This window comes from Babylonia areolata, chromosome 5 (assembly GCF_041734735.1).
Source record: "Babylonia areolata isolate BAREFJ2019XMU chromosome 5, ASM4173473v1, whole genome shotgun sequence".
Classification (NCBI taxonomy): domain Eukaryota; kingdom Metazoa; phylum Mollusca; class Gastropoda; order Neogastropoda; family Buccinidae; genus Babylonia; species Babylonia areolata.
In genome coordinates this window covers 52,656,444-52,761,443 of record NC_134880.1, presented here as the reverse complement: position 1 = coordinate 52,761,443, position 105,000 = coordinate 52,656,444, and the positions used below count along the sequence as shown (strand labels likewise).

Sequence of the window (105,000 nt, the reverse complement as noted above, 5' to 3'; positions counted from 1 at the left end):
CGGGTCCTGTTTTTTGTGAAGATTTATTTGTTCGAATGCGTGGAAGGATGAACGTGTGTGTGTGTGTGTGTGCGCGCGCGCGCGCGCGCGTGTGTGTGTGCGTACGTGCGTGCGTGCGTGTGTCTCTGTGCCTGTGCGTATGTGTGTGCCTGTGTCTCTCTGTGTGTGCGTGTACGTGTGCGTATGTCTGTGTCTGTGTGTGTAGCTTTCAAAGCTACAAGGCAATGCCATCAGCCACCCGCAGACACTGATTTTTAAGCATTGGATGAGAACGTGATGAACTGCGCGTCACAGATCCTGAGAGAGGGTTAAAGTGGTGTGGAGTGAAACAGAGAGGTTGATACGGGGGGAAACCAGGATGGAGGTCCCCATGGAAGGCTGCGATAGTGACTGATGTTTACTGTGAAGTGAGGATGGTCAGGGTGGGAGCGTGCATGAACACGAGAGCCGGAGCAGAACTTGAAGCAGACGGAGATAAAGGAGAATAATCCTCATCGGTTAGTTTAACTCACTCAGTACGGCCAGCCCTCTCTTCTCCTTTACACAGACGCCTCGGATGTCCAGTGGGTGTCTCAATGACCCAACCTTTAGCTTCTGTCGTCAGAATTGTGGTATTCTTTGTCAACATTCACCTCTTCAGTATAAGAGCCTTCCGCTTGCAATATTTTGATGGTGGTAATTGGGGTGAAACGCTGTTAACGTCGTCTCTTTCGCTGTTCGTATGGAGAGAGTTAAACTCCAATGTGGTAGGTTAGAGGAATGAAAAAAAAAAAAAAAGCCGGAGGGAAGCATGCATTTATGGAAAAGCGATTTTGTTCAGTGTTGTGGTTTTACGGCTGAGGAACTATTATTACAACACACACACACACACACACACACACACACACACATACTCACACACACACATACTCACACGCACACGCACACACATACACGCGCGCACATCACAACTAAAAGGTGTTATACACAATTAAATCGCCATCATAAAGCACCAACTCCGAGAACGTAATACGGCTGCCCAAACAGCGAAGATATCGTTGGGGTTTTTTTGTTTGTTGTTGTTGTTGTTTGTTTTTGTTGTTGTTTAGGAGGTTGTTTTTTGTTTGTTTGTTGTTGTTGTTGTTTTCAAACCGACAGTCTGCACGTAAAACCCTCCTCTTGCAAACGGGGTGGACGTGCATGATGTGTTGTCATCACAGCCATCACAGTTAAAGGGCAGTTCATACAACCGGCTACAGGGCAACTGACGATGCCAACGACCTACATACATTGCGCACGTGCTGTAAGTGTCAGAACGTGAGGAATCAGTCTCACATTGCAGACCCCGTGAGGGACGGGGGTAGAGTGGAGTGGAAAATGGATGACATGGAACTGACCCATGCTGGAGGTTAACCCCCAAAGGACGTGGCAGAGGTGTTTACTGCAAGAGGCGAGAGAGAACAGGAAGGAGAGGGGCGAAGGGGGACGGGGGGGGGAGCTAGGAGGGAAAGGAGTGATAGGGGTGGTTGGGGGGGGGGGGAGATGAGAGAGCAGAAAGCAAGAGACAGAGAAGAAAGAAAATACAACAACAACAACAACAACAAATGAAATGGAACGAGTTTACAGGAAAGGGCGGGGGTAGCTAATGGACTTCTAAAATAGAAAAGATTCAGTCGTTGGCTCCGTTTCGTGACTGGCAGCTGAAGACCTGTTACAAAACGCTTGATGCGCTCTGCGCCTCTGTCTCTGTTTCTGTGAGGCTGTCTCTGTCTCTGTCTATCTGTCACAGTGCCTGTGTGTCTGTCAGTGGGTCTGTCTCCCTCTCTCTCTCTCTCTCTCTCTCTCTCTCTCTCACTATGTATCTATATAGATATCTCTCTCCTTCTCCCTTCGTTTTTCACTCTCGTATTTAACCACCTCTCTCTTCTCTTCCTCTCTCTCCGTCTCTCACATATCTCTCTCTCTCTCCACTCCCTTTATTTTTTTTTTTATTTTTTTTTTCTATTTTACATTTCTCTCGCAGCTCATCATGAGCTTTACACTGAAATAAAAAGTGTTACTCATTATCATTGCATTTAAACCAAGTGTCCTTAATCTAAATCTTGAATAACACACACATTCTTTGCCATTTATCTATAACGATACTTAAAAAATTTCCAGGCTAGAATACAGTTTTTGAATGAGAAAAAGCAACTATAATTTTCTTTGGTTTCCATATCGGAATTCCAGTGTTGTTAAAAACAGCAGCAACAACAACAACAACAAAACAAACAAACCAGAAAAAAACCTTGAAAAACAAAAAAACCAACCCCAATAAGACTGTCTTTAAAATCTGAAATAAATTGCTGCTCGCTTCCTACTCCCTGGAACAGCCACACAATTCCAAAACCATGGTCTGATACTCAGAAAAAATTCTTTACTCTGTTAGCCCAATTCTCTTTCCCAAACTCCATTGATTTTGAATAAACATCAAATCATAGGCCTGCCTGCATAAGTGTGTTTATGTGTGTGTGTGTGTGATTCAAGATTCAAAAACTTTATTACTCAAGGATAAAGATTTTATGCATTGCCGAGAGAGAGGGGGGGGTGGGTGGCTGGGTGGGTGAGGTACAGAAAGCAAGAGACAGAGAAGAAAGAAAAGACAACAACAACAACAACAAAAGAAATGGAACGAGTTTACAGGAAAGGGCAGGGGTAGCTAATGGACTTCTAAAATAGAAAAGATTCAGTCGTTCGCTCCGTTTCGTGACTGGCAGCTGAAGACCTGTTACAAAACGCTTGATGCGCTCTGCGCCTCTGTCTCCGTTTCTGTGAGTCTGTCTCTGTCTCTGTCTATCTGTCTGCCTGTGTGTCTGTCAGTGGGTCTGTCTCCCTCTCTCTCTCTCTCTTTCTCTCTCTGTCGCTATGTATCTATATAGATATCTCTCTCCTTCTCCCTTCGTTTTTCACTCTGGTATTTAACCACCTCTCTCTTCTCTTCCTCTCTCTCCGTCTCTCACATATCTCTCTCTCTCCCTCGCAGTTTGTCCCCTCTTCCCCACATCTCTGTACAGCCTCATCAATACCTCACCCACCCAGCCATCCCCCCCCTCTCTCTCTCTCTCTCTCTCTCTCTCGGCAATGCATAAAATCTTTATCCTTGAGTAATAAAGTTTTTGAATCTTGAATCACACACACACACACACACACACACACACACAAACACGCTTTTGGCGGCAGGCCTATGATGTGATGTGTATTCAACATTAATGGAGTTTGGGAAAGAGAATTGGGCTTACAGAATAAAGAATTTTTTCTGAGTATCTGACCATGGTTTTGGAATTGTGTGGCTGTTCCAAGGAGTAGGAAGCGAGCAGCAATTTATTTCAGATTTTAAAGACAGTCTTATTGGGATTGGTTTTTTGTTTTTTTTTTGTTTTTCAATGGTTGTTTTTTGTGTTTTTGTTGTTGTTGTTGTTGTTTTTTGTTGTTGTTGTTGTTGTTGTTGTTTTAACAACACTGGCATTCCGATATGAAAACCAAAGAAAATTATAGTTGTTTTTTCTCATTCAAAAACCGTATTCTAGCCTGGAAAATTTTTTAAGTATCGTTACAGATAAATGGTAAAGAATGTGTGTGTTATTCAAGATTTAGATTAAGGACACTTGGTTTAAATGCAAATAAGAAATGGTTTGAACCTGAGACTTCCATCAGTGAAATCAGCATGCCCATCATGTCGTTCCCAAACTGATAATGAGTAACACTTACTTCAGTGTAAAGCTCATGATGAGCTGCGAGAGAAATGTAAAATAGAAAAAAAATATTAAAAAATAATAATAATCAAGTGTAGTCAAAATGCACAACAAAATGCACGACATTCCGCTTTTGTTTTAGCGTCTAAGGATGAACTTGAAATTATAATTAGATCGATTTCCAAATTTATTGCACAAGCACAAAAAAAATAATAAGATAAGGATTTGTTATCCACGGGCAATATAATGTATCAGAAGGTTTTTAACTGTAATTGACTGAACGTTGATAATACGTTCTGGAATGAAAGTATAGAGTACATGAAATTACATGTGTGAGAGGATGGTCGATTTCCTTCTTCTACTTCTTCTTCTTCTTTGAAGTGCCACTTGGAGTGATACATTGCATATATGTATGGTGACAGTGTTACCACTCTTTCTTTAACTGCACTGTCTGAAACCGTTTGATCAAAGAGATTATTGTAATCTGTTGACGTAAACAGAAGTTACCCTCTTGTCAAAAGACCTTGCAAGCAATGACCTTTTTTTTTTTTTTTTTAATCGAGTTTCAAGTTTCTCTCTCTCCTTCCCATCCGCCTCCACTCTCCATCTGTCTGTGTGTCTGTCTCTCACCCTCTGTCTGTCTAAATGTCTGTTTCTGTCTCTCCCCTCCCCCCCCCCCCTGCCCCCCACTCTCCCCCCCCCCCCCCCCCCCCCCGCCCCCCTCTCTCTCTCTCTCTCTCTCCCCACCGCTCTCCCACGCCAAATCCTCAGTACGTGCAATGTGTCAGGCACACGCTGATCTCGATAACTGACAGGACCTCTGCACGTGCAGCAATATATTAAAGCCTGCAGATTTGTCTCATGTCATTTTTGTGTTGTATAATGTGGATTATATATTCAAGCCGCTGGGGCAAGATAATAATCAGCGTAGCGACGGGTGTCAGCAGGGGAAGTCAACACCGCTGTGACTTTGTGTACCGTATGGCGTGTTCAGTCCGTGCCGTTTGGCACAAAATCCGGTTTGAACAATTACGCTGCACTGCCGACTGGCCTCATCGACTCCGGCATGACTTCAGTTTGTGCATTATAACACTGACTTTCATCCGTATATGCGGCACGGAGCTGGAAGGGGGTAGACTACAGAGAGGCGAGTCACGTGCAGGGTGGGGGCGCAAGAGTCGCAGACCCATTTGCTTTTTCAATCACTGAGTCCAGTCTTTCTGTCCGAGTGTGCTATCAACTCATTTGCAGTCCCGGTTCAAGTTAGTAGAAGTAGTAGTAGTAGCAGGAGTAGTAATAGCAGTAGTAGTATACTTATCTTTGTTATGATTACTGACAACGTTGTTGCTGTTGTTATAATCAGGTTGTTGTTTTTCAGTGTTGTTGTTATTTCAGTAGTAACTGACATAGGCCTATTACGGCGGTTCAAACTGGTGCATCGAGCGGCAGTTCCGAAGTTATCTTGGCTGAGTTGTCCAATGTAGTTTCATCAGACTAACTGGCTTCATAGTTTTCGTACGGCGGGTACCGTATACCGTACACTACTGGCAACCGGGACAATCGCTTCCCTGAATACACACTATGGCCTATGTCTCCGCCGGCGGCTGCTATCCGTACGCATCCGCCATCCTCTCTTTCTCTGTCAGTGTGTCTGTATCACTGAGATATATATATACAACTACATATATGTCTGTGATCTGACGGTATATTGTGTCTGTCATTGTCACTCTATCCTGCCAGCTTACTGTAAATTAACAGTTTCTCAGTCAGTTACCTCAGTGGTCTGTATTACAATGGTGACTGACTGACTGGTCCCTGGGGCCCTGTGTATTTCAGTATCCATGTCCATGATAGTCACTCCAGTGGCTTCTATGCTCCAGTTCTGCTTTGTACACTAGAAGATTGTGTGCTCAGTATTGTATATTTTGTCCGTCTAAGGCCCTTCCTGTGACCCGGCCGGCCCGGCGGCCCCTCCAGCGTCACAGTGAGGTTTCAGCCGAGTGGACTGAGAGCCACAGTGTCCCAACTGAGGTTGACTCGGTGGAAAATCATCAGACTAAGCGTCTAGCACTGATCTCTTCTTCTTCTTCTTTCCGTTACACGACCAACATCGACTTGCCGATGACTCTGTCGTGGTTCATGCATGCTGGGTATTTTCGTGTCTCCATAGCCCACCGATCACTGACATGGGTTACAGGATCTTTAACGTGCGTATTTGATCTTCTGCGTGCTTATACACACGAAGGGGGTTCAGGCACTAGCAGGTCTGCACATATGTTGACCTGGGAGATCGGAAAAATCTCCACCCTTTACCCACCAGGCGCCCGAAGTTACCGTGATTCGAACCCGGGACCCACAGATTGACAGTCTTAAAATATTTTTAGAACAGTGAGCGTCTTGTCGTTCGGAAGAGACGATAGTGTGCAGCTCATACTTGGCGCACTGATAAGGAATAAGACATGGCAATACGACTGAAACTGATTATTACAGTTGTCCTCTGCCGGCGGCAGTCCACTCTAATAGAAACACAAATAAGTAGTATGCATGCACTCAAGGCCTGAATAGCGCGTCGGCTTGTGCTGATGTCGGGCATAAGCCTAGCAGATGTGGTGTAGCGTATATGGATTTGTCCGAAAGCAGTTACGCCTACTTGAGAAACTGAAACTTAAACTCCGCATCCAGATGTTTTCGACAAAAAGATATTCAAGGAAAACAACTCTAATAACCTCTGCTGACTCATCAACACATCGGACGAAAAAGAAAGCAGACATGTCTTCGTTGCACGTTTGTATGTGTGATTGTACTTCTGGGTACAAAACTAGGCGTTTTGACATTCCACTCAGCAAACTTGGCGAGAACAGTGATTCGCTTTTAACCGAGATTGGCAAAGAAATCGGTTCTACTGAGAATGAATTTGGTAAGTCTTCCTCATTATGATGTAGCAGTAGCCTAGGGATTATTTTCAAGATTAAGCGCAAATGCTCATAATAATAATAATGATAGTAGATCAGGGACAAAAGCAAGCTTTGAAGCTTTTAACAGTGCCTTCTTTGATCTCATAACATATTTTGTTATAGATTTTGTTCAAGGTTCGACGCTTCATGTACATTTTATATATTCATCAAACTCTCTCAATCTCTGAAAATAGTTAAGAATTTTGTAGATTTGTAAATCACTAAATGATTAACATTTTCTTTTTGGTTCCGTCAGACTGATTATCAGTTGAGCTGTTTATTGTGTTTACAACTATAATTGAAGATGTAGCACAGTGACAGATGTTTGTACATACATTTATATCAGATAAAAAGGCAGTACATTCATATTAATCTTTACTCTTGTCTGTATAATGTTTGTTGATGTTTCTTTGTTTTTAGATATAAAAACTCGCCTCATGCAGTTATGGTTCATGCAAAGGCATCAACAATACAAATTACAAATATTTTACACTAGTTGTTTACTGCTGTCATAACTTTGTTATTATTTAATTTCATTAAAAGCTCACTGGTATGAATATGTGTTATTGTTGTGCAGAAGTCGTTTACTGTGGCCAGAAATTGGACAGAGGCATGGCACTGGGCACATTTAGCCTGACTCCTCAGTCCACCTTGTTTGTCTTCCTTAAATCTCCACCTGCACGCCCTATGAATGGTATGATGCAGTGTGTGTGTGATATGTTCACTTCAGCAGTGCAGCACCCCCATGACCAAACTAGGTTTCAGGACCAGTGACGGTGTGACAGCTTGTGTGTTAGTGTCCTATGGGGTACATTTGTGTTGGACATTGGACTTACAGTGGTAAAGCTTGCTCAATATCAATGAGTTGACTAATCAACTGTTAAAGTTTAAAAAATATATATATTTTAGCAGTGTGATTCATGTCACTTTTTTTTCCTTTTTTTTTTTTTTTTTTTTTCCATCTTACACTCTATGTATGAGAACATGAAACTTTGAATCTGCTCCAAAACTTTCTTCTTTTTTCCCCTCATTCCATTCCAAGTTCCATTCAACATTTCAGGAGACTTCACTTTGTGTATATATATATATATATATATATGTGTGTGTGTGTGTGTGTGTGTGTAATATCAAAAGAGAATAGTTTCTAAATTCTATCTTTGTGCTATTAATAAGTGGCACAGAGAATGAGAATGTTTGAAAACAACAACTGAATTTGTTAATTTTGGTGGCAAAAGTTTGATAGGGGCAGCAGCTAAACAGATATGATCAGTTCTGACTAGTAATGTAAAACTATATGCAGAATTGTGTCATTCCTGTTACAGATCTTTTTTGTTTTGTTTTGTTTTTTGTTTTTTTGTTGGAGCAGTGCAACACAACATTAATCACTTTTTCGATTATATAGGTAAGTTCTCAGCACTAATGAGACTGTAAGTGGGGAGTGTAAAAAGGATTGAAAAATGATGGCAAGGACAATGACATGATAATATTGTAGAGCTGTTTAAGGACTTTTCATTGGTGATTTTTGTTGTTCCTGGTTTTAGTTTGATTTGCATTAAAGAAAATGTTCAAATTTCTTTCTTTTTTTTTCTCTCTCTTTTTTTCTGTTCTGTTCAGTTTTCTTTTCTTTGTATATTCCATTAAGTTTTCTTTATCATTTCTTTTTTCTATTCTTCCAGAATTGTCAGGCCTGCAGATAGCCAGTGAGATGATGCCTTTGATCAACAAGGCAGTGCAGAAACCCAACTACAAGAGAACTGTAAGTCTGTAGGCTGTGTGCTGGTGCTTTGGTGTGTGTTCATTCACGTATGTGTGTGAGAGAGAGAGAGAGAGAGAAACAAGTATGATCAATTGCAAAAAGGTATACATGTGCCTATTAAGTATTTGTCTTAAAAAATGGCTTTTGATTTTTGTAATATGCTCAACAGAGGCAAAAAGGTTTTTATAGCTGTAATTAACAAAGTTTGTTAAATTTGGAAATGTTGTCTAGATACTCTTTGGGGGGTTAAAGGACATGTGTCTTTTCTCAACTTTTGTGTGATGCTGGTGTGCATTTGGAAATGTTTATTCTTGGCATGAAATCCTTATTTTGTAGATAATCCTCCATACTTCAACAGGAGTGAACTTGTGTGTGTGTGTTTGTGTCATTGTGATTGTATGTTGTGCCATTTTCTTATTCTTTTAAACAGTTGTTGTTTTTATGAAAGAGAGAAAAAATTAGTGGGGAAAAAATTTAAATCTGTCTCTCTCTATCTCTCTGTCTCCCTCTCTGTCTCTGTCTGTCTGTCTGTCTTTCTCTCTCTGTCTCTCTCTCTCTCTCTCTCTCTCCCTCTTCTTCTTCTTTTCTCCTTCTTCTTCTTCTTCTTCTTCTTCTTCTTCTTCTTCTGTGCCATTGGTGTCAAACTCTTTCAGTCACACACAAACATACATACACACTCACTGAAACTGTAAGAATCACACATGCATGCACAGCAACTCGCACACATGCCTGCACACACATGCACACATACACACACTTATGTATGTTTATTTACTCTTGCCTATAGTGCATTCACATGCACACGCAAAGACACACATGTGCAAAGCCTTTCAAAACAAGTAAAACAGAGAGTGGAATAAACTGAGTGGAATAGACTTCCATGGTCATCTGTTGAAAAATCATTTTCTATATGAGGTTGTCTCAAAAAATGTAGTAATCCTCTTTTCTTTTCCCAGAAAGAAGCCATTATACTATAGATATGTTCATAAATGTCAAAGCAGTTACACTTCTTCTTTTTTTCTTCATTTTTATCTGGAATTTAAGTGTGTGTCTTTCTGATATGAACAGGTGGACCACATAATGACAACTCCAGATGCGCTGCAGAAACTGTTGACAGCAGTGCCGGGACTGGATAAAGATCCCACTGCAATGGGTATACAGTTTTCCCTGAGTTTCTAGATATGAATGTTAAAAAAAGAAGTGTTGCATAACAGATGTTTACTGTGAGATTATTTTGCCTTTGTTATTTGATTTTTTTTTCTAACCTCATACTTTGTTTCATGTGAAATGTATTGTTGTAATTTTGTAATTATTTTCAAAACTTGTCATGACAGTCTTGCCTGGGTTCAGGCAGGAGATTCTTCAGACAGTTTGCATGAAACCAGAGTGAAAGGTGATTTTGGAAGTGGCACACTTCTTAATTAAACTGTATTCATGGCACATGAAAACAAAGTAATACAATACCATCAACTCTTCAGCAGTGGATGTGACGGTGGAATGGTGGCCTAGTGGTAAAGCATCCACCTGGGAAGCGAGAGAATCTGAGCGCATGGGATTGAATCCCACACTCACCAGTATTTTCTAACCCTCCACTAGACCTTGAGTGGTGGTCTGGTTGCTAGTCATTTTAGATGAGACGATAAAGTGAGGTCCCTTGCGTAGCTTGCACTTTGTGCATGTAAAAGAACCTGCAGCAACAAAAGGGTTGTCCCAGGCAAAATACTGTATTAAAAAAAACAAAAAAACACTATGATAGGAAAGCAAATACACTCGCTGGCAGAAGAAAACTTAATTTTTTAAAACAGATTAAGAATAAAAGGGTGGCATTGCATTGTAGTAATTCGCTCTCCCCAGGGAAAGCAGCCTGAGATTCACACAGAGAACTCTGTTGTGACAAAGAGTAATTCAACACAGTGCGATACCACACAACACAGTGCAAAATAATACAATGCAATACAGTACAGTACAATACAACACGATACAATACAACACAATACAATACAATACAGTACAGTACAATACAATACAGTACAGTACAATACAACACAATACAATACAATGCAATGCAATGCAATACAATACAATACAATACAATACAATACAATGCAATACTTCTGTGTTTATTTCAGCCATGCTGCAGGACCCAGAACTGCTCCAGCTTTTGGCCCACCGTTCCAACGTTCATAAGTGAGCATTTCTGTTTTTGTGGGATATGTGGCTGTGTGTGTGGCTCTGTGTGTGTGTGTGTGTGTGTGTGTGTGTGACTGAACTGCACAGATGCACAGTCCCTGTGGCTCAGCGGCCTTGTGGTAGAGCACCTGACTAGGAAGCAAGTGTTCTGGGTTCAGTCCCTGCATGGACCAAGATTTTTACTTTCCCCTGCACTAGACCTTGAAGTGGTGGTCTTGGTGCTAGTCTTTCAGATGAGGTGATAAACTGAGGTCTTGTGTGTCACATAGAAAAACAACACCTAGCAAGAATACACAGGGAGCACTAGTCGTATGATTTTTTTTTTTTTTTGTTGTTTTTTTTTTTGTATCTTTCCATTTCATTTCTGGTGGCCAGTTTGTGAAGTTGACCTTAAAGGAAATGGTATATCTTTAACGTCTGCCCCCTGAGAACATTCAGGATGCCATTTACCTCTCTTGTCAGTCTAACATGTGACTGTGGCCAAACTTTATGTGTTGTGAGTGCTGTGGTAAGACTGAAGGCTGATTTTACATCCTCCTTTTTGTTTTCATTTGCTTGTCTTTTTTATCTGTTTCTTGGTAATTTAGGATTCATTGAATTTGAAAGTAGCTGTTGTTTTTTTTCCTTGCAGAGTGCTAAAGATGCATCCAATGTTTGGCGCTGCGGCTGTCTACTTGGCTAAAGCTGTTGAAGAGGAATATGCCCGTGATCCGTCCAGGCCTCCCAGAAGTGAGTTAAGCACATGGTCTCTCTCACACACATGCACACACCAGCATGCATTCATACATAATGCATGCACTCACACTCACGCACACGCACGCACGTGCGCGCACACGCACACACACACACACACTCGCACACAAAGTAGCATGCATTCACTGACACACAGGTCTGTGAGATCCAGAAATGTTGCTGCGAACTGTTACCATGGCATGCTATCTTCATGTTCTTTTTGGTGTGCAGATAACGTCTACTCCCTGGATAGAATGTCAGATGATGAAGACGAAGGAAGTCAGGTATGCAGGTTGAATGCTGTCCACTGTGATGTACAGTTGTTACTTTATGAGTCAGCAGTGTTTGTGTGTGCAAAAGATGTGAAGTATTGAGAAAGTCACTTCCGTTTTTTTTTTGGTTGTTGTTGTAGTGTTAGCCAAGATATCTGATAAAAAAAAAATATTAAGATGTCTGCAAAATAACATTAACTACACATACTTTACTGTAACCCACTAGTGCAGACTCCGGCAGTTGTGCATTTGAGTGAGTGAAAAGAGAACTACTTGCCTTTTTTGTGGTTAATTGTCAAAGGATATTTGTTTCCCCTATGCTGAGTGATTTGACAGATTAGTATGTTCTTTGTTGAGAGATTGAATTATAGTTATAAGTTACTCCATAGGTGTTAGCAAGACAAATTGTGTGTGTGTGTTCTGGGTACATTTTTTCCCCTCTTTTATGGCATCTTTAATTTAATGTGTCTGGGTGCACGCACGCTTGCATGTGTGTGTGTGTGTGTGTGCGGGCATGCATGCAAGTGTGTGCGCGTGCGCACACATGTGTGTTTATGAAATGTGTGTTTTATGGAATGTATTTCATTTAATCTAAGCACTATTTCCTTGATATTTTTTTGTTGTTTGGTGGATTATGCTTTTTGATTTGTTCTGTGAACGCATTAGATTGGGCTGTTGTAATGTTTTTATATTATGTTTATATCTAGCTGGATAATGTAAGGCACTTTGAGCAGCATTAGTACTGGATATCGCGCCATAGAAAAGCTATGAATTATTATTGTCTTTAAGGATCTATTGGGAAGAAGAAAATTGAAGAAAATTTCACTCAGTAATTTAAAGAATTTTGCCTCAGACTAAAAGAGCAAAACGTCATCTGTATGTATGTATGTATATATGTATGCGACACATTATGTTTGTTGATGCTGTGGATGCATGTCTGCCTGTCAGTATTTGAAAGAATTTTGCCTCAGACTGAAAGAGCAGAACCTCATGTGTGTGTCTGCATGTGACACATTATGGTTTGTTGATCTGTTGATGCATGTCTGTGGCTGTGTGTGTTTGTCATATCAGCCAAGAGGTGCTGCAGCTCCCGTTCCTCCCCCACAGATCACGGCGTCCCAGGTTGCTGCTGCTCTTGCTGCTGCCACTGCTTCAGCTTCAGCTGCTCATGCTTCTGTCCCCAGCAGCTCCACTGGTGTGAGTCACTGTCTTTTTCTTTTTTTTTTTTTTTTTGTCTTTTTTTTTTCCATGAACATATATACTTTAACGAGAGTCATTCTTGTAAACAGTCATTTAATTACACATACTTAACCATGACCCACTAGTGCAGACTCTGGCAGGGGTCTGATTCCTGTCCTGTGCAAACTACTTGTAAACAGTTATTCAGCATCTCACGAATTCATTCACCCACTCAAAATCAAATGCATATTAACACACACACACACATGCACGCACGCACGCACACACAAACTGATTCACTTTAGAGTGTCTTCGCTGCACTGTGATATGTGGTCATCATCACACATCTGAAGTCTCTTCATCAATTGTGAGATTTTGTTTGGTGTGCAGCTATTTTAGTGAAGACGTACATACTGGGTGCGCATATACTTTTATAATGTATTAACTGCTAAGTGTTGACTAGCATTCTGTACACAGTTGAATAACTAAAAACAAAAACAAAAAAAAATGGGCACACCCACATGAAGACAGTTCAAACAATTACAACAATTTTCATTCTGTTAAAAAAAAAAAGCAATGGCATACAATGGAAGCCAAATTAGCTGAGCGCTTCTCATCAGCTTGTTCGCAGATACATTAACAGTGTAAAGGAGCAAACTCAACAGCCAAGGAACAGAACAGTCTTTCATTTACCTGCATGCAAGCTTGTAAAAAGTAGATGGAAGTTGTGTGTCTATCATATATTAAAGGGGAAACAATGTGGTTTTATCTCAGTGCTTTTTCACATATTTGTATTGTTTGTATTCTTCAGAATCTTTGAAACAGCATTAACTCACTTCAGACAAAGGACCCCAGTCCAGGCTTTGGACAGTTTTGAATTTTTGGACTGGCACCTAATTTGCATGATGATGTAATAAGCTAAGAATATCTTAACTGACCTTTCCACTCTGTGAGTTAATGATAGAAATTTTGTTGTCTCTGGAGGGAAATCTCTGAGCGGCACAACTTGCTGTTGTGTGTGTGTTGTTGGTTTTTTAAAAATAATTTTTATATAAGTCGTTTAATAGTAAGTAAAGATGTGCAAGCACCCTCGGTTGCGTTCATCAAATTTGCCACTCAGTGCTTTTTGATCAGAGGGCATGGTTGACTGATATGTTGTGTGCGTGTTTACTTTGCATTTTTCACATGAAAATTATGGCTTAATGGATTTCAGTGTTTGACATTACACTGTGTTCAGCAGGCAACTTTGCATTTTTCACATGAAAGTTATGGCTTAATGGATTTCAGTGTTTGACATTACACTGTGTTCAACAGGCAACTTTGCATTTTTTTGCATTTTTCACATGAAAATTATGGCTTAATGGATTTCAGTGTTTGACATTACACTGTGTTCAGCAGGCAACTTTGCATTTTTTTTTTGCTTTTTTCACATGATAGTTATGGCTTAATGGATTTCAGTGTTTGACATTACACTGTGTTCAGCAGGCAACAGCTGGCGGTCCTGTTCCCAATGCATCAGCCATGCTGTCTGAATTCTTCCAGCAGAGGGCTACTGCTGCCCAGAATTCTGCCTTGGAGGTCAGTAAGTCATTGCATCATCGAAAGAAAAAAAGTTTTAAATAACAGAATATATAGCAGGTGGAAAATGTCACTTGCAAGAGGGAAAGCTCATTGGTTTTCTTTTCTTCTGCATTCATGGGCTTCAGTTTTCACTTGTATCTACAAGTGGACTTCTCTGTGTGTGTTTTTACCTAACCATGTATGCGGTCATGCTCCGTTGCTCCATGTACGTATGCTATGTTTTTGTCAGCTCACCAACACACTGACATGGATTCAAGATCTTTAACGTGTGTATTTAATCTTTTGCACGTGTACACACAAAGAGGCGCCCAGAACATGCTGCTGGTCTGCAGATCTGTTAACCTTTGAGATTGGAAAAAAAAACATCCAACCATCACTGACTACTTGGTTATGGTGCTTGATAGGTTGTTGAACATTAATCTGCTTTTGGGGCGTTGTTTTAGGCACTTACACCAAGGGGACCTATGTATGTAGATTTACATTTGTAATTCTGTTTAACCGCACCCTGCTAAAGAAATTTGTTCCCCAGATGTGACGCAGCACATGAAAACCCAGCTAAAGTTGCAGCCAGCTGTTCTTAGCTATGCACAAAAACAAGATATTAGGTCAGAATCGAGATTTTACAAATTTCACATCTTTGAAGTCTTACTTGCCTGTTGGTAAGTATTTTAGCATAAAATTGCCTGAAACTAGATTTTTACTGTTTTTCAGGTGCATGCCTGTCAAAACCCTAAGTTCAAAAGATTCACCAGCATTACAGAGATGGGGTATTTTTCGTTCAAACACAAATGCGGCCTTTGTCTCTTATTGAACATTCACTGTCGCCATTGACTCTGCTGTCTTGTGGCATGTCACTCCTCCACTAGCCATTCTTGACTTTGAGTACAGAGAGAAAATAATATTCCAGTACTTTTTTTTTTTCATATAGAAATTTATAGTTTGCTCAATTCTTAATCTATTGGCACCATATATATGTTCAAGATAATTCTGGTTTTAAAGTTACAAGCAGACACATGTGTGTCTGTGTATGTGTGCATGCCTGAAATCTGATTGATTGACACCAGAAACGAATGATGAGCATGCCCGATGGTAGCCATCAGTTGGCTCTACCCAGGTAGGCAGCCTGTTGTGCAAATGACCCCTTGCTTGCAAAGCACTTAGAGCTTGGTCTCTGATTGAGGATAGGTGTTACATAAGTATCCATATCATTCAAGTACTATATATTATTATGAAAGGAAATTTTCTATCTAAAATTACGTTTAAATAACATACTTACCATGACCCAACTAGTGCAGACTCCGGCAGGGGTCTGACATTACTGTCCTGTGCAGACTACTATCCGCCTATGCGGAGAAAAAGAGAGCAACTACAGCCGATAACCTCCCGGAAGTAGGTAACCTCCCCTTTGTCCCGCTAGCTAGCGCCCTCTTTTGACGGCAATATGCGATTTCAGGCACAGCTCCAACAGCTGCGAGATATGGGGATCACCGACGAGAACGTGGCTCGCCAGGCGCTGACCGCCACCAATGGGGACCTGCAGGCTGCCCTGGAAATCATTTTTGCGGACGAAAACATGTGAACATCATCATCATCATCATCACCACAGCATCTCGAAGGAGAGTAGAAAAAAAAAGGTCTCTCTCCCATGGTGACAGAACTGGTTTTCCCTCATCTTGATTGACGCATGAAACTGTTTCCCGTTTGTGACTGTTGGGCTGTATTGTTTATGAATGGATCTTGTGTTTACCCAGGTTTTTTTGTTTGTTTTATTTGGAATAAACTATTTGCAAAAGACAGTTACTTTGTGTGTATTGTGGTCCTTCCACTAAAACTGAGCTGGAAAAAACTGTATAACAGAAATTATAAGAGCCTGCACCTAACCCACTATCCATAATAGTGAATGCAAAGTTTTACTTTTGTATCACATTTTGAACGCAATTTTTGCTTGTTTAGAGTTTTCTTAACACTTCTAAATGCAACAGAATCAGGAAATCATGGTTTTACAAAGATAGCATGAACACATGAAGGAAGGAAAAGGTTAAGATCTGCACTAAGTTGTACAAATTCTGTTTGGTGTGCAACAGTTTATATACACAGCTCTGAAATGCCCCATTCACCTATATGTGGATAAGCAGGTTTACTGTTAAACTGACAAAAGCTGAACTGATCCTCTGACAGTTTGCTAATTCTCACTATGAATTTTATATGTCCATCAATCGATGCAACCCAATACTGAGTTGAGCAAATGAGTCATTGGTAACAAACTTCAGAACAAAATAATTCTTATTCTTGTTGCTTATAGCCCAGCTGATCACACAAGGCCGTATCAGGACTGTTAAACCATACAAATGCTCAACCACGTCAACAAAAACTGTCAAATCTACAACAACAAAAAAACACTAAGACAAACCCACGTAACACAGTTATTGACACGGTATCCTTACCATTTAGCTCCCTGTTGCAAATAAGACTAGGCCATGCTGAGGACGTTAGCCATTCCGCTTAATTATCATCCCCAGATAACAAAAATCGTAAAAAAGGAAAGAAAAAAAAACAATACTTCAAACCAAACAAAAAAAATACATAACAAGAGAGGCAAGGCCTCAAGACTCACTTGTGGCAAATTAAGTCCCCTAGTATTATTACAGAGTAATTTCCCTTTTTTACTATCTGCACCAAAAACGTTTGCAAAATAAATAAAACTTCCATGCTTAGCAAAAGAAGTTCCTGTTTGAACAAAAAATGATAATAATGACTGCTCTTGTTGTTGTGTCAGAATATCAAAGTGCTAAGCTTAGAGGATACAAAAAATATAAATATAACAGTAAATGCAGTTTGCATACAATTAGGCTTCATTTTTTAATTTTTTTGTGCCCATCCCAGAGGTGCAATATTGTTTTAAACAAGATGACTGGAAAGAACTTAATTTTTCCTATTTTTATGCCTAATTTGGTGTCAACTGACAATTTGCAGAGAAAATGTCAATGTTAAAGTTGACCACGGACACACACACACACACAGACACACACACAGACAACCGAACACCGGGTTAAAACATAGACTCACTTTGTTTACACAAGTGAGTCAATAAAGAAAAAAGGCAGGAACAAAGAGAGTGACAGAAAAGAGGAAACTTCTAGCACAGAACTTCCAGAAGGTGGGGATGCTATTTACACTGAAAGACCCCTGGCATCCCCACAGGGGAGAACACAAGAAAACCCAAGAGATCTGGAACAGTGCTAAAAACACTGACACAAGTTTTATCCTACAGGATGAAGGATTTCTTTATTGCAAAGTAATACTCAACAATTTTAATATTCACATCAAAATTTTTCAAGTCAATTTTATATATGTACAATCCATCAGTCCAAGGAATTCACTTAAAATCAGAGAAGAACAGAAACAATCAAAAAAGACAAAACACCACAGTTTCACACATCCATGCACATAATCCTGAATAGTCACTTCTGAAAGCCCAAATATAGAAAGGCACCCCTACACAACATTCACTGGCAGACAAGCGAATGTGCTAATAACTCCGTGATGCCAAAGTTCAGATTGATACCATGTTGAAATAGGCCAGTGCCAAAATAAAATAAAAAAATTGTATGGGCACAAAAGATGCATGCAGTTTGTTCTTGACCCCAGCCTTGCATCACTATTTCAGTATCTGTATGCTTTGCAGTCATCTGAGGACAAATTAAAAGACCCATTTAATTACACATACTTGACCGTGACCCACTAGTGCAAACTCCAGCAGGGGTCTGATTCCTGTCCTGTGCAAACTACTACCTGCCTATGCGGAGAAAACGAAAGTAGCTACGGCCGATAACCTAAGTAGGTTACCTCCCCTGTGCATCCCTGAATAGCGCCCTCTTTTTCCGGCAACCATCTGTTCCTGTGCTCTTGACCTGTGCTAAGCACGTCAAAAAAGACCCATTCATTTGTGCAGGAAATGGGCATTTTATGACACATAACAAAACAGTAGTTTTGCACTTTCTTCTTGAAGTCAAATATCCTAAAATAGCCTGAAATTTGCCCAAGAAGAACTCGACCATGTCCCCGATATTCAAGCATATGAATGCTACAGCATCAGAGATCTGAGCATAAAAAGATGTGCCTGACTTTTTTTCTTTTTCTTTTTTCTTTTTTTGGCCAGCAGTGCATGGCTATACTGAACAAAGTCTAACATTGTCTTTCACAAGCTCTGACTAGATTAAAACACCTATCAATGTAATAATGTAAACCCTCTTCACAAGACCAACCTTTTTCAGAATATGATACCAAATACAACACTGTCGGAAGCCAGCTCAGCACAGTAAAGTGAAAGAGGAGAGTGGTATAACAAGCCCACCAAGCAAAAATGGTCACTTTTTAAGTTTTATATTGATGTTCAACAAAAGGAACTGACTTTCATGCACTGTCTGCATCATGACAGCATAAAAAAAAAAAAACCCTGACATTTTATTCATGAAATCTCTTAGTTACTACAGTTCTTCATTTGTAATTGTTTGCTGAATCTCTTTCTTCATTTGTGGGATTTTACATGAATGACTAAATATTTTTGATGTGTCACTGACTTTTGTTCAAACATAATCAGACTTTCTGATCACATTTTATAAAGAATGAAAAGATGATCGACATTTTCAAGATCAGGTTTGAGTTAAACTGACATCCAAATGATTTTTTTTTTTTTTTAATATAATCAAAGTACAGACTCACATTATCTGTCATACCACAACAAAGGAACATCAGACAAGACCTACTTCCAGTAACACATGAATGTGATATTTAGAGGGAAAGATAAATTTTCAACATTTTAATCCGAGTCTCCAACAATTCAAATTCCAAGAAGACAAATTCATAGTCATAGGCCTTTCATAACAAGTAAACACACAGAAAACCAGTAAGCTTTGTGCATGTTGAACTTAACCCAACAAACAAAAATCAAAGACTCAACATTTTACAAATCCACAGCAAAAGTCAAACAAATCCTACTCCACTCCTTTGCACAATGTCAGTCTTGATACTGTTCACAGGATGTTTATACCTATCATTTCTCTTCAAAAAAAAAAGACCAAACAAACAAGCAAAAAAACATTAATAGTTTTGATTTTTTTTTTTTTGTTCTGTTTTATGTTTTCAATAAAATATACATCATTACATGTCAATAAAAAATACACAGTTCTTCAATCTGAGAGATGTAAAGTCATAAAACCCATATCACACTCCAGATATTAGACGCACACACACTCATTCAAAAATGTTTATCGTACCCCACCACCACAAAACGGAGGGAGGCTACTGTGTGGTTGGTCCAGTCACTGCTCAGCCCACAGCGTACTGAGAGAGAAAAGTTTGGGGAGGATAAGGCTGAGGCTCTTTTTTTTTATTACCTGCTACTTCTCTTTGGAGATTAACTTTGAAAGGTCATCTCATTTGTTTTCTTATGGTGCTGGCATGGATCTTTGGTTAGCCTTTTATGAAAATGGGCTCGTTTGGCTGTGGTAGGTTCGAACCTACATCTGTCAAGTTTCTCACAGCAGTCCAGAAACAAGACCAGCCAGAATGAAACGGCAGCTTCTGCTTGTTCCAGTATCATACACACTGCATCCCTCCATCTGTACCGGCTGTCATTCCTGACCAGTTTTCAGCCTTGAAACAATCCCTTGCAGTAGCTGAGCTACAAGCAATACTGACACCAATTTCTATCCCCTCCTTGCCAAGAAATGCTAAGCACCCATTGGAGACATTTCAGATCTTTCTCTTTCGGAACTGGTTCCAGAACATATCTGGAGTGTCCCTCTACTGTCAGCAATCATGGATACTGGATAGCAAAACTGACAGGTCCTCCCTTGATGAAACGGCCATCGCTTACTTAGAAATCAAACATTGTGCTTCCCTTGTGAGGGATCAAGAGAGGTGGTGAGCACCCTTTTAAGCTGCTAAAATTTTTGTTACACTTTTGTTCTTCAAAAAAAATTTCATCACTTGACAGATGCCTTATTTCAAAGAACCTTTTTATTTCCCTCCTAAAATGTGAGCTTGCCACCATGACTTGAGATGGACTTGACAAAAAGCATGCTTTCTGTGATTTTTCAATATGTAGTCCCTTTCATTCCCGTTCCTGACTTTGTGTTGGCTAAATGATGATGCCAAGAGTTGATAATAGAGGAATATTTGTTGTTGTTTTCTTTTTGTCGTTGTCATCAATATTTTGCGTACGTAAATAAAAGCCACCTAAGTTTGGACTGAAATGTTAAATCACCATTACAAACCTAAAACAATATAATTCATAGTAAAATTATAGAATTACTGAAAGAGACTGTGAATTACTGGACCTTGCCATTATCTCAGAATTTTCTCTTTTTTTCAGTTTTAAAGGCTCTTTATCAAGCTTTTAAATTCATCAGTTGCACTTGTTAACTGGAGTCAATTTTGATATGTGCAAAAGAACTACTGGTAAATGCTGAGAACAAAACGAAAAAAAAAAGTACTGTTAATTCTATATCATACTGATGTGTATTTTGAACACACAACAGTCTTTTTTTCTTAAATTTGTTTACTTGCAAGTTTCTATTCATAAAAAAAAATAAAAATTTGTAATAAAAAAAAAACTATGCACAAAATACAAACCAACCTCAAGCCAAAAAAGTAAATACGCCCCACATACAACTTTAACGATGGATTCTTTCTTCTTCCCAGTATCGTTATCATTATCAGTAGCTCAAGGAGGCGTCACTTCGTTCGGACAAATCAATATACGCTACACCACATCTGCCAAGCAGATGCCTGACCAGCAACATAACCCAACACACTTTGTCAGGCCTTGAGAAAAAAAAAAAAAGGAAAAGAAAAAAAAGAAAAGCAGAAAAAAAGAAGTAAATGAATATCTAATATATATATATATATATATAATAAAATAAAATAAAAAACATTACTCAACCACCAATCAAAACTTCTTTGCATGTCCAGTCCAGTAAAAAAAAAAAAAAAAAAAAATGGTTTCCTCAAATATCAGCAACTAATTTCAATCGTTATTAGTCCAAAATCATTGGGAACAATGACTAGAACAAAGCCTGCCATAAAATTGATGATAATGATTAAGGACAAGAATCTCCCCAAATACTTAGTGAAGAAACTGGTAAGATAATGTATGCTGCAAAAAAAGCTGGAAAACAGATCACCAATCACATCTTCATGGTGTGGATCTGAAAGGGAAGCAGAGAGAAAGAGAGGAAGTGCATTTCTATTGTTTAAAAAGACAGTACAAAAGAGGATGGAGAATGGAGAAATCCACCACAGCCCCCCCCCCCACAAAAAAGTCGCTGCATTGCCCTCCCCGACAAACAAAACAAAAGCTCAAAATCAAACAGATACAAAGAAAATTCAACCAAAAAGACAAAATCAAACAGAAGCAAACAAACAATTTTGGGAAAAAATGTCCAGTTTTTAATACCTTTCAACCACGTTACAAGCCACACACACAGGTTTTACAGTGTCGCTGATTGTACAATGTGCTATGCACACAATGCAGGCAGGCAGTCCAACTCCACAAACCAAGACAGTGCACAGTGACAATGTGGATGCAAAATAGTGTGCACAGTCCAAGGCTCTGACACCACAACACTCTCTCCGACATGCCCACCAGTGACTAGGCACTTTCAGTGAGGAAAAAGCGCACATCTCTGACAGACTCTGTTTTTTAAAACAACTTAATGAAAACATCTGACTCGTTAACTCTCCACTTCAGTCAACTCTTTTTCACTTACATCTTTCAAACTGTTGACAACCCCTATGGCCACCAAAGCCAGCTGGGGAGCTTGTAAATCTCTACATCTTACATGACTGAAAATGACAAATTAGAAACCTTTACAAACCATTACAAGACCCAAAGTGAAACGCACAAAATGGGATGAAAGAGAAAACTACAAAAAGAAACAACCTCATGTACAAATGAAATGTGAGCAACTGTACACATCATTAGATGTAACACAAATAACAGTGATTACAAAACCTTTTCATAAATGGAGAATAACTGAGGGGGAAAAAAATTAGAGCTATTTCACGCTTGCAACAAGACATTCAGAAATGACAGATTACTTCAGCGCAAAAAAAACAACACATTAAGTCAAGCGCAATGTGTTGTTTGCACCAATCCTATTTTGTGACAAACTGTTTCACTTTGAGTGAACTGCATATGATGGTTTGAACTGCATTTAACTGAAAAACTTCTTAACACAGAATGCCAAAGTTGATTTTCTTCACCCTTCTTCTAAAGAAAGGTAGGATACAGCATAAAGCAAATGAGAGAGACCTATAAAGACAATCAGTAAACACGTCAGAATGTCACCTTAACCACTGGCTATGCTGAACATTGTAAGATCACTCAGTCTGAAGGAAGAGGGCATGACTGCTGCAAGCCCCACCCACCTTGAAATTATCTCCTCTTGACTGAGCAAATGATGTACTGTGTGGGCACCTTTCAAAGGAGGGGGTCACAGAATGAGAAACAATGAGGATTTTCAAATCCTTGTGAAACTTTTAGTAGCTGAAAAGTCTTTCAGTCTCTTTATTCTTTCCTGTGAACACTTCCATGTGGGAGCGTCAAACAGAAAAAAGGAGAATGTGGGCAGAACCCTCCTACTCCTGCCCTCCTACTCCTGCCCTCAATCATCCACCAGAAATGAACAGGCTTTCACAAAAATTTTAAAAATTGAAAAAACAAAAAACAAAAACCAAACAAAGACAATAAATGTAAACTACACTATCCAATCTGCAACAACAAAGAAGAAAACAGTATCTGAAATCAAATGTGGTATCAATCATGTGAAACAGATTTCATATACATGAATGGGGAAAATACATCTCAACACATTTGTTTCAAATAATCAGCACTAATTTAAAATAAGTCTGTTAAAACAACAGGAATCAAGACATGCTGTTCAAATACGTAAGTGTGTGATATGAGACAAAAACCTGACCTCTCTCCAAAGTGAAACCTTCCTTCTCTCTCCTTCTACATGTCAGTAAGTGCATCCAAACACAACCTGCATGGCCAAAGAATCAAATGAAGCTGTCATAACATTTTCTCCCACTCAAAACTCAGTTTTTCTTCTCCAAAAATATTTCATCAAGCTACAAAAAAACAACAACAACAAAAAGAAAAGCACATAAAAACATGGAAATTATTTCTCTGATTCTGCTGCTGCTGTTAAAACAAAAAAAGATTTTTTTTTGAACCTGCAAAATCCTGGGCAGCATGCTATCCCAAACTTTCAACCCTGTCTCAAGACTTTCTTCTGGCAAAATGTAATTTTAAAACCACTCCTTTTTCTAGTCAACAAGAAAGTAAAAGTTGTCAGTTCTCTCCCGGTTCAAGTGTTATAAAATATACACAGGGTATCTCCCTAACTGCAAAATAAGTTGTATGGCTATGCACACAGTACTCCCCTATCATCACTTCACCACTGGAACAATGAAACCCATGACCCTAACACTGAACAACTTTACCTTATTGCAAGTAATCATCATGAGGATATCCAGAATCACTTCAATGGGTCATCAAGCATTTCTCTTCCAAGTGCGGATATATCCGCGATTTAGGGGTGACTGCATTGCCATTATTAACAATCCAGCCAGTCACGCAAGTACACTTACCTCCTTGCAAATGGCAACTGCCTAGATGCGTATTCAAAGTCGTATCTCAGCAAGTTTTGGCTTGATTTTAAATAAGCTTGTTTGTGTTTTGTACAGCTAAAGTTGTTGGGCGTGTCAACATGGCTGCCAGGACATACCGAACAGAAGAAGTGGCTAGAACTCTGATTTTCCGCACAGCATCAACAGTACAAAGTACAAAAACACGAGAATTGTAAAGTTTTGATCATCTAAAGTGATTCTGGTTCTCCTGATGAGGATTACATGCTATGAAGTACATCAACAGGTAAGGGGCGGGGGTCATGATGGAAGCGGGTGTAGAAAAAAAAACCCAACATTTTAACTTGAAACCATTTTCGGGTTTTCATTTACTATGAAAACTTCCAGATGAAAGCTTCAAGCTGAAATATTGATTATAATGAGTTCTTGTCTTGTAATATTGTTATAGTGTTTGTGGGTGTAGGGTCAGACAGTGTGTGTGTGTATGTATAGTGTTCATGTTTAGAACATGATAGTGGAGGAAGACAACATAACTGCACTTGGTTGTTGTGTCTTATACATTTGAAAATATTTTTAACACCATTTCCACTTTTAAAATACACAGGCTTGAATTTTCTTCTTTAAAAAAAAATTGTTTTGGTATTTCTTCTGAAAATATTCATTATCTTCTCCTGGTTCGGAGTTATCTCACCTCATCAGCATTCAACATACATATTTTTTTTATTCTCCATTCATTTTACTTTAAGAAAATATATGCTTTTACATACTCATGAGCATTCTTGTAATTTCTGTGATCTTTTTCAGAGTTGGTAAAATTATTTGCAAAATTACAAGTATACCCGGAAGTCAAAGGGTTAAAAGGAAACTTTACTGTAACCATTCCCCAACAAAAAGTGTTTAACTGTTTTTAAAGTTGCAAAGAAAGGTATAGACACTATTAATGTCAGTAACAAATGGAAATCTTGGCAAAATAAATACTGAGAGCTTCCTAGAAAAAACAATAACAAAGGCTAGGACATCAAGAACATATTTTTTATACCTCTTTCTTGATCAATATCCAGCATTAGTCAGCAAGATTTCAAGATTTTTATTGACAACTTGCCAAACTTTGGTCCCATGGTCTGCCAGAAATCTCTCTTCACAGAGAGAACACAGACAAGGCAACGTTGCTACTCCCTGTTGTGAACGGTTTCCAGTACATACACTACGAAAGCCATAAATAGATATATAGCTATTTACAAATAAAATAAATAAAATCAAACAATTAAACGAATCATGTATGTCCCACAAGATCAAGACTAGAGATGATGACCACCCTTCTGAACCTTTTCTTTTCTTTTTTTTTGGAGCAATTTAGATACTTTCTTATGAACCATAGGAACTTTTTATGAACACTCATATCCTCAGTCGCATCAGTACACACAAAATGTTTACCTGCACTGCAAATATATATATATATATATATACACATATATATATATATACACACACACACAACGTTCACCTGCAGCAAAGTTAAATTCTGTTTTGGGAGGCTGCACACGAGTTCAATGGAAACATGTATATGACTGGCTTTCACTCAGCTATATCACCAGACACAAGTTGTGTGACTCACTTCCCCAACTTCAGCCCACATGGCCCAGTACACCTATCCATCAATCACTGCTGAGCTGACCACACGGGGCCTTACCAGGGCTGAAAAAAATGCAATATCATTTCCACAGGACCTGAATAAAAAAAAAATATTTAAAAAAAAATTAAAAACCTGCAAAAGAAAATTAGGCATAAGTACAGTCACATTTATGCAAGTAAACTGAGGACATTAAAGGATTAACAAAAAACAAAAAAAACCCAACTGAACTGAAAATAAACAACATTATACCTACTAACAAGCAAAGAAAACCAAAACGTACCAACGGGTACCTCCAAGGTGGGGGAAAAAAAACCCAAAGGATACAGCATAGTAAGAGCGCCCAATCATGAGTCCAGAAAAGACAAAACATATTCAAGACTTTTAAAAAGTGTTTGCCATGATACTACAAAGTGGGTTAAAACAAGAAAGCAAGTGGGCAACCCAAGCTAGCTGCAAATGAACTCATCGGAACAGTTCTGAAATTTGCACAATATCTGAACAAACTGCGACTGATTGTAACAAAAGATGATGAACTCAATACAGTCTGCATCGCTGGCCAAAACCACCAATCAGCTAAACCTTTTAAAGATTCCTCTTCAAATTAATTTAGATACCTGTTTGCAGATACACACGAATATCAATTTGAGAGTAATCTTTCCCCTTCTTTCCCACCCATTCCTTTTACTGCATACATGGCTGTTTGCAAAAAAAATAAAAAAATAAAAATAAAATTCACATTTCACCATGCCCCCAAGAAGGAAACTGTACAAGTTTCCAAGTGGTCCTTAACTTTTTATGAATCCTGAAATTTCTGAATGACAGCTGCAGCGCTTACTTGGGGTATCCAACTAATGACGTGTCACATTCTACACAAAACTTTTAGTGGCATAAATAAAAAGCTGAAAGCAAGGCATACTAAATGACTGGTCAACTGCTGAGTTCATGTCATGAACAAAAAACTATAAAGAGAAAAAAAGATTAATAACACAAAACAGAAATAGCAAAAAAGACAGGAATCAACCATCAGTTGGAAACCAGACATCAATTGTTTGACATACGATTGTTTGGCATCACATGACAGACATAGAGCAATCCTGATGGAATATAAAAATCAGTGTCTTTAAACAGACAATTCCACACTTCCTTCACATTGAAAATACTAAGTGACACTCCCTCTCCTCCTTTTTCAGTTTACAAACAATAACAGCTCCACACCTCCTTCATGCTGGAACTAAATGACACTCCCTCTCCACATTTGATTTCAGTTCGACAAAGTTTAAAAACCAAAGACAATGAAAAAAGCATCCAGTTTTTATCAACATCTGTGAAAACTACAAGTCAGGTGCAAGCAATGCACAAAAACTCAGAATGCTGTATGTGATATCTGGGTGCAAGCTGCCGCGAACACATCCCACCCAAGCCGCTCCCTGGAACATGTGATGACAGTCATTTCCAATCCGACCTCCAAAAACGCCCAGGGAAACCATCCCCTGGTGGTGATAAATATACAACGGTAAGACTATACAAACCCGCAATACAGGAATCCACATCAACTTGCATGCCCACTTTGTTCACATTCACTTTTAAATAGTCTAGCTTCACACAGCATTCACTCAACAGGCACACACAACAGTCTTCCCATTCTTTCTCGTTTTCTTCCTTCTCCATCCACGTGGTCCCAGAACAACGCTCCTCGGCTTTCACACTCCCCAGGACAAACCATGCAGGAACTCTTCAAACTCTGCCTCAGACAGAGCCTCGAGGTTGATGGGTGGCATCCCCAATCCCCCCTGCCCTGCCCCTCCTGGCATCAGGGGAGGGGGAGGGCCCACAGAGGGAGGTGGGTGGAACAGGGTAGAAGGGGGATTGCGGTGGGCCGGCATGGGAGGAGGTAGGTAGGAGTGGGCGGGAGGGGGGCTGAGGATGGAAGAAGAGGAAGGGAGGCCAGGGGAGGGGAAGGGGGACTGGGAGTGGGCGGAAGACACCACCATGGGCCCCGGGCTGGCCGGCACAGAGTGGATGTTCAAACCCTGAGGAGAGGACGAGTGGATGGATAATGCCTGCGGGGAAGGGGAGTGGATGGACAGGGCCTGGGGGGAGGGGGAGTGGATGGAGAGGACCTGGGGGGACGGGGAGGGGACGTCCAGGTTGATGACGGCAGGACTGAGGCAGCCACTGGAACGACCAGGCGTCTGGCGTCAGGCTGGGCCCCGGGGTGATGGTGACCGGGGTGTCCGACCCCACCTTCAGGGTCACGTCATCATCTTCATCAGAACTGTCCAGTGTCAAGTCAATGATATCCGACTTCTTGTTTTCTGTAAAGCCACAATAATTTGTCAATGAGTACTACAATGACACAATCTCTTGTTTTCTGTCAACGCACAACAATATACCCAATTAATACTACTCTCTCCTCAAAAATATGCAGACTTATACTACTTACCTTATAGACCAAAAGAAAAAAAAATGAAATATGCAAAAACACAGTCCACAAAAAAGGACTGAATTGTTTCATAACTTTGTCAACTAAAATATTTCAATAATAATTTATCTGCTGAGTAGGCTTCATACATTCTCATCCACACAAAAAAAAACCCAAGTCTCTCTTCAGCTCACACAATGAAGTGAAAGTGAAAAGGCACTGTGAAAAGAACCGGATTAATATGGAACTCAACTCCCGGCAACAGTACATGAGGGCAAAACAATATTCTATTAACTCAAAAGGTTGCTCTGCCTCTCTGAGAAACCAGACGCAAGAGTGTATGTCCGAGTGTACCAGTGTGTACATGCTTGTGTAACAGTATTTTTACCTTCTGAAACTGGAAACCAGTTGCATGTATGTTATGTGCATGTGCGTGAGTGCGCACATGCATGTTTGACAGATTTTTTACCTCTCGAAGCTGTGGCAGAAGAGGAAGCCGCTTTAGAGGAGGATGAAGAGGATGAAGGACAGGAAATGATGTGCGTCTCTTTTGGCGGTTTGATGGACGTCCAGTTGCCATCCTCGTGAAACACAATGTCGTTGCTTTCTGGAGATTGCCGAAAGATCTCCACAAAGTACCTGTGGGAATCCCATATATCTCTCATTCACATTTTACTTTTACTCCTCACACACATGCATCATTCCACATAAACACTGGCTGGTAGTTCAATAACAAAGCACTTCATTCCAGTCCACTGTAAGATTCTATTCAACTGAAAGATTTACCCATCCTTGATTTTGTAATTCAATTCAGTACATAGTTCCTTAACTTTCATACCAGGAGCATTTGCGTAAAAATATGCTACATCCTAATATTACAGTAAACAAGATTAATGAAGAATTCATCCTAAATGGAATCAACTTCAAATTCATAACAAATATGGCCACAGAAAACTTTTGTTTTCTATGTTCTTCTGACACTGATGGAATATTGCAGGGTAAAAGGACATGAGATGATTATGTGTATATAGAAATACATACTTGTAGAAGCAAAGTATTCCATAAGAACCATAAACATACATGTAGACCTATGCAAAGCACTTAATAAGAACCATAAACATACATGCAGACCTATGCAAAGCACTTAATAAAAACCATAAACATACATGTAGACCTATGCAAAGCACTTAATAAGAACCATAAGCAAACATTATGTTTCAAGCATTCATTTTTTTTTCTCCTTGTTGTACTGTATGTATGTTTATTTACAAAGGAGGCCTGTAAACACACATCAAAGTAACAAAATCTGCTCTTCTTGATGATTTCCTCATTTCCAATCAACAGTCATCTATTTCTCTGTTCAAAGCAACTGATCAACCAAAACATTTTAAAACGAACTTTCACTTAGGCGCAAAGTTTCTAGCCCCAGACAAGAAAAAAGTTCTTTTAAAGGAAATTTTCTACCTAAAATTACGTAGTTTGCACAGGACAGGAATGTCAGACCCCTGCCGGAGTCTGCACTAGTGGGTCACGGTTAAGTATGTGCAATTAAATGACGTTTTAAACAATTATGAGTAAAGAGTTTAGGTTCATGACCCAGCATACGAGGTTAAAAAAAACATTCAGTTTAAACACCTCCTTAAACTGGGACTTGGAACAGAGTTCCTGTGAAAACAACAGGAAAAGCAAGGTTCTTCTCCATCTCTCAGTATACATGAGGGAGGGGGTGAAAAGTGATGACGTACCCATCGATGATGAGTTTGTCGAAGGGGGCCGGCTTGTCACAGACGGGACAGATCCAGGTGGGTTTCTTTTCATTCATCAGCAGGAAGGTGGAGGCGTCAAAACACTGAAGGTGAGTGCAGGTGCTCGATCGACAGGGCAGAGTCATCCGCATTTTCCCCAACTAAAAACAGTTCACAAAGCAGGTCATTCCACTTTTTCGTCAAAGTCCTCACTGTAATTTTTTTCCCACTGCAGCTGGACACAGTTTAACAATATAACAAGAGAGGCAAGGCCTTCAAGACTCACTTGTGATAAATTAAGTCCCCTAGCATTAATTACAGAGTAATTTCCCTTTTTTACTATCTGCACCAAAACGTTTGCAAAATAAATAAAAATTCCATGCTTAGCAAAAGGAGTTCCTGTTTGAACAAAAAATGATAATAATGACTCCTCTTGTTGTTGTATCAGAATAAGAGGTCAAAGTGCCAAGTTTAGAGAATACAAAAAAAATAAACAGTAAATGAAGTTTGCATATAATTAGGCTTCTTTTTTTATTTTTTTGTGCCCATCCCAGAGGTGCAATATTGTTTTAAACAAAATGACTGGAAAAAACTGAATTTTTTCTATTTTTATGCCAAATTTGATGTCAAATGACAAAGTATTTGCAGAGAAAATGTCAATGTTAAAGTTTACCACGGACACACACACACACACACACACACACACAGACAACCGAACACCAAGTTAAAACATAGACTCACTTTGTTTACACAAGTGAGTCAAAAATGTTCAGTTCATGAATTTTTGATAAATGGTATTAATATTTTTCGGCATTATTCATCACTTCTATGAGTCTTTAACTCAAGGAGGATAGCCTAAAGATCAGCATGTTATCTATGTTTGTTGATCTCCTATGCATGTGTAGAAGAATTACAATACTCAACGTTATCATCACTGGTTTTGCAAAACATTTCTTTTTAGTTCAGAAAGACAAAGAAACCTAAAAGTACTATCTTACATATGAAAGTTTTTTCTTTCCAAAACTTGCATGCTTTATCACTCACGTTATATATACCATGGTGCCAAACATTACAGAACATAAAGGACACCCTTCCTTCCCTCATTCAACTGAGTCACACTGCAGACAAAAAAAAGCCATGCACTCACAGGACACATGAGGGAAACCCTGAGACTGGTTGTGGCCACCTCACTGTCAGGATCGTGGGCCAGCTTTTCTTTAACTGAAAGCAGACAGTAGTAACGTGACAGCACACTTCACCCTCCCTTCAACCACCATTAAGACTGACTCCTTTTACCTTGATGTGACCCGTTTTACCATGCATGATACGACCTGTTTTACCATGACATAACTTTACCACCACAAAACTTTTTTTTTTTTTTTTTTAAGTTATCATGTATCATCGTTCTAGTTAAAATGGTTCTTTTAATCCATGCCATCATGGTCAAAAGACCCATCTGGTATATTCCACAATTTATAAATGCTTGGTCTGATCACACAGCTGTTAAACAGAAACATCATTTGTAAAAGACAAATGCTGTGAATCCCATGCAACAAGTAAACAGTTCTGCTGTAGAACTGCATTTGGTTTGGTCTCTGAAAATAGGCGCTATGTAAGAATCAATGATAACAATGACAATGACATTAATAATCACAACTTACTTAGGGCTCGTGTGTGGTCTGGATGTCTGTTGCCAAACTGTTTTAGCCTTTGCAACAAAATGTCTGAAGAAAGCCTTCTCACCAAGTACACTGCCAGACAGTACCCCTGAAAAACCACCAGAGGACAATGATTTTCCAAACAAATGGCGCATCCGCAATAAACTGGTGTATTACAGTGACTTAGCATTGTGAGATTAAATTTAAATCCACAAGAACTTGGATGTTCATCTAACAGTCCTGAATGATACAACCTACCTACAAACACACTGACAGTCCCGAACGGTATGACCTACCAACACACTAACAGTCCTGAATGGTACGACCTACACACAGACACACTGACAGTCCTGAATGGTATGACCTACACACAGACACACTGACAGTCCTGAATGGTATGACCTACACACAGACACACTAACAGTCCTGAATGGTATGACACACACACAGACACACTGACAGTCCTGAATGGTATGACTCACACACAGACACACTGACAGTCCTGAATGGTATGACCTACACACAGACACACTGACAGTCCTGAATGGTATGACCTACACACAGACACACTGACAGTCCTGAATGATACAACCTACCCACAAACACACTGACAGTCCTGAATGGTAAGACCTACCAACAGACACACTAACAGTCCTGAATGGTACGACCTACACATAGACACACTGACAGTCTGACACCACCCACCTCCACTGACCCCTCCAGGGACCTGCCCTACATCCTCACACCAAAGACAGAGCAAACACAAAACTCACCCTCCCAAATTCTGAAGCCCAAGACACATCAAGGTGATTGGACACTGTGGGGGATATTCGACACAAGGACGTGATGTCAACTGGTCGACCTGGCCGCTTTGGTTCTACACCTGGTTTTGAAGTGGGAATAGGGTTCTGGGGGGGGGAAAACAACAACAGGTCACAGCGTCATCTACCAAAAGCACCCGGAACAGACAAATACAAATGAAAAATCAAAGCATCTGCCTTTGTATCTCTATCCTTGTAATTCCTTCTTCACTTCTTGTCTGTCTATAAAATAGCCTACAATATTTTTTTTTGCAAAATGATTGTGTGATATTCAGACTGTTCTGTCTGAATTAGCAATTCAACACACACTTTTCTGCAATTGTTACAGACTGCCGTGCATGAACAACTCTTTAACTATAGGACAGGCAGTTTCAGAAAAAAATGCTATCCATTCTTTGTCACAGAAAACATAATTACCATGTACAAGCATGCTTTGTTAATGCAAATTTTGCAATTTTTCAATTGAGAAAAACACACACCCTAAAGTGAAAACAATGAAAACACTTGGGAAGAAATCTTCAATTCAGATAAGTATTTCTTAGCACTGCAATTCTAGTGCACTTAAAATTACCCCAAAGCAATGTAACCAACGCATCAGCACACATTGCTTTCCAAAAATCTTGTAATCAAGCACAATCAAATACAAATGAATTCAACCAACTTATTTTCACACACACACACACACACACACACACACACACACACAAGCACAATGACTAAAGAATCATGGCTGATCAACAGGGAGCCAAGATGAAAAGGAACGTACCGGAAGCTGAGCCATCTTACTGTTAACCCGCACACAGATACTAGGGGGGAAGTTATCATCCTGCTCACAGCTGGTCTCCAGAAGACAGAATCTGTCACCACATGAGAAACTCTGACAGTCCAAAAGAATGAATAAAATCTGTCTCATAAAACAGAATGCAAATAAGCACATTAGTCTAAATTATCTTGATTATACAACTAACATTTATGAAAATAAACTAAAACCAAAGCAATTTTTTCATCAAATAATAGATGGAATCTAACATGAAGCCAGACATGTCAGTTATTCAACTTGTTCTGTTCAAATGTGAAGAAGTATAAGAACCTGTTCAGACAGACACTTGTTGTGCACATTAACATCAAAAATAAGAAGAAAGAAAAAGGAGAAAAAACAACACATACCTTAACTGCACCTGAACTGTGTATTCACACTTTGTGCCTGGTCGGAAATCTCTGCAAAGACAAACAACTGTTAAGGTTTGGGTTCCATGTTTTCTCCAGCAAAAATGTTATTGTGCAGACATTATTCTTTGGTTGAAACATAAACTGCAACAATTCCTGTGTCATGAATGTGAAAAATGTCTCAAAAACAGAAATTCTGACAGAAAAACAAAAGGCCAGCTTAAAAAAGAAATGGATCTGAGATCTAAGTTGGTCTGTTGCAAAATAATTTAAAAAAAACACAAAAAAAAACAAAGATATAAACATATTTCCTGATCAGTAATCTGCTGTTCAAAATTCTCACTACTTATCAATTCTATTCAGGCTCTCTAAAGGTAACTCGAGCTGACTGCACTTGTTACAATGTCAACAATGGCACTGACAGTGAGAATTACTGCAACAGATACATGAGCGATTTTATTCTTTTCTTGTAGTTGGCTGAGTGATGATACATCTTATTTTGTTCTGTTGATCAGTAATCTTTAGTACTGACATTCTGCTCTGCTGTACACAAAGCATTCAATAACAAATAGGAAATTATTTTCCTAAAATCATGTTTAATCAAACATATTCACCATGATCCACTGGTGCAGACTCCGGCAGGGGTCTGGATTCCTGAACTGTCCTAACTACAATGGACACTGTTTCCGTTAACACAAGGGAAGTAACTTACCAAGCAAGGATATCTGCCGCAGCTACTTTCAATTTCTCAACATACAGACTAGCAGTATGGACCAGAAGGTCATGGTTCAGTATGTGTAATTACACTACCTTTACTGCTTCCAGTAAAATTTTACCACTGCTGCATTCAGTACATAATAAATCTACCGTTACTGCTTTCAAAACGTTAACAGTTCCATCATAGCTGCTTTCAGTACACAACGAATTTTGCTTTGCTGCTTTCAAAAAGATATTTCCATTCCATCCATCAAACACCACAAATACAGTACAGGAATCTCCTTCTGACTCAACAAGTAACACTCACCGTGACATAGCTATATCCTGAGCTTGTTGTGGAGTGAGGTGAAACACAAAATAAGACTCCTGGAATCGACTGTTGTTCTTCGGCACTGGGACAGACAGAAGGATAAATATATATATATATATATATATATATATATATACATATGTTAAGTGTGATGAGACTGGAGGCAATTATTAAACACTCAAAACATTAGTAAAATAAACAATCACTTCATAAAAAATCATAGATATGAGTGGTATTCACTTACTCTGTAAGTGCACAACTAGTCCTTTCAGTTACGTATTTAATTTAATGTGTTGTATAAGTCTGTATTGAAAGTAATGGAGGTTGAGCAAGCGTATTACTAATCAATCACGAGTTATGTGCATGTGTGCATGCATGGACTGGACAGCAACTATGTTTGAATTGGTCCTATTACTATTTTGGCTTTAGGTCATTAACAACAATATCAACAATCTCACAGGAATACATGACATCAACTTTCAATAGCTCCTCAAGTTAAATATTCAAGCATTTTCTTCTCCAAATCGAAGATTCCTACATACTTAAACTTGTAGGCTTCAGCAGCTCTCCCAGTATGTCATAGAATGGTAGTCGTTTGAAGCGCACATCTGGATGAACTGGGATAGCGGATGTCATTGGTCCCACAGCTGCCAGATTCTTGGTGCTGAAATCCAGCGCCCCTGGAAACATTACATACACAGTGAGTTTACTGTCAACACTACAACCCGTGAGTTTGCAGGCACATATACATGTGCGTGTTGTGCGCTGTGCGTGAATGTGCGTGAAACAAAACAATCAAAAGTGCTTTTTATGGATATGTGTTTCATAAAGGTGGCTGTATTATTGTTGGCTGATTTGTTTGTGTGTACATACATTGTTTTCTATGCATATACATCTGTTTGCCAGTAACTAACCTCCTCCTCTAGACTATCTTTTTCATTTAATCCTTCAATTTGTATGCATAATTTATGTTGCACACTTTGCAACAAGACTTGATTCGTCAGTTCTAAATGTACCTTCATGCAAAAGTGCAAAATGTGTGTGTTTGAGTGTCAGTTTTCACTCTGTGTGCCAGTGAATGTGCAAATGTGTGCAAACATGCATTCGCTGCTGTCTTGTTTACGCTTCTTAGATTGTCATTCTGAAGCAACCTTTCACAATAAACAATTATATAAAATATATTCTTTGATGGCAGTTAACAATACAATGGACATGTGTCACAGTCACAACTTCTTGAAACAGCTAAAAACAATACAGTACATGTACACAAATTATGAATATAATCCCTACTTACCAATTGGGGCCATCCCTGGATTAACCATCTGCTGTGTTGGCTCTCCTCCCGCAATTCCGCCGGGCGTCTCCAGCCGACGCCTCTGGTTTGATGCATATATTTGCCTGTCAACAAAAACTACCTTATACTTTGTCAGTATTCTTGAACCCTAAAGCTTGGGGTTTGAGACATGAAGGCTCCCACACTTTAGTGTTAACTGATGACCAATGCACCACCACAGATCCAAACATGGAGGAATACATTCAACAGTGACAGTGAACGTTCAAATGAGAGACAAAGGCAGGCTGCTAGCATCTGTGTTTGAACAAAAAATATTTCCTGTAATGCTGATGAATCTTTTGAAGTTGAACTTCAGCTTTAGATCCCAGCTAAAAATTTTTTTTTTTTTTTTTTTTTTTTTTAAACCTTACTAACAGCAGTCATTACGTGCATTGCCAGATCAGCAGCTGACATAATTTCAGAAAAGTCTGGAGTCAAATGCATTGAAATTTGAACAGTGTAACTTAAGTGACAAATGTGTGCAGTAGTAACAACAGCAAACACACCTGTAAACATTAAAAAAAAAAAACTAGTTTCCGGCAGTTTTATGCTAAAATATTTACTGACAGCAGAGATACGACTTCAAAGACTGAAAATTCATAAAAATCTCAATTTTCATTATTTTGACCCTAGTGAAATGTTTTTTTCGTAAACAGCTAAGAACAGCCAGCAGCAACTTTAACCGGGTTTTCGCATGCTGCGTCACATATATTCTACAACATGTCAAACATCAAGCAAGAGCATAAGAAAATAAACAGATTTGGCAGTAAAAAAGACAATACAAAAACACATGAAAAAAGTCTCGAATTCAACACCAATCTATTATAGTACTGATTACAAGACAGTAATATGACAATACACAATGTTAACCAATTACCTGTACAGCTCCCTAATCTTTATCTGGACAGGCGTGGAGCAGCCTTTCTGTACAAGCACCAAAGCACGCTGCAGCAGTTCCTGCTTACGTCCACCTTTGTTCCTTCCAGCATACCCCAACAGTACTTGAAGCTCCGATACTCGAAAGCTCATAACCATGTGCTGAAAAAACATGGTTGTAAGCCCATGAATTTTCACAATTCATCACTACATGTTTTTAAACAATAATCTTCATGACCATTTGCCTTTACTTCAGGTTTTTCACACCAGTGATGTAGAAAAATTGAGTAAACAACAATAAATCAGCAAAATCGATGAGCTATGAGATTATAAAATTGAAGTTTCAAGCCAGTGACACACTCAGTAATATTTCACATTCCCATATCGTCCACAGACCAAGACACAAAATAACTTCAGTCATCACTCCTTGGTTTAAGCTCCTAGTATATCAGGGCACATACTATTTACTTTATTCATAAATGATCTCCCTTGCGAACTAAAGAGTACATGTAAAATTTTTGCAGATGACACAAAATTATACAACTCTCCTAAATTCTATCAGGATTTACACAACGATATTTAAACATTAGTAAAATGGTCAGACACATGGAATCTATATTTCAATGCTCAAAAATGTAAAGTACTTCATACTGGAAAATCAAACCCAGAGAAAGAGTATATAGTGGAAACCAGAGACAAAGAAATAAAAGTATCAAAATGTGATGAGGAAAAAGACTTAGGTGTCACATTTGACAAAGATTTATCATTTGACAAACATGTAACAAATAGTATAAACAAAGCGAACAGAATGATTGGAATAATACAAAAAGAACATTTACATTTACAGATAAGGTTACTTTCCTACGGTTATATAAAACATTAGTTAGACCTATCCTAGAATATGTAAACACTGCATGGTACCGAACGCAAATAATTATAAAGCAGTCACAAGCCAAAGATATAAACAATATTCCAGAACAAATTTCTGAAAGTTTACATTTAGTAACAGAGTAACAAATTATTGGAACATATTAACAAACAATATTAAACGTGCACCAAGTATAAATACTTTTAAGAACCAAAAAAAAGGAAAAAAAACAAAAACTTTTAAGAACCTCATAGATAAACATGAGTTATTGACAAAAATGAAATAAGACTTTGATGGATAAAATGACTGAGCTAGTCAACGACTTGGACCAACAATAAAAAGGAGTAAAATCTGAAGAGGCATAAAAAGCCAAAAATAGCTAAGTTGTATATAACAACGCCCCAAATCCTTATCCTCATCCTGAAAACTCAGATGGGGGTTGAATGGAGTTGATTATCACTGAAACAGAATGAAGACTACTTACTTTTTTTTTTATAATGCTGCTTTAACTGTTATATTCAGTCACCTGTGATTCCTCAATTTGATGTTATGTTATAATATCGAAATTTCTTCCTGTTTACTTTTTCTTCAAAAACACTGTTCAGAAACAAGCAGTGAAGCACCCTTGTGATTCATTACGGAACTCCTGTGATTCTTTACTGAAACACTGTGAACCTGAGCAAAAAGACCGCTGACAACAGACTTGATTGTATAAATTGCCTGGTGATAAAACAAGGAAGTTCTGAATGGTTTGTCCCGTCGTCTAATCTCGTGGGTGTAATACAACGTGAGTCGAGCAGTAACAGAATATAGTGGGGGTGGATAGATCTGCCAAAAAATATCACTTTTCCATAGGCTTTACAGGATTTGTAAACCCAGATTATCGTAATAAATCATTTCGTTAACCAACAGCAGTGTTCTTCTGCTACAGAAGAAGTATTAACACGATCTGTTCCAAACAACAACAACAAAGGGACCAGAAAAGAGTACTGTGAACGGCACTGCGAGTAGATCTAGTTCCGAAGTACCTCAGGTAACACAACAGGAACTGATAATAAAGAACAACGACGAATGTGTCCAGAAAAAAAAAATACCAGCAATCACGTTTTCATACTGCTGAGAATGAGATATTAAATACCAGATACGACTGAAAATCCTCAATCTTGTTGTATAATGTTAAGTAACTGGTACTGTGTCCTCACGGATGGCAGACAACATGAGTACTTCTCAGTCTCACTGTCAAAGGGGAGGAAACGATTCGACATGTGATCACATAGTAATATACCACACATATCTACTACATTTCAACACATCCCATTACTAACAAACATCAGCTTTGCTGTACTGGACGAAAACAGTCACTGTATTCTGCTTCGATAAAAGAAGAGGAAACTGAAAATAAACCTTGAGCTCCTCGGAATCCGCCATTTCCAAACATCATGTTATTCACTGCGCTTGCGCACAACTACAATTTACAGTCTGAACACTGAACCTGAAGTAGAAGTTGTGCTGGAGTTCCGTGGCGTCAGTGTAGTGTGTTTTGGGCAAGTCAGATCTTACGGAGCCCATCCCTCTCCACATAAGATTTTCTTGTCTTGCAGGTAGAATTACATGGTTACCAGTAACCTGACTTCCAGACCCAGGCTTTGACACACAACCGACAGACCCGGCTGCAGTGAACAGTTCCTCAGTGCTGCACTACTGACTTGACGGTGGGGGAGAATGATATGTTGGCTATGTATCATGTATGTTTTCTTCATTCCATTAGTTCATCAATTCGTGGATTTTTTTTTCTTATCAATGCTCTTCTCTCTCTCTCTCTCTCTCTCTCTCTCTCTCTCTCTCTCTCTCTCTCTCTCTCTCTCTCTCTCTCTCTCTCTCTCTCTCTCTTTAGAGAATTGATTGATTAAAAAAAAAATGATAGCAAGTCTATTAATCAGCTCAGTTGCAAATGAAAATACGAATACTTCTTCATACCTCATGAATAATATAATTATCTGCTGATACATTAAACTGATTATCATTTCTCTGCCATCGCACATCAGATGCCGGATAATTAATGACTGAATCGAAAGACAATGATTTGGAGATTCTAAAATCATTTTGTAATGCGGAAAAGAATATTGACTCTGAAATGGTAATTACAACTGTTAGTGTCCACGAAGTATTGCTTTAAAACGACTGAAGCAGACAGCAACGCGTGGTATTGATGGATTAGATGGTAAAATTCTTCAGTAAATTAGCTGCTCCTATTATACGGCTGAAACTCTCACATACATATACAATCTTTGCATAACCAAAAACACTTTCCCGGTTAATTTTAAGCAAGCAAAAATAAAACCCTTGTACAAATCAGGAAACCCTGATGAACATTATAATTTCCGCCCAATTTCTATTCTGTCAGTGCTTTCAAAACCATCAGTTAGAGCAACTGACATATCTATAAATGTCTTCCATCTCATCTAAACAAATACAGCCACTTACATCCTGATCAATCCGGTTTCAAAGCCAAACACTCTTGTCATACGGCATACGGCATTGGTTAAACTTTCCTTGAGAGATGGCTTTCTAACATGAACAGAAAACAATTCACTGGAGTTCTCTGTGTCGATTTTGCTAAAGCATTCGACGTCATCGATCATGAGTTTCTCCTTAAGAAGCTTGCAGTACATAATCTTCCGATGCCCTGAAGTTTGTTTCATCATCTCTGTTTAATAGACAACAAGGGGTATACCTAAATAACAACATGTCTACTTTTCTGCCAAGCGAATTCGGTGTACCACAAGGATCTGTGCTTGGTCCTATATTTTTCTCACTGTACATCAACGACTTACCTTTATTCACAAAATCATCATGCCAACTGTTTGCCGATGACACTACCGTCGATACTTATCACACAGATCCACTTGTATGTAGCAGTTTGCAGGAAAATATAAACATTCTTATTAACTGGTCACAACTGAATTATTTGTCCCTTCATCCGAAAAAAACAACTAAATTAATGATAGCTTGTACCAGACAAAAACGTCAAAATTTAACCACCAACTTACGCCCCCTCTATATCAACAATGAAAGAATTGAAGAAGCGTCAAATCATAAGCTACTGGGAGTAACCATTGACAATAACTTATCCTGGTCAGCACACATTCAAACCCTTACCAGCTTAAAAAGATTAACAACTTTTTAAACATACATGCTTGAAAGATCTTCTTTTATTCTTTCATTCAATCATCCATTGATTATGCTCAGTTCTACTCTTTGGGATCTGGCTAGTTACAATATGATTAAATATTTAGTTAATGTCAAAAACGCGCCATCAAGCTTGTCTTAAACAAGTCTACTTCACTAACAGATGCTGACTACAAAGCTCTCAACATTCTCCAGCTTAAGTCCAAACTGCTGTTCAATAAAGGAATCTTTATGCATAAGATTTTTCACGGAAATGCTCCAATATCTATTGGAAATATGTTCACTTTCAACGAGTTTCAGCATTCTCACAAAATCGATCTTCCTTTACCAGCAATTACATTATATAAATCAAGTCTTTTGTACTCAGGAAGTTGGTTATGGCCCGAACAGACTTCCTCCATATTTAAAACATGAAGCAAATTTTAAAAGATTCAATACACAAAACCACGGATTTCTGATAGATAACTCAAATCTTACAGCATTTTTTCCTGACATGTACTGATTCAACCTGTGTCAAATACCAAGTTGTCCTATTCTCCATATGCTTCTCTATTAGTTTCAACATAAATCTTTTTTTTTCCTTTCTTTCTTTCTATTCCCCCCCCCCCCCCCCCCCCCCCCACACACTTTTTTTTTTTCTTTCTTTCTTCTTCTTCTTCTTCTGCGTTCGTGGGCTGCAACTCCCTCGTTCACTCGCATGTACACGAGTGGGCTTTTACGTGCATGACCGTTTTTACCCCGCCATGTAGGCAGTCATACTCCACTTTCGGGGGTGTGCATGCTGGGTATGTTCTTGCTTCCATAACCCACCGAACGCTGACATGGATTACAGGATCTTTAACGTGCGTATTTGATCTTCTGCATGCGTTTACACACGAAGGGGGTTCAGGCACTTGCAGGTCTGCACATATGTTGACCTGGGAGATCGTAAAAATCTCCACCCTTTACCCACCAGGCGCTGTCACCGTGATTCGAACCCAGGTCCATCAGATCGAAAGTCCAACGCTTTAACCACTCGGCTATTGCGCCCGTTGTTTTTTTTTTTTTTTTTTTTTTTTTTTTTTTTTTTAAAGCGTACATGTACCATGTATGTAAAATGAACAAGTATAGGAACAATCCCGCCCCACCCTCTCTCTCTCTCCCTTTCTCTCGTCGCTCTCTCTGCCTGTCTGTATGTCTGTCTGTCTGTCTTTGTCTATCTGTCTCTATCCATCTAGCCATGTAACTATCTCCTTTTCTTCTTCTCATATTTCCGTGATTTTTCTCTTGCTTATTCATTTTTTCCTCCGTTTTTTTTCTTTTTGCTGTTGTTTATTTGTTTGTTTTCGAGGGCTGGATGAAAAGAAAATATGTATGTGTAATCTATCATGAAAAGAAAGGATGTATGCTTAATCTATTACCCTCAGAAAATAAAAATGATTCATTCATTCATTCATTCTCTCTCTCTGTGCTTTAATCTTATTTAGTATTGTGCAGTGTAGACCCAATTAAGGGCGCCCGGGACTGGATGTAAAAAAAAAAAAAAAGCACACCAGTGCTTATCTATTATCCTCGAAATAAAGTTTTGTTGTTTTTTTTGTTTGGGTTTTTTTTGTGTTTGTTTGTTCGTGTTTTTTTTTTGTTTTGTTTTTTTCTGCCCATCATCTGTACCATTTCAGTGGCATTACTCCCACGCCGCTCTTTTAGATTCCTCCATACACGACCACACCCGGGTTCGTCTGTCACAGTTCCATCGTCGGCAGTCCGCAGGGAACCATCGATGTCAGGTCGCCAGGAGGCCACACACCAGAGGAGACCCTGTACTGCTGCTGAGTCACTTCGGTGGTGTTCAGTGGTGCCTGTTCTGATTCAACGTACTTAGGACACCACCTACTAAGCCCCCTACTAACGACAATAATAGATTAGTCGTGGAGCCAGACTGAGTGAGCGTCCCTCCCAGAATGGAGACCGCCACAACGTCCATCAAACAACAGGCCCCCATGAATCTGCCGACACTGAAGACATGAAATAAAGACGTTTGTATTGTCTTCTCTCTCTCTCTCTCTCTCTCTCTCTCTCTCTCTCTCTCTCTCTCTCTCTCTCTCTCTCTCTCTCAGCCAGTCATTGCCATGGTTTTGACTGAGTATTTTAACTTTGTCCCAGTCCCGGCCACTGCACTGGAACAAATGCACACTTTAATCGGCTGACTGATTGACCGTCTCACTTGTGCTGGGCTTCAGTTGGCGGGTGGCGTGTCTTGGACAAGTCAAATCTTACTGTACGGAGCCCGTCCTTCTCCAAATCATATTTTACTTCTTCTTCTTCCATTAATGTTCAGCGGTCATAACTTTGACCATTACTAACATTTGTCGTGGTCATGCATGCTGGGTATTTTCGTGTCTACATAACCCACCGAACACTGACATGGGTTACAGGATCTTTAACGTACGTATTTGATCTTCTGCGTGCGTATACACACGAAGGGGGTTCAGGCACTAGCAGGTCTGCACATATGTTTACCTGGGAGATCGGAAAAATCTCTACCCTTTACCCACCAGGAGCCGTTACCGTGATTCGAACCCGGGACCCTCAGATTGAAAGTCCAACGCTTAAAACCACTCGGCTATTGCGCCCGTCTGAAGTCTTGTCACGTCAGGTTTACTTCCCAAACGCGGCAGGCAGAATTACATGGTTACTGACCAGAGATTCGATCTGACTTCGAGACCCAGGCTTTTGACACACAACCAGCTGACCAGGCGACTGTAGTGGAGAAAAAAATTAAATTTGGTGAACAGTTGCTCCGTGCGGCACTCCCGGCCAGCTTGAATGACTGTTTACAGTGTTGAGGGGGAGGAAGAAGAAGGATAGGTTGGCCTGTGTATCGTGTGTTTTTTCATTGCATTATTTCTTTCATTTGTGGATTTTTTTCTTATCAGCTCTCTCTCTGTCTCTGTCTCTGTCTCTCTCTCTCTCCGAGGCTCTCTCTTCTTGTGATTTTGGATTATACTATGTAGTATGGCATACGGTAGCGCGGCATGCTATGACTACGTGTAGCATTATGTAGTGTAGACCCTGTTTCAGGGCGGGGCCTGGATGTTAAAATCAAAAAAGCGCGCCAGTGCTCAGTTATCTATCATCCTCGAAAATAAAGAATCTTGTCTTGTCTTGTCTTGTCTTGTCTTGTCAATTGTCCTCTCTCTCTCTCCCTCTCTCTCTCTCTCTCTCTCAGCCAGTCATTAAACTGATGGCAGTATTTTATCTGAGTCCGAGTCTCGGCCAGCACAATACCCCCGAAAACGGAGTATGGCTGCCTACATGGCGGGGTAAAAACGGTCATACACGTAAAAGCACACTCGTGTGCATACGAGTGAACGTGGGAGTTGCAGCCCACGAACGCAGAAGAAGAAGAAGAAGAGGCCAGCACAATGAATGCACACTTTACTTGAGTCGGCGGCTGACTGACGGACCCAGTGACCGTCTTACTAATGCACAGTACATCACTGACTGCATGGAGCTCAGCATCATAGCACAACTGAACTGACACTGAGGAACTGGTGACACTGCGACGGAACCAGTGCGGGTTAATACCGGTTCCTCTGCCTGTGTGGCAACTCAGTTATGTCCGTTTGGGACAGTCTGTGTTCCATCAGTTCATGCTCTCGCCCGCGGCTTTCCCCGCCCGGTCCAAGTTTAACTGGAGAAATCATACTGAGCGCCGATTGTCATTCAGGCCCGGAATGTGGCTGACGATACACCAAGGTCTCCGTGTGCAGCACTGACTTGACGGACAACAGTGGCGCGTTGTCTCGAAAAGAACCCATGCACTTACCGTGGCCGTGCAACTCAACTTTGTTGTCCTCTGGCAAAATCGGGTAAATCCCTCTGATAGGTGCACTCAGTGACAAATATACGCATGCACTCAGCTGAGGTCTGTTCAGTGCTCAGTGGCTAGGCATCTGCCTAGCCGGCGGATCTGGTTAGCGTATATGGATTTGTCTGAATCAGCTCAACACAGTAACGCCTCCGGCAGTGAGAAGCCAGTGAGCTGAAACTGAAACTGAAAGAGAACAACAGTGCAGTAGGCATACCGGCAGAAGGCTATACTCAGTGCCGCCGCAGTCAGGCTGCGACATTTCTTCTCGTTTCTTTTTTTTTTTTCTTTTTTTTCCGACGTTGATGAAGGTGTACATGGAAAAGCATGTGATTATTTATCAGTCATCTCGCCTTGACTAAGCAACGCAGGCTTCCTTGAAACCGTTACTGAAACTTTGTCACTGTTAGTACGTCACAGTGTTCAGTGACATGGCTATCAACACACACACACACACACACACACACACACATTCACACATACACACGGTACTGTGACACGCACGCACGCGCACGCGTGCACACACACACACACACACACACACACACACACACACACACACACACACACACACACGGTACCCGGCCGCGGCTGTGACACGCACGCACGCACACACACACAGACACACACTGACGCGCGCGCGCACACACGGTACAGTGTGACACGTGCGCGCACGCACGCACGCACGCACACACAAACAAACAGACACACACACACACACACACACACACACACATACACTGTCACAATGATATATAAACGCTCAATGGCAAGCACGAAGACACTGACTACGCGGCACCGCACTGACACACACGCACTCACGCACACGGCACGTGCGCGCGCGCGCGCGCGTGCGCACACACACACACACATACACTCACACACACACACACACACTGTCAGTGACGCGCGCGCGCGCACGCACGCACGCACACACGCTGTCACACACACACACATTGAAAGTGACACACGCGCGCATACACTCACACACTCGCGCGTGCGCGCGACTATTCAAGATTCAAGATTTAATTTCCTTTCACCCGTTTTGGGGTATGGATGATTACTGCATGGACTGAGGATTACAAATAAGAATATATATATAAAAAAAAACAACAAAAAAGAGGTATTTTACATGATATTCTTCTGTTTTTTTTTGTTGTTTTCTTGTATGCTTATCTCCTTTCCTAAATCTTCAGACAAAAAGTGGTCCGCATCGTTCGGCTAACGTGTAGGGCTAATCCTCTTAGTACAAGGCTATGCGTGATAGGACGTAAAACACAAATATGGCAGCAACAACAACAACAACAATAACAACCCCCTCCAGATGTTTAGGTGCCTTTGAGTGAAAACTAGCAGGACCGGTTTTACAGCTCCATCACGACCACAGCCTTCTTCCGCAGTGGCAGTTCTCGGGTTGTTGACAAGGGGTTTGGCCCGTAATGGTACTTTCACTTTTGTACAAGTTCTTTCAACCTATCCATCCATCGGTCCAAGAAGTAAATACCAACTTGATAAAGAGGATGGTGCACGGCAGATCAAGTCTACTGAGGGTCGCTGAAGAACACTGCTTGCATAGTCGCAACTGTCTAATCCTGTCTACTGAAAATTTTAACTTGTCATTTTCTCAGTTCCCTTGTAGCAGAAAGGGCAGTAAAAACTACAATACTACCCTCAGTTAAAGACGCAAAGCTGGGTAATCCTTTGTGTAGAATTTTCAAAGGCATAAGAGGAGCTATAGTGACTAAATAACTGACTTTTTCTGGAGTTTTTCTGGTTCTAATTTCACTCATCAGACAGAGGCAATGTCTGGACACTGACTTCAGTTGTGACACACAAACGTGTCGAGATCACTCAGTTCAGTGACGGAATCTGATGGTCCAGCAAGGCGGGCTGGCTTCCGCCGCGGATTTTTCCAGTTCCCGGAAAACTCACTGCTGCCTGTTACCACATCCTCACCAATTCCACTGGTCAGGCTGACTCTGTTGTGCCGGCTTTTTGTTTTTGTTTTTGTTTCCTCTCTACTCTTCACCATGTCAGTTGTGTCGGGGCGATCCCGCAGTCCGGGTAAGGCATCTTCTTCTTCTTCTTCTTCTGCGTTCGTGGGCTTCAACTCCCACGTTCACTCGTATATACGCGAGTGGGCTTTTACGTGTATGACCGTTTTTACCCCGCCATGTAGGCAGCCATACTCCGTTTTCGGGGGTGTGCATGCTGGGTATGTTCTTGTTTCCATAACCCACCGAACGCTGACATGGATTACAAGATCTTTAACGTGCGTATTTGATCTTATGTTTGCGCATACACACGAAGGGGGTTCAGGCACTAGCAGGTCTGCACATGTGTTGACCTGGGAGATCGTAAAAATCTCCACCTTTACCCACCAGGCGCCGTCACCGTGATTCGAACCCAGGTCCCTCAGATTGAAAGTCCAACGCTTTAACCACTCGGCTATTGCACCCGTCACATCCTCACCAATTCCACTGGTCAGGCTGACTCTGTTGTGCCGGCTTTTTGTTTTTGTTTTTGTTTCCTCTCTACTCTTCACCATGTCAGTTGTGTCGGGGAGACCCCGCAGTCCGGGTAAGACATCAATTTCATCAGTCGCATACCTTGCCTACCTGAAAACATAACTTACCACCACGACAACGACGCATCCACACTGAGTAGCTGGAGCAAATCTTCTACAAAACTAGATATAGGAGGGCTGGTTTCCTCCCACGTACCATCCGGGATTGGAACGCCTTGCCCCAGAGAGCCGTGGAGGCCAGCTCAGTCGATGGTCTCCACGATATAAATACCTGAATATACCTTTTTTGAGAAACCTATGTAGACCTAAATGTATCTTCCGCAGACCCCCTTTTATTCAGTGTAGTCAGGTCTTGACTGTGATCACTCAACGGAAGGAACTGAGGAAGCAGGGAACCTTTAGTACGATATTTTGCAGTTAATCACCACACTGACAACACACACACACACAGACACACACACACACACACACACACACACACACACTGAGAGAAAGAGTGGGCGGATGAAGGAAAGAGAGCAGGGAACATGACAGAAGAAGAGCAGACATTATCTTCAAATGATACACCACACACTTGCAAATCAACAAATGCGTGCGCGCGCGCGCGCGCACACACACACACACACACACACACACACACACACACACACAAGCAGTTGTTAGTTTTTCATTAGAAAGATGTTATATTGTTATGCTTTAAAACATTAAAAAATTTTTTTTTAAACAGAACAAAACTTGCGGCTGAAATCGATCATTTTCTATATGCAGCACACCGTGACGCCGGCACACGCACGCACGCACAAACGCGCAAACACGCACGCCGGCACACATACTATCACGGCTTACTCGCACAACAGATTTCTCTCTCCCCCCCCCCCCCCCCACCCCCGTGCCCCCCCCCACCACCCCACCACCCCCCCGCCCCGGCATCCCCGCCCCCTCGACTTTTTTTTCCTACCCTCGTCTAATATCACTTACAGTGAAAAGACGTTAAACTGAAGAACTGACGAACGAACACAGTAACAAGCACAAGCACACTTGATCACACTCAGTCTCTCTCTCTGTCTCGCCGCCTCACACATCCGTTCCAGCTCAGTTCAATTGAATTATTTACTGTAGAAATGTATGTTTGATTCTGTGAATATCTATCTATGTATACGTATATCGGTAGATATACCTCAGTAAATATATATATGTATATATATATATCATATACTGATACACACACGTCCATCTCTCTCACCCTACAGTCTCTGGTATCTGTGTGTGTGTGTGTGTGTGTGTGTGGTACTTGCATGCAGTTAGAATTCCAATTACAAACTGAACTATGATCACAGGCTATCATATGCCAGGTTGTGACCTTGACCGTCGGTTAACCTTCGATTTTCTTCAGTCAAGTTAGGTTTCTTTATTGCTTTACCAATAACCAGTCATAAGACATTTAAGTTTGATTAAAATTGGATGTAGGACACGGTCTCTTTCAAGGTTTTTGTGTGTGCTATTTTGGCAACTGATGACTTGACCGTGACCACTGACCTCTCATTCTGCTTAACATAGTATCATAAAGGCTGACTTTAATTAAGGGTCTCTTTCATACCGTCGTACCAAACATGGTAGATAGCTACCAACGTTAAGTTTCACACGCACGCACGCACGCACGCACGCTCGCACACACACACACACACACACACACACACACACCGTGGCACACACACACACACACACACACACACTCACTCTCACACACACACACACCGTCACACACACACACACACACACACACACACACACACACACACACACCGTCACACACTGACACACACACTGCACCAGAAAAGAATACAGAACAGTTTCAGTTTCAGTTTCACAGTAGCCAAGGAGGCGTCGAGTCACTGCGTTCGGACAAATCCATATACGCTACACCACATCTGCCAAGCAGATGCCTGACCAGCAGCGTAACCCAACGCGCTTAGTCAGGACTTGAGAAAAAAAACAAAACCTCAGTGAAAGATAAATACATAAAAAAGCCACTACTACTACTAATAATAATATGTATAACTGAGGCACAAAAAGTTGATGACTGAAGTCAACTATAAGCGTACAAAAAAAAAAAAAAAAAAAATATATAATAATAATAATAATGTAATTAAAAAATAAATAAATAAATGAATAAATGATAATAACAATAATAAGAAGAAGAGGAAGAAGAAGAAGATAAAAAAAAAGAAAAAAAAGAAGACAACAATGATGATAAATAAACAAATAAAGGTAAAAAATGCAGACACACATTCACACATACACACACACTGATGTGCATAACAGATATGCACCAAACATTCAGTTTCACAGATATGAAAGCACAGTCAAATACACATAAACTGACGTACATGAGCCCCAACACACACACACACACACACACACACACACACACACACACACACACACACACACATTACCCTGCACCCCCTCTAACCCCCTCCACACACTCATTTCTAGGCTACGTATCGCAGCTTCCACGGCACGCACACACACACACACACACACACACACACACTGGACAGCGGAAGAGCATGTTATGATGACACACACTTAATTGTGTCCTGGGTCCTGTGGCTGACATTTGAAACAAAAACAAAACAAAACTGAGACTGAAACATCAACAAGGATTTGGCAGTGGCAGTTGGTCCGGTCGGTACAACCGCCAATTCCTAAACGTCCGTTGCAGTTTAAACTGAAAATGCCCGTATGAATGACAAGTCAACGTTTGGACATAGACACTAATATTTTTTTTAATTTTTTTTTTTATCTCATTGTCTATGATTTGGAGGGGGTGATAGAGGGTGGGTGGTCAAGGAAAGCCCACTTGTGTCCGGTTCGTGCCCAGACAAGTAAACAGCGGGGTTTCGTCAGCAGCAATTTTGCGTCATGTTCCAGTTATAGCAACTGACGTCAGACGGACGGATTTCCCGCTGTTTAATAATATATTGATATTGGTCTGTGAAGTTGCACTACCTCTAATCTGTGGTAAGTTTGGCTCTTTAATTCTCATAATCATGCGGAAAACCTTATGCTTTGAAGTATTTCCGAAATGTTTTCGAAGCGAAGGATTTGATGTTTGGGCAAGCACAAGGCGGGGTGGGGGTGCGGAGGGATATGATGGAATGTCACATGATTGCAATCCATGCTGGTCTGACTAAGGTGTAACAGGAAGTTGGAAAATGTGGTCTTCCTCTAACTGGTATACCAGTTCGGGCGGGTGACTGCCCCTGCGACAATCTTAGCGAGTTCACGGATTTGTTGACAAAAAACCTTAGAGCAACTACATAATATTATAACTGTTTAAAAATAAGGGTAAATGACCAACACAAGCCAGAACAGTTTAGATAACGCACAAAGAAGGCCGCTGTCACGTGTGAACCATGGTTGTTTTTTTCCCGTTCACAACACGTCACAACACAACAGACCCTTCAAGTTTCAGGGCCGTGATGCCGCATTTACCTCGTCAGTTGCACAAAATTGCTTTCACACTTGTCACTGTTTTATTTGTGCGTGCGTTTATCTTTTAGTCTATATTGTACTTTTTTCTACTTTGTCATGTCAGTTTTGGTACTGTATGCGTGTGCAGTGCTGTCAAAATACAGATACTGAGCCACGGGGTAGAGGATGAGGTATGTGAGTGTATGCATGCCTACACTGTGGGAGCAACAGGATATTGGAACGTATATATATATATATATATCTTTGTATGTACGTGTGTGGGGTTGGGGGTTGGAGATATGGGCGAATGGGTGTGTGCTTGTACAAGTAAGTGTTCATCTCTGTGAGTGTGTGTTTGTGTGTGTGTGTGTGTGCCGTGGAAGCTGCGATACGTAGACTAGAAATGAGTGTGTGGAGGAGGGGGTAGAGGAGGTGCAAGGTAATGTGTGTGTGTGTGTGTGTGTGTGTGTGTGTTGGAGCTCATGTACGTTTATATGTATTTGACTGTGCGTTCATATGTGCTTGTACAAGTAAGTGTTCATCTCTGTGAGTTTGTGTGTGTGTGTGCCGTGGAAGCTGCGATACTAGAAATGAGTGTGTGGAGGAGGGGGTTAGAGGAGGTGCACGGTAATGCGTGTGTGTGTGTGTGTGTGTGTGTGTGTGTGTGTGTGTGTGTGTTGGAGCTCATGTACGTTTATATGTATTTGACTGTGCTTTCATATATGTGAAACTGCATGTTTGGTGCATTTCTGTTATGCATGTGTGGGTGTATGTGTGAATGTGTGTCTTCATATTTTACATTTATTCGCTTATTTATCACCATTGTTGTCTTATTTATTTATTTATTTATTTATGTTTTATTATTATCATTTTATTAGTATTACTAATATTATTACTACTACCTTTTTCTATATTATAATTATTATTTATTTATTTATTTATTTATGCAAGCTTATCTATTATTTATTCCCCCGTTGTTGTTGTTTTTTTGTTGTTGTTTTTTCTCAAGGCCTGACTAAGCGCGTTGGGTTACGCTGCTGGTCAGGCATCTGCTTGGCAGATGTGGTGTAGCGTATATGGTTTTGACCGAACGCAGTGACGCCTCCTTGAGCTACTGAAACTGAAACTGAGCCACGGCCGGCCCCGGGTAACCGGCTCAGCCGGCCGTGCCGTGACACTTGCCCGGTTTACACATGATGATGTGACAGACCCGGCTCGAATAATGACAGAAAGACATGTCCAAATACCACAGAGTAGTACACACGGCACACACACACACGGCACACACACACACACACACACACACACACACACACTGACACTGACACACACACTGACACACACACACACACACCGTGCACACACACACACACCGTGCACACACACACACACACACACACACACACACACACACACACCGTGCACTGGGATGATTCAGTACACGGCCGCCAGTGTCAGTGGCATCAGCCGTGCAGTGCCGCCGGCTTCAACACGGGCACTAATGTCTTCATATCTTAGTATAAAACAAAACTGAGCAAAACTGCAGAACTCCAGTTTAGCAGATGCTGTTAAATACAAAACAAACATCAGATTGCCAGATGCAGTAGCAAACTTAAAAAAAAAAAGAATTTATGATAATACACTGATGAGTCAAGTCGTACCAATACTGTCAGTTTTGGCTCGCGGCGCGGCTCAACCGCTGATATCAGTGATAAAACCCACAGCATGCCTACTTTGAAACTTATTTCCTATTATTGTTTTGCTTTTTAAAGTTCTTGTTCGGAGAGTCAAATTTGCAACCAACATCTGAAATGAAGTACACGCATTCGGTGAACTTGATGTGAAGCCGCGGGACACTGAACTTGAAATGACTCAGTGACAACGTTCCGTGTTCACTAAATTTGCAATAAGTAAACTAAGCACAGAATAAGGACGACATCCCCAGGAAAAACACCATGGATCACTGAGGGGAAACAGCATTAAAATAACAATACAAATGATAAAGTAAAATAGAATAAATAAAAATTAGCTCGTGCTTGGGCGCACAATGCTCTGTCCGTAATTGGAATCGGGACATTCGTAAACAGTATCCTGATTACGATTTCATTCCCAAATTGTTCATGCGACATCCTTGCCAAGCGTTGTATTTATACATTTTGAGAAAAATAAGTTCCTTGAATGTTTATTATAAACATACTCAATTTTTATGAAATCAATACGCAAAGAATATACTAAATGCAAATGATGTTAAGGATATCATATATGGAATTAGATATTTTTGTTATCCTACGTTTTGTAATTGTATTTTCACTGGGTAGAAAGTGTCATTTTCTGCGAACGATTCACGCCATATTGGATATTTCTATTTATACCGTAGTAATTTCCATTCCCTAAAATAGCACAAGTTGTGAGATTTTTACCGAAGTTGATTTTACTGGACAGTAAAAATAGCATCGTTTTGGATATTTTCTGCCATTCCGTGGCTTTGTTTTTGGTAAGAATGATTTTCTATTTGATATAATGACAGTAGACAATATTGCCAGTACATGACAGTTTATTTGAGCTTGGGAAATCGAGGATCTTGGACGAGGATTGAATAAGAATGTGCAGAATGCCGTCCTCCGGTGCTGCGACCCCAACACTGAGCGATATTTTTGTCGTGTTGAAGTCGCTATCAAAAGAAAATGATATTATGATCGATGTTAATTTTCGGTCTTATTTTCACAGGAGATTTGCAAACGACAACCCACATCGGTGACCGACCGGAAAAGAACGGTATCGAGAATCGAGCAGCCATCTCAACCCGAAACTTCTTGTAACTTCCCTAGTAGATCAAGGTTCCGTCTCGCTCTGAGTAAGTATCATTTTTTTTTTTTTTTTTTAGCTTTAGGTTCAGCTTGAAATAAATTGATCCAACCACGTGTGGAATCTTTATTTAGATATTGTTTAGCGTGTCACAGAAGTTGGATGTTGAGCTATGTTGGCGGTTGGAATCCAACATCAGGAAATAAAACAAGTTTATAGTTGGCCAGTTCTTGTGAAATGGCGATGAGAAGCTAAGGGTATATCAAAGTTGAGTCATTAACTAGTGCTGACTTCGTGATTACATGCATCTTGTCTCAGTGGAAGTTCTTGTTCAGTTGTTTTGTGTTTTGAAGTATTCTGTATAATTGCTAATTAAGGTTCTTGAATCACAAACCCAATTTGTTGGAACAACTTCCCAGAGATTGTAAGAATGAAGTTGAAAGTACAAATGACATTGTAATTGTGAAAAGTATGTGAAGATATTTTTTCCCAGACTGCAGTGGATAGCTAAAGAAGAGTTTGATGACTACATTTCACAGTTTTGGAATTACTGAACTGCTGCAAACTATTATTGTATTAACAAAGTATCTAAATTTGTTATTTTTTAATTTTTGGCATAATACTCTTTATTGATTTTAGTTGTGCAATTGGATTTGTATGTCATGTAATGTTGCTGTTCTTGTGGAACCAGTATAGTTGGATATATGCAGCTGCAAGTGTGTGATGTGAGTGTGCTCATGCACACACCAATAAGATTTTGATGTGCTTGTACTGCTCCCTAATTTTTTTTTTTTTTTTTTTTTTTTTTTGTCTTATTAAAACTTAATAGGTGAGTTCAGAATGCTGGACTGATATGCTTGGACCAACTGACTTTAGCCATTGTTATATAATACAGTTAACAGATTGTCCGATAATTTTGATGTGACAGATGATATATGCACGGCAAGCTCACACACACACACGCACACACACACACACACACACACACACACACACACATTGAGAGAAAGAGTGGGCGGATGAAGGAAAGAGGGCAGGGAACATGACAGAGGAAGAGCAGACATTATCGTCAAATGACACACCACACACTTGCAAATCAACACGCGCGCGCACACACACACACACACACACACACACACATTGAGAGAAAGAGTTGGTGAAGGAAGGAAAGTGAGCGGGGAACATGACAGAGGAAGAGCGGACGTGATCTTCAAACGATACACAACACCACACACTTGCACATTAACAAACGCACGCACGCACGCTTGATACATGTACTTGTTTTGATGTACTGCTAATACTAATAGTATTTGCACACATTCTTAGATATATATATGTTTGTGTACACCATATGGCATACAAGCACTCTTAACATTATACTAGCACACTAGTATAGATGCACACACCAATGGATTTACACATTAAAATAGTCTCATTTGCTTTCAGATCAGCATGGGCCGCAAGAAGATCCAGATTGTGCGCATCAATGACGAACGTAACCGACAGGTAATGTGTGAAAATTTAGATTCACTTCAGCATCTTTTAAAATATGTCCCTTCCTGTACGCAGCAGGAAATGAAATGCAGTCAGTGTCATTGTGCTCTGTGTGGTTGCATTGTCTACTGACCTTTGAAAAGATCAGCATCAAGTAAGACCATTGAATCATCAACTAATGCACACTGATAATGTTTTATATATATATATATATATATATCTGAATCATGTATGTATAGATATGTGTGTACACACACACACGCATACACACATACACACACACATATATATATATGTGTGTGTGTGTTATTCATATTGCCTGAAGGCCAACTCTCATAACTTACTGCTAGTCGTATTAGAAGGCTGGGAAAAATCATTTTTGTTGGGATTTTTAGGAGAGTTTAACAAAAAATTTAAGCAAAAAGAAAAAAAGTAAACTAGAACTTTCAGCGGCTGGAGTAGCAGTGAGACCGGGTTTCAAGTTATAATTTCCCATGACTTGTTGGTAACAGGTGACATTCACGAAACGCAAGTTTGGGCTGATGAAGAAGGCATACGAGCTGTCGGTGCTGTGCGACTGCGAGATCGCCCTCATCATCTTTACCAGCAACAACAAGCTGTACCAGTACGCCAGCTCCGACATGGACAAAGTTTTGCTGAAGTACACGGAGTACAATGACACGGTGGTTAGCCAGACCAACAAGGACATCTTGGAGGTGAGAGGAAGAATAAAATGTTTGTAGAAAGATGATGAAGGTCCCATAGCCTTTTACGGCCATCGGGCCAGTGAATTCATTATCATATCCATTGTGTCTATAGCTCAGGGTAAGAAGGTGGGGCCCATTCTTCGCCTGTACGTCCATCATGGCTGTGAATTTATATCCATTGTGTCAGTGGTTCAGGGTAAGAAGTTGGGGCCCAGCCTTCACCTGTACGTCCATTGCCGCTGTGAATTTATTTCCATTGTGTCAGTGGCTCAGGGTAAGAAGGGTGGGGGGGGGGGCTAGTCCTCTCCTTCTTGTAGAAAGATAGAAAATGTGAAAAAAAAACAATAGCTGATTGGATGTCACAGGGATAGAAGATGGCTACCGGATAAGAGGGTAGTGCTTTAGGCATGCAGAAGGGAGGTAATGTGCAAAGTGAGGTCACTAGCCACAGCTACTTTTGATTTATCTTCCTTTGTGGTGGTGTGTTTTACAAAAAAGACAGGAATCAGACCTTTGACAGTGTTTTCACCAGCATGTTAGATTGAATGTAAATTGGGGGGATGGGGTGGGGGGAATTCTTTTGTATGCTTCAATGCTTGGACGTTGATAGCAGGAAGAGGGGAAACTGAGATGTTTGCTGAAGGATTTTCAAAATGATTAGAACTTTTCCTTTTTTTTAGTCATATTCATGAAGTGAAGATGAAATTTACTTATCCAGTCTTGTTTTTTCCATGATCTTTTGCTAAAGTGGAAACAAAATATCCAGATAAATGTATAAATCATGCCATGTATGGTTGAAAGAAAATAAGAAAGCAGGAAATTGAGTTGGAGTGACCAGATCTCTTTCTTGCATGTACAGTTCGGGTGATTTTGACATGTTTGGACATTGCACTGAATTTCCTGTTCGTCTTGATTGTGGCCACAACTGGACTTTTGCCGGAAGCCCGTGACATGGCCCAGAAGACCCTTGTTGGGGTCATTAAACTAGGCATCCTAACTTTTACTTTATAGTGTACGATATTATGCTGTATCTTATGTACAATACAAATTAAAAGGCTGTGTGCATTATATTTTACACACATGCATACCAGTCGCTTACGCTGATGAGCAAGCAGGGGAAATAACACTTTCAAATCCCCTGGAAAAAAGCATTTGAATATGTTCTGAATTGGGGGTGGAGGATGTATGTATTGACGACTATATTAGATTAGGTATTATCTTTTTTTATGGGAATGGTGACTCAGTGAATCTATGGAGCATTTTGATAATGTTTTTTTAGAGGATGAGATGCGGAAAGCCTGGACACTACCAGCATTGTAAAGCCTGGACACTACCAGCATTGTATCAAGTGTAACAGCTTTGATGGTGATGATGATGACTTGATACTGAACATCACCAATATCACTGTATCAAGTGTAACAGCATTGATGATGATGAGGGTGATTAGATGCTGAACAACACACACATGTATAACTGTATGAAGAGTAGCAGCTTTGATGGTAATGACTAGTTGCTGAACAGTACTTATATCTTTGTAGAGTAACAACACTTCCTCTTCCTTTTGAAGAGTAACATCACTTACATCTCTGCATGAAGAGAAACGTCACTTACTTTGAAGAGTAACAACACTTACATCTCTGTTTGAAGAGTAACAACACTTCCTCCTCCTTTTGAAAAGTAACATCACTTACATCTCTATATGAAGAGTAACAACACTTACATCTGTTTGAAGAGTAACAACACTTCCTCCTCCTTTTCAAGAGTAACATCACTTACATCTCTGTATGAAGAGAAACGTCACTTACATCTCTGAAGAGTAACAACACTTACTCCTCCTTTTGAAGAGTAACAACACTTACATCTCTGTTTGAAGAGTAACAACACTTACATCTCTGTTTGAAGAGTAACAACACTTACATCTCTGTTTGAAGAGTAACAACACTTACATCTCTGTTTGAAGAGTAACAACACTTACTCCTCCTTTTGAAGAGTAACATCACTTACATCTCTGCATGAAGAGAAACATCACTTACATCTCTGAAGAATAACAACACTTACTCCTCCTTTTGAAGAGTAACATCACTTGCATCTCTGTATGAAGAGTAACAACACAATCTCTGTTTGAAGAGTAACAACACTTACATCTCTGTTTGAAGAGTAACAACACTTACTTCTCTGTTTGAAGAGTAACAACACTTACATCTCTGTTTGAAGAGTAACAACACTTACATCTCTGTTTGAAGAGTAACAACACTTGCATCACACTATGAAGAGTTACACCATTGATGATAATGATAAGAAGCTGAAAAACTCTTACATCGCTGTATGAAAAGTAACAACTCTTACATCTCTGTTTGAAGAGTAACAACACCTAACATCTCTGTATGAAGAGTAACACCATTGATGATGACGACGACTAGATGCTGAAAAACACTTACATCTCTGTATGAAGAGTAACAGCACTTAATCTGTGTATGAAGAGTAACACCATTGATGATGATGACTAGATGCTGAACAACACTACATCTCTGTTTGAAGAGTAACAACACTTACATCTCTCTTTGAAGAGTAACAACAGTTACATCTCTGTATGAAGATTAACACCATTGATGATGACAATGACTAGATGCTGAACAACACTTACATCTCTGTGTGAAGAGTAACAACACTTACATCTCTGTATGAAGAGTAACACCATTGATGATGATGATGACTAAATGCTGAACAACATTTACATCACTGTTTGAAGAATAACAACACTACATCTCTGTTTGAAGAGTAACAACACTTACATCTCTGTATGAATAGTAACACCATTGATGATGACGACGACTAGATGCTGAAAAACACTTACATCTCTGTATGAAGAGTAACAACACTTAATCTGTGTATGAAGAGTAACACCATTGATGATGATGACTAGATGCTGAACAACACTACATCTCTGTTTGAAAAGTAACAACACTTACATCTCTCTTTGAAGAGTAACAACAGTTACATCTCTGTATGAAGATTAACACCATTGATGATGACAATGACTAGATGCTGAACAACACTTACATCTCTGTGTGAAGAGTAACAACACTTACATCTCTGTATGAAGAGTAACACCATTGATGATGATGATGACTAAATGCTGAACAACATTTACATCACTGTTTGAAGAATAACAACACTACATCTCTGTTTGAAGAGTAACAACACTTACATCTCTGTATGAAGAGTAACACCATTGATGATGATGATGACTAGATGCTGAACAACACTTACATCTCTGTATGAAGAGTAACACCATTGATGATGATGATGACTAGATGCTGAACAACATTTACATCACTGTTTGAAGAATAACAACACTACATCTCTGTTTGAAGAGTAACAACACTTACATCTCTGTATGAAGAGTAACACCATTGATGATGATGATGATGACTAGATGCTGAACAACATTTACATCACTGTTTGAAGAGTAACACCATTGATGATGATGATGATGACTAGATGCTGAACAACACTTACATCTCTGTATGAAGAGTAACACCATTGATGATGATGATGATGACTAGATGCTGAACAACATTTACATCACTGAAGAGTAACAATACTTACATCTCTGTATAAAGAGTAACACGATTGATGATGACTAGATGCTGAACAAGACTTACATCTCTGTATGAAGAGTAACACCATTGATGATGATGATGACTAGATGCTGAACAACACTACATCTCTGAAGAGTAACAACACTACCTCTCTCATTGAAGAGTAACAACACTTACATCTCTGTGTTAAGAGTAACAACACTACATCTCTCTTTGAAGAGTAACAACACTTACATCTCTGTGTTAAGAGTAACAACACTACATCTCTGTATGAAGAGTAACACCATTGATGATGATGATGACTAGATGCTGAACAACACTTACATCTCTGTATGAAGAGTAACACCATTGATGATGATGATGATGACTAGATGCTGAACAACACTTACATCTCTGTATGAAGAGTAACACCATTGATGATGATGATGATGACTAGATGCTGAACAACATTTACATCACTGTTTGAAGAGTAACAACACTTACATCTCTGTATAAAGAGTAACACGATTGATGATGACTAGATGCTGAACAACACTACATCTCTGTATGAAGAGTAACACCATTGATGATGATGATGACTAGATGCTGAACAACACTTACATCTCTGAAGAGTAACAACACTACCTCTCTCATTGAAGAATAACAACACTTACATCTCTGTACGAAGAGTAACAGCATTGATGATGATAATGATAGTGATTAGATACTGAACAACACTTAACATCAGTGCATGAAGAGTAACACCATTGATGATGATGATGATAGTCACTAGATGCTGAACAACACTTAACATCAGTGCATGAAGAGTAACACCATTGATGATGATGATGATGATAGTGACTAGATGCTGAACAACACTTCACATCTCTGTATGAAGAGTAACACCATTGATGATGATGATGATAGTCACTAGATGCTGAACAACACTTAACATCTCTGTATGAAGAGTAACACCATTGATGATGATGATGATAGTGACTAGATGCTGAACAACACTTAACATCTCTGTATGAAGAGTAACACCATTGATGATGATGATGATAGTCACTAGATACTGAACAACACTTAACATCTCTGTATGAAGAGTAACACCATTGATGATGATGATGATGATAGTGACTAGATGCTGAGCAACACTTAACATCTCTGTATGAAGAGTAACACCATTGATGATGATGATGATGATAGTCACTAGATGCTGAACAACACTTAACATCTCTGTATGAAGAGTTAACACCATTGATGATGATGATAGTCACTAGATGCTGAACAACACTTAACATCTCTGTATGAAGAGTAACACCATTGATGATGATGATGATAGTGACTAGATGCTGAACAACACTTAACATCAGTGCATGAAGAGTAACACCATTGATGATGATGATAGTGACTAGATGCTGAACAACACTTAACATCAGTGCATGAAGAGTAACACCATTGATGATGATGATAGTGAGTAGGTACTGAACAACACTTAACATCAGTGCATGAAGAGTAACACCATTGATGATGATGATGATAGTGACTAGATGCTGAACAACACTTAACATCAGTGCATGAAGAGTAACACCATTGATGATGATGATGATAGTGACTAGATGCTGAACAACACTTAACATCAGTGCATGAAGAGTAACACCATTGATGATGATGATAGTGACTAGATACTGAACAACACTTAACATCAGTGCATGAAGAATAACACCATTGATGATGATGATAGTGACTAGATGCTGAACAACACTTCACTTACATCACTATGAAAAGTAACACTATTGATGATGATGACAACTAGATGCTGAACAACACTTCACTTACATCACTATGAAAAGTAACACTATTGATGATGGTGATGATGATGATGACAACTAGATGCTGAACAAGAAGGAAAGCAAGCCTGGAGACATGGATGCCGATGATGACGACTACCCTCTGACCCCTCGCACCGAGGAGAACTACCGCCGGATCGATGAGCAGTACGCACGGGCCATGCAGCAGGGCACAGTGAAGGTGAGGTGGTGTTGGGGTTCCTGAGTTTGATTCTCTTTTGTGTACACCAGTCTCCAGTGTCTGCCTTGCATGATGCAGTGAGATCTTATTTTGAGGGATATCAAAGGCATTTTCTAAGTGATATTTAAACAATAAACATTCTACTTTTTATCAAAAAAACGAAACCAAACAAAAAGGAAGAAAAGAAATAGATCCCGGTCAAAAGAAACTTGAAGCATATACTGTATTTTGGGATGTTTCAAGGTTACCTGACATTTTACAACACGTTATCAAAAGCACAGAAAAGAAATATATATCTAAGCAAAAATATCAGCAGTAAACTTGGGGAGAGGTCATAACGTTACTTCATCTCAAACCAAGCATGAAATTTTGACTGATTGATTTTCCAACATAACGTGCAGCTTTTTGAATGATATTGTGAAAGTTAGGCAACAGTTGAAGCGGGCAGTACCTTCACCTCTACTTACTCCCTGTGTTGTGTAGTACACTGCTTTCCTGGCTGTTGTGACTGTGTTCTCTTCATTCTGCATTGTTTGGCTGTCTGTCAGTGATGGAATCTGATGAAACGTTTTGTCAGGGTGGTTTGTTGAAAATAGCTATATATCATTGCCATTACTTAACAGTGGGGATATCAGCAGTCTGAGGGAAAAAAGCTTGTAATTAAAAAAGCAGTAGATTATAAATTTATACTGATGTATTTTTCCAAGATCTTTAATAATAAAAAAAAAAAAAAAAGGTTAATGAAAATAGACTGGTTTGTGAAAGGAATACTTGTCATAATAACATACACCCACACAGGCAAGCTCACTTCAGAAACAGAAATGAAAACAGCAGTCAGCAAGCATGTGTTTGCTGCTATAGTTGCATACAAAACATTGTTGGCTTTCTGGCAGGCCAGCATGTGTGGTACAACAGCTCAAGATGGGCAGCAGTAAAGATCTCTGATGGCATTCTCATGTGCTGTAAGGAAGCGGGGGAGACTAACTAGGAGGAGGAAGAGGAGGGATTTTTTTTAAACGTTGTCACACATACTGGTGATCGTAGACATTCTCTTGAAGTATGAATTTTCTTATTTGAATATTATCTTTTAAAAGGTAGGAGGGAGGATCAGTGGTGAGTTTGGGTAACCAGGGTAGAAGGAGGGTGGAGTCATAGGTGAATATCTGAAATATGTAGAAGCTTAATTTAGATAGAAAATTACGATATGGAATTATTAAAGAAGTCTTAAACTGACAAAGAGAAGCAACATGCAGTGAATGTGAAAAGTCAGAAACGCCGTTCCCTGTTGCATTACTTGTCTGTGTATATATCTGTGTGTGCCTGAATGAAACCTGAGTGAATGACACAGGAAACAAATTGCTGAGCCCCTAAAGGATCAGCTCTCACTTAGCTCCCCACCCAGGTAGCCAGCCTGTTGTGCAGATTAACTCTCTCCATACGAACGGCGAAAGAGACGACGTTAACAGCGTTTCACCCCAATTACCATCATCAAAATCTTGCAAGAGGAAGGCTCTTATACTGAAGAGGTGAATGTTGACAAAGAATACCACATTTCTTCCGACGGAAGCTAAAGGTTGGGTCATTCAGACACCCACTGGACATCCGAGGGGTCTGTGTAGTGGAGAAGAGAGGACTGGCCGTACTGAGTGAGTTAATGACTGTGGTTGTAAAGCGCTTAGAGCTTGGTCTGTAACTGAGGATAGGCGCAGTGTAAGTTTCTTTATCATCATCATCATCATCATGTGTGGCGTAACCAGATCCAGGGGGCGCTGCCAGTGGCTGTAGCCACCAACTACGCGGGTCAGACAGCGACGGTGGCAGGGTCGTCGGCGGCAGGGTCCAGCACTGTGGTTCTGCTCCCGTCTCCAGCCAACACCACGGCCGCTGGAGCCATCAGCCCTGCAGGTACTGTCCATACACGTCTTTTTATTCTCTTAAAGCTCCCGTCATCTGCACTGTTTTCAGTGGCACTACTCCCATGCCGATTATTCAGGTATTCCCAGTCTCCGATACATGGCCACACCAGGGTTTGTATGTCGTAGTCCCAGTATTGGCAGTGCACAGGTCGGGAATCACAGTGGCAGCTGGTAGGACAAACAGACTTTGTGTTATCTGATTTTAAAGTGGGTTTTCTTTTTTTTCTTTTTTTGTTTTGTTTGTTCTTTTCCTTCTTTCAAAGGTGATTAGATCATTCGCTGTAGTGCTAATAAGCTGGGCTGTTTATAGCTACAGTTGTGTAATTGACATCTGTCACTTTTGTATAACTGTGTTCTCTTCCCAGGTGACAGCAGCACAAATTTCACACAGAGAAATCTGTTGTGACGCTGAGTAACAATGCAGTACAATGGAATACAATAGAATACAACATAATACAGTACAATACAATACAGCACAATACAATGCCCTTTTGACAGGCACCTGTGTCAGCCCAGTGGCCTTAACACAGTCCTATCCAATACAATACAATACAACATAATACAGCACAATATGATACAATGCCCTTTGGGCAGGTGCCTGTGTCAGCCCGGTGGCCCTAACATGAGCCTCCCCAATACAATACAATACAACAGAACAGAACAACACAATCCAATGCCCTTTGGACAGGTACCAGTGTCAGCCCAGCGGCCCTAACACGAGCCTCCCCAATAAATAAATACAACATAATACAGCACAATACAACACCCTTTGGACAGGTGCCTGTGTCAGCCCGGCGGCCCCAACACAAACTTCCCCAATACAAAACAATACAATACAATACAGCACAATACAATACAACACCCTTTGGACAGGTGCCCGTGTCAGCCCGGCGGCCCTAACTCAATCCTACCCAATACAATACAACATAATACAGCACAATACAACGCCCTTTGGACAGGTGCCCGTGTCAGCCCGGCGGCCCTAACACGAGCCTCCCCCCAGCCCCAGGCCACCACCACTACCACCTCCCCCTCACCGCCAGTGCCTGTGGCTCTGCATGAAAACACCGCTGCCATCACTGCTGCCTCCACCTCCAAGAAACCAGGCCTCAAAGTCCTCATACCGGAGCGGAGCGGTACGGGCATATTGCAGGTCAGTCTCTTCTGGTTTGGGGCCTTAGTTGCTGTGCATTTGTATTCCACAGACTGTGAGGCTATGCTTTCTTCCTCAGCTTCAGTTCATGCGCCTTATGGTACCTGATGTGTGGTTCAAATCTGTTGTTCGGAACTATGACATTCCTGGCGGTGAAAATTATAAAACCCTTCCATGAAACCGAATAAAACAGCTCACAAGTGTCCTCTTTATCATATGATAATACTTTTGATATTAAATTCTTTCTTTTTTTTCTTTTTAATTGAAAACAAAAATTACCAGTTAAGTTTCCTGTTCAGGGCATTTACACCCAGAGTATATTCTTTCAAAAGTAAATGACAGAGAATGATCTTGACGTGGAATGGTGAAAGTGGTTACTGAGAGTGTATTCTCTTCACTCACTCCAGACGATGGAATGCTATAGTGGTTTCAACAGTTAAACTTTTTTCCATGTTTCCTCATGGGGTAGCATCACAATCACAGCTACATCAGGCTTTGCAGACGTGTCAAGGGTCAAGTGGAAAGTTTCTTCGTGAGGTTCCATAACTCTACACTCACTGGCGAACCGTTGACCTCGCTGCCCCACATGACAAGCTAATCTGCATACATATCGAAAATTGCGTCACAGGTGATACAAGTGGAAATTTTTTGAGCAGTCTAGATCATGACAGCCGCTTTTTACTGCTGCTGAAGTGTTTGAAATGCTTCAAACTGAAGGTGTCGACATCGACGAGGTTGATGAAGACGTTGAATGAAGTATCTGCAGTGAAGAAAGCTACCAGCAAGAAGGTACTGATAGTGACTCAGTTTCTGAGAGCAGTGAAGAGGGAGGGGGGTGGGCGTACACATGACGTGAGGAGAGGGGTCAGTGGGTCAGGTACAGTGAGTTTCATTCAGTTACTTTGTGTTTTGTATATTTTGTGATATTTTTCCTAACCCTAACAAATGGGTCGTCTGCAGGGAAAAGCAAAGGAGAAAACTATTCGTCCGGAGTGAGTTAAAAGTTAATCACAGAATGATCTTGGAACGAATGGTGAAAGTAGGCAACAGTAGTACATGGTTTTATGCGAAAGAAAATTGAGTGATCTGATGATGGAATGGCTATGGCTTGAGTGTTGAAATGAGCAGCAACAACAGTGTGCAATGGACTGTGTGTGTGTGTGTGTGTGAACAGCGACAGGTGGCTTACACTGCTCTGGAGACTCCTGCTGTGTCCATCAACACGCCCACCCAGCAAACCACCACTGCCTCCCAGCTACAGAGCGCCGTGCTCACTGCAGGTCAGTCTGTTGTCATGGTCATTGTGATCAGGAGGATGATGGTGGTGGTGGTGATGATGTTCGCAATAACAAGAGTGATAATGTTGGTGGGATCTTTTTAAACAGAATAAATATGCGATGTTCGCAGCACCAAAGAGCAATAATTTTACTTCTTTTTTTTTTTTTTTTTTTTTTTTGCTGCCCCATCATCTGTACCGTTTCAGTGGCATTACTCCCATGCCGCTCATTTAGATTTCCCCCCATACACGGCCACACCCGGGTTCGTCCGTCGCAGTTCCAGCGTCAGCAGTCCACAGGGAACCATCGATGTTAGGTCGCCAGGAGGCCACACACCAGAGGAGACCCTGCACTGCTGCTGAGTCACTTTGGTGGTGTTCAGTGGTGCCTGTTCTGTTTTAACGTACTTAGGACACCACCTACTAACCCCCCTACTAACGACAATAATGGCTTAGTCGCGGAGCCAGACAGTGAGCGTCCTTAAAGAGCAATAATTGTTGGTGTGATATTTTCAGACAAAATGAATGTGTGATGTTTGCAATAACATCAGAGCAATAATGTTGGTGAGAGATTTTTTCAGTGTAAATGAGTATTGTTCACAGTAAAAACAGAGCGATAATATTGGTAGGATATTTTTAGATAGAATAAATGTGCTCACATTTGTACACATACATTGTTTTGTTTTGTTTTTTATTGCTACAGGTGTGTATGTATATGCAAATGCTTACAAGACTTCTTTTGCATTCAGATACAGTTTGAACATAGAGTGTTTGCTTACATAGGAACTTACAAGCAAGAGCGTGTATGCGCACGTTTGCATACGCACTTGCATGCAAGCACTGGCACATGCACCAAGCACATTATTTTCACATACACCATGCACAGGTGTGGGAGCACACACACAACACACACAAGTGACAACATGTCCAGGTGCAAAGGTTTGCTTGCATGTAGTCTTGCACACATACTGGTCAGAACGCAAATACATCATACCCACACACCACCTCCTATGTATGCACACCTACGCATGTTTGCATACACAATGCACACGTACACAAATGCAGGCTAAACTTGAAGGCACTGAAGATTGGAGACTAAATGTGGATGATAATGGTGAGAAAATTGCAAGTACTGGAGACTGACATGGATGATAACAGTGACAGGGTTCCAAACAGTGCCATTCACTCGGCAGTGTTCAGAGAGCAGGGCTGTTTGACGGTTCCAGGCGACTTCCAGATAACCAGCGCGGACCTGGGAGGCCTGTCGCCGCTGGTGTGGAACGCACAGCAAAGTGGACAGGGACCCCTGACAGCTGCCGTCTGTGCTGCTGGCCTCACCTTCACTCCTGGGTAGGAAGGGGTTAAATTTCCTAGAATTCATCTTTACGCCTGTATAAGAAGGTGGTTTTTGACTCACTTGTGTAAACAAAGTGAGTCTATGTTTTAACCCAGTGTTCGGTTGTCTGTGTGTGTCCATGTGTCTGCGTGTCCGTGGTAAACTTTAACATTGACATTTTCTCTGCAAATACTTTGTCAGTTGACACCAAATTTGGCATAGAAATAGGAAAAATTCAGTTATTTCCAGTCATCTTGTTTAAAACAATATTGCACCTCTGGGATGGGCACAAAATTTTTTTTAAAAAAGAAGCCTAATTATATGCAAACTGCATTTACTGTTATATTTTTTGTATTCTCTAAACTTGGCACTTTGACCTCTTATTCTGACACAACAACAAGAGGAGTCATTATTATCATTTTCTGTTCAAACAGGAACTTCTTTTGCAAAGCATGGAATTTTTATTTATTTTGCAAACGTTTTGGTGCAGATAGTAAAAAAGGGAAATTACTCTAATTAATGCTAGGGGACTTAAGTTATCACAAGTGAGTCTTGAAGGCCATGCCTCTCTTTTTTGTTGTTGTTGAATTTACCTTTATGCCTGGGTTAGAAAGATTTTTTTGTAGAATTCACCTTTACACCTGGTTTAGGAGTTTTCTTAGGATTCACCTTCATGCCAGGGTAAGAAGGGATTTTCTTATTATTTGCCTTCACAGGTGGGTAAGAGGTTTTCATCAGATTCACCTTTTCACCTGGGCTACAAATAGGTTTTCCTAGGATTCACCTTTACAAAGGATTCAAAGGGGTTTTTGCACGATTCACCTTCACACCTGGGCAAGAAGGGATTTTCGTAGGATCACAACCTTGTTGTTTGCATACACAACAAGGTAGTGATCGGGGGTGGGTGGTTTATGTGTCTCATGAACCCAGAGAGCTAGGCCAGCAGGAGATTCGTCTCCTGGTAGGGCTACCTTAGCTGGGTAGATTGAAGGGTAGAGACCAGGTAAGATAAGGATCTACTGGCCTCCCAGTTTGGGGGTTGGGCATGGGGTCAAAATCAGAAACGCTAACAAGGGAAAACCAAGGGACACCTACCTTTGAAGAGGAAGGACAGTATTAGAAACGCTAACGAGGGAAAACCTAAACGCACCTACCTTTGAAGAGGAAGGACAGTATTAGAAACGCTAACGAGGGAAAACCTAAAGGCACCTACCTTTGAAGAGGAAGGACAGTATTAGAAACGCTAACGAGGGAAAACCTAGAGACGCCTACCTTTGAAGAGGAAGGACAGCATTAGAAACGCTAACGAGGGAAAACCTAAAGGCACCTACCTTTGAAGAGGAAGGACAGTATTAGAAACACTAACGAGGGAAGACCTAGAGACGCCTACCTTTGAAGAGGAAGGACAGCATTAGAAACGCTAACGAGGGAAAACCTAAAGGCACCTACCTTTGAAGAGGAAGGAGAATATTAGAAACGCTAACGAGGGAAAGCCTAGAGACACTTACCTTTGAAGAGGAAGACAGAATTAGAAACACTAACGAGGGGAAACCTAGAGACACTTACCTTTGAAGAGGAAGGACAGAATTAGAAACGCTAACGAGGGAAAACCTAGAGACACTTACCTTTGAAGAGGAAGGACAGTATTAGAAACGCTAATGAGGGAAAACCTAGAGACGCCTACCTTTGAAAAGGAAGGGCCTCTTCTTTCCTAGAGCCAGGCAGAGGTAAAGGAACAGGCTAGGGGGCTGTGGAGGTCTCTTGTTAACTGTCTGCATCAGCCCGGGAGCGGTAAACTGCCAAAGTTTGCATGGAGGTTCGATTTGGGTTGTGCCCATATCTGTGTACTGTGTTTGAAAAGTGGAAGGTATGATGGGAAAGTTTTACTTTTAAGTGGATATGTTTGTATGATTTAGATACTTCACATCCATTTCATGTGTGTGTGTGTTTTGTTGTTGTTGTTTTTTGGTTTTTTTTGTTTTGTGTGTGTGTATTTTATGAGTAAATTTGAAAATTTGTTTCATTACTTTAAGGTTTCTGAAGAGATTTTGAGGAGAGTGGAGTAATGTGTGTACAAGGGTACAGTTCATGTTTATTTTTAGAGAGAACCGGACTAATTTTCATTGTGATTGTGGGGTGCTGTGCCAGTGTAAACAAAGAATCTGTCAGAATGTTGCCAGAATACACCTATGTGTGTACAGATGTAAGTGCGCACTGATGCGTGTGCATGCACACCCACACCCGTACATGCATCGATGCGCTGACTGAAATTCAGTCTGTGCAAGGAGTTGAAAATGGATCAAGTAACAGTGCTGTATTCACATGTGTGGGCATGCTTGCATGCATACTCACACAAACTTGCGCCATCATACATTGTCTTTTTTCTCTTTTTTTTTTATTTTTATTTTTTATTTTTTTTTTTTTTACATATGTTTTCATTGTAGTACTCTTTTTTTTGTCACAACAGATTTTTCTGTGTGAAATTTGGGATGCTCTCTCCCCAGGGAGAGTGTGTTGCTACACTGAGAGTGCCACCTTTTTTTTTCTTCTTCTTTTTTTTGTTGTTGTTGGTTGGTTGGTTTTTTGCTGTATTTTTCTCTTCTTGCAGTTGTATTTGTTTTCCTATTGAAGTGGATTTTTCTACAGAAATTTTGCCAGGGACAATCCTTTTGTTGCCGTAGGTTCTTTTACATACGCTAAGTGCATGCTGCACACGGGACCTTGGTTTATTGTCTCATCCGAATGACTATCATCCAGACCACCACTCAAGGTCCAGTGGTGGGGGAGAAGAAAAACTGGCAACTACGGGATTCAAACCAGTTTGCTCACATTCTCTTCTCTAGGCGGATGCATTACCTGGAGGCCAACACTCCACATTGTTGTTTCTGTGTGCAGTGGAACGCTGTCCTTCGCCACATCAGCTGGAGGACTGCCGGTGTTATCAGTGGCGCCTCCAGGTGCCTCTAAAAATGTGGGTTCTGGTGTCAAAATGGAGCCGGTGTCGCCGAACCACGAGGCAGGGGGCGGAGGAGGGGGCGTGGCGGGGGCTGGCGTCGGTGATCGTGGGCCGCCCTCCTCCGAATCTGCCGATGATGGCGACGACGATGGGGAACCAGTAGCAAAGCAGCAGCGGTTGTCAGACGGTTGACATGTGACTGTGTGTATATGTGTGTGCATGTGCGTGCTGATGGGAGAGTGTGGGTTTTGGTGGGGAAAGCGGGCTGGTTTAGTGACTAGATGGGGTCTGTAACGTAACACTGAGTGTACAGACTTTCCAGCCAAGGACACAACTTTGTGGTGTACTGATGTGTTTTTGTTCCTCTTTGTTGTTTTGTTTGCTGGAGTCCTGTGTTGTTGTTGAATTCACCCTTTGTATTGTATGTAGGGTTTTTGTTAGCTACCTGGTTTGACTTGATTGAAATGCTTCTCTTTTCTCTTCATTGCTCCCTCTCTCTGTCTTCTTGGGGCTATAGGCGCTTTGGATTAAAAGATGCACCACCCTCTGAGGATTTCTGTCATCTGGTTTTTTTTTCTGTACATGGAGATTCTGTTCATTCAGATTGTTTACCTAACCTAAGGTTTAAAAAGAAATATAATTGTACCACATGTAACTAGTAAGTCACATGTCATGTTTGAAATCATTTAGGGTATTAAGATTTCCACAAGAAGATTTGATGTGTTGAATATTGAAAATGAAGTGTGTTCAGGAAATCAAAAGCAGAGCAAAACAGATTGATGGTTGACTACAAAGTGTTGCTCCATCTGCGTAAAATTTCTTTCGCAGGAATATTAAGACTAGCTGTGATATGGAGGAGAATTACTGGAGGTTTTAGAAGATAAAGAAAGCAAATGAAATTTTATATCCAGAGATGGCAGAGAGTAGGGTGTTTGTAAACAGCTTTATTTATGTTCTTTCTTTCTTTTTATTAAAAGGTTAAGATTACTGTTAAAAATAAATAAATAAATAAAAAGTTATGGGCATGGACATTTCATTACCTGTCAAATTCTGCTGTACATGTCAAAATCACTTTGGTTTGGGCTCAGACTGGGGTCCAGTTGTTGAAAATAAAAAGATAACTATTGTTGTCAGAACAGGAGAAAATGGAATGAGAAAAACCATAGAAAGAATTTTAGAGCAAAAATAATTTTCACATTTGGAATCAAGTTATCCAGTTGCTCCAAAGGGATCAGCTCCCTTGTTTGTGTTGTGTTTTATTCAATATGTTTAGTTGGTTGTTTTCAAGTTATGTATTTTTGATACATTTTTGATTTGCCAACAGTGTGTGTGCATGATGAAAGTGAGATATCCAAAACTGATGTTTTTTGCGCATTGTTTATGTTGCCTGTCTTCAGTTGACTTAATTATTCGGAAATGAGGGGGACTGAAATCATTGTTTGAATATGTTTGAACAGTAATGTTTTTCTAAGAGTTGATTTTTTAAAAGCCATACTCTAAATATTCTACCTCTAGAAAAAGAAAAAAAATCAGTGATACTTTCAGGCATCTTCCACCAGAAATGAACAAGTGTTAAACTGATTTGAGAAATAATCCATTCCGCTTTTGTTAAAACAGCTTTCTGCAACTGCTACATTTTGTTAACATCAATCGATTGAAGTATCTTCCTACATTCTTTCTTGAAACATTTTTCTTAGTTTTTCATGTGACTCGTCTTTGTTGTTGCATGTTTGTTTCTGGTTTCTTGTTTATTTGTTCAGATATTGTCCCGTGGATAATGATATTTGCACACTGAAAAGTACCTATTTTTTCTGAGGGGTTTTGTGTGTATGTTTGTGAATCTCCTTGAAGGGATCATACTTTCATGGTGTTGCAGTGTGTTGTAGCATTGCGATTGTGTGTGTGTGTGTGTGTGATGAAATAACTCTTTAGTTTTTAACGTCAGGTTTTGAGTTTGTTTACCTTTAATATTGTTTTCTTTTGGTGGGCGGGTGATCAGGACATGATTAGAAAAGAGTGGCATTGTCGTACTTGCTCATTTGATTTGTTGCCCATAACACAGTGGTATGGGTAGGGTCAGTGGTAGTGTTGGGCAGTGGTTTACTGGTTGATCTAGTATGTGGGTCTTGTACAATAAGTTCACCTCAGCTCAGTTATATATATAAATGAGTGTTTGTTTTGTTGTAAGCTATTCATTGCTGTCAACCTTCAGGTTTTTGCTTGGCTGCACTCACACACACACACACACACACACACACACACAAGCAATTCATGCTGTTCATGCTTTAAATATAGCAGTTTTTTTGTTCAGATTTTTTTCCACACTTCATTCAATCATATGTTGATTAAAGATGACTACTGACTTGCTTGTTTTTTTGTTTTGTTTTTATAATACATTTACATTAAACACAGGAGAGAGAAAGAAAGATGTGATTAAACATCCTATAAAAGAAGTGAAAAAAACAACCAAACTATTGTGTACATCATATGTAAGACTGTCAACAGACTACAACAGTACAAGGCAACTGAAGAAAGGTTTATGACTCAAAACATTGTGGTGCATTTCTTTTCGTATAAAAGAATTAAATCCACACACGTTTTTTTTTCCCCCTGTTATTTAATCACATTGGACAATTGACATTCGTTGTAAGCTTCTCCAAGATACTAACTAGGTTGAAGTGGTAAATCTGTGGCTGTGATAGCAGATGATAATAACTAGCTTGAAGTGGTAAATCTGTGGCTGTGATAGCAGATTGAAGTTGCTTTGGGGGTAGTTAGGAGGGAGGGAGGGGGAGGGGGGGCAACACGTTGCAAATGGCAAAAACAAAGCAGAGAGTGACAGAGGGCGTGAACTTCGTGAAATAAGCACAAAAAATGCTTTTCCTTTTTGTTGATTTTCATGTGGCCCATATTTTGTGCTTGTTGTAACTTCTGAAGTCCAGTTTGTTGTACCCCTTCCACTGTCAGTGAAGTGACATCCTTATAACTCCAAATATAATTGAGGCTATAGGTGTACAGTGTGCAGCTGGCTTTGAGAAGGCAGTCAGTGTGTTAATCTGTGTTTTCGGAGGTGCTCTAAAGGAATGAAGGAATCTTTATTTTCCAACAGTGGCGGTGTGATATCAGTTCATTGGCCGACTTAATATCTGCCATTGTTTTAACACACACACACACACATGTTTATATATGTAAGTATAGATATATTTTTACTCAATACATGTATAAGAACGATGCACAATAAATATGAGGAAATAACATTGCTACTTTCTGACCAAAACTGTTAGATTATCAGTATGAGATTGTGAAGATCAGTAGAAACTATACATGCGCACTTGCACGCGTGCACACACACACACACACACACACACACACAGAGGATGAGATTCTGTGGAAATAGGTAGAGACTACACAAACATGCGCGTGCGCGCACACACACTCATTATATCTATATAGATATAAATAGAGAGGAGACATATGCACTTGGTGAGTATGAATTTACTCAGTTGAACTTGAAATGTTGTGACAGGACTCGCCCACTGAACACAACCTTCACCAAAGCAATACCCAAGCCCTGCACATCTTCACCTGAAGGGCTTTTTGCCCAACAAGCTGTTGAACTCAACTTACTGAAATGTTCTTACAGTTGGACCATACTGTCACTTACTTTAATTTTCAAAGTACACGCTTGCTTCAATATTCTCTTTGAAAAGATCTACTTCCCCACCCCCCCACCCCCCCCACTGTTAGCCTTCCTTTGACTAGAGGGATGATGACACCGTGTGTTTTCAGGGTGATGGATAGGAACGTCATCTGTCAGTCAGATCATCTTGTCTCACCTCTTTCCTCCCAGCATCAGCCTCGCATCGCCCATGTCTCACGCTTCCCCTCTCCTGACCCTCACAGTGTCACTGGGATGGTTGGCAGCTAATCAGCCATGCTTTAGTACTTGGTAGAGTGTGTCGTCACTACGTTTCTGCGAATATATTGTGTTCTTGTAAACTGTGTGCTTCTGTTTGTGGGTCTTGTTTGGTGGTGGTGGTGGGTTTTTTTTCCCCACATGTTCAATGTGTGTGTCTTGGCTGGGATCCAGACTGGACCGCCTGTTGGTGATAATGTAGCAGGTTTAATTGGGGGGTACATTGGCTTAGTTGATGTGTTTATTGATGTTTTGTTAAAGCCTGAATTGTTGGTTTTGTGCAAGTGCATAATGATAGGCATCAGTGTCTCCACGTTTGATGTATTGGAGAAAGAGGTGTGGGTGGGAGGGGTCAGGTAGTTTACCACTTGAGGTGGATCTCTGTTTTTTGTTGATGTGTTGGGGTGGGGCATTGCTGACAGACTTTCATTGGAAACGATATATATTAATCCCATAGTGTCATTTGTTGTATTGTTATGTACAGTTACTTCATCATCAGCCTAAAGTAGATTTTAATGCCATGTCTTGTAAGGTTATAAAGTGCTGTATATTTGTTTTATGGCCTACAAACCTTATGATGTCCAAGAACATAAGCTCACAGAGAGGAACAGTGTCGACTTTCCATTGTACCATGTGCGGATGCTTGTTCTTAGGCTTCTGCGTGTGTATGAGTGCATGTGCAAGTTCATTTTTGTTCAGGGTTTCCCGTGTTTGAAATGCATTTGAACTGTCAAGAGGGAGGTGATGGTAAGAAGCAAAAACAGTTTGATGGGATGTTGGTGTGTGCATCATGTAAAGCTGTATCACACAGTGTAAAAAAACAAAACATACACGGTCTGTGCTTAGGGTTTTTGCGTGTCATTTCAGCAGAATTTTGTACTATGTACAACTGTGTCAACTCTCATAAAGAGTGTGTATTGGTTTCAGCTGGTATGGGATGTCTCATTCATATGGTAATGGTACATGCCTGTATTTGTTAACCAGTCAAGCTTCGATTTGACATTCTGAACACTTGACCTAATCCTCTTCGGTCTTGGAAGAGCACAGGGACTTGTAGGTCCGTCCACCTTCAGCTGTCTCTGGCTCAGCCTCTGTGTGCGTTTTCTTGGCTTAACTCCCTTGATGAAAAAAATGATGACTGCAGGGCCTTTTTAAAACGACATGAAAAATGATAAAAGGTGGTGTAAGGTCAAAGGTATCTTAGGATAGAGATAAATTTTCTATTATCTTCATCTTAAGGTACCTTTGATTTTACATGACCACCTTTTTTCTTTTTACTTAACTCCCTTGAACTTGCCAGTAAAGAGTCATTACAGTTTTATCACAAACTGCCCTTTTGTTAGGGTTGGTAAAATAGATTATTTTTCAAAAGGTATTTCATGTAAAGTAATGAGTTTTAAAACAGGTTAGTAATACATTGAGTTAGCTGGTGTCAAAATAGGTTTACAGGTAAGCACAGGCTTTCTGAAATGGTCTGCTCTGAGTTAGAACCTGGAAGGATGTATTGAAATATATAAAATCTGTATATCTTTTTTCATATTATAAATCCTGTGATTTTTTATGTGGGTCATTGGTCTTCAGGTTAGCTAATTTGAATTTTGTGAAAATGCTTTCCCTGCGCAGAATAAGATTTCTGCTAGTTTGTTTTGTCTCACTGCATGGCAGATGATTTTTTCCCTTTTTTTTCACATACAGATGGTCTTTCAGATAGCTAAAGAGTCGTAAATAACATCAAGAAGAAGCAAGAATTTTATTTAGAGAATCAAGTGAAAAAAAAGCTTTGAAGTGCTGAACTGCTGGCTTTGAATTGATATTCGTGAAGCTTTCTTCAATTCTGTTAAAATGATATGAAAACCAGACACAGGTGTGTCACATAAGATTAAATGCATGTTTTGTTGTGTGTGGGGGTGCCATAGGTATTGATACTTGGATGATTGGGGGGGGGGGGGGGGGGGGGGGTCTCTGTGCATTGTTGGTAAGGTTTGTGGGGTTTCCTGAACGGGAGTCTTGAGGTACAAATTAGGTAGAAAAGGCCAAAGGTGGATAAAGGTTACTTGAATGGATTTGGGGTTACGATTGCAGAGGTTACAAGCTTGGTAACAGTTTTTGAACAGCATTGATAATGAGATTTAGGCATGAGTGTACAGTATTGACAGCTTTATCATTCACAGATGAACTTCATGGTAGATTGTGTCATAAATTTTGTGTTTGTTTTGTGTTTGTATGTGTGTTGTTGTTTTTTGGGGGGAGGGGGATAATAAAAGGTACTGTCATTTAGTTGGTTTTGGGGGGTGGTTATTTTTATGTTTTAACTGTGTGAAGAAGCGTTCTGGTCTCTTGAGTGAATGTATAGTTTCAACTATCGCTATTGTTTGTCGGGCAGGGAAGTTGAAGATGAAGAATGATGTGGCTCTTGTTTTTTCTTTTGTAGTTAATCAGTGATTCATTTTGTACTTTTGGATGTTGTGGTGGTCGTTGTTGCTGTTGTTGTTCTTAGCTGTTTTTATGTCCCCCACCCCCCAACCTCTGTACATTGCAGAGGAATAGATTAAAGAGTATATTCTGATCTATATCATATGAAATGTGTTTGAATGTGCCTTGACATTCAGGCATGAGAAGTTAGAGTTGTTTTGTTGGGTCTGTTTGAATCAACATTTTGTAGATGTGCACAATAACCAACCCCTTTGTGTATTGTTCAACTGATACAAATAAACAAATATATATTTTGTATTTTAAAGTACTGGATGTTTTGATGTGTGTGTGACTGGAAAGGGAGACAAGTTTACCATGTTGAATCAGCTGACTTCCTTTTTGAACCAAAAGCAGGTTTTACATTTTAAAATTCAAGAGACTGGAAGAGACCCAAACATACTGGCAACGTACACCATACACATGGCCATAGACAAACATCACATATCCTCACACACATATACATACTAAGATACCCAGAAACGGCTCATTTCATTGTATTGTTTTTTGTAGAGTGCTCTTCCCCTGAGTCTTCCCCTCAGTACTATTATGCCAGAATTGGTTCCTGCCGACATACATGGTACAGATACTAATACCACGCCACACGTACACCTGCACATACATGCAGATCCCTGAAGAAAAAAACGGAAGGAAAACGAAACTTAAACCAACCAGCCAGCCATTAGATATTTTACCAAAGGAGGAGGAGGAAAAAAAATTACTGACCAGGGAGACAAAAAGTAATTTTTTTTAATCAAACCCACATCTGCAGAACCTGGAAAAGACCAAATAGATCATTGAACCAGTAACATAAAATTTATGTATGAATAAGACGTGTGATAAGAAAATCAGAACATTAAATAAAAACGACTACAAAGCTAAAAAAAAACTTACAAAACAACATTGAAAGGAAAGTTTGATGATAAAGCTTTACACACAGAAAGAAAAGAAGAAGAAAAAAGAACCAACACCAGCTAATCACGTGCATAGATACAAGTTTGTTTTCAAATATAAGACCATCGTCGTCAGGGGTAATTTGTCCCATACAAATGATATTTCCCCACCCCTCTCTCTCTCTGTCTCTCTCACACACATCATGGATAGGAGTCCGTCGCCTTAGCAGCAGCGGGATTGGCTCCATTGTCCTCTGTTCAGTGGCAGATCTTGATTTCAGCGCCAGTGTTGGAGAGCAATGCAGTAAGCATTTGAGTAAACAGGATGCTTTAAAGGAAGAGCACTAGAACACAACCCTGCTTCACTCCGTTTGTGACTGGGAAGGACTCAGACAAGTTTCCCTTTTCGATGACTCAAGCCATCATGAAAGGACCAGACTTCCTTGATAAACCTTGGCTGTCGTCTGCAATTTTCAAGAATATATCAAAGAGCAGATCGGCTGAGAGAGTCAAAAGCCTTGGTGAAGTCGACCAACAGCACATTCAGATCCTCATGCAGTTCGAGTCATTTTATTAGCATCTGGACCCGTGCCTCCTGTGCACACAGACGCATACACACACGCACGCACACACGCGCGCGCGCACACACACACACGCGTTTATTCACTTTCTCTGACAATATTTGACTGTGTGCCAAGTTTCGTTTGTCATGAAGCTCCCATTTTGTTACCCACACGGTTTGTGTTTACGGATAAACACAAGTTTGATCTCACACAGTGCGCATATTTACACTTTCTCTCCCTCACACAGTGCGTATATGTACAATTACTCTCTCTCTCTCACACACACAGCACACCACACCACACCACACCACACCACACCGCACACTTGCACAGCAACAAATACACGCGCGCGCGCACACACACACACACACACACACACACACACACTGAACACATACGTGCGCGCGCGCGCCATGCACACACATACACATGCACAAACACGTGCACGAGCTAAAAATGGACATCTATCCGTATTAATAGTTAGGGGAGGAGATAAGACAAAAATTTAATATTTCCATTTCCACAATAGCTGTATCATGACCTTTTCGAAAGACAGAATCTGATAACACTGTGCGCTTTTCGAACGGTCAAGTGCTTATTCCCCCTTCTCCTCCATCCCTCCCTCCCTCACACCCCCCCCCCCCCCTCCCCTGTGTGTTTAGAAATAGTAGCGATGTGTGTTTTTGTTGATTAAACGGCACACACACACACACACACACACTCACACACACATTCACATTCACACACACACATTCTCTGTCTGTCTGTCTGTCTGTCTGTCTGTCTCTCTCTCTCTCCTATATATATATATATTTTTTTTTCCCCATTGATAGCTTGATGTTCAAAAGCAATGGTTGCTGATTCAATTCACCATCATGAAATACAATCTTGACCTGACTTGAACACACACACACACACACACACACACACACACACACACACACACACACACACACACACACGCACACACACACACACGCACACTGTGTCTCTGTGTGTGTTATTGTTGTTGTTGTTGAGGGGGAGGCCGATAGCAGGAAGAACGGAGAGACATATAGTATCTGAAATTACATCTGCTCATCTCTGTTTCAGTTGTTCTCGCTTAGTGTGCATATATATATATATGTGTGTGTGTGTACTTCTTATATGTCCGGTGTCATGTTAGGTTTTCCTCAGCCTATTTCCGGGCTTGAAACTCGGTAATGTGTTTTTTTAAAACTCAGCAGTTTTAAAGTTTATTTGACACCCCCTTACTCCTCCTAACCTCACATCTCTCTCTCTCTCTCTCTCTCTCTCGATCTGTATGTCAGTCTATCCGTTTTAACTTCATTTACTGTAAAAATCAAGACAAGAAGAAACACACACACACACACACACACCCCACCCTGCCCCTCTCTCTTTCTCAGGTCTGTATATCAGTATACCTGTCTTTAGTTCCTTAACTGTGAAAAATAAGACAGAAGAAGAACCCACCCCCCTCCTCCTGCCCCTTTTCTCTCTCTCTCTCTCTCTACCTGTATGTCAGTCTATCCTTTACTATGAAAATTAAGACAGAAGAAGAAGCCCCCTTTTTCCCCATGAGTGGAAGAGTCAGTGTTAACGTGGGAGGGGTGGGGGGTGGGGGGTGGGTGGCCCGGTAAAGGGTGGAGTTAGACAGACAATGATGTATAGGGGTATCAGTTCTGTCAAACAGGACACTTGGTGTTCTCAGATCTCTCTTTTCATCCAGCCACCCCCCCCCCCATCGCCCCCCCCCTGCCCTGCCCCCCATCTCTCCCCCTCTCACTCCTTCTCTCTCTCTCTCTCTCTCTCTCTCTCTCTCTGTGCCACTCTCTTTGTCTCTCTCCAAGTCTTTTGGTGTGAATTGAAGATTCTGCGGAGAATAGTTGAGACGGGAGGTGGAAAGACGTAGTGGGGGTTGGAGGGTGGTGGTGGTTGGGGGGTGGGGGGGGCAGGGGTGGGGGGGTATGATGGTAGGGGAGAGACTGTGTGACATGGTGAACGCGGATATATTCGTTTAGCATTACACTCTCAAACACTACACCCCTCACCCACCCACCCTCCCTTTCTCTCTCTCAGCTACTGTTCAGAAATTGATAATTGCACATTTCGTAAGTCTGGAATGGAAATTAAGATTCATTTTATATCATGTTGCCCTGCTTAGGTTGATCTTTGAGAACTCAGTATATCTTCCAAGGCGGGGATTGTCTGTCTGGCAATCATGTACTTCGATCGTTTGATCAAGTTGACTCGACTGAGTCTTTTGTGGATCTCATCTAACGGGAATGTCAGTTTTACAATATATAGCCAAAATCGCGCTTTATATTTTATGAATCACATACTCGTGGCTTACTTTTTTTCAGTTCCATATGCATCAAGTTATCTATATATATATATATATAAATCCGCATAACAACAACAACCAAAACACACACACACACACACACACACACACACACACACACACACGAAAATATGGTTCAACTTGTTCAATGTTGCAAGTTAAACTGAGACAGAATTTGGACGCTTAATGTTTTCCCGGCGCCCCTTCATGAAATACGAGGCCGCGTCAGGGCCTGGTTTATTGGTGACTCTCTCTGCATCAGTAGAGAATACATCAGATGCATGTATGTGTGTATCCCCCCCCCCCCCCCCCCGCCCCCCCCCCCCCCCATCCCCCTGCGGGATAAGGCAGATACTTAAACGCCCCAACACATTCACAGTCCTCTCACCGCTTCAAATGTACTCAGTGAACTGACGTTCTCCTCTGAAGGTGCACAAAGGCGTTCAGTTATACCCGGTGACCTCCTGTATGTAAATTGCAATGTGTCGTGTGGGTGTGAGCGCGAAAACAATAACACGAAGCCTACTGTGTATAGACGTTTACAATGTAATTTGTTCTACTGTGGCCTTAACCACAGACGTATATATTATTATAGGATAGTCAGTGGCCCTAACTTGACGTCCCCATATCTTTGGAGTCACTGTACATCATTGTCTGCCACTGATAGCGTCATGCATGCAGTCACGGTCATACACAGGTATACTGATGCGCATACACATCTCGCGCTCGCAAGCTGAGAACGAGCTTGCGCGCGCGCGTGTGTGCAGTGTGTGTGTGTGTGTGTGTGTGTGTGTGTGTGTGTGTGTGTGTGTGTGTGTGTGTGGAGAGCACCTATGGGGTAGGGTGGGGTCTACCTATGAGGGGCACGGTATACCGATGTGTGGACGTGCTCTGAGTGTGTGTGTGTGTGTGTGTGTGTGTGTGTGTGTGAGTGTGCCGGTGTGTGTGTGTGCGCGCGCACACCTTGTCAACAACAGTTATGCATGTCTAGTAGGCCCCTAGTCATTTTCTTCATCTCCGCTAGTTTGTGGACTGCAACTCACACTGCGGGGTTTCTCTTGCGTATCTCCAACTGAACATTTAGTGAATGATCAATTTTATCCTCGGCCGCCGTTAAAGCAGCCATGCTACGTCTTCAGACGGTTTCATCGATCAGTAAGTGAATGGAAAAGGACTATCTACTCATTCAAAAGCACCAGAGTAAACTTCGATGTGCAGGTCTCAACAACGCGGCAAATCAGTTCAATGCGCACTCTTGTGTGTGTGTGTGTGTGTGTGTGTGTGTGTGTGTGTGTGTGTGTGTGTGTGTGCGCGCGCGCTGCGAGCCTCAGGCTAACGCTCACATCTGTGCGTGCAGATGAGAACTGGCATGAGACTTTCAAATCGGGCTTGATCACAACTGAGAAAACTGATTCCAACGACATTGGCAAAACATTATTGAACGATGGTTACGCCCCCTCATTACACGATGATTCACTTGTGCTCTCCCCTGTAACACCTCCAGCTGTCGAGGGACTGAATAGGATCAAGGTCAGGAACAGAACGTTCCATGGTAAACATAACTTCTGTGTACAACCTCAAGCCACCGCTGCCTAGCACTCCCCACCACCTTGCTAACAGTAAAATAAGTGGAACACAGTCACTGACTCCGACATTCGATTCTTTGGTCAAGGTCAGTCAGTAACTGAAATCAACTACAGTCCAGACACTCAACCAACAATGCCCAGACACCATCACATGCTCAGGTAGAAACAAAAAGTGTCTCGACTCGTAATGTTGTCGGGTCACTCGATACTAAGTGCGTAAAGCTAGTCATTGAAACAGTCTTTACTTCCTAGCACTGGAGCAGTCAAAGCTGTAAAGCCGTAACCTTTCGACCACCGCCAGTTCCCCTCTGCGCGACTGACAAACTGGGTCACTGATGACGCAAATGCGCCTGCGCACATAGTAACCAGTCGCCAGGCTATTCCGCCAGAAAATGTAGTGCTGGATGTACGTTGCTTCAAAGCTGTCCACAAAAGACAACACCAAATGTTCTGTTTGTAAGTCGTTTCCTGAAAGTGTTTATTTAGATACTTCGTGTACGAAGAACAACACTGAGCAGAAGTGTTGGGTCTCATACTTAAGGCGAGTCTGGTTGTGTTTTTGCATAGAATTCACGAGCATGTGTTTTCCTTTTCCGAAAATAGCCGCACTAGTTGCAGAATTTCGCCTCAGAACGGATCGGTCGCCCGTAAAAATAGAATCTTAGGAGTTATTTTCGTTCAATTCATGGATTTATACGGGTGAGACATTTACTATTTCCGCGTGTGATACTTGTGGTTATCCTATATTTTTAGAGCAAGAGCGATACCAAGCGTGTACAATACAAAACAAACTGATTTTGAGTGATGTGATGACATCTTTGAGATGCATTTTGTGGATTCGATTAATGAAAAAAAGTTACATTTTTCTGTTATGTTGTTGTTGTTGTTGGCTTTTAAAATGATTGAAAAATGTTGGCGTGTGGTAGATTGTTCTATTTGTATGGGTTTCGTGTTTCAGGGGAGGAGTTTGGTGAAACAACTGTGCCTCGTTCACTTGTTGCTGTTCGCTTCAAAGCTGACCTTGCAGCGAGGATTAAGTCCGAGAGAACTTTCATCTGCAGCTATTCAAAGCTCGCTGGACTGTATACCACATCAACTGTATCAATACATAGTGCGCCCTTTTCTTCTCTCTGGAATCGAAAGGTAGTGAAGGAGTTCTGCGGGCGTCGTCTGCTTGAAGAAGCAGGTAAGTCGAGGTTGTGTGTCCATCATAGTTTCTGCCCTCGTCAGTCAAGCCTCAATCGTCACTATTTATCTTCCTCTCCCATCTTCTCCAGCCTTCTCTTGTCACTTTATCGTACATCGATCAAGTCAGCTTGAGTGATGGGGCCTCGGGTCGGCAGTGCACGATTCAGCTAGCATGGAGAGTGTGAAGGAAAGTAAGATCCGTGAGCCGAAGCAGGGGGGAGGGGGTGGGGGGGGGGGGGGGGGGGGGGGGGGGGGGGGGGGGGGGTGTGTGCCCGATCAAAAGGAAAAAAGGAGGCTGGTGGCGATTGTTCACCAAGATAGGCATTGACGTCACGCGCGCGTTTTGGATTGTCGTCATGGGCCTGTGGACAGGAGACAGACATAACACTTGTGCATAGGGTTTTAAAGTTCAGTGTGCCCTTGGTTTATCAATGCGTTTACAGTTACATAATTTTTTTATTTCTTTACTGTTGTTCTATTTTATTTATGTACCTTAAAAAAACAAAAACACCAAATAGGTAACACTTAACACTCCACAGGTGGACATGGGTAACAAATCAAGGTGTTCAAGGAGAAGTAAAACCCAGAAGAAAAAAAATTAATGGAGTGATAAAAGAGCAGTCATGCTGAGGAAGAAGGAAGTGTTTGTCAAAACAAGGATCTAAACCCAGCAAGAAACCATGCATACTGTGCTGTCGGTGGTGGTGGTGGTGGTGGTGGACGTGTGAGACAGGGAGTGTATGTAACGCAGCAGACAACATGAACAAACATCCCACTCGGCAGGGTTTTCCATTTTGACCTGTGATTAGAGGGCAACACCCAAAGTGTTGCCAGGGTATGTCAACTGGAAGGACTTAATGTTAAGACTGCTTGGTGGGACAGGTTCGGTTTCCACCCACATTAATTAAAAACTAATTACTCATGCTGTTTCAATGTCTCCTTTCCCCTCCCCTCTTTTTTTTTGTTTTTTGTTTTTTGTTTATTGTTACGCATTTTTCTCATTTAGTGAATATTCACAATTCACAATACAATACACAAACTTTATTGTCTATACTTTGGTACAGAGATTTTCTTTTTGGCAGCAGCACATGTCCAACATAAGACAAAAACAAGAAACAAATAAAATGAACAGAAAATAAAAAGATAAATGGCACCAAATGGAAATAGCTATATACAAATATACAGATTACGGAAATTTACGTGCCTCTCCATTTCAGTCAGCCAAACCGCATTGCACATCTACCCCCCCCCCCCCCCACACACACACACACCACGCACACACACACACACACGCACACATACACTCTCTCTTATCCCCTTTCTCTGTGTCTGTCTCTTCACAAGAAATGCAACTACAAAGATCATCAATATGTTTTGTAATTGTTAATATTTTGTGATGTGGATGACATTTTTTTTCTCTCTGATCAAACTTTTGATTTTTATATTACTCATTAAAGTGATGATGAAGTTCCATTATTATCTTTGGACAGAACATGTGCTTAGAAAATGATTTTGTTATTCTGTATTGTCGCATGAGCTGAATACATTTGGTCGCATGAGCTGAATACATTTGGTTATTCCAGTAACTTACACAACTTTGATACATACTCCTAGTCACTGGTTATGGGTTCATCATGCACATTTCTCTGTAAGTAGTGAATTAGATTTTAGTGTGACAGGTACAGTATTACACCACATTTAATCAATGAAGCTGTCAGTATGTTTTGTTAAAGCCTGAGGCAGTTTTGCAGAAGTGGAGTCTAATATAGAGGTAGAGATGGTTAATTTGCACAGCGTCCACACACACACACACACACACACACACACACACACACACACACACACACACACACAAAACACAACAGTCACACACACATAACACAACACTCACACACACACACACACACACACACACACACACACACACACACACACTTGATCATGTTCATGGATATTCTGCTTGAATATGTATATTCTCTCAAAAGTGACACTGTTAAGTACCTAGTCTTAAAACAAAAAATCTCTTAGTTATTTCTCTTGCTGAATGGTGACAAATGCTGGATCATTGGAAATTTGGTAAGAAAACAAAAAGGAAAGAAAAAAGTATATGTTAGAAAAACAAATTACCCAAACCCCTGAGCAGATATAGACAAAAATAAGGAGGATAATACAGTTAGTACTGAAAAACGTAGACTGATTTGTTTATGGCTTTATGACATAACTGGCATAGCCATAAGACCGGAAATTAAAGGCGTTGTCTGACTGGAATGGAGAAAGAAAGAATTGTTAGATAAATGGATACTTGAATAATGAGTACAGCCATGGGACAGCTCGCTGCATCTTAAAAAAAAAAAAAAGAGAGGCAAGGCCTTCAAGACTCACTTGTGATAAATTAAGTCCCCTAGCATTAATTACAGAGTAATTTCCCTTTTTTACTATCTGCACCAAAACGTTTGCAAAATAAATAAAAATTCCATGCTTAGCAAAAGAAGTTCCTGTTTGAACAAAAAATGATAATAATGACTCCTCTTGTTGTTGTGTCAGAATAAGAGGTCAAAGTGCCAAGTTTAGAGAATACAAAAAATATAAATATAACAGTAAATGCAGTTTGCATATAATTAGGCTTCTTTTTTTATTTTTTTGTGCCCATCCCAGAGGTGCAATATTGTTTTAAACAAGATGAATGGAAAGAACTGAATTTTTCCTATTTTTATGCCAAATTTGGTGTCAACTGACAAAGTAGTTGCAGAGAAAATGTCAATGTTAAAGTTTACCACGGACACACAGACACACGGACACACATACACACACACAGACAACCGAACACCGGGTTAAAACATAGACTCACTTTGTTTACACAAGTGAGTCAAAAAGAGAAGAAGAAAAGACGATCAAAGTGCTCTTGTCTGGAAGATAAAATGTCATGTATATATCATGCAGTTTGAGTAAGTTGTGTTTTTTACAGTGCAGCCTTACTTTGGATCAAGATCAAGTCATTTATTTATCTGTTATCATTTATTCATTTATGATAGCAGTAATAAATGCAACAGAACTTCAAAAGTAATTCTCTCTCTCTCTCTCTCTCTCTCTCTCTCTCTCTCTCTCTCTCTATATATATATATATATATATATATATTAAACAGCAGTTCTGAATAAAATACAACTTTCAATATTAAATAGCAATTCTGAATAAAATATCAACTTTCAATATTGAATAACAATTCTGAATAAAATACAACTTTCAATATTAGATAGCAATTCTGAATAAAATATCAACTTTCAAATGAACTTATGTTTGCAGCTCCCACCTTTCTTCTTTTCTTTTCTTTTTTTTTTTTTAAACGCTTGGCAAAGGCAACAAATGTAATAATTGTTTACTGGTGGCCTTGAATTAAATACAGACTGCTCACATTTATATGAGAATCTGAAATTGGTCAGTTTAATTTTTGACATCAGTTCAAAATATTCTTTTGGACAAAGAAAAGTTGTAAGCTAGAAAATTCCCTACACTGACGTTTGATTTCTGAAAAGGAAAAAAACAACTAATGTACGTCCACCTTCACGACCACCACCACACCAGCCAGCTCAGTTGACTTGGACTGATTTGTTGGTGGTGCGTTTCAGACTTTAGCTCATCACATGGACCGATAAGTGATGATAATGATAATGTATTTTACTTATATGGCACAAACTACCCACAGATGGGCTCTGCACGCCTCACGTGAATCAGGGCATACAACTGTGTGTGATTTAACTGTCATTTGAAAAAAGAAAAATGTGTTTCAGCTGATGTGGAAATCTGAAATGTTACCTGCTTAAATGTTTTGACTGATTTCCAGTACTTATTATTATGAAAATGTATGTATCTATCACTACAATAAAGATTTTGTACCTTTTCTTCAGACTTAAGTATTGCACATCATCCTCATTAATTGTCAGTTACTTTATCGTTGTTATTACTATTAAGAATGTATTGTTATTGATATTATTGTTGTTATTCAGTTATTCATATTATTAAAATATTTTTGTTGGCTTTGTTGAAATGGTATTATCAAAATATTGTTGTTGGTTTTGTTGAAGTGGTGTATATACATACATACATACATACATATATATATATATATATATATATATATATATATATATATATCTAATGCAAAGGCGGTTTTCTGGTCACAGCTTATTTACTTACCAAGATCTGTGACATGTTAGTGAATCATAAGATTTAATCACTGTGTGAGGTGTCATACACACTTGAGATATATATATATATATATATATATATATATATATATGTGTGTGTGTGTGTGTGTGTGTGTGTGTGTGTATTCACAGAGACTTAAATCATAATATGAAACAGTTTTGGAACAAAAGACAAATCGGTTGCATTATCATTGGTGATTACTTTGCTGATATTTTGAAGTAGTGTAATTAATAACTGTGTTTTGTGTACATATATGTGCGCATTATAATTTATATGCTATTTATTTTGTGCTAAGGTGTTCTAAAGAAATTTTAGTACCTACTTGATTGCTGTATGGATATACTATGTAAATGTACGGGCTGTTGGAAAAAAAGGAAGTGACTGAATATAACTATTTTTATTTCCCCTGACAATAGATAGCAGGGCACAGCATGCAGTTCACTAATTGCAAGGCAGTATGAAGAATCATATGACCTCAACTGTTACAATAGACTGGTTTAGCTTGCAAAGCCAAGTCTGTCATTGCTGCCCATTTTTCTTTATCAAGGACTAAAATTTGAGGGTTTTAAAGAGAGCGCTACTGTTCATAAGTAACTCAATTTATTTCAGATTGTGTGTTTTTAATGTTGATTACAGAAACTTAATGGACAGTAGGACAGTTCCAATCTAACACAACGTTTTTGGAAATGCCCAGTTTGAAAAAAGGGAGCAATTATTTTTTTTATTAAGTGCACCAGCAGTTCTGCACATCATCATCAGTTATGATTCCATTATCACAGGCAGTATGCATGATGATGATGATGATGATGATGATAGTAATAATTCCCAGTATTACATGGAACATGTACAATTATATGTTTATAATTTTGTTACCCCACATTTTTAGCTCTGTGCAGTCACTGTTTATACTCGTACTTTACAGTTTACAGTTTTATCTTCCCAAAATCTTATATATATAGTCATGTGCAGTCATTTTTTTCCTTTCTTCTAAAGCTACATTGAATTGATAAATATTGACCACCCTCTGCCACTGATCTAAAAATGGAATATATACGTATTAGTGACCCTCTGTCCTCACCTACCCCCATCCACTGCACCTCTCCCCCTGACCCCTTCCTTTCAGTCTCGCCCACATTTTCCCATTCTTCAAGTTAACATGTATAACTTAACAAATTATGTCACGATGACATGTTTCTGTCGTGAGAACGAGCGAGTAAGATCCCACGCGGTACAGTGGATACTGTTATTATGTTGGTTTTCCGGCAGCGTGTGGTGCCACTTCCACGATGGGGGTCAAGGTCATACATACACAGCCATGTAACAGTTTATTTCAAATCAGGCACGTACGGGGGCTATCAGTGTTGAGCTTGGGTATCAGACACGTTGATCCTATTGTGATTGTACACGGTCTGTTCTCCCACTGTTCTGCAGCCCGCGCCACGCTTACAGCGAGCAAACCAAACATTGGAACACTGAGAAAGGTCAACAAGGACTTTGGGATTTCTCTTTGCTCAGTTTACTTTTTATTGTTCGTTTCTTTTCTGTTCTGTTTGCCTGTCTGTCTGACTTTTTATCTGTCTTCCCCTTCCTCGCTCTCTCTGTACCCTGCGCGCGCGTGTCTGTATGAAGAGAGAGAGAGAGAGAGAGAAGGGACGACGACGACGACGACGACGAAAAGAAAATGTGGAGGTGGAGAGCACAACGGCAGTCTTTCAAGTTACACCAGCTTTTGCGGAATCCCTCAAAGCCCCACGGAAATGATAATGTATTTTTGAAGGCCTGGTCTCACAATATCGATAAACGGGTTTTACTTGCCGTCGTACAACTGAGCCGCATGCTTTCTTAGTAAACAAAAAACCCGGTTAAGTTTAGCCAAAGTCTTCCAGCTATATACATATATATATATATTTTTTTTTTCTCTCTCTCTCTCTCTCTCTCTCTCTTGATATTCTCAGGATATGTTAGCCCACTCTCCTACTACGTCAATCGTGAAACATTGCATTGGATCTCCTGCCGCGTGCCGCAACTGATCACCATTATCACGAAAGAGTTAAACTGAAGACAACTCGAGTCAGTTCTGTGATCGGAAATTTTCAGCTGAACCTCTTTGGCTTCCATCTTCTCTTCCTCACTGGCAGACCCAGTCGATCTCCCCGCCGGCGAAATGAATTCTACTTCTTCTTCTCTTCTTCTTCTTCTGCATTCGTGGGCTCAGTGAACTCTCACGTTCACTCGTATATACGCGAGTGGGCTTTTACGTGTATGACCGTTTCTACCCCGCCATGTAGGCAACCATACTCCGCTTTCGGGGGTGTGCATGCTGGGTATGTTCTTGTTTCCATAACCCACCGAACGGTGACATGGATTACAGGATCTTTAACGTGCGTATTTGATATTATGCTTGCGTATACACACGAAGGGGGTTCAGGCACTGGCAGGTCTGCACATTTGTTGACCTGGGAGATCGTAAAAATCTCCACCCTTTACCCATCAGGCGCCGTCACCATGATTCGAACCCGAGACCCTCAGATCGAAAGTCCAACGCTTTAAATTAACCAATCGGCTATGGCGCCCGTCAATGAATTCTATAAATTCCAGGTTTGTTCACTTGCCGGTTCGAGCGCAGCCAGACTGGAGCAACCTCTCAGGTTATCACGTGCTGGCAAACTTTCGTCAGTCTCTTGAAATTTTTTGGGGGGTCATTATTCCCCCCTCCCCTCTGTCCCCCCCCCCTCCCCGCCCCCCGTGCTCCCGTTGAATTGGGCGAGGCTGTTGTAGACCAGAATGACAATTAAGAGCGCAGTTCAGTTAACTGGTTTTTGAAAGATCCGTCGACGGGCGCAATAGCCGAGTGGTTAAAGCGTTGGACTGTCAATCGAGGGTCCCGGGTTCGAATGATGGTGACGGCGTCTGGTGGGCGAAGGGTAGAGATTTTTACGATCTCCCAGGTCAACATATGTGCAGACCCAGTAGTGCCTGAACCCCCTTCGTGTGTATATTCAAGCAGAAATTCAAATACGCTCGTTAAAGATGATCCTGTAATCCATGTCAGCGTTCAGTGCGTTATGGAAACAAGAACATACCCAGCATGCACACCCCCGAAAAACGGAGTATGGCTGCCTACATGGCGGGGTAAAAACGGTCATACACGTAAAATCCCACTCGTGTGCATACGAGTGAACGTGGGAGTTGCAGCCCACGAACGCAGAAGAAGAAGAAAGATCCGTGAAGTTTGATTTTTACTCAGCAGGACGAAGGGTCATCAGTTCATGTGAATGGTGGGACTACGGTCTGTAACACACATTTTACAAACCGGCCGAGGTCCCGTGTGCAGCATGCACTTAGCGCACGTATAAGAACTCACGGCAACAAAAGGGTTGTTCCTGGCAAAATTCTGTAGCAGAATCCACTTCGATAGGAAAAACAAATCAGTGAAACTGCACGCAGGAAAAAAATACAAAAAAATGGGTGGCACTGTAGTATAGCGACGCGGCGCTCTTCCTGGGTAGAGCAGCCCGAATTTCACATTGAGAAATATGTTGTGATAAAAAGAAATACGAATGCAAATACTTTGCACTGTTATTGAACAGGATTGCTCTTCACACACACACACACACACACACACACACACACACACACACACACACACTTTCAAAGAGAGGGAAAGAGAGGCGGACGGACAGACAGAGATCTGATTGTGAATTTTCAGGAAGTTGTCCGCTCTTACGCAAAAAACCACGAAAGACACATACGTTTCGATTTTTGTTTTTTGTCAGGAGGTTCGGCATTGGCCGACGTACGAAGAGCAATGTAAACATAAAAACTGTGATCCTGTTAACAACGATAGAAGCAGTTATTCATATCAATGGATCCGGGACTGCGCATCAGAAATCTGTTTCTGCTTTAGTGCGCGCGCACAACTGTGTCGTGTATGAATGCCCGTACGGCGTAGTATCTCGCTTGGACATCACAGTCATGATCCTCAGACGGACTTGTAGTAACTCTGGCCCTCATAGATGTCTTAAGAGAAGGGGGTGTTTAGCAGTCAGTCAACCAATCAGTGGCATTAACTCACTCAGTACGGCCAGTCCTCTCTTCTCCTTTACACAGATCCCTCGGATGTCCAGTGGGTGTCTGAATGACCCAACCTTTAGCTTCCGTCGACAGAATTTTGGTATTCTTTGTCAACGTTCACCTCTTCAGTATAAGAGCCTTCCGCTTGCAATATTTTGATGATGGTAATTGGGGTGAAACGCTGTTAACGTCGTCTCTTTCGCCGTTCGTATGGAGAGAGTTAAATCCCCCTTTACTTGATCAAATGATATCAGTGTTTCGTGAAGAGTAGATGTAATTACTACTTTTTGTGTTCTTGTGTGCAGTTTTTATTTCAGGGAGATAACAGCTCTCACTGCCGAGCATACATGTCAGCATCAGTCAATTAAGGGGGTTACCTAAAGCACCAAAAAGCGTCATGAAGCCTACATTCAACAAGAACAACAGAACAGGAGCAGCACCAGCAACAACAGCAACAACCACAATAATTGTACTATTAACACGGTGAATGTCTGGCCAAGTTCTTATGCATTGAGTCAGTCGGTTAGGAAATGGCGTGCCTACTGACACGGACGAGACAAGAGCAACAGCAGAAACATCTCTTTTGTCGCTCCGTCAGCTGCGTTCGGTCAGGGTGGCGCTAGATGGCTCACCACACCCTTTGAAACACACCCCCCAGTCGATAAAGAACGTCTTTGTGCACTAATTAGACGGTAAAGAAATCTTTCCGTGTGCTTGCTCGGTGGCGTGGACGGATTGTGGTGGTGGTGGTGGAAAAGGAAGAGGGTGGAGCTGGGTGGGTTTGCGAGGTTTACCGTGCAAGCTAAGGAGCAGGGTGTGAGGGGGGTGGGTGCGTTGAAGGTGAGGTTGGAGAGCTGTCTGCGGTTGGGCGTCAGGTGCGATCGTTGTTTCTGGAACAAAAGAGTTTCCCGGAACTGCACTTGTCCTGTAATAGGGTATGCTAGGAATCGGAACAAAGTCACGTTCGTTTCCTGCTGTGCTGGCATCGACCAGTTGCACGCAACATTATTGTTACTGTTATCGTCAGTGTCGGGGACATAATGACAATCATTATTACGTTCGTTTTGATTGCCATCGCTGCATGTCACTGGTGATGATGGCCGGGAATCATATTAAAGGAAGCTCGTCTCGTGATGGCTGCTGGCATTTAACGAATGTGTTGGGCGTGATTGCTTGTGTTTTGTTTGTGGAATTTACACGTCACTGTTACTTATCTACGGTGTTCCCACGTTATTATTTTTACGTGTGGTCGAAGAGAAGTCTCTGTTCTCAATGTCGGCAAAAAACAACAACACACACAAAAACGAACAGAATAGAAACAAGCAAACAATAACAACAACAGAACTGAGAAGAAGAACAACAAAACCCTTCGTTTAGTCTGAATAAACGTATATATGCATACATAAGAAAAAAGATAAATAGATAGATGCTTTTGAACACGTTTATTATTTTTTATGCTCGTCTCAGGCTATCTCTGTTGAGGAACATTGTCGTCAGTAACTGCATTCAAGATGAACCCTCAGTCCTAACCAGGCCGTGATCATTTAGGGTGGAATACACACACACACACTCTCTCTCTCTCATATGATATATATATATATATATATATATGTGTGTGTGTGTGTGTGTGTGTGTGTGTGAGGGAGAGAGAGAGAGATTGGAACGGATGAAAAAAAAAATGTCGACAACAACAAGACAAGCAACAATTTAATGCACAGCACAGCACAGCCCAGCACAGCCGACAGCACAGTAGTGGTGAGGGGGAGGAAGAGCGATCAGAAAGGAACCCCGGGTGGAGATGTCACTATCAGGGGTGCATGTTAGAGAGTGAAGGAGGAGGAGTAAAGGGGTGGGGATGGGTAGCTGTAATTAAGGTGAAAGGGTCAAGTAGGGCCGGGCAGGTGTTGGGAGTTAACTTGGTGTAAGGGGTGGGCAGGGTGGGGTCAGGGGGTGTAGGATGGGGGGTGGGGGAAGGGGGGAGGGACAGGTTGGATGGATAACCTCGCGGTTTCTGCTTAAGGTCAGCCGGCTGAGTGACCTCTGGGGGGTATTAGTCACGCAGCTAGCTGTAGCCTCCCATAGAAATGCATCAGTGCTGGGCTCGCGACACTTCCGCACGTATTCATTGTGTGGCTTCTTGTTGACTCACTTGTGTAAACAAAGTGAGTCTATGTTTTAACCCGGTGTTCGGTTGTCTCTGTGTGTGTCTGTGTGTCCGTGGTCAACTTTAACATTGACATTTTCTCTGCAAATACTTTGTTAGTTGACACCAAATTAGGCATAAAAATAGGAAAAATTCAGTTATTTCCAGTCATCTTGTTTAAAACAATATTGCACCGCTGGGATGGGCACAAAAAAATAAAATAATAAGCCTAGTTATATGCAAACTGCATTTACTGTTATATTTTTGTATTCTCTAAACTTGGCACTTTGACCTGATATTCGACCCGAACAACAAGAGCAGTCATTATTATCATTTTTTTGTTCAAACAGGAACTTCTTTTGCTAGCATGGAAGTTTTATTTATTTGCAAACGTTTTGGTGCAGATAGTAAAAAAAGGGGAAATTACTCTGTAATTAATGCTAGGGGACTTAATTTGCTTTAAACTGATCTTTCTCATCTTAAACATTACATTTTGAAATTATACTCAATACATAAAAAGCTTGGATTTTTTTTTTTTTTTTTAAAGTGTATCACAAGTGAGCCTTGAAGGCCTTGCCTCTCTTGTTTTGGTTTTGTTTTGTTTTGTTTATCTGTTTCTTTCTCCACCCTCCTTTCTTTCGCTTTTCCTTTTCCTTTGTTTTTTCTTTGTGCATCCGTGCCTGACTTTCTTTTGTTCGTTCGCTTATTTATGTATTTATTTATTTGTTGTTGGGTTTTTTTTTTCACTTATTCGGTTCTGTTTGTGTTACTGATTTACCTATTTCTTTCTTGCTTTCTTTCTTCCTTTCTCTCTCTGTCTCTGTCTCTGTCTCTCTCTCTCTCTCTCTCTCTCTTTTTTGTTGTTGTCTGTTATTGTTGTTTGATTGTTGTTTCGTTTTTTTTTGTTTTTTCTCTCTCTCTTATGTCTACTTTTATACTATATATATATATATTTATATTTATATATATCTATACCTGTTTGAACGTATTTAAAAAGATTCTTTTATTCTATCTTTTTCATGCCCAGTAAGACGATCGGAAAGCTTGTGTTAATTTCGCAGGAAGATTATTAAAAAAAAAAACTTAAAAAAAAAAAAATAGTTTCATACATTCAAATGTTTGATCAGCTTAAGTTTCAAATCAAAGATTTACCTCCCCTCCCTTCCCCCGCACTCCCTCCTCTCTCCACTCCGCAGTATGTCTGTGCGTGTCTAGAGGTTTTTCTCTTTGTTTGTCAGTGTGTCTCTTATTTTCTCTTTCTCGGTTGCAGAAACACTCGTGCACGCGCGCACGCACACACTTGTTGCACATACACGTATAAAACACAACACAACGCGCGCGCGCACACACACACACACACACTACCACACACACACACACACACACACACACACACACACACACACTACCACACATACACACACACACACACACACACACACACACACACACACTACCACACACACACACACACACACACACACACACACACACACACACACACACACACACACACACAACACACACACACGCTGTTGACAATGCAGGTTGCAGGGTCAGCTGTGTTGTTCCACAAACGCTGTTTGTTGTTACAGTGTGCACTGCCTTGTTGATTCGCACGGACAGCTTTTCTTGATTTGTTTTGTTACTGCTTTGGCTGACCCCTTTCCCAGCACGAATATCGCTGGAAGAGAGAGAGAGGAGGGATGCTGTGGAGGGGGGTGGGGGGGGGGGGGGGGGAGGAGGAGGAGAGGGCGAGGGAGAAGCGGGAGGGGGTTTGGGGGGGGGGGGGGAGGGTGTGTGTGTGTAGTGGACAGCAGTCATACAAACAGAGAGAGAGAGACAGGCAGCTAAGTGTGGGCCAGACAGGGACGTTGCTTTGGTTTGGACACTGTCACGTCACTAAACTTCGTCTGAACTTTGGTGTGATGAGTAATGAAGCACTTGTCAGATCAGTTCTTGGGGAGTAGAGAGACACAGAGAGAGACGCACACACACAGAGGGAGAGGGGGCGGGGCAGACAGACAAATAGTGAGACAACAATAACACACAGACAGACACACATTTTATATATATATATATATATATATATATATAGAGAGAGAGAGAGAGAGAGACAGACAGACAGACAGACAGACAGACTCAGAACAAAACGTTTTTTATTCAAGGATTAAGATTTTAGGTATGGCCCATTCTTCCAATCTGCCCTTGAGAGAGAGAGAAAGAGAGACTCATCGCAGACAGGTAGTTAGTCAGAGAAGAAAAGAGGGAAGCTGAAGAACACTATTGATTTTAACATTGTAAAGTCATCTTTAACTTTCGGTTCGTTATTGTCAAATCAGTTCTTTGGTGAGAGAGACGGGAAGAGAGACAGTAACAGAGACAGAGTAAGGGAATAGGGGGGCAGGCAGAGAATTTATCATCAATTTGAACATTATATGCCATCTTCATCTCATATTTTGAATTGTAAAAAAAACAATTTCTTCTGGCAAGGAGTGGGGAGAGAGAGAGAGAGAGAGAGGAGAGGAGAGAGAGAGAGAGAGGAGAGAGAGAGAGAGAGAGAGTGGAGAGGAGAGAGAGAGAGAGAGTGGAGAGGAGAGAGAGAGAGTGGAGAGGAGAGGAGAAGAGAGAGAGTGGAGAGGAGAGAGAGAGAGAGAGAGAGAGAGAGAGAGAGAGAGAGAGAGATTGTCAGAAAGAAATCAGATGGAGACGAGCAAGCCAGTTGATGTGTCCACAGATACGTTCCTTACGTCCGAGGCCAAGCTCCCAGTCCCAGTGAAAATGACAGGGTTATGGAGATGGTCCTGAACAGTCACGCCCCTGAAGTCAACCTTTGTATCACCATGCAGGGGCGGTTTTCCCGACTTGGGTGGCCCACGGACGTGTTTGAAATTTGAAATTTTTATTTACAATTGCGTGTTGGTGACCACCACGGACGTGACCACAGAAGATATTAAATTTTACTCTTGGAGAGGGTTGGAGGCCAGGGCGGAATCTCCAGTCTCCAGTGACCCTGACCCAGGGATGAAGGCAGCGAGACGTACAGCGAAGAGAGGGAGCCTTTGATTGGGGATTGAGATCTCTTCCTTGAAAAGTCAGTTATGATGACGTGCTGTTGGTGGTGGAATTGATCATTGTTCACCGTGTATTGTGATTAACCCCCCTTCTACCCCCCCCTCGTCTTGATGGGAGCAGGGAGGGAGGGAGGGAGGAGCCTCATCATCGACCTTCTGTCATCGTCTTAGGGGCGTTAGTCATTCCTCACAGCTTGAGGTGGTGTTTGTTATTGCGTGTGAAGAGACAAAGTGGAGGATGGGGTTGGGGGAAGCGGTGAGACTGGGGGGAGGGTGGTGGTGTAGGGGGGAGGATGGGGTCTGGCTCTGAGGACAGTGATATGTAGCTAAGGGAAGAGGAGGAGGGGTGGGGGTAGTGTCTGGTCCTCAGTGTGTGGACGTGTGCAGGTGGTCAGGTGTTGTTGACCAGGATGTCCCGGCATACCATCTGCGTTGTCCTGTGTGTTGTCATTGGGCTTTGGTGGGGTTTGTCGCGACCACATCAACCTTTCCATGGGGTAGGAGGTGGAATTGGGCGAGCTGGAAGGTGGGGGGGAATGGCGGGGGGCAGGGGGGGGGGGTGAGAGTGGCGGGGGGAGGGGGGAGGGGGGGGGGAGGGCCTGGGAGTTTGACGGCGACGGGTTAGGGGATGTTAAGTGATCCTGAAGATCAACTCATGGCCGCTGTGCATGGTTTGTTTTAAGTCTTCGTGTCTATCCGTATGTTTTTGGGTGCGATGTCTTGCTGTTATATGGTGTTGCAGTTTTCTGCATCTGTCTCGATTTTTGGGGTGGGTGGGTGGGTGGGTCTTTTTTTTCTTTTTTTCTCTCTCTGACTTGTACGTTTTCCAACTGTTGTAGTGTCATCTTTCATCTTGTCTTTGGGCGTTTTCGTTTTGTCCTTGTGCATCGATATGTCACGTATGCCTTCCTGTTTATTGCAGTTATACCCCCCCCCCCGCCCCCCAAACCCTCCCCCCCCCCCACACACACACACACCCCATCTGTCTTCGGGATAGGGAAGTGGCCTGCCAGAATGCTACCGTGCCAGTACACTGAGGAAAGAGGATTGTATCGTTCGAGTTAAATAACGAACTAGCGGCAGGTTCATTGCTCGTGATATTTAAATGGTTGGCTGCTGAATGGTGTAGAGAAAGCCTTCGCTTTTGTCTTGCAGCTGTGTTCCTCTTTCTGAAATCTCCGATGCTCGATTTATGAGGGAAAAAAAACCCCAAAGGAAAAGAAACATTTAAAAATGTGTGAAAGATGCCTACGACGTCATCCGTTTCCCGGGGAAAGGTGTTGAAACTGTTGTGTTTGAATGGAGGTTGTCGCTGGCGGGTACTCCTGGGTTGCAGAAAGTGACGTCACAGTTCGTGGTGTCAGAACTGGTGGCCCGGGTTGTGTGTGACAGCTGGGTCCTGGCCAGCCGACAGTCTCTCTCCGACCATTGTTGTCATTCCGTTGATCCGTTGTCCTTCTGTCTCCGTTTCTGTCTGGTTTTGAGTCTTCCCCACCATCCCACGCCCCCCCCTCCCCTCCCCTTCTCTCTTCTTTGTCTGACGCCCCCACCCCCACAGCCCCCTCCGTTTATCTCTCTTTGTCTTGACCCCCCCCCCTCTTTCTTTCTTCTCACCCATTCCTCGTCTTTCTTCTCCCCCCCCCTTCTCTTCAGAATAACGTGAACAATGATTGCCTTGGATTGGGAGGAGTGAAAACCTGCCCCATGCAAAGAAAAGCTGGCCGTTGGACCTGCCGGGCGGGCGGGCGGCCGGCCCGACTGAAACTATTGACCCGCCCCTTGCCTTACCAGACCAGCGGATGACCGCTGAAAGGAGCAGCTGTCCGCGACCTTTCCGGCCCATCTCCTTGACCCCTGGTCACTGTCACTGTCACTGGACGAGCAGGCAGCTAGCACACACCGCCTCTTGTGCTGTCTGTTTGTGAAGGGAACTAGTGCCGACCTGCTGCACGTGCCGCTGCTGCTGCTGCTGCTGCCATTCAGGTCTGTCCGCGCGCGTCGAACACTGGCAGCTGTTGGAGAGGTCGTGGAAATGATGATGGTGATGGTGGTGGTGGTGGTGGTAATGATGAATGATGATGGCGACTGTATTTCTCGCCAAAACCTCTCCCAGTCCCACCTGTCCACCCGCGCATGTTAACAGACACACACACACACACACACACACACACACACACACACACACACACACACACACACACACAACACAGACTCACACACACACACACGCACACACACACACACACACACACACACACACACACACACACACACACACACACACAGAGCAGTACCAGCAAACCTTATACATGTCATTACAAGGTATATATCTCTTTGTCTCTGTCTCTTTATCACTTTATCTCTTTTTCCCTGTGTTTCTCACGCATGCACGCACACACACAAACACACACACACACACACACACACACACACACACACACACACACACACACACACACACACACACACACTGTGGACAATGCAGGTTGCAGGGTTTCAAGTTTCAAGTTTTAATTGGTGGGAATTGGAACACGTACTACATGTATGTCCGCACATAGGGACGGACGGATCCCGTACATTCTGTTTTTCAAGCACAAATGCCAAACATACGGGCCCGTTCACACGTTATCAATAGGGTCAACATTTTGGCGATGATAACACAGGGATTTTGAAACGTGACTATGGATATTTTGTGTCACACAGTAACGGTTCCAACGCTTGCCTGCCCCGGCCCCCCCCCCCCCCTACCCCCCCCGACCCCCACAACCCCCCAGGTTATTACACATGCATTCTGTGTCAGAACGTTCTGGAAAAACCTGAGAATCGTCACATGTGTGTGTGTGTGACCCCCCCTCCCCCGCCCCCCCCCCCCCCCCCCCCCCCCCCCTCTCACTTCAGTGTCCATCATTGAGTGTTATTGACAAATTCCGAACCTGGGGACGGGAAAGATAAAAAAAACAAGATAAAAAGTTGTTGAACTGTGATCTTTCGGCGCCCCCCCCCTCTCTCTCTCTTTCTCTCTCTGTGTGTGTGTGTGTGTGTGTCCCTGTCTCTAATTGTCTCTCTCAACTAGTTTGTCTGTGTGTCTGTCTTCTTGTCTGTCCGTATGTCTGCCTGTCTCTTTCTCCCTTCCCCCCCTCTCTCTATCTCTTTTCTAGACAGAGAGAACGCACACGCTTACGCTCGCGCGCGTGCACGGGCATAGACACACACAATCATACACGTACTCTCTCTTTCTTCTTCTTCTTCTGCATTCGTGGGCTGCAACTCCCACGTTCACTCGTCTGCACACGAGTGGGCTTTTACGTGTATGACCGTTTTTACCCCGCCATGTAGGCAGCCATACTCCGTTTTCGGGGGTGTGCATGCTGGGTATGTTCTTGTTTCCATAACCCACCGAACGCTGACATGGATTACGGGATCTTTAACGTGTGTATTTGATCTTCTGCTTGCATATACACACGAAGGGGGTTCAGGCCCTAGCAGGTCTGCACATATGTTGACCTGGGAGATCGTAAAAATCTCCACCCTTCACCCACCAGGCGCCGTCACCGTGATTCGAACCCGGGACCCTCAGATTGACAGTCCAACGCTTTAACCACTTGGCTATTGCGCCCGTCTACTCTCTCTTTCTCTCTCTCTCTGTTTCTCTGTCTGTCTGTCTGTCTGTCTGTCTGTCTGTCTGTCTCTCTCTCTCTCTCTCTCACACACACACACACACACACACAGTCACACACACACACACACACAGAGCAATCAGATTGATTTGATTATGGAGATGGCGCATATTGAGCATCACTCACGGCGATATTTATTACTTTGTCTCCCGTTCTCACGCCTTTGGCGGGATGGATGGTGTGAAGTGGATGAATTATGCATTTCCATGAAACATTGAAATACATTATGATCGGCACCTCGTCTTCATGGGAAACAAGAGAGAGTTTGTCGTTAGGGTGGGGTAGTGATATGTGTGTGTGTGTGTGTGTGTGTGTGTGTGTGTGTGTGTGTGTGTGTGTGTGTGTGAGAGTGTGTATGTTTGTGTGTGTATATATGTGTGTGTGTGTGTGTGTGTGTGTGTGAGAGAGAGAGAGAGAGAGAGAGAGTGTGTTTTTGTGTGTGTATGTGTGTGTGCGTGTTTATGTGTGTGTGTTTGTGTTTATGAGTGTGTGTGTATGTGTGTGTGTGTGTGTGTGTGTGTGCGCGCGCGCGTGTGTGTGTATGAATGAAAAAGAAAGAGAGAAAGAAATGAATGAATAAATGATTTTATTTTTCGTTTCAGAGGGATGATAGAGTAAACAGATTATGAAAGAAGGGGTGGGGTGGGGGATGGGGGGTATGAAAGGAAAAAAACAACAAGGATGAACAAGAAAGAAGAAAAAAGAAAAGAAAAAAATATCATTATATAAAAACAGCATTACAAATCATTAATACGCGGATAAATATATATTTACAGCACTGCATAGTTTGCCAAAAGTTCGTGTGGCCCAAAGTCCACACTGTTTTGCGACCTGGTCAGTTTCAGTACAAAACCGAATTTGTTTGTTTGTTTTTTTTTCTTTCTTTCGTATTCTTCCTCCTGTTCTGTTCCACTCAGAATGTCTTTTCATTCGTCCATTCAGTTATCCGTTCATTGCTATTCTTGTTGTCGGATTTTCCCAGGGTTACACGATGCAGTCACTGGGGTACGTGGAACTCTCCATGCTCTTTCATTCAGGGTAGAAACAGGAAGAAATCAGCCAAGTATATATACCCAGGGATCGAATGTCATTATTATGCAAGAGATTGTAATTAGAATTTTTTAAAAACAAGAACAACTAAACAACAAGGAACAACTTAGCAACGAACCAAAACAAATTAAAAAAACAACAAAAAACAACAAAAAAAACCCGGACAAACAAACAAACAAAAAAATCGCCCATCATGTTGACCGCACGCATTACTCGTACAGCACGTGTCCTGTGTAAATATGCCTGGGTTGAGCTGAGCGTGCACTTTTTTTGCACGTGCTCTTGTAGTCCAACAAAGTGGAAGAAGATGGGGGGGGGGGGGGGGGGGGGGTTGGTACTGGATTGATTCTCACACAGAGCAGCAGTGGATTTTTTTTTTTTTTTTTTTAGACGGGTTGCATGGTTGTCAATGAATCGATCCTTTCCCATAGCAGGCTGCTGGCAGCAGTGTTGTGGCGGCGTGGCATGGCGGTGTGAATGGATCCACTCTTGATCCATCGCGCAGAGAGTGTTGATCGGATCGAATATGGCTACACCATGGACGTCAGTGGTGTCTTTGGGGCTTGCGCTCGGCGCGGCTATCAAGATAATCCAGACGGCTGTGTTGTTGAGATGGGTCCAGTTAAATGTGGATCATCATTGGATTAGTTGTCATTTTGTTCTATTATCTTTTTTTCTCACAAGCATTGCTTCTGCTATGAACCTTGCTAGAGCTTTCAAAGAGTTTTCCTACTGTGCAGAGCAGTCAAAAAGCGTACACTCAATCCTGAGCACGTTGACACACCAGACCAGAGAATACATTGCTCTCTTCGCCCATCCAGTACAGAATTCAGTACAAAATTGCTCATATTGTCTTAGCGCCATTTCGAAGGTTCCCCTCCCATCTCACATAATATCTTCTGTCCTTCATTAATCTACGCTTCCATCCCGTTCTCTCAGATCTTCTGGAGAAAAGCTGCTGTCGACTTCCGAGTCCCCTAAGGTATAGAGCTTCAAAGACATTTGGCTAAAGGGCTTTTCAGTGTCCAGCACCTTCTGTTTGGAATTCTTTTCCTCTGAATTCCCCGGCACTCACCAACAGTGTCCTCCTTCAAAAGAAAGCTGAAAACCCACCTGTTCGAAATGGCCTTTGGATGTGACGAAGCATAGTTCTTTGTCTCCTCCCACTTTCTACACTCCCCTTTTTGTCCCCCCCCTCCCTCCCTCCATTGTTGAATTCCTGTGCTGTTTGTGCCTGTTGGTTGGTGTTTGCTTTGTGCGCGCGCACGTGTGTGTGTGTGTGTGTGTGTGTGTGTGTGAGGGGGTGTATTTTATTCCCATTTTCTGCGATTATTCAATCTGCATGTTGTAGTATTATAGTGGTGGATACAGATTGTGTTTTCCACTTCTATGTCTCTTGTGGTATAATGTATTATTGTATATGTACTGAATCATGTGAGGCGTTTAGAATCCAACTATGGGGAGTTTGCGCCATATGAGTACAGTATATTATTATCATTATTAATATTGTTGTTATTATCATTATTATTATTGATTATCATGAATTTCTTTGTGTCAGATTTGTCCTAGACTTCTAATCTTTGCTTCTTCTTTTTTTTCTTTTTCTTAATTTCTTTTCTTTCATCCTTTCTGCCTTGTCGAACTTATCGAAAAGTGGCCCACAATACACAGTTGTTGTGATGAGGAAATGCTCTTCATCCATTCATTCAGGCCAGAAAGGAATGGAAAAGAATTCAGCAGTATATGTATATACATAGAGTGTCGACTGTTGTGCAAACGGAAAAACGCCCAAGTTGACTCTTCTGGCTGGCTCGCACCCCGCGCGTGTGTGTAAATATGCGTAGGCTGAACTGAGCGTGCGCTTGCTGCACGTGCTCTTGCATCACAACAAGAGAGAGGGGATTGATTCTCTCCACTGATGTTTATTTTGTTCTTCTCTCTCTCTCTCTCTCTCTCTCTCTCTCTGTGTGTGTGTGTGTGTGTGTGTGTGTGTGTGTGTGTGTGTGTGTGTTTCTCTCTCTCTCTCTCACTGCCCCGCCCCCGTTCTCTCCCCCCTCCATCTTTCTCTCTTTCATTTTTTAAGACAGCTGGTTGACCGTCAATCGATCTTCCCAGGCGACAGTGTAACATGGCAGTGAATGGATTTTCCGATCACACGCTCGATGGGTGTTGGATGAATCGACGACGGCGTTTGAGAGGGGGTTTGCATGCATGCATGTGGCGGGGCTTGAATTCAGTGAAGACGGCTGGCTGTCTCGGGATGGGTCCACTTTCCTTCTGTGAACATTTTGTTCCTGGGCAGGTCCACTTCGATTATCATGATGAACTTTCTGTTCTTAAATCGGTATAATGATGGAGTTTCTATTCTTGGATCGGTCCACTTCTCAATAATGAATAATTTCAGTTATATTTTGATTTTCTGTTCTTGAATCGGTCCACTTGTCAGTAATGAATAATTTCTGTTCTTTTTGTATCGCTGTTGTTTTGACCCAAACTCGTTATGAGAACCGTGCTTTTAGCACCCTGCAAGCAGTCGCCTTCACCCTCCTCCACCCACCCACTCACCCCCACACATACATGCACTCCGGTGCGTCCAGTCCGAGTGTGAAGAATTTCTTCAGGCTGTAGGTATCGGATCAGAAGACATCTGATTATGATTTATGTAAATGAATTCATTGGGCAGTTACAACGAACAAAAGACAATCGTTTTGGACAGTGTCCTTTGGTGAGGCGTTTCAGTCAAGACATTCATTCAGGCTGTGGTGTGGAATAGAATATTATTGTGCTCAGGGGGGTTCCCCAAAACCATAGCACTGATTGAATTAAAAGTTATGCATTATTCATCGGGGGATCGATCTTTTTGTAAGCGGTGTTGAACTGAGGACAACAACTGTGAAGGACTCCTGTAAGGGGAGTTGTAGATAATAAAAGGGCGTCTTTTAGGAATCATATGAATGTGTGTTGTTGTTTGTTTTTTGTTTTTTTCTTTTCGTTTAAGGCAAAGATCTACATAGAATGAAAGAGAGCTGAAGAAGCTAAAGGATGGCAAAGAATACTGAAACCACCACTGTCAGGAAAACACAAACATAAATAAGTTACGCAAAACAGCAGTGCATTTCGTCCTTTGAGGATCTTCTGTAGCTTGGACAGGCGCGCACGTGCCGGCGTCCAGAGACAGACAGACAGGCACACACACACACAGAGGCACGAACGCACGCACGCACGCACGCACACACACACACACACACACACACACACACACACACACACACACACACACACACAGAACCACCACCATCACGGATGAGAGGTGGGTTGGGATGCGGTCGTGGGAGGGGGGCAGGGGCGGAGTTTTTTTTAGTGTGGGAGTGAGTGAGATTTCTTGTGAATGCTTTGGAAAAGCAAACGCCCCGTGGCATGTAAGCAGGCTGAGCAAAGCCTGTGTCAACCCCACTGGTTTGAAATCACATGGATAGCTGACTGGCCACGAAAGCTGAAGCCAACTGGACGCCATATTGTTTCTCGTATCCGGCCGTCAGCCCGTTGACTGCTAACTGGTGGTAGTTTCTGAACTATATAACCGTGTATCTTCGATGAAATCGTGTTATGCTTGCCCCCACGACATGCCAAATGTTGTGTCTTGATTGAAATCTGCCACTGGTTTATCTACCAAAGTTATTACAGGAAAACAGTACAGTGACACTTGGCGCAAACTTTCAGAGGAGACACACACAGGACTGTCTTTAACTAACGCCGCGAGCATGTGAAAGCTGAGCGCTCGGCTACACATATGAAGTCTGATCGTCTTTCATTGCTGTCCACTGATCCTGGTGGAAGTGTGGGAACGTCGAACCTCCTCCTCTTTGTTAATGCTGGGCTGCTGAGTCAGATCCACTAACCATATACTGCTGTAGACTGTGTGCACGTGCTGAAATAT

The 105,000-nt window shown here is 41.3% G+C and overlaps 4 protein-coding genes across 9 annotated transcripts in view; 3 read left to right on the top strand and 1 right to left on the bottom strand.

The window, feature by feature from the left end:
- The first annotated feature begins 6,035 nt into the window (after positions 1–6,035).
- On the top strand, positions 6,036–16,164 carry LOC143282526 (ubiquitin-like protein 7). 2 transcript variants are annotated; one of them, XM_076588202.1, is made up of 10 exons: positions 6,036–6,627; positions 7,242–7,358; positions 8,341–8,420; positions 9,489–9,573; positions 10,550–10,607; positions 11,242–11,339; positions 11,574–11,626; positions 12,686–12,811; positions 14,276–14,371; positions 15,828–16,164. In XM_076588202.1, the coding sequence occupies exons 1-10, from the start codon at positions 6,315–6,317 to the stop codon at positions 15,951–15,953; spliced, it is 1,152 nt and encodes a 383-aa protein (XP_076444317.1). In that variant the 5' UTR covers positions 6,036–6,314; the 3' UTR covers positions 15,954–16,164. The 2 variants fall into 2 exon arrangements, with proteins under 2 accessions (XP_076444317.1, XP_076444318.1); XM_076588203.1 differs by having other exon boundaries at positions 6,042–6,627; positions 14,279–14,371.
- Positions 16,165–17,628: 1,464 nt separating this feature from the next.
- Positions 17,629–39,017, bottom strand: LOC143282170 (E3 SUMO-protein ligase PIAS2-like). 2 transcript variants are annotated; one of them, XM_076587730.1, is made up of 13 exons: positions 38,986–39,017; positions 36,715–36,875; positions 35,799–35,902; positions 35,047–35,184; positions 34,502–34,586; positions 33,478–33,528; positions 33,077–33,167; positions 32,263–32,397; positions 31,493–31,598; positions 30,979–31,052; positions 29,832–29,992; positions 28,556–28,725; positions 17,629–27,979 (listed from the first exon to the last, which is right to left on the bottom strand). In XM_076587730.1, exons 1-13 carry the CDS (start codon positions 39,007–39,009, stop codon positions 27,411–27,413), a joined length of 1,869 nt encoding a protein of 622 aa, XP_076443845.1. In that variant the 5' UTR covers positions 39,010–39,017; the 3' UTR covers positions 17,629–27,410. The 2 variants fall into 2 exon arrangements, with proteins under 2 accessions (XP_076443845.1, XP_076443846.1); XM_076587731.1 differs by lacking the exon at positions 38,986–39,017 and adding an exon at positions 38,066–38,292.
- A 13,953-nt stretch (positions 39,018–52,970) lies between these two features.
- LOC143282169 (myocyte-specific enhancer factor 2A-like) lies at positions 52,971–76,528 on the top strand. The gene is made up of 10 exons (XM_076587729.1): positions 52,971–53,118; positions 53,352–53,478; positions 54,876–54,935; positions 55,436–55,639; positions 61,108–61,245; positions 63,003–63,150; positions 64,121–64,314; positions 65,489–65,594; positions 66,817–66,940; positions 69,822–76,528. The coding sequence occupies exons 3-10, from the start codon at positions 54,882–54,884 to the stop codon at positions 70,072–70,074; spliced, it is 1,221 nt and encodes a 406-aa protein (XP_076443844.1). The 5' UTR covers positions 52,971–53,118; positions 53,352–53,478; positions 54,876–54,881; the 3' UTR covers positions 70,075–76,528.
- Positions 76,529–81,992: 5,464 nt separating this feature from the next.
- The window catches only part of LOC143282167 (uncharacterized), a 179,993-nt gene continuing 156,985 nt past the window's right edge, over positions 81,993–105,000 (top strand). For 3 of the 4 annotated variants that reach the window (XM_076587728.1, XM_076587719.1, XM_076587725.1), the window contains exons 1-2: positions 82,250–82,352; positions 82,612–82,839. The gene's annotated coding sequence lies outside the window, so the exon portion shown is untranslated. Of the gene's footprint in view, positions 82,110–82,249; positions 82,353–82,611; positions 82,840–105,000 lie in introns of those variants that run through there. The other variant, XM_076587720.1, reaches the window with a different exon arrangement.

Coding starts and splice junctions, on each gene's coding strand:
- LOC143282169 (XM_076587729.1), top strand. CDS start 54,882: ATGGGCCGCAAGAAGATCCAGATTGTGCGCATCAATGACGAACGTAAC. Junction 54,936..55,435: donor ATGACGAACGTAACCGACAG/GTAATGTGTGAA, acceptor TGTTGGTAACAG/GTGACATTCACGAAACGCAA. Junction 55,640..61,107: donor CCAACAAGGACATCTTGGAG/GTGAGAGGAAGA, acceptor GATGACAACTAG/ATGCTGAACAAGAAGGAAAG.
- LOC143282526 (XM_076588202.1), top strand. CDS start 6,315: ATGTGGTGTAGCGTATATGGATTTGTCCGAAAGCAGTTACGCCTACTT. Junction 6,628..7,241: donor TTCTACTGAGAATGAATTTG/GTAAGTCTTCCT, acceptor ATTGTTGTGCAG/AAGTCGTTTACTGTGGCCAG. Junction 9,574..10,549: donor TAAAGATCCCACTGCAATGG/GTATACAGTTTT, acceptor TGTTTATTTCAG/CCATGCTGCAGGACCCAGAA.
- LOC143282170 (XM_076587730.1), bottom strand. CDS start 39,009: ATGGCGGATTCCGAGGAGCTCAAG. Junction 35,185..35,798: donor TCCAGGGATGGCCCCAATTG/GTAAGTAGGGAT, acceptor TAATGTTTCCAG/GGGCGCTGGATTTCAGCACC. Junction 31,053..31,492: donor AGACCACACACGAGCCCTAA/GTAAGTTGTGAT, acceptor GTCTGCTTTCAG/TTAAAGAAAAGCTGGCCCAC.